The sequence below is a fragment of the Anomaloglossus baeobatrachus genome, chromosome 5 (genome assembly GCF_048569485.1).
Source record: "Anomaloglossus baeobatrachus isolate aAnoBae1 chromosome 5, aAnoBae1.hap1, whole genome shotgun sequence".
In the NCBI taxonomy this organism is placed as follows: Eukaryota; Metazoa; Chordata; class Amphibia; order Anura; family Aromobatidae; genus Anomaloglossus; species Anomaloglossus baeobatrachus.
In genome coordinates, this window is record NC_134357.1 from 416183195 (window position 1) to 416327373 (window position 144179).

At 47.3% G+C, this 144179-nt stretch overlaps 1 protein-coding gene across 2 annotated transcripts; it reads right to left on the minus strand.

Annotated features, from left to right (window-relative positions):
* Nucleotides 1–11536: 11536 nt before the first annotated feature.
* ACE (angiotensin I converting enzyme) lies at nt 11537–79174 on the minus strand. 2 transcript variants are annotated; one of them, XM_075350269.1, is made up of 25 exons: nt 78754–79174; nt 58713–58874; nt 52840–52933; nt 52145–52288; nt 48426–48617; nt 40990–41087; nt 40394–40566; nt 39395–39618; nt 38290–38434; nt 37153–37254; nt 36901–37023; nt 35040–35251; nt 30888–31024; nt 27023–27181; nt 25035–25119; nt 24550–24693; nt 20392–20583; nt 20069–20166; nt 18770–18939; nt 15587–15810; nt 14575–14719; nt 14339–14437; nt 12817–12939; nt 12519–12700; nt 11537–12038 (listed from the first exon to the last, which is right to left on the minus strand). In XM_075350269.1, exons 1-25 carry the CDS (start codon nt 79009–79011, stop codon nt 11845–11847), a joined length of 3879 nt encoding a protein of 1292 aa, XP_075206384.1. In that variant the 5' UTR covers nt 79012–79174; the 3' UTR covers nt 11537–11844. The 2 variants fall into 2 exon arrangements, with proteins under 2 accessions (XP_075206384.1, XP_075206385.1); XM_075350270.1 differs by lacking the exon at nt 78754–79174 and adding an exon at nt 78356–78414.
* Between the last annotated feature and the right edge of the window lie 65005 nt (nt 79175–144179).

The window sequence follows — 144179 nt, forward strand, 5'->3', positions numbered from 1 at the left end:
ACATGGTGCTTGTACCATCACCTAAGGGGTCATGGGCAAATGTTTCCCCATTCACCAGACCTTTAATTGTAATTCCTCATACGTTATTTATCTGCTAGAATGCAGTTGTGGTCTGCAGTATGTCGGTAGAACCATCCAGCCGATGCACTACAGACTCAACCACCACCACCACATCAAACATTGCATCCTCACAGCATTTCCAAACATTTTCTCAATGAACATCAAAAATATCCTGAACATTTATGGTTACTTTTATGAGCAAATCTGACTATGCTCTAGGTAGATCTGGTGAACTAAATCAATAGAGTAGCCAATTTGTATATCCAATAGCATTCTCTAACACCGGAAGGCCTCAACATCAGTATAGATCAGGGGTGGGGAACTTCTGGCACGCGGGCTGTATGCTGCCCCCCCGATGACTTTTTATCCAGCCCCTGGGCACATTCCTGGGAACCACAGTACTCGGGCGGCAGCTGCGGTCTTGTCTGCTGGCCCTTTAAATCACAAGGTGTGTTGCGCATACCATTAGGTCCTCAGCCTGCTGGCTTGTGCCAGTGTGCTGAGGACATACTACGTGGGCAGGGTATGCGCGAGATGCACTGTGCTCACATCCCACAAAAGAGGAGCATCAGATTTACCGGCCTCCCGTTTGTACACAGCACCGCGGGAAGCAGGAGGCTCACAGCACTGCGGGAGGTAGGAGCCTCCTACTTTCCACGGTGCTGTGAGCCCAACACTCAGTGCCGTGTAAACCCCCACCCCAAGTACTGTGAATGCCCACCAGTGCTGTCTGTGCCCCCCAGTCCTGTTTGTGCCACTCTAGTGCTGTCCTGCAGCTGCCAGTGCTGTCCGTGCCCGGCCGTACTGTCTGTTCCTCCCAGATATGTCCGAGCCCCAACCCCCTCCTGCAATGTCTATATGCCCACAGCCCCTCCTATGTGATTTACTAATCTGTTGACTGCGCTCCAGACCGAGAAAAACCTGGAAAAAAAAAAACCAGTTGAGAAGGAACACTATCAATATCAAACATCACAGACGCACCAAAGAAGCTACTCCGGCCACCATAGTAGGGGTGTAGGGGCGAGTTAATTGCTTGATGAAATATATTAGGGTAATTTTCAAGCTGATAATTTTGTGCAGCCTGAAAAGGTTGGTAGAAATTTCCAAATGGCCCCCGGCAGAAAAATAGGTTCCCCACCCTTGGTATAGATACCATCTAGTAGATTCAAATTCCCCTCCAATAGTCATTAATATGGGATTCCTTATAATAATCAATATTTTATTCTTAAAACACCACTTTATTTACTTCGATAAAAATATAGAAGCTCAATAGATAAAAATTAAAATCCATATTTTTTTGGTTATTTTATTGTCAGGGCAAATGCAGGACATAAATACATATATTTTAACCAATCACATTCCAAATTTTAATTGTGTATTAAACGTGTTTATATAGATATATGTAGGTATGTGTTTTTCATTTATCTGTGGTGTAGTTAAAATAACTAGTTTCACCAATCGATCAATTATTTCAATTATCTATGTACTGTGTCATAAATGGGTCCGTGTGGACATGACTTTAGCACCTGATGAAGTAGACCGTCCCTGAAACACATTGTGATTTACTAAATCTTTTATATTTTACAACTGTCTCCCTGATACCTACAGTGCCCGACTAACTCCACAAATACATTTTCCGCATTTGTGGTAATAAGTAGAGCCTACATGTGTTTTTAATTGATTTTATGAAAGGAATGAAGTTGCTACACCAGGTGCTGGAATTTTATAAACTTTTGGATTCATTACTCCTACTCCATGACCCTGGAGCTTCTGTGCATATGATAGTGGAATCATTAAGTCAGTCAGACCCTCTATACATAAGTTGCAAGCCTAGTGAGCCATGTGCTTTGTTTACAGATCTAATTTGTTTTGTGCTGTTGGAATTTTTGATACCGTTTAGAAGGGTCGGCAGCGCCATCTGCTGAATTCTTTGTTACTAGTAGGAAAACTTAAGGTTCTTGTAATAGTCTAGTGGCCTGTTAATCCATATAATAGGTTACTAGAACTCTAAAAAACAAAAGTTACATTCATGCAAATGGCAATGCATTATCCCTTTACAGATAGTGTTTGTGAGGTAAATCCGGAGAGATGACGATAAATCATGATATTCAAGTATGTCAGGAAGCCCTCTCCTGGTGTCAACCCCCCTTTCCTCCACACAACTGGTTTAGCAACAAACTCCATGGCCATGTCCTGTGATATGGAAATTAGGTGGCTTTGGGACAATGGACACAGGATGACTCCCTGCCGTCACCCTGTAGTAGGAGCTGCTATCTAATTAGCAAGGCTCTGGAAATAGCCAGACAGAACGACTCCAGAAAAAAATGGTTCATATCTCGCAAGCCATATTTCCGATAAATATGGCAACCATAAAAATGGTGTCTCCGCATGTGGACGATGCCGGCACCCCCTTTTTATGGGAACAGGACATTGGGAAATGCCCCAGGCGTGATATCAGCCAATGGGGAACTGGCAGACAGGTCATGAGTCCCCTCGTTCTGTAGCTAAATTCATAACTGTCACAATGAGAGCATTGGCGTCTGCCTACGACGCTCCCAGGCAAAGTTATGGCCAATATCCCCTTTGCTGGATAATTCTGATCCATGCAGGGGGAGTGGCAGTGCTTCCCTGTGAGGTCACTAAGGTAGGAGGGGACCTGGATCTGCCCAGGTTGATAACCCTACTTCGGCCATTTTCCAGTGTTCTTCTGCTCGGGGGCCTGGTTGGGACAGACCTGTGAGAGAGTTCCTGGAAACCTGGTCTACAGCGCCCCCCTGTGGCCAGACGCACAAGGTAACTGATTGAATTGCATACCTGTTGTAAACCATGCTTTATCTGTAACTGTACTCTGACATATGTATATTCTGTAGATTCCCTATTGTATATATTGTAGTTTCTAGTGTGCTTTAGGCGATTAAATTATATAATTAATCTTGGGCTGTTCTGTTATCTCGATCTTGAATCCCACGTCCGTGTGTTCGGCTAATAGTTACCGTGAAGCGGTTGGTGGCAGCGAGTTGTGCCAAGGATTATTGTGGGGAGGCCAGTGAGATTCGGGAAGATATTATATATTCCGCCCGCGGAGGTCGGGGGAATATATACCTTACTCTCACCGGGGACCCTTCAATAATCGGCATAAGTAGTATAGCGGCCTCCTTTCTTATTGTCGGGCAATTCCATAATTGGCCTGACTATAAGAGGGGCGCTAGAGAGCGCGTCACGTGCTCTGTCTGTCGGTCGGGAGGTATAAAGGAGGGTTGACCCCCGCTTGTTACCCCCCGATTGTGACGTACTGGTAGCCAGCGCGGGGGATTTCTGAGTGACCCCCCCGGTGGTTTGTGACATATTGGTGGCAAGCGGTGGGATCGAGATAATAGTGTGTGTGAGTGTGAGACCCATACTCCCAGACACTAAAGACTGCCTGCAGCAGCTGTGGCTGCTGGGGTCTTCAGACTAGCTCAACACTAGAGTGTCAGAGTACAGATACTGTAAGGTGTGTGGAGGCATCAGGTGTCAGTTCTGTGTCAGTGACCAAAAGTCTGCAAGAATGGCTGATGGCACCAGGAGCAAAGCCAAAGGAATGGCCGATGCTAAGGCCAGAGACGATGAGGAGGTTGTCCACGAGTCCTCCAGGAGCTCGACGCCAGAAAACAGCTCTGCAGAGGACATTGCACAACCGGGCACTGCTGGACAAGATGAGGAGCAGCTCGCCCAAGGGTCCTCAACGAGCCAGGTGCCAGCCCTCCGCTCTGCAATGGACAGTGAATCACCAGGCTCCGCAGCGGGCCGCAGATCACCACGTGCCATTCCACCGAGCCTGGGAGGCTCGGATAGCCTTCTTCAAATGGCTATGGCCCTACGCCAGGCTGGAGACCGGGAGGGCTACAAGGAACTCATGGCCGAGCGTGAGCGGCAAGCAGCGCGTGAAGAGCGCCAGGCAGAGCGTAACTACCAGCTGCAGCTAGCTCAGCTCCGGCCCTCATCAGCCACCCGTGACCTTCCAGACACCAAACTTCCAAAGGTCCGTGTTGAGGACTTCCCAGTGCTGGAGAAGGATGGAGACTTGGACTCTTTATTGACTGCTTTTGAACGGACTTGCTTGCAGCATCATCTGAACAAGGACCAGTGGGCCAAATACCTGACCCCCCGTTTAAGGGGTAAGGCCCTGGATATCCTTGGTGACTTGCCTGCTGAGGCAGATCAGGGCTACGACACCATCAAGCGGGCCCTGATCCAACAGTACAACCTCACTCCAGAGTCCTACCGCAAGAAGTTCCGGAGCCTACAGAAGGGACCAAAGGACTCCTGGGCTGACCACCGGCGGGCACTTGCCCGAGCTGCCGACCACTGGACCCAAGGCCTGCAGCTTTCCACCGGACCGGAGATCCTGGACTTGTTCATCACGGAGCAACTCTTGTGGAACTGCCCTGAGGATCTCCGCCAGTTCATCCGAGACCAGAAGCCAAAGGGGTCCACGGCTACAGCTGCCCTTGCCGATGACTACACCAACAACCGGGCCCCTGAGGCCAGGAGAGCGGCCACCAGCAGCACCTGGAGAGGGGGTAAGATGAATTCTGCGACTGCCCCACCTGCCCCTAGACTGCAGGGGGTGTCCCCCTCAACTCCCCTCTCCAGGCCCATGGCGGAACCAAGACGGTGCCACCAGTGCAACCTACCTGGACACTTCAAGGCCATGTGCCCTCAGCGTCCCAAGGCCCCGGCTCCGTCCCCGTCCCAAGGGCCGCCCAAGGTGTATTGTGTGGGTGGGGGTGGTGGTAGGTCCCTGGACAGCTTCCAACCTGTCACCGTCGGCCGGTCTGTGACCATAGGACTGCGAGACAGCGCCTCGGAGGTGACTCTGGTGCGGCCTGAGATGGTGTCCCCCCAAGACTTGATCCCTGGAAAAACCCTCGCTGTCTCCGGGATTGGAGGCACTGGCCCGGCGCTGCCTGTTGCTGACATTTTTGTGGACTGGGGCGCAGGGCGAGGGGTGAGGGAGGTGGGGGTAACTGATCGGATCCCTGCAAACGTGCTACTTGGGACAGATTTGGGGCAGATAACCTCCCAGTTTGGGCCCCAACCAAGGGCTGAACCTTCAGCCAGTACTGACATGCCTCCGGACAATGTTAATGTGTTATCTATGAATGATGTAAGGGAGGAGGGAGTGAACTCTGATATTTCTGCTTGCATAGACACCATAGACACACACTCAGCTGCAGCTGTGACAGGGGAGGGGGTCAGAGAAAGGTGTGACAATGCCTCTACGAGTAATCAGCCTGTGAGCTGGGATCTGTTGCCCTCTGCAGGGATAAGCAGAGAGCAGGGTGCTGCAGGGGGAGGACCAGTGTGTGGGGTGGGGGCTACCACAGCAAATGTGGGGTCCCCAGAGATTTCACAGCGGGGTTCTGTTGCTGCAGGAGGGGAACAGGCAGGTGAGATTGGGGCCGGTCCAGGAGCGGAAGTGCTCCCAGGTAAGATCTCGGTGCATGGTTCCCCCACAACCGGGGTGTCAGGAAGCCAGGTAGGTCTGCCTGAACCGGCGACTTGGTCAGGAACGGAGGAGGAGCAGGCCCGACCCACGGTCGCAGCGGCTGTGGCCGCTGTCACCCGCAGTGGGAGTGCTGGAAGCCAAGGGGCCTCCCGGAGGTCCGATAGCTCTTCCCCTTCTGACCAAGTGGCAGCCGAGTCAGGTGGAGGCCAGGACACAGGTCCCGGGGTACTGACCGAAGATGTGACAGTCTCGTCGATTCTGGCCACATCTAGTCAGGGGTTTCAGGCAGCGTTAGAAGCTGACGACAGCCTGAAAGCTCTAAAGGAGCAGGCGGCACAGCCTCCCTCGGACTCGGACCCGGAGCGAGTGGTCTGGGACCAAGGACGGCTGTACCGGGCCACGGTCCAGCAGGGTTCACCGGAGGCGTGGCCCAGGGACCGACAGTTGGTGGTACCCTATCCGTTCCGGACGGAGTTGTTGCGGATCGCACATGAGATTCCGATGGCCGGACACCTAGGGATCGCTAAGACCAAGGCCAGGTTAAACCAGCATTTCTACTGGCCAAAAATGGGGGCCGATGTGGCTGCCTACTGCCGTTCGTGTGAAACCTGTCAGAGAGTGGGGAAGGCGGGGCCACGCCCCAAAGCCCCACTGGTATCTCTGCCAATCATCGATGAGCCTTTCAGGAGGGTGGCTGTGGATCTGGTCGGCCCGCTGGCCATCCCCAGCAGCTCCGGGAAACGCTTCATACTGACGGTAGTGGACTATGCCACCCGGTACCCAGAAGCAGTGGCCTTGTCGTCCATTCGGGCTGACAAGGTGGCCACCGCATTGCTGGAGATTTTCTCCCGAGTGGGTTTTCCCCAGGAAATGCTCACCGACCGGGGGACCCAATTCATGTCCCAGCTGATGGAGACCCTCTGTAAGCAAGTCCAGGTGCGACATCTGGTGGCCAGCCCGTACCATCCACAGACTAATGGCCTGTGCGAGCGGTTCAATGGCACCTTAAAGCAGATGCTTAAGATGTTGGTCGACTCCCATGGGCGTGACTGGGAGCGGTATCTCCCACACCTGTTATTTGCTTACCGGGAGGTTCCACAGGCCTCAACAGGATTCTCACCGTTTGAGCTCCTGTACGGGCGACGTGTGCGGGGCCCCCTGGCTCTGGTGAAAGAGGCTTGGGAAGGGGATTTGGCCACCCCTGGAGTGTCGGTTATCGAGTATGTCATGCGCTTCCGGGACAAAATGCAGGCCTTGACGCAACTGGTACACGACAATATGGCTCAAGCCCAGGCTGATCAGAAGCGTTGGTACGACCAGAACGCTTGTGAGAGGACCTACCAAGTGGGTCAAGAGGTGTGGGTACTGGTCCCCGTACCACAGGACAAGCTTCAGGCAGCCTGGGAAGGCCCATACCTCGTGTACCAGCAGCTCAACCCTGTGACGTACCTGGTCACCCTGGACCCTGCCCGTGGAAGGCGGAAGCCCTTCCATGTGAACATGATGAAGGCACATCATGAGCGGGAGGCATGTGCGCTCCCCGTGTGCAACCTGCCCGAGGAGGGAAAAGCGGAAACCCTCTTGGATATGCTAGCCCAGGTTAGGGCAGGCGGATCCATTGAGGATGTGGAGGTTGGCCACCAGCTCTTGGAGGACCAACGGTCCCAGCTGTGGGCCACCCTACACCCCTTCCGGGGGTTGTTTACCAACCAGCCCGGAAGGACTGACTTGGCTGTCCATCACGTGGACACTGGGGATCATCCCCCGATCCGGCGTTCAGCATATCGGGTCTCCCTGGAGGTGCAGCAACACATGCGCCAGGAGATTGACGAGATGCTGGAGCTGGGGGTGATCCAGGCATCCAACAGCGCTTGGGCCTCGCCTGTAGTCCTCGTCCCTAAGAAGGACCGAACCACTCGGTTCTGCGTGGACTACAGGGGGCTCAATGCTGTCACGGTCGCCGATGCGTACCCAATGCCACGCATCGATGACCTGCTCGATCAGTTGGCCGGGGCTCAGTACCTGACCATCATGGACCTGAGCCGGGGATATTGGCAGATCCCCCTGACTCGCAAGGCCAGGGAACGCTCTGCCTTTATTACCCCATTTGGACTGTACGAGTCCACGGTGATGCCATTCGGGATGAGGAATGCCCCTGCCACTTTCCAGCGGATGGTCAACACCCTGCTCAAGGGACTTGAAGGGTACGCGGCCGCGTACCTGGATGACATTGCCGTCTTCAGTCCCACCTGGGAGGACCACCTAGAGCATCTAGCACAGGTGCTCAGGCGGATCCACCGGGCAGGTTTGACCATCAAGCCGGGAAAGTGTCAGCTGGCCATGAGCGAGGTCCAGTACCTCGGTCACCGGGTAGGTGGGGGAACGCTGAAGCCCGAGCCTGAGAAAGTGGAGGCCATCGCATCCTGGCCCACCCCCAGGACCAAGAAGCAGGTGATGTCCTTCTTGGGGACCGCTGGGTACTATAGGAGGTTTGTTCCATGCTATAGTAGCCTGGCAAAGCCCTTGACGGACCTCACCAAGAAGAAGCTGCCCTCTGCAGTCGATTGGACAGTGGACTGCGAGACAGCCTTCCGGGCCCTAAAGGACGCCCTGTCCAGCCCGCCCGTGCTACAGGCAGCCGACTTCACGCGGCCGTTTGTAGTACAGACCGACGCCAGTGACTTCGGCCTCGGTGCGGTGCTCAGCCAGGTGGACTCTGCGAGCCAAGAGCACCCAGTCTTGTACCTGAGCAGGAAGCTGTTACCAAGGGAAGTGGCCTATTCTACAATGGAGAGGGAGTGCCTGGCCATAGTGTGGGCCCTGCAGCGTCTGCAACCCTATCTATACGGGCGCCACTTCATCGTGGAGACGGACCACAATCCCCTCAGCTGGTTGCACACCGTCTCTGGGACGAATGGGCGATTGTTGCGATGGAGCCTTGCGCTCCAGCAATACGACTTCACCATTCGCCACAAAAGGGGCCGTGACCACGGTAACGCAGACGGGCTGTCCCGACAAGGAGAGGTCGCGGACGGGCGCACGGGGGAACACCGGTGTGCTGCCCCCTAGCGCCCTCAAAAGGGGGGAGGTGTGAGGTAAATCCGGAGAGATGACGATAAATCATGATATTCAAGTATGTCAGGAAGCCCTCTCCTGGTGTCAACCCCCCTTTCCTCCACACAACTGGTTTAGCAACAAACTCCATGGCCATGTCCTGTGATATGGAAATTAGGTGGCTTTGGGACAATGGACACAGGATGACTCCCTGCCGTCACCCTGTAGTAGGAGCTGCTATCTAATTAGCAAGGCTCTGGAAATAGCCAGACAGAACGACTCCAGAAAAAAATGGTTCATATCTCGCAAGCCATATTTCCGATAAATATGGCAACCATAAAAATGGTGTCTCCGCATGTGGACGATGCCGGCACCCCCTTTTTATGGGAACAGGACATTGGGAAATGCCCCAGGCGTGATATCAGCCAATGGGGAACTGGCAGACAGGTCATGAGTCCCCTCGTTCTGTAGCTAAATTCATAACTGTCACAATGAGAGCATTGGCGTCTGCCTACGACGCTCCCAGGCAAAGTTATGGCCAATATCCCCTTTGCTGGATAATTCTGATCCATGCAGGGGGAGTGGCAGTGCTTCCCTGTGAGGTCACTAAGGTAGGAGGGGACCTGGATCTGCCCAGGTTGATAACCCTACTTCGGCCATTTTCCAGTGTTCTTCTGCTCGGGGGCCTGGTTGGGACAGACCTGTGAGAGAGTTCCTGGAAACCTGGTCTACAGCGCCCCCCTGTGGCCAGACGCACAAGGTAACTGATTGAATTGCATACCTGTTGTAAACCATGCTTTATCTGTAACTGTACTCTGACATATGTATATTCTGTAGATTCCCTATTGTATATATTGTAGTTTCTAGTGTGCTTTAGGCGATTAAATTATATAATTAATCTTGGGCTGTTCTGTTATCTCGATCTTGAATCCCACGTCCGTGTGTTCGGCTAATAGTTACCGTGAAGCGGTTGGTGGCAGCGAGTTGTGCCAAGGATTATTGTGGGGAGGCCAGTGAGATTCGGGAAGATATTATATATTCCGCCCGCGGAGGTCGGGGGAATATATACCTTACTCTCACCGGGGACCCTTCAATAATCGGCATAAGTAGTATAGCGGCCTCCTTTCTTATTGTCGGGCAATTCCATAATTGGCCTGACTATAAGAGGGGCGCTAGAGAGCGCGTCACGTGCTCTGTCTGTCGGTCGGGAGGTATAAAGGAGGGTTGACTCCTGCTTGTTACCCCCCGATTGTGACGTACTGGTAGCCAGCGCGGGGGATTTCTGAGTGACCCCCCCGGTGGTTTGTGACAGTGTTCTATACAGCCATGTCCATAGACTGATTTGTGAGTAGGGCACAGTGAACTTGCATGTAATATTTTATAGAATGTCCATATAACCAGCCTAATAGTGATTTCAGCTCTGGACTGACAGCATTACAGATTCCAATTAAAGTTACCCTTTTTTTTCTACCGCATTAAAAATTATATTGGCAGGGGTTTTCTGAGGTGTCAAAATTTGGCAATTGATAAAATTACAGGTGGCTTTCATTCTTACAGCCAATTATTGTTTACAGCAATTATATCGGTGACTAGCCACAGTATTCACAAAATTATCCGAGGTCTCTTGGCTACAACACATTGTACTCAAGACACACACGGTAAAGAGATGAAGTAAGCCAGCTCAGCCAATTGTGCAGTCATTGTGGATTGAGCATGGAAATCACTGACAAGGAAGAATCCAAGAAATTAGAAGGAAAAAAAAAAAAAAAAATCCAGCTCCAAAAACTCAGCTAAAGCCAAAATAGATTTATTGACACACACACACACACACACACACACACACACACACACACACACACACACACACACACACACACAGGATTTCTATACAGCAATGGCCCATGGCTATGCATTTCAGATTGGGCTTTGACCAGGTTTGGGGCAGAAGATATTTGTAATACTCGCTCCTTTGCTGAAAGAAATCAGTGTCATTAAAGTATGCAAACATTTTGAATTCGGGCTAAACAAATTTATTTTGCTTTTTTAGTTTTGGATAGCTTTTTGGTGTACCAATTGTCATCTGTGGCGATAGCCCACCATGAACTCGAATGAAGAATTAATGTGGACAAGACTCCCTGAACTATATATTGCACATACATAAATGTTTCCTTACCTTAAACATTCACCCTCCCCCCGTAACATCTAAAGTTTGCCTCTGTTTCAAAACTTTCCAGTTTTAGCCATATTACAAATACCAAAAATTGTTTACTCTTTGTAAAAAGTGATTTGTGTGGATTCTGGCAAATACATGTACACAACATAAAGATTAAATAAAAGATACAAATTTTTGGCAAGTCCAGTGAATAATTGATTTGCTCATTTAGCAGAAGCATGTGTTTTAGATGGTAGCCTGGGATTTGGTGGCAACACTACCAGCTGTCTGCTCATCATTACAGATCACTGGGATTGTTGGCCACTTGCTCCTACTGTGTTCTTAATAAGAATTGGCACTGAACACTACCCCTGACCCAATTAAATGCCACCGACACATTTCTAGTATTACATTTAGAAACCCCCTCATGACAGAGTCCACTTCATCACTTGCGAGGTTCTCTCCATCACAGATGTCAGGACAGATGGGTTCAGATCTCCCTCAGGCTGGGCTCAGACTCAAAGTTTATAAAAAAAGAACATGAAAGATGAATACAAGAAGCAGAACACATTTCTAGAATCTCACAAATATAATTCAGAGAAAACTGTAAAGAAACAATAGAAGACACCATTCTTTTGTACCAAACCATTTTTATACTTTGAGCTACAGAATCAACACCACACATTCCAGTTCAATTGGTGGGTCAAATATCTTGACTACTGATGTAGTCAAATGAAAATGCAAGTCACATGTTAAAAGAATTTCAAGATGGCAAAGTGTCAAGTTTTTCACTTACAATATTTATTGCTCCCATTCATGGAGAAAAAAAATCCAACATGATCATAACCCCAATAATAGAATTAATTATACCCAGTTACAGGAAACCTCCCTTCCCATCAGCACCTGTGTAAAAGTTCATCCTCTAGATTTTGGTTTTGAAGGCGCTAGTGGATTGATCTTTCAAGGATGAAGTTCTTTGCATAGTCAACAAGATTTCCCCTGATGGGGACACTGAATTCCAAGTTTCAGAAGGCTGGCACTGGCCCTTCTACCAAAAGAGGGCAGTCTGCTAGTTGTAGGCGCTCCGTTATTTTAGCTCCAGTTCAGATGAGGATTTCTTTGCCCTACGTTTCACTTTTGAGAACTTGACACCCAGCACAATGGTAGTGAGAACCAGGACTATACCAAGTGCCAAAAGGACCCAGGCCCCTGCTGATGCTTGCCCATTGCTCAACGACATTCCCAAGAAGTCGACATTGGATGGTCCCTCAATTTTCGTAGCTGGAATGAGGAAATCATATTTGTCGATTTAGAATTAGTGAACCATCATCAGTATGGTTCTAAGTGGGATTATGGCCTTTACTATACACAGATTTTAAATTTTTATGGTAGAAATTAAAGCCATCCAAGCACCAGGGCAAACTTAGAAAACCAAACCAGAATATTAGCCAAATTTGTCAGTAAATTACTGAATAAAATCTACCAATTGTGTCCTGGTACCAGGTTTTTTTTGTTTTTTTGTTTTTTTATGAGTGGTTAATAGTATGTAGAATAGCACTGGTGTTTGGGCAGGTCTGTCTGTCCACACATTAATCCAGTCACAAAATCAGTCTCTTGTTAATTTGTTACATCCACTCAGACCATCTTTTCCTGTGCACCCCAATTATGCCATGGTATGGTGTAGTCCTTACAAAAAAAAAAAAAAAAGCTAGATTGAGAAAAGATCCCCAAAACAAGTTTGTCTTTTTGCATCGTACTCACATGGAGTCCAGCTGTATTCTGGCCATCCAAGGGTCTCAGAGTTCTTCTGATTTTCTTTTTGCAACCAACTGATCAATGGTTTGAAGTATTCAACAAGAGGCTCAGCAGACATGTTAGTAGTTCCAGTGATGGCATGCATGACTTCAGGCCAAGGTTTGCTATTACCCAACCTCATGGCATCTCTGCAAACCAGGAACATACAAGTATGATCAATAGGTTGCCAGAAATACAGACTAAACCCAGCCCAACACAACAGCTTCTTTTCTATTCTTCATATGTGTTGATTAGAATTTCTTACCCAAGTAATTTTCCAGCATCCACCGATTTGTAGATGTCACATTTATGAAGGGGTCCAGTCTGACCAGCAGCTGCGCATAAAGCCTTATGGAACTGGAACTGAATCACAAAACTGATGAAGTACCTTAAAAGCAATAGAAGTGGAAAAGATGTTCAGACTTACAATATAGCAATAGAAATCAGAACACGAATGACAATCCTGTGTGCAATTTGTCATAAGTGATAAGACTTGTCAAATACTGTAAACACTTATAATGTGGCCATTACATTATTCTGAGTATATAATGGAAATTACATTAAAATTAGATGCTTTATGTTCACAATAATTTAAAATTAACAAAACGTATTTTAAAATGTTAGTTTAATGGCTACTTTTGTAACTATGTTGCATGCTCGCTGCCCTTGGGATGAAGTGGTATCTGTTGCACAAAATCACAATGACTTTCTCCCACAAACGCACCAAATTGGCAGCTGTGGATACACACTAAAAAAGGAAACTGTCAACAGGTTTTTATTATATAGTCTGACTGTAGCACAATGTAAGGGCAGCAAGCAAGATTCTAGTGAGGTATTCTCAACTGAACCATTTCAGTGTAGTTTGTATAGAATAGTTTTCTCTTCTGTAGATTTATCTGTGCATGCTGAGCTGTGGATAAACCCGCCTACACCACTTATTGACAGCTTGCCGACAATGTACCGTTTATACAAGCTGCCAATCAGTGAAGGGGGAGGGGCCCTTCACACAGATTAGCCTGACTGGCCTGCTTGTGAGACCTACCGGTTTTATTGAAGTTACAGCACACACCCTAATAAGTGTCATCCTTGGAATCAGGCTCTCTGCCTCTAAGGCCTCTTTCACATCAGTCTCAATCTGTCTTGTGACTGATATATTGCAGATTGTGGTACGAAGTGATGCGACGGAACCAGTAAAACCGGATAAGTTTGGGTGAGAGGTTCACAAAGCGACGGATTGCGACTGATTGTAAAAAAACTGGTGTGAAAGAGGCCTAAATAGTGCTGCTCATATTAAAAAAAATGTCATAATCCTGCTGACAGATTCACTACAAAAAGCCTTCCACCCACAACAGGTTTCCACCCATTTGTGAGTTAGTGGCAGTCATGGATAGATATTGCTGGTTTTCATCAATACAACCAACCCACCCAAAACCAACCAGTGAAGCTTTTGATAGGCCCAAGTGTCAACTACATTACACATAAAATACTTTTTAAAGTGCAAGTAAAAAGGAAAGTCCAGCTCATAACTGCACCCATGATTAAGGGTGGAAGCACACCAGAAACACTTATGCATATGCCATTATAGCGGCTTCCTTGTGAAAAATTTTGATGTCCCGTGTACTTTAAACTCAAGAAATAAGCTTAATTTGAGCTGGACTTTCCTTTATTTATTCGATCAGGCTGTGGTGGGGCCTTTGTCTGGGCTCTGAGCAGAGAGTGGATGCAGAGATTGTGAGCTGGATTTGTTGCTACTTTTACATATGACTTTCTGAAGTGGGTTTAGTTACCGGATGTATGGAACATTGGCTGGAATGTGGAACTTTGCACCAGGATCAAAATCCTCTTCAGATCTAGGAACTGGAGGACACACTCCCTGATATTTCAGTCTAGAAGTTGAATTAAAAAATTAGATTTGTTAGCAATTTACATAATTCATATACAACTTTTGGGTTTAAGAGAAAAAAAGATTAAATAAAAATTATTCAATTATCCTTATTTACTGAAGCTCTATTAAAGAACTGACCTGAGGTTCCACCACTGCTGGTTATACTCAGAGTCTGGGAATCTTCCATCAAATACCTTCCAACGCCATTGATCCATCAGGTACCCGAAGGGTAGGAAGGCTATTTTATCTAGGGCGATGCTCATAAGGTAGTTGATGTCACTTTCTAAAAATCAAAAGCTTTGACAATTAGATTAGTCTTTCCAATTAAGTACTCACAGGGTTCAGACTGATCAAGAATGGAACTGAGGAGTAGTTCATAGATGCACAGTTCTCCCTCCCCCTTCTCCCTACAATATTTGTGCAGGACAGAAGGGGAAGCTAAACACTATATGCACATCACAATCAGCTTCCTGACAAGACATAACTGGAGCCTAGGAAGGCAACTAGGATAAAGTGTTAAAAAAAATAGAATTACTTATTTCTGAAACTAAAAAGGTCCCATACAAAAAGCCTTAATTTGATCAAAGTACTACATGAACACCATTAGGATTGATAAGATGTATAAAAAATAATATATGAGGGCACCCTTTGCCTCTAACATCTCCCTTTATAAAAGTTATCCAGTTTGGCTGAGTGTTAGACACTAAACTACCAAGGAATAGTTTAATTCCTCCCCTAAAATATATTTTAGATTGGAGGCATGACTACTATGGAACGTTTGGTGTAGAGGAGGGACAAGGGTTGGTGTGTTGTTCCAGAGTTAAAATTATTGAATGTTCTCAGTGAGAGGAACAACTGAGAACATTCAATAATTTTTCAACTGGCTAACACGGTACCAAAACCTTTTCACTTGTTCCAGAGTTAATGACCTCAACTCTTCCTGCTTTCTATCGTATTGGCGTACTTACCAGGGAAGAAAAAAAAATATTTATATATAACTTTGAAAACCTGCCCTGTATGAAAGCAATCTATAATCAAGAGACAGAATAATTAGACAAGATACAGGTAAAACAGCATTTCAAGGTATGCTGGTCCAGGTCACAGCTTTAGATAAACATGTAAAAGAGGACACATCACTGGTGTTTCGTACCGTCATTTTCTTCAAGTTTGTCTAAAAGGCCAATAGAGTGGAGATGTTTTGGTGTGGAAACAGACAGGGCCATTACATCTCCAATAGCCTCATGGAAGCCAGGATTTGCTCCTTCTCTAAAAGTAACTGGCTGATCTTTGTACTGTAGGAAATACTGAACATGTCCCATCTCGTGGTGTACGGTGATCAGGTCATCCATGTTTACCACTGTACATTGTTTAATTCTGAAGAGACAAAAAGTTACTTTGATTTGACAGGTGTCCAATGCTCAACTACATTTCGCTTTAAAAAGCAGAGTAATTTATAAAAAAAAAAAAAAAAAAAAAAAAAAAAACCTCCTTTTTACAAGTCTTTTGCATATACATATATTTCTAATAAATCCATAATCTATGTCGGCAATTCTGGCGTTGAATGCCAAGAGGGTGCTATTACGACAATTTTACCAATTAGGTACAGACCATTATTTCCAATTCCTTAATCACAAGAAGCATTTGTCCCCTTATTTCACTACGGGAAGTCTTTTGTGTATTATCTAGAGTATGTATAAAATACTGTCCTTAAGCCATCGGCGAGCAGTTTGCTCTACAATCCTTTTCGTGATGGGCAATGTGATGACAGATAATTACCTAGAAGTCAAAGCACTACTGATTAGACATTATCTGCACAAATATGCCAACACTTAATCCATAGTTCAACATACATTAAATTAGAGACCAGGTATTGCAGTAAAATAGTTAACTGAAATAGGGCTACAATATGGTTATTAAAGTTTCACAAAACTACAAATCTACTCTAACTTAAACTACTGATCAAAATCGATCTTCGACCTAATGAGGCTGGCGTACCATACATCCACACCTATACTAATGCCATTCTGACATGGATTTTTAAAGTGTTAACTCAGTCTCCACCCCCTCCCCCCACCCCCCCCACCCTTGTTGACCACACTTTGCTGTCCCTCCTTTGAGCTGCAGTTTGTACTGAGCAACCTGAGATCTCAGCAGTCAGGCTTGGTGGGCAATGATCGAACTCAAATTCCAGGAGTATTTCACCCACTATAGCTGGACATATAAAATGCTAATTTTCTATCAGGATTATGCAGCCATATACATCAAGTATACCAGCCCCATAAAGTTTTAAAAGCCATTTAATAACACATGCAGAATTTATGAAATCCGTTGACCAATCTCCTTTAAACCCTGCCCGCAAATGGTGTAATGTTCAGCTTGAAAGTAGTTTAATGCAAATGAGCATAGAAGTCCCAGGACTGGCACATGAGTTGTGTATGCTATCCAGCGCAGGAGCCAGCTGTAATATGCAGTCAACTCCTTTGCATGTGCTGGCATCAAAGCTAGCCTCGACTCCCAATATTTTAAAGCCCAACATACGACTGTATAATGATCGCAACATGTGAGGAACTTTAGACAAAAGATTGCTCCTTTTTCAGCCCATCTACACCTCTGCAGCAGAATCGCAGGGTGCCAGCGAGTTGCTATAGAAAATAACTGCCTAACAATGGTATTCATGTCCGTCATATACTCAAGCTTATCAGATGCCAGAGGAAGGCTCTAATAGGCTGTCAAACGCTGGCAGACTAATTACTTTACTACATGAGTACAGCAGTGCAATTATCAATGCGATCAATGGTCAAGTTCACATGTGGGACTAGTGGCAATATATAATTTCACTCAGTCCTAGATGTGATGGTATGTACACCTAATATTAGAATAGGCCTGGCTCACTATATGGTTGGGAGCTCAGGAGAAATATATCAACTGAAATCCAAAAAAATAGCTCCGGCACACCATAAAGGAAAAAAGGCAAACAGTTTAGGGTGGTGCTAAATGTGGTTTTATTAAAGGAAAAAAAAAAAAAAAAAGAAGAAAAGGGGGGGGGGGGGGGCTTGTGTTACTGCCAATCTGATCCTGGGTATTGTGCACTTACGAATGTCTTTGAATATAGATGTCCTTTTCATGTACAGATGTTTTTCTATATTTTACCTTGTATGAATACCACAGTGCTGGAACTGCACCATGTTCTTTGTTCATGTATTGTTTATCTGTATAGTGCTCTTTGTAATTTTCTGTAATTTCTTTTTGTTTTCTCATTAGTCTGATAGAACCCTTGATAAAGGTCCTACCGAGACCGAAACATTGGGAGAGACTCTCCCCCCCCCCCTTTTTTTCTTCAATAAAACCACATTTAGCACCACCCTAAACTGTTTGTTTTTTTTCTTATGGTGTGCTGGAGCTATTTTTTGGATTTCACATGGTATGTACACCGGCTGCAGTCACATGTCAGTTTATCACAGCCAAAGCCACCAACTTAAATGCATTTGGCTCTGCTGTGGTTTAGACTTCATCTCCTAGCCGATCCGCATGGACAATTCATTGTTAAAACAAGTACTATATGCAAGCAGTGATAGGTTGTCACACAGTCTCAGTGTAATGTTAACCTTTCATAAGCACCACACCATAACTTCGAGCAGGATTCTCAGTGTAAGATGAAAGGATATGCTGTGATCTCCTGGTCTAACCTCCTGCATAAGTCAGTGGGCAGAGAAGCAGCACAGCTCAAATTGTCACTAGCACTTTATTGCAAGTTGCTGTGATCACAACAGACATGACAGGCTAACCTCTGCACACATTTCATACAAGAGTAGCCAAGAATACAGTGCACCTGTGTAAGATTGGCTCAGGCAGTCTGTACTCTGCAGTCAGACTTGTGTGATTAAATGTTAGTGACACATTTGACTTTTAGGATCACTACTTCCAATAGGTGGCGCTGCACTAGAGTTTCTCCTTTCCTGGAGAGACAATTTGAATAAATGTTAGTGAGAAATTTGCTCTTAACCATGATGGGGGCAAATTCTCTGTTGTGTTGCTGCCTGCTTACGGTTGGTTAGCATCATATACTGTAGGTATAAAGTCTCCCCCCCCCCCCGTGTAAACCATTAACTTATTAGCTGCCAAATACTGGTTGTGTTTTTTATTATTAGCTTTTCTTTTTTCAGTTCTGCAGGAGGGGGGAGGAAGGAGAAAAAAAAAAAACCAAAAAAAAACAATCCCACAAAATTTGTTCCGCTTAGCAGCCACTATCACATCAGGTGTCCAGTTAAACATGGTAAAAATTTGTTAAGAAGTCCAAATCAATAAGTCCACAAGTTTATTTAGCAGGTCGTACCTGAAGTCTTTCCGGTTATAGAAATCCCAGGCAGATGCGTGACACACTACATCTCTGTCAGCTGGCTTCTCAATCATGGATTTTTGCCAAAATTCATCTGGCATAGGAATAAGACCTAGAGACTTAAAGAAATTATCTGATTCTTCGAACATCCTCTTTGGGGTCCATTTCTGCAAATACATAAACAAGCTAAATTTAATTTAAAAAGCAACCAAAAAAAAAAAAAAAAAAAACCAGTTTCTCATTGTAGGGATACCAAGTTGCTTGTTAGGCATCATTACAAGAAATCTTCCCTCAGGAGGTAAGCAAACAATTTTGAGGGGGAAAACAAAAAAAAAAAAAAAAAAAAAAAAAGGGGGTGGGGGAAGGGATGAGGGGGGGGGGGAGATGAGGGGCATGACTGAGGGGGGTGGGGGAAGGGGTGAGGAAAGAAAGGTTCGACAACTGAAGACTGTCCCAGGAAGTGGGCTAGGCAGGACGAAGTACCAGATGTTATTGGCCATGCCTGTGAAGGTTGAAGAACAAATAGTTTCATATGTTGTAAGAAGAATTTGTTCCTCCAACATGTCTGACTGAACTTTTGGGGGCAGGTAGATGCTCCACTGAAGGCTGAAGTACTTGTCGCACCCTCAGGCTGGGGCTGACCATAAGCAGGTTCTTCCCGCAAAAAGTGCAGAGCCCTCTCAGCCCAGCATTGGATCATCTCTTTACTAGGACATTGAAAAATAAGGCCCAGATAACGCCTTTAATTGGAACACCTGTGTTGATAACTTCTTTTGTTAATGGTTTTTTGGAGAAGTCCACTTCTTTCTGCTCTGAAGAAGTCTTGCATAGCTTCAAACATGCAAAAAAGATGTGCATCTTCTGACTTTGAATATCCTTGGCATTTGGCTTTTGACGTGGAGTTACTTTTCCCCACAGCTGCCTGTATTCAGGCTTAGTATGAATAAGATTTTAAATAGTTTTTACCTAGGCTATATCATTATCAATTGTACTCAAATTCAATAATTCTCTTAATGATCGCTGACCCTCATGCAGAGTAATGGGTTAGGAAGAAATGCATCAAGTATACAAAGCCATGTCATGAAATTACAAAAAGTTAGCACCTTTCCTATAGAGCCAGTTAAACTCCTTAACTGCTAGGGTAAAAAGAAAATTTAGCCGCTAAGCAGTTATTAGACCTGATCCTGCATCACAACACGCTTCCTTACTCCTACGCCAGAGGGATTCATAGAGGTCTGAAAGAATAATGATCTTCAGTAAAGTTATGTATTGCACTAGAATTGTTGAATAACTTACCTGAGCTATCATTGCAGGGGTAGCATCAACCTGTGCAGCATTAGGATATGGGACAAGAAGATCATAAATGTTGGACCAGGACTGTGCCCACATGTTCCCTATAAAAATATAACAAACTACATTTAGCAAGTCAAGTACCTGACCAATGCATGGAACTTAAGGTAAGAGCTATGGAGTTTTATAGGTTAATGTGGAGACACTAGAGATCCCATATTCATTGTGGTACACTAACTATATCACAGATCAATCAATCATCTTTTTGTGCAGAAGAACCACTAAATATGTTTCAATACAGAATTAAAAGATTTAGAAATAGTACTCACCAAGCAGGTGGGCAGGAATTGGACCCTTCAGATTTATTTTTGTGGCTCCATATTTTTTGTAGAGCGCACGACGGACAAAGGCATGGAGTTCATGGTAGAGCGGCTGTAGCTCATGATAAAGCCTTTCAACATCACTCTCCAAAGTTGGGGTTTCGTACCAGGATCTCCAGTATGCTCCATTGTCGGCATGGTCTAGGAGTAAAAAATAAAAAATAGAAAATAAAGTACATATGTAGAAGGAGATCAAGTATAGGTGATAGTTCGTACATAATTTGGTCTCCTTTTACTTCCAGGACTTTCCCATGAATAGAGGCTTCTTGGAACTCAAGCTTGTGAGGCCTCCTGCTTCTGTCATTTTCCACACACAAGCACTCACATATATGACATTACCTGCTTTGTGGGTCTAAAACTACGTGCTTGAGTGCAAAAAGGTACCATAAGGCCAAGACCGCACTTTGCGTTGCCCTACTTGCATTTCTAAACGCACGTTTTGAGCTTAATTGATTTGTCCAAAGTTGTTTTTTTCAGAAATTTAGCACTGAAAACGCATGCGTATTTACCACGTTTTAGATGCATTTTCAGCATTTTTACATGCTTTTCCCCTTCCGTTTTGACTGATGCGTTTTGAACAACAAGACAATGCTAAATAAAGATTAAATAGTCAAACAAAATGAAAAAAAAAAAAAAAATACATATCTAATGTTTTAAAGAAATTTGTTAAATTTAATGTAATTATAGCGGTTTATTATTTTTGTTAAAATAGCAATAAAATCATAATTTAACTAATTTGTCAGACTGTGTAAAGGGACATTTAATTCCATTATTTTAAGGTCTGAAAAGCATGTGTTTTTGAAGTAAATAACGCAGTGTTTCAGCACCTAAAAAGCATGTAAAACGCTGGAATTTTGATGTTTGCTGCTTTGACATCTCTCATTGACTTAATTGTTAGCAAAACGCACCTCAAATGGCAAAAACAATTGACATGCTGCTTTTTTGAACGCATGGTTTTTGCCACAAAATATGCAAATTAAATGCAGCGTTTAGAAACGCAAAGTGCGATCTGAAAAACTACAATTACCATTGACTTGTACAATCAAAACACATGCCTTTTGGCATGAAAAAGGTGCAGTTCAAAACGGACCTAAAGTACTGGAAACGCAAAGTGCGGTCTTAGCCTAAAGGTACCACTGTAGGGTAGAGCAGATTGGTAATCTAAACAATGCAAGATGGATTCCTGGTATTCTGGAGCAGCAGAAGGTAGAGGCAAGAAACAGAAATCCCATTACAGCTTTCCCTCTATGTGGCATGGTGCACAATATTCTGTATTAAAGTTCAGGCCCCTGCAGGTGAGGAAAATTTGTTCTATCATGCTCCATAAATGCCATGTTTTGCAGACTTCATGGCTGACTATCCTCATTCATAGTAAGATTTCCCATTTGGAAGACCCGCTAGTTTAAATGTTACTCTATGTGGTGGTGGGGGGGGGTGCTCCATCATGCTTCACAGAGCTGTGAAGTAAAAAGGCAGAGTATGGGTAATAGAGTGGCTTACAAATAATTTTCTAACATTTTAAGCTTCCTTCTGGCACATAAAAGGTTTGGGCGGCTAGAAATCGCAAAAACATTTAGCAACTTCTGGCATTTACACTAGATCTGACAACCATATGAAGAGAGTGCGGCGCTCTGCAATGACCGAGTGGCAGAGTGCGCGCAACAAATTTTTACTTAACGTCACATCCATTGGCAACAACTATGACAAGGACACCTGTTGGCAGCGGGTTACTGACGATACTCTCCAAGAGTGTAACCATAATTGTTGGTTTATTCAGGAACATAGTAAGCTTAAGGGTATGACCGCACTTTGCTTTTTACCTGCTTTTTTGCTTTTTCAATTGCAGCGTTTAATGCCAAAATGGATGTGTTCTGCTTTTCAAGCATAGTCTATGGGAATTTGGGTTTCTTGTCCGCACTATGCTGTTCAAAATGCTGCCTTTGTGGTAGAAATTTGGGCAAAAACTCTGCTTGTCAAAGAAGCAACACGTCAATTGTTTTTGCCATTTGGGTTTTGCACCGCAAAGCAGAGTTTTTCCCAAAGTTCTGCCACAAAGTTCTGCAGCAGTTTGAACAGCATAATGTGGACGAGAAACCCAAATTCCCATAGACTATGCTTGAAAAGCAGAACACATCCATTTTGACAAACGCTGCAGTTGAAAAAACAGCAAAAAAGCAGGTAAAAAGCAAACTGTGTACATACCCTAAGAGATTACAGGAAATAATTTGTGTTTGCAAGCAGCTTCTTTTCTCATGGACACAAGGATCAGAGTTCAGTCACATACTGTTCCTGTGAGACCTGATGGAGTGTTTTTTTTTTCTTTTCTTCTTACACAACAACTTAACAGCATACAAACATAGCAACTAAACAGTCAGCCCGGAATCGAGTTGTTGCACTAAACATTCCAACACCACCAGTCACGCAGGCCATTTGTCCATAGAATAGAACATGATCACTAACTGCACATGGAGGACCTATACAAAGTAATGGGACCAGAGCAGCAGCATTTATGGACAAGTAAGTTTTGAGATTAGATTTTGTGAACGGATGCTGTTCCATTATTGAAATTTGTCCTTAGTTTCTTTAAGATGACAAACCACCACCAGACCCAAGCAACCATTACAGATATATGGGGAAACTTTTACCACATCCTACACCAACATATTCTTTGGGACATTGAAACAGTTAAATCTTCAAGAGATCCACCTGAATGTTTACAGAAAGTCCTTCATTTGATGAGAACTATACAGTAGGACGGCACAGAGTCAGGACAGAACTATCTGGGGCAAACACTTTTCCGCTGAAAGTCTAAAACATTCGCAACAAAAAGGGAGGTATACCCTTAACAGCCATGTGTTGAGTTATTAATATTATTGCACCATTTATTCTATGGCGCTGTACATGTGAAAGGGGTGTACATAATAGGGACAAGTAGAACAAACAATACAAGGCACAGACTGGTACAGGTCCCTGCCCTGAGGGCTCACAGTCTACAGTTAAACTATAAAATAATATTTGTCGTGTTATACTGTAGCGCCCCTGAGCCATCAGGTGCTACAGAGTAATGCATCTAGTCAGATTTAGTGCTTACCCTCAGGGACCTGGAATACCAGTGCCACACACACACACACACACACACACACACACACACACACACACACACACTGCAGCTCCAGGTGCAGAACTGAGGAGCTCAGGAGTGACCTGAGGGCCCAGGCATGTGGTTGCCGGTGGAGTACTCCCAAAACCATAGCACCAATAGGGTGCAGAGCCCTAGGTCAGGCAAACGCTCCAGGCAGATCTGAAAATCTGCACACAGTGAGGGGACCATCCAGGACCTCACTGACCTTAACGTTCAGGACACCGTAGCAATGGGAGAACCGGGGAGCAGGACCAGAGAAACCGACCCCACAGGGTTCAAGCTACCTGTATACGGACTAAGATTGAGAGACTACCAGAAGAGGACCCCCAGACACTCCAATCCACGGGGACCCACCAACCAGAGACCGGTACAGGGGAAAGAAGCCCCAAGTTCACCACACCAGCACTGGAACTAAGGGGACCAGCCTTCATCGGGTTGCCAGTCATAACACTGAGTAAAAGGAACCCGTTACACTGCAATCTTGTGTGGCCTACATTCTTTCTGCGCCCAGCAACATCTATCCCCTGGCCCTACTTGCGGAGGGCCCAACATCCAGGCTGCCACTAACACCAGCCCCAGTAGTGAGAACTGTGCAGAGGCGGCTCCACTAAATAGCCGCAAGCCACAAGTGGCTGCACGACAAAAACTTATTACAATTCCCCTGTAAATAACCCCTTTTTAAAGAGACTCCCAGGGTCACGGAACCGGGCAACGGCCACCCAGTGAATTGTCCCAACGTAACCAGGCCTGGTACAGAGTATCCCATAGCCCTGGGGCGAGTCAATACAAGCTGTACACTCACTATATTGTATTAAAGTGTCAAATCTTCAGAGTTATCCTATGTAAAAATATTTACAAAAATGTGGGTGTACTCACTTATGCTCCACTGTACATATTCACAAAAAAACTCAAATCACAGAATGGATAAAAGTGCACAATTTTTAGTTTATAATGCTCAGTCTTACCATTCAGTACTGCCGCTTCATTCCCAAGTTCCACATATCTAGTGTACTTTCCACGCATCAGTTTGCCAGAAACATCTCGCCAGCCTTTCCAGGCAAACAACAGTTCATCGTAGTTTCTTGATTTGGCCATTATTTCCGTTAGATCTTACAAAACACAAAAACCGATGAGTGACAAGCTCTTTAAATGTTGTGCACAGTTTTACTATTTTATGTAGGGAGGGAAGTAAGCCCAAAACATGACATTGATCAATTACTTCAAATCATGAACAGCATAATGTCATGCTTGCAGGGTATAGGAACCTTACCAATTAAAAATATATATATGTAGTGAACGTCTCTGGATATGACATGCAGTGATATGCAGTACTGCTCGCCTCCCCAGATCTCTTCCCTTTGCCACTTAGTTGATCTAGATTAGGCCTCAGTCAATTACCATAGCTTAAAAAAAAAAAAAAAAAAAAAAAAAAACACACACACAATCTCACCTGGGTCAAGAGGCATACACTTGTCACCATTGCATACTTTAGCCTTGCTATAGATGGTTTCCATATCAGAGACAATTTGGTTGTACTGAAATTACAAAATGGTTTGAAAAACAAACTTAAAAGCGGTTGTCCAGAATTGCAAGATTTTTCCTCCTGTCCTTCAAAATAGGTCATTAGAAGCAAATTATGGAAAACTGATCTCACGGTCCGGGGGGAGCGCCAAGGAGGCCAGATTAGTTGGTTGCTTTTAAAATAAAAAAAAAAAACTTTTTTTCTCGTACCACAACGAGTTTCGATATGTGAAATATCTTCATCAGGTGGCTGTTTAATGAAGCACATGGAGTAACATTTAAAGGGGGTCAGTGCATTTCTATTGGTGATTAACAATGGTTAGTCATATTAACCCTTACTTGTTAAACACATTAACCCTTTTAAAAATAAGAAAAAAAACAGCTAAATAAAATAGCAAATTTTAAAATGTGACAAATACTAAAAAAGGGGGAAGGGGGAGGAAGGGAAATTACAAAGAACAGAGAAATACATACATACATACATACATACATACATACATACCCCCGCTAATTTAAATTGCATCTAAACCAAATTTACACATGTAATATTACATTGCTGTAGTAATGGTATTCAACATTACAGCATCCATCAACCTGTGTGCACACAAAAAAAAAAAAAAAGGGGGGGGACCCCAAATATGTGAGCGTTCCTACTATAATATCTGTGTTTAGCAACATTTGATAGTTAAATTTAAACCCTCAGGGTACAGGGTCCCCAGTTTAGAGTTATTGGATCTATAAACTGGGGACCCTGTACCCCGAGGGTTTAAATTTAACAATCGAAAATGTTGCTAAACACTCATATTAATGATTTTTATACACGTGCAAATATATGTGGAGGCGGTTTATAACCGCACCTAATGTGCATACATGTGCATAACATTATGTGGAGCCGCATATGTGTATATAGAAAAACTCTCGCATATTTGGGGTCCCCACCCTTTTTTATGTATGAGGCTTCCCAATTTTAATTACAATTTTATATTATGTGCACAGGTTATGAGGAATGCTGTAATATTACAATGCTGTAATGGTATCCATGTGTAAATTTGGTTTAGATGCAATTTAAATTAGCAGTAATAGGTTTTTTAATTCTCTGTTCTTTGGAGTTTCCCTTCCCCTTTAGCATTTGCTTCTATTTTATTTAGCTATATATGTTTTTTTATCTTTTTAAAAGGGTTAATATGACCAACCATTGTTAATAACCAATAGAAATGCACTGACCCCTTTAAATGTTACTCCCCGTGTTTCATTAAACAGCCACATGATGAAGATATTTCACATATCAAAACGCATTGTGATGAGAAAAAAAAAAAAAGTTTTATTTTTAAAGCAACCAAAAAATCTGGCCTCCTTAGCGCTCCCCCGGACCGTGATATTTTTTCATATATCTATATTCCCCTTGTGGGACTCACGGCAGGAGCCGCTTTGCGGTGGAGGCTGAAGTTCCTGATCAGGTCTGGCGGCACACAGGAATCCAGTGAACGGTCATATGATGTTCCACAAAGACACAGCCCCTTTTGGACGGACACATCCAGAGCAGCGTCTGGGCGATGCACCAAGCTCAAACATCCACACGTGAACTGAGGTTGTGCAGGGTTGCACAACCCCTCCAGGTGAGCGGCTATAATCTACCCACAATGGTCAGCTCCCTAAGATGCTTCACATGTGCTCCTCTCTCCATCTTTATTACAAGCAAATTGACACCCAATTGATTGTGAGAAATAGCAATATTAAGTAGAAATATCTAAAGTCGGCCACTTCATTCAACTTTAGCGTGTTCAAGTATGAGCCAAATACCAAAGGTTAAAGCAAACAAATCATTTTTGGAAATCATTTTTCAAAGTCTTCCCATATAAAAAATGTATGACCCTTAAACCATTAGCCATCATAAAATTAAACTAAAATTGTGCTCACCTCTTTCTGCTTAGCCTCTGTCAGGGCAGCCTTATCAATATCACTGAGTTTTCTCAGTAACCGCTGGAACTCCGGGTGCGTGAAGTCACTGTAATCAAAGTTGCGTGCCTGCTTTCCATAGTACAAAGTATGATTAGACATCGCTAGGTTCTTCTCCAGCTGAAAAGGAATAAGAGCAGTTACATTTTTGAAACCTAAAATTAAAGGTTTAGAGGATGTATCTATAGAAATAGAGGTTCTCCCTTTAAGGGTATGCTCACACGAGCGTATGAATTGGACGAATGCAATGAGAGAGTCTCACATTACACTCGGACCAATTATATTCAATGAGGGAGAGCAGATTGTCAGCTTTTTTCTCTCATCCAGAATCTAAATGAGATAAGTCACAACATATTGCAATTGTCAGAGCTGAGTCACTCGCACCCATACAAGTATATGGGTGCAAGTGAAACATTGGACTGCACGCGGATGACATCCGCGTGCAGTGTCATAATCGCACCAGCTGACAATGGAGGAGATTGAGAGATTAATCCCTCCCTCTCCTCCGCAGCTGTGATCAGAGCACAAGATCGGAACACAGTTGCATGACACTGCTCATGCTGGCAGGACAGCGGAAGCCATGGGTCATTAGCATATATCGGATGCAATCGCAACAGATTCCATACCATCGTGCGAGTCGAGCCTTAAGGAATAATAAACACTAGTGATGAGCGAGTACTAAAGCTTGGGTGCTCGAGGCTCGGGCCGAGCATCCCAAGATACTCGTGTACTCGGCCCGAGCACCGAGCCCAATGTTATCCTATGGGAGACCCGAGTATTTTTCTGAAATGACCCCCGGCAGCATGTAGAAACCCTAAAAATGTCACAAAAGTCTCAGAAGAGTGCTCAAATGACATGGCAACAGCATGGGGAAGACCCCTTGAAGCATTTATCACTCAAAAGTCACAGCTGTGAACAATTTTGTCCGAGTTTTACGACATTTTTACGGACTCACCAGAAAACCTTCCAAAATGACACCAAAATGAATTTTCATGGCGGAAATGTTAAGGGCACATACCCAATAGTGAGATAGAGCTGGTGTATGTAACTGAGATTAATACATGAAAGATTTTACGTAAAACATTGTGTGGCACTCCGATGTCCAAAACGCACGTTTTGTGCTTTTTACTAGCGATGTCAGTCATTTTTTTTTTTTTTCATTCTATCTCCCGTCGGTCAGTCTCGCTCTGTCTTTGTCTTGTCTGTCCCCCTCTCACAGTCCGTCGGTCATTCTCCCCCCTCTCTCTTACTTACCGTTCCCCGATCACTGCCGCGGCGCTGCACTGCTGTTCACTAAACTCCGGCGGCTTTTCCTCTTTTGAAAAAGCTGGCCGCTCAAACACTTATTCCCTGCGTTCCTGCTTTTCGGCGCCTATGATTTGTTGCAGTGAGACACGCCCCCACGCTGAGTGACAGGTGTCTCACTGCACCCAAACACAGCAGCCGGTGGGTGTGTGTATACTGTGCAGTGAAATAAATTTAAAAAAACGGCGTGCGGTCCCCCCAATTTTAATACCAGCCAGATAAAGCCATACGGCTGAAGGCTGGTATTCAGGATGGGGAGCTCCACGTTATGGGGAGCCCCCCAGCCTAACAATATCAGTCAGCAGCCGCCCAGAATTGCCGCATATATTATATGCGACAGTTCAGGGACTGTACCCGGCTCTTCCCGATTTACCCTAGTGCGTTGGCAAATCGGGGTAATAAGGAGTTAATGGCAGCCCATAGCTGCCACTAAATCCTAGATCAATCATGTCAGGAGTCTCCCCGAGATTCCTTCCATTATTAATCTGTAAATTACAGTTAAAAAACACACACCCGAAAAATCCTTTATTAGAAATAAAAAACACTAACAAAGTCCCTCATCACCAATTTATTAACCCCGACAAACCCTCCATGTCCGGCGTACTCCAGTCCTCCAGCGTCGCATCCAGCTGTGCTGCATGAAGGTGACAGGAGCTGCAGAAGAAACCGCCGCTCCTGTCAGCTTCACACAGCAACTGAAGACAGCTGCGCGATCAGCTGAGCTGTCACTGAGGTTACCTGGATCCAGCGGTGGATGCAGCAGTGGCCGCGGGTAACTTCAGTGACAGCTCAGCTGATCGCACTACTCACCGCCGCTCCGGTCAGCTCCACTCAGCAACTGAGGTGAGTATCGCGATCAGCTGAGCTGTCACTCAGGTTAATCGCGGCCACCGCTGGATCCAGCGGTGGCCGCGAGTTACCTGACAGCAGCTGATCGCACTACTCACCTCAGTTGCTGTGTGAAGCTGACCGGAGCGGCGGTGTATTCTGAAGCTTGTCACCTGCATGCAGCAGAGCTGGACGCGACGCTGGAGGTCCGTGGATTACGCCGGACATGGAGGGTTTGTCGGGGTTAATAAATTGGTGATGAGGGACTTTGTTAGTGTTTTTTATTTCTAATAAAGGATTTTTCGGGTGTGTGTGTTTAACTGTAATTTACAGATTAATCATGGAAGGAATCTCGGGGAGACGCCTGACATGATTAATCTAGGATTTAGTGGCAGCTATGGGCTGCCATTAACTACTTATTACCCCGATTTGCCAACGCACTAGGGTAAATCGGGAAGAGCCGGGTACAGTCCCAGAACTGTCGCATATAATGTATGCGGCAATTCTGGGCGGCTGCTGACTAATATTGTTAGGCTGGGGGGCTCCCCATAACGTGGGGCTCCCCATCCTGAGAATACCAGCCTTCAGCTGTATGGCTTTATCTGGCTGGTATTAAAATTGGGGGGGGACCGCATGCCTTCTTTTTAATTATTTATTTATTTTACTGCACAGTATAGACACGCCCACCGGCTGCTGTGATTGGGTGCAGTGAGACACCTGTCACTCAGCGTGGGGGCGTGTCTCACTGCAACCAATCATAGGCGCCTGTGGGCGGGGAAAGCAGGGAGTATGAGATGGCTGTGTGCAGAGCCCAGCGCGCCCGCCGGTATAAAGGCTCTGTCACGCTGTGCAGGCCGGCCAATCACTGCAATTCCACAACAGGGCTGTGGCATTGCAGTGGTCTGCCAGCCAATCCCTGCATGAGGGCTGGCTCTCAAAAGAGCGCCAACATGCAGGGATGAAGACCACGAGTACAGCACGAGTATCGCGAAATTACTCGGTAACCGCTGAGTAGCCCGAGTACAGTGATACTTGTGCGAGTACCGAGTAGTAACAAGCATACTTGCTCATCTCTATTTCACACACACACACACACACACACACTATAACATTCTGGATACTGGTATCCTAGACTTGAGAGCCTACTGAAAACTGGGTTACATGTCTTTCAATACACAAAAGGCCTGTGCAGTGACAAAAGTATTCAGTATTTGGACAACCAAAATTCCCCCAATGTAAAAAAACAGCCGAAGACAAGCTATGTGCACACAGTGCGTTTTGAGTTTTTCAGGTGCGTTTTTGGGCTCAAAACTGCATGACTTTACTTCCCCAGCAAAGTTATGACTTTATTTTTGCTGTCCGCGCACAACTTTTTTTTTTAGCTGAATTTCAGCGCAAAAAAAAAAATAATAATATGGGACATGTCAATTCTTTCCTGCGTTTCTCCCCATGCAATGCATTGGAAAAACGCAGAGATCAAAAACGCAGTAAAAACGCATGCGTTTATTGGTGAGTTTATGCATTTTTAGTGGTCAAAAACGCAGCGTAAAAAAATAAAAAACACAAACCAAAAACGCTGTGCGCGCACACAGCCTTGGTCATGTGTGCCCTGCAAGACTTATCAGAAGCCACTTCACAATTTTATGACTTATGCAGTAGCCTCAGCCTCCTTCTCCAGTAAGCACCCGCTTACCATAACTTGGTTGTTGTGATCTGTGATGTCCGTGTTATAGGTCCAGGATGCTTCGGTGTATGAATTCCACACCTCCTCTGCGGTGCTGTTGTACACACTTAGGAAATCTTCCGCTTCCCTCTCATTAGCATTTTTTTCTGAAAATAAATACAGATTTCAAGATTTGTATACAGGACTAGCAGCCGATTAATAAGCTTTCGATGCCAGTTACACAGCAGACGTTCTACAAAGCATCATAACCCTTCCACATGACACCTACAGCTTGTAGGACATCCTATTCTAACTGCATAGATCTCAATGTAGAGTTGGTTCTTATAATTGCATTTTTAACCATTCAGGAAAGACTTTCTAAAAGAATGAGGATTCTATGGGGATTGGTTTTCTGGAAAGGGAGATTTGCTTGAAATGTGCCACCATACTCCAAAGGCGTGGTGCAAATATTTGGCGTGCTACAAGCCAAAAACGCAACAACTATTTTTGTTGGAACCTGAATAAAACTAATAATGAAAACATCACTTGTGTTCATTGGTAGCATTTAGGGGATACAACTCATCTCAGAAAACATGTTCTCCAAGCTGCATTGGAAAACAAAAAAAATAAATAAATATAGAAAATATATGACTTTGGTCAACCTTCCGCATTGAAAAATAGACCAGTGAAACTTCATTGCTGTATCATGCTTTACTAATGTATTCCTGTATGTGATGCTTGATGAAACTATCACAATTCCCCCAAAGTGTAGGTGTGGCAGAATAGACAGCTGGGAATGGTACTGCATGGACGTGGGCTATGGCCAGTGAAGGACAGAGACAATGGAGTAATCAAGTCACCTTTGTTGTATTGCTGAAAGACTCAAGTGATGTTTCCACACGTGACCGTTATGCCTGCGCCTCAGTGTAAAACAGATGTGGGCAAGCTTTGTACCTGCTGCGTTACTGTACAAGTTTCTCCAATAAAGTTCATTTTATAAAGTGGATCAAACCCTTTGATAATTCTTTACAAGTACATGCAGCCTGAGCAAGAAAAGTTAACTGGAAACACCACCACACCCCCCCACAGGAACCCATATCACTTGAGCCTTAGGTCACAACTAGGAATGAGGGATCCATGGAAGTTCAGATTGAGCAGAACTTTAAACTTCTGTTCTGGACCCGAACCTCATTGGAACTCACTGATTGAATGTGGGTAGTTTGGCTGTCTGCCCAGCCAGCCATTAACAGAACACTTCCAGGGCAGGGATCACGCAGGACATACGCCAACACCGATTTTATCCCCCTCGTCAGAGACAAACACTGCAAGTTGCTCATGTGCCGCCCCCGTGCCAGCAGCAGAGCTGCTCAGATCCGGGTTCTCAGTGGCTCAAGTGTCTCCGGACCCAGGGGTCATGCAGCCACTCAAAAGAAGAGGTTATTTACAAGGGATTTTAGAGTTCGTGACACTACCCATGGTTTGTGGTAATTAGGAGTACCACCGCTGCAGTTGGGAGTACCCGGGGGGGACGGATTGGGGAGGCCAGGTGTTAGACCCCTCCATGGGTAGGGGGAAATACCCAAGAACTCTGATGGTAGGGGGAATGCTGTTAGGTACAGGGAGTCACTTCGGTAAACCAAGTCACTGGACACTGCTGCCGCTGAGGGGAGCTTAGTTCAGGTCCCGTCCCCAATGGTGTTGCCTGGTGATCCGTGACCTGCCTCCTGGCACTAAGTTTACTTCTTTGGTGGTCCCGGTAGTGTGAACCTTGCCGGGTCCCACTCCCCACTATGGCTAAGTGTGGGAGGTTGCTCTCAGGGCTCACGCTTGGGATTTTCTGGACCGTTTTGGATTTGGAAAGTCCCATCCCCCTCTTTGCGCTAATGCCCCGATTCTGGAGCGGGTGGGGGAAGGAATCTTGAAGGCTCCGTTCTGTGAGTAAATTATCGGGTTGCCTGAAGCTACTCCCCGACCTAGGGTCCACGTACCCAGTTGTGCCTTGGTCCCAGACTGGTGATTGTGCAAGGCCACCGGCTGTCCTCCTCGACAGATCCGTGCCCCTTGAAACGATCCCCTGTGACTGGGGATCCGACTCAGAGGCCCAGACAATAGTTTGCCACCTAGATAGCTTCCCAGGAGCCCTGCTCCAGACCTCCTCTCACTTTCACTACTCAGACTACTCTCTTCTTGACACTCACTCACCTCCCCCAACCCCCAGGTGGGCGACTATTCCACTCAAGCCGTCCACTGGTGTTTTGGTGGGTGTGGTGCAGGGTGTATCTAGGGTTTGATTAGCTGATGTAGGCAACACCATATGGTTTGGGACCCAAAACCAAGAAGGAGGTGGATACTGCACAGGAGGGCAGATTGTTCAATACCCTGTGACGACCCAATAATCCAGGGCAGTCACACTCACAATGGGCTGAGCACAACAATGCTCACTCAACTACTTTGCATAAATACAGCACCCAAACATGGATATTTTTTGTGAAGTCTGATCGCTACAAACATCAAACTTTAAAAGTTCAGGTTTGATATTCTCTAAACATGATGAGACACCTAGGCTCCTGGAAGCCTTAGGCTGGAAATACACTTATGCATGTAAAATCGGCCCGAGTTGCAGGAAAATATGTCGACCGATTTTTAGTTCACGTTCGATCAGTATGCTATGCAACGGCTATGCTATTTTGTGAATTTTAACATGATCGCAGTGCGTGTTTAATGCGCATGTGATGCATGTTTCCCTACAAACATTATAATAAATTAAAGCATTTAAACATGTGTAACGCTCATGTAAATGATCTGGCACCCACATGGCTCAATGTTATGTGGCGCCCTGGACAAGCCAGGGGCCACAGGTAACAACACACACCCCCCCACCCCCAGCAGTTCACAGCAGACATCCCCAGTGAAACTTGATTCCTTTCCTCGGGCTCAGACACACCAGGTGGGCGGAGTCAGGAGATGGAGACACCCACCCAGGAGTTTAGCTGGCCTGGAGGCAGGAAACAAGCCCAGTCAAGTCCAGGGAGAGGAGGAGAGAGAAGGTCTGCAGGGAGACAGAAGCAGACAGGGGCCTAGGTTGGAGCCTAAGGCCCCCGTGCAGAGAGTGAGGCAGACGGTAGTGGCCGTCTGCGAGAGCCGGGAAGACAGTTGGTGGAACCGTAGGTAGCTGGGGCTGGGCGGTGGCCCACCGGTACTGAATCGGGGAGCCAGCTGGAAACCAGATTGCAGGAGGAGCGTGCTCGGAGGTGAAAGAGGACTTACATTACCAACCTGGGGTCAGGGGAAAAACACCGCAGCCGCCTGTGGGACCCGTCCATCCAGCCGTGTGTTTTACCGAGAACTGTGTCATCATTACTGGCTGAGTGAGTACCACCGTGCCGTGCGGCACAGCGCTGCCCCCGCGACCCTGCACCTCTCCAGGCCCCGTAACCCGCCTGCCAGCTCCAAAACCCTCCACGGGCCCCGGGACCACCAACCCCCCTACCCAAGGAGGGGACATAACTATGCTGCTCCCTGTCATCGCTCCCGGGATCCCCGTCCAGAGCAGCGGTGGTGTCACAACCTCACCACAACCGTGGGTGGAGTCACGGACAATCTCCCTTACCTAACCCCTTTTTACTGTGGAGCCTGGGATCACAGACCGGGTCACGCCACCGTGATGCCCACAGAAGTGACCTCGTGGCCCGGATCTGAGTACCCCTGGTCCCCGGGCGACACTTACAGTACACATCTTTAATCTCACGGCTAAACTGCATGCTGCTGAACATTGTTACGTTAACCTTTATTTTTAAAAATAAATTTATCATGTCTTCACAATTGAAATTAAATACTACAGAGAACGCATGTGAACGTTGGAGCGTGTTTTTTTTTTTTTAACACGCTTCCACAGAGAATCATTAAAGAGACTCACGCAAGAAACTCTCCAAATCGCAGCATGCTGTTATTTATTTTTTTTCTCAGTCCGATTTGGAGTAAGGGGGAAAAAAAAAAAAAAAAAAAAAAAAAAAAAAAAAAATTTATAGATGACCAACTTAAAGCTATACAGACCAATAAACAGATGGAAAACTGATCCAACACTAATAAATGGCCAGAACATAGCCCAGCTTTTATTCCCCTGTACAGAACATCCAGCCCTACAGAGATTTGTGTGTGCATTCATTCCACATGAGATCTTACCAATGTCTGCAGGATATTTATCAGGAATAGGGGGTGTCCATGAAAAATCTGGCCAGCCAAGCGTCTCGCCGTTGTTTTTGTTTTGTTCTTCCAGCCATAAAGTGATTGGCTCAAAATATTTCAACAGCGGCCCAACATCCATTTTATCTGTGCCAGTCATTTGCTTGAGAATCTCCTGCCAAGGCTTCGACAAACCAGCACGAAGGACATCCCTAATAAAAAAAAAAAAAAAAAACGCATATGTCCCTAAATTTGTCATGATTCATGACACATGTGGGTTATCCATGTGCAATCCGTGATCAGCCATCTGCTGTTTCTGGTGTCTCCAGCCGCCGCTGCCCCCCACTGCAGCAACTTCTGGGTCAGCTCTGCACATACATGACCATAATTAGCCGGCCAGGATGCAGAATCGCTGGAGAAGGGGAGTATTAAAAAGCTTTTTATTCTCAATGTCAGTGTTTTTCTGGTACGTGTGTCACGGATCACACCATTGTGTGGTCCATGGGATATCAGTAATACCGGGGGGGGGGGGGGGGGGATCTGAAACTGTCAACGGTCAGTGAAAAATCACCGATGTGTGCTCACAGACCCTTTGATTTTAATGGAAGGATAGATCCAGCGAGCCACGCTTGTGATGAATAAAAAAAAAAAAAAAAAAAAAAAAAAAAAAAAAAACCACCACTTCAAATATAGATTAAAAATCTTTTCAATAGCAGCATAATACAAATGCAGGCAGAGATGAAAAATTACTGCTGTAGAGTGCACGGCAAGACGCGTTTCGGCTAAACCTTTATCATGGCAATGATAAAGGTTTAGCTGAAACGAGTCTTGCCGTACGCTCTACAGCAGTAATTTTTCATCTCTGCCTGTATTTGTATTTTGCTGCTATTTGCTGCTAATTTGCTGCTAATATTTAATATATTATATAATTATATATTACATATTATAATTATATATACACACACACATATATTTTCATCTATCTGCTTCTGATTTTGATAACCTAGTAACAGATTACAGGTATTTAATGTTGATAAATGTAAAGTAATGCACCTAGGATGGAGTAATCCTATAGCTGCGTATACATTAAATGGAAGTAAACTCGGGACTACAGAACAGGAGAAGGACTTGGGTATTCTCATTACAAATAAGCTGAGCAGCAGCACTCAATGTCAAGCAGCAGCTGCAAAAGCAAACAAGATTTTAGGGTGTATAAAAAGAGAGATTAGATCCCGTGATCCCAACGTATTGTTACCCCTCTATAAATCACTTGTAAGGCCACATCTGGAATACGGGATCCAGTTTTGGGCTCCACATTTTAAAAAGGACATTCAGAAGTTAGAGTCAGTTCAAAGGCGGGCAACTAGACTATTACAAGGAATGGAAGGCCTCCCATATGATGACAGGTTGAAAAAGTTAGATTTATTTAGCTTAGAAAAAAGACGTCTCAGAGGAGATCTCATTTATATGTATAAATACATGTGTGGTCAATATAAAGGACTGGCACATTACTTATTTCTTCCGAAAACAATACTAAGGACCAGGGGGCACTCACTGCGAGTGGAAGAAAAGCGATTCCGACACCTAAATAGGAAAGGGTTCTTTACAGTTAGAGCAGTCAGACTGTGGAATGCCCTACCACAAGAGGTAGTAATGGCAGATACTATAACAGCTTTTAAAAAAGGGCTGGATGATTTCCTCAGTACACAAAACATTGTTGGTTATAAATGACTTAGTGACTAAATGTAGAACTGGTGGAGGAAGGTTGAACTAGATGGACCAAGGTATTTTTTCAACCTAAAGTAACTATGTAACTATGTATTGTGCATGTGAGTGGATAGATAGGGATTTTCATACTCACCCAAGTAATTTACCCGCTTCTGCAGACCTGTAAATATCACATGTATGGAGAGCGCCGGTGTGTTTGGCTGCTTTACAGAGAGCCTCATGGAACTGGAACTGCAGCACAAAGCTTACAAAGTATCTGAAATACAGACGATCGAACACACATGCCTTAGAAGTTGACACTTAATTTAGAACTAGTGTAGTTCATTAGGGTTAGGCAAGAAAAAAAAAAAAAAAAAACCCACCACACACACACACACTAAGTCACCTAATGTAGGGGGTATTTCCTGGAATATGATATTTTGCACCAGCATCAAACTGTTCTGTATCATCACGGGGCACCGGTGGACAGATTCCTTGATACTTTGTTCTGAAATACAAATATTACACACTTTAACTTGTTAGATTTAAATAATGTTTTGTGTCCATTATGTAAAGGGTTTAAGAACAGCAATAGTTTGTGCTTGTTTTTCTTTGAACCACCACAGAGGAGAAGGTAAAAAAGTAAAATTCAAGAATTTCAAGGCTCAAGCCCCCAGCCAGCCTTACACTTCATATGCAAGGGAAAAGGGGAGTGGGAGGGGGCACATCAGGCAGGCAATATAACTAACAATCTTAAATGAAGATTTTCTCTTTGAATTGTGATTTAATAGGAGTGAGAATAACCACGAGAGCAAAAAAACAAACAAAAAAAAAAATAATAAATAAAATAGATCTTTGATTCATATTTTGTGGCGGAACACATTTCCTAGAACAATCAGGAATTGGGAAGAAATTCTCCTCAAGCAGAAAGTCATTCTTCTACTGGCCAGAAGATGGCGGTAGATTAACACTTTAGAAGCAAAAGCTGCAGACTATTCGGAGTCTGATGTGAACGCATCATTATGCATGTAGCTTGAGGTAGTGAAGTGTGTACATGCAGCATCCATTGCAGAAAGCCTTCATATAAAAGAACATGCAATCTCTTGTGAAAGAGGTTTTAGTAAATACGTGTATTCTCAATGGGATAAATTCTAGATCATCTTGTCAGATGTGCAGTTTATTATTCCTTCTAGAGATTTATAAAAGTGATCTTAGGAACACTACAACCAGTTTAAGGGGGTATCCATCACCAGCTGATCCTCTGCAATTATACACCCCCAACAACTGGCATCGCCAAGTTCTCCATTTGTAAGTTACTAGGAGGAATAACAGACCATCACTAAAGAATGTGCAACGATTGTCATTTCATGGAGACCATTACTAAGCTAAACTTGTCAGTGGTGGTGGTGGTACCTCTAACATCCTTTTAATACGGCTGTATTTTCTTTTATTTAAACTAGAAATGATAAATAAGTCATTAAACCACTACTTCTATGCACTGACCTAGTTTTAGGTACCTCACAAGTCATTTCTCGACACTTACCTTAGATTCCACCAATCATAGTTGTATCGACTTGGAGGAGTGCGGCCACTGAATACATTCCACCTCCACTGGTCAATCAAGTAGCCAAATGGCAGGAATGCAATCTTCTCTAGAGCCATCTTAAGGAGGTAATTCAGATCACTTTCTGCAAAAAGGCAACATTTAAAGCAAAAAAAAAAAAAAAAAAAAGCTAGGATCAGTCTGTTTTTTCCTTTAAGCTAAGGATCATCAGTAGCTCCTATAAGCCATTTAGATATGCAAATAATTGGGGGACTTGCCAGCCTTAGGATTGCTAGGTTTTGGGTTTTTTTTTAGGATCAAGGATTATGATTGTTAAGCAGATTTAGGCTATGTGCGCACGCTGTGTGTTTTAGGTGTAGAAATTTTCTGCATCAAAATCTGAACCTTGCGGCAGAATGTACAAAAATACTTCCCAAAAATGTGGGGGGGGGGGGGCGGGGGGTAGGAGTTTTGTGCCATGCATTGTGTGACCAAGGCCGGATTCACATATCCGGCTTTTCACCGGTCTGCCGGATTCGGCGCACACCAGTACAGTGTAATGGCAGCGCTGTAACTTCCGGGTCACACGGCAGCATGTGACCGGCGTTTGTCGCGCTGCTATTGTACTGTATACACTGTACTGACGTACGCCGAATGCAGCAAACCGGCGATGTGTGAAACTAGCCTTAGTGAAATTAGCTGGAAAACTACACAAAAAAACCAAAAAACCCACACCTCCACATGCAGCATGCGCACAAGGCCTTAGCAGCACAGTCCCTTATTACAAGAGACGCACCATCGATCACATGATATCGTGTGTCAACAGAATGAGGTCATCTAGGAGAAAATCTAAGATTGGGAAACCAACGATTGGTGATTTGCTATGGGTTTTGTTTAGGATCCCTGCATGGGAAAAGAAACCAAACCATAGCCAGCCATACATGAGTAAATGTAGAGCGATCTGCCAGTACTGCAGATACATGAAAGAATGCTCACACTAATGTTTGTTGTGGCCATAAAATTAAGGCTAACAAAAAACAAAGTTGGATCAGCAGAGATTTGTTAGGTCTATGGTCAGCTTAGTAGGATGCATTAAAAATAACACCTTTATCCTGCACGACATTGTCTAACAGTCCAATTTTCTGCAGGTGGCCTGGAGTGGACACAGAGAGGGACAGCACATCTCCTATGGCCTCATGGAATCCTGGATTTGCTCCTCGGCGCAAAGAGACGGGAAGGTCTTTATATTGCAAGTAATACTCCACGTGGCCCATTTCATGGTGGACAGTGAACAGCTGCTCCATAGTAACGGTGGTACACTGCTTTATCCTGCAAGGCACAGAAATGTAAGAAACTTTAAGGCTAAGGGACTCCTCCATTCACAGCCATGCTTGGCTCTGCAAAGTTCTCCTGTGATCTCCAAGAGCTGCTGACACACGTCTGTTGGTGGCTCACCACATTAAAAACAGAAGGATTGGCAGTTTGTTGTGAGATGAGGATGTGGCATTCCTGACTTTAATTTGTTGTGACACCCATATACACAGGTCTGTTGGCCTAGCCCATCAATAGCAATAGGTTGGGCTGACACTTGTTTAGTCTACTTTGCATGGGCGCTTTAAAGGGGTTGTTTGTCTTGTGATACAAGTTTGTAGTCATTCCACGCAAGTGTAGACTTGAGAATTTTCCAGTACCGGGAGCAGTGGTTATTCGAGCGCAAATATGCGATATACATACTGATTACCACATTACAACTAGATGGAAGAGTCTGGAAACAGTCTAATCAGCATGTGGCCAGGAGTATGCATATTGCATACGTGCCGCTCCGAACGAGAGAACACACACACACACACACACACACACACACACACACACACACACACGTGACGAATGATTCAAAGTCTATAATTGCAGAGTGACTGCAGACTAGTTAAGACTGTACAAGCCCTTTAATGGATATCTGAATAAATCTATTTTACTTAACAGGTCTGTGTGCTGTCAGATATGTAAATCTGATATCCCCAGTTAAGTGTCTGCGTGCTATGTGAATGCAGCCAGTGACACCATTTGAAAAACTGGGCTGTCACTAACTGGTTAAACAACCCACCTGAAATCTTTCCTGTTGTAAAAGTCCCAAGCAGATGCATGACATACTACTTCTCGACCATCACCTGGCTTCTCCAACATGGACTTGTCCCAGAATTCTGGAGGCATCGGAAGGAGACCCAGTGAGGTGAAGAATTCTTCGGAGACTTGAAACATATATGTTGCGTTCCAGCCCTAATTAGAGAAAGTAATACAATTAGCAAGTGAGAAGTCCATCTCTTAAAATTTCTAGTAATGGAGGGAAAGAGGGCAAAGAAAAAAAAAAAAAAACCACACACACATGACCAGCACATCTAGACAAATGTGAACATGTGTAAACTGAAAATGCAGTGTACTGCTAAAAGTATACAACTGCACTCTGAAATGTTGTGCAAACATTGATTGCGAGTTCTGGAACTGCATTACTGCTGTTCAAAAATTGAAAATCATTGGCCATTTTATGCACCAAGTATGTTCAGTTTTAAAGCTTCTCAATAGCAGTAATGTAGTTCCAAAATTGCTATAGTCAATGTTTGTATATCTTAGCATTTCACAGTGCAGCTGTATATTTTTTGTAGAATTGAGGAAATGTTTATACACAAAGTCACTTGTTCTTACCTGTGCAACCATGGTACTAGTGACATCTATATTGGTTTTGTTAGGGAAAGGAATCATCATGTCGTAGATATTATTCCACTGTTGTGACCACATGTTACCTGCACAATACAGAAATTTTACATAAAATATGCAAATTATATAGGAAAAAGTGCATTCAATAAAAGTTTTCAACATAGCACTTTTATCAAGTGTACAATTTGCTTGAGGATTCCTTCTTAGAATTTTATAATAAATTCAAATAATTAAAAACAACCAGACTATAAACCTGTTTATTAGAAGTAAAAGTATGGAACATCACCTATTTTCTTATATATTAAAGATGCTATTGACACAAATTGTCACCAGATGTCAGTAACAACCCATCCAATCCACACCTGTAAAGAAAAGCAAAATGATAGAGGTCCATAAATTTAAGAGTAATAATGAAAATTCATAGTGTGTTAAACACTTTCCTTAAGCCTTTGCTGGTGAAAATAGCTTCAAAGACGCCTCCTGTACAAAGAAACTAGTGGCATGCACTGCTCAGGTGGAGTTGTGTCCCATTCTTCCACCCACACTCTTAAAATTCTAAAGGTTCTGTGGGCTCCTATGAACGCAGTTTCAGGTCCCTCTATTTTCTATTGAATTCAGGTCAGGCGATTGGCTGGGCCAGTCTAGTAGCATTGTCTCTTTGAAACCAATTGAATGTACTTGGCTGTGTGGGGGATAATTATCTTGCTGAAATGTCCACCCTTGTTTCATCATCATCCTGGTTGATGGCAGCAGATTTTTTATAAATAATGTCTTGGTACATTGGTCCATTCATCCATCCTTTAATTATATGAAGTTTGCCAGTGCTGAAAAACAGCCTCACACCATGATGTTCACATGCCTAAACTTTTCTGTTTACTTTTAGCCTCCAAACAGGAGGTCTATTATGGCATTCCATGTTCAAATTTGGGCTCCTCTGACCAGACTATTCTCCAGCATTTCACAAGCTTGTGTAAATGTTAAAGCAAACTACTGTATTGCTGAATAAAAAGCATGTCAAGCGTGTTTAGAGTCTAGCATACGTAGAAGCCATGGAGGTTGAGTGAATTACTTTGCCTTGAAACAATTGTACTTGTTGATTCCAGGTCTTTCTGTAGCTTTCTACAGGTGGTTTTAAACTTTTGAAAATTCTTCTGCCTGAAATCTTGCGGGGAGCACCTGGTTGTGGCCAGTTTATGGTGAGCTGTTCTTTCCACTTTCAGATTATGGCCCAAACTGCTCATTGGAACCTTCAATAGTTCAGAAATTGTCCTGTAAACAATGCTCTCCGTTTTGCAACAATAAGGTTGCAAAGGTCTTGAGACAGCTCACTGGTTTTACCCATCATGAGATTTCTTGTGTGGCACCATGGCCTATAAAAAGGTGTCATTACCATCAGTTGAACCAGCTGCTTTTCACAAGTGGTAGGATTGCTTTCTAACTATTGATAAATTTCAGCCGTTATGGATTTTTGCTCCTTTCTTCCGGTCTTCAATACTTTTCCCTGGTGTCTGTTATTACACAATCACTAGATTTATGGACAGTTATGGTTTTGACTTGTGTGCGTTAATAGCACCTTTAGAAATAAAATTTACTTAGAAAATTAGTGACTTGTTAAAATACATATTTCATCCCCTGTACTTATACCTTAATAGGTAGAGTGGGTAATTGAGATGTAATTAGTCACAGGAGACTTACTCAATGTTTCATAAGACCAGATTGTAATAGAAGTAATTGGGCACATGTAGTTCGTCACGACATGCCTGGAAAGCCGTCAAGCTGTACTGTGCACAATGGCAAATCAATAAAGCCACAAAGGAAGAGATTACAGACTGGACAACTCTTCTAGAGAGGAGTAATTAGCATAAATTATGTACTCTTCTAACCATTTTCTACATTATGTGCAAATTGAGCTAATCCGAACAAGTTACCGTATTTTTCGGACCATAAGATGCACTTTTTTTCCCCCAAATTTGGGAGGAAAGTGTGGGGTGCGTCTTATGGTCTGAAGCTGCGGGGTAGGGAGCTGTGGGGAGTCAGCGCTATGCAGTGGGATCACAGGAGGGTCGCAGCTACAGGAAGCCGGCGCTGGAGAAACCACGTGTGCCCGCTGCTTAAAGTGAGTGAATATTCATTAGCTGCTCCCCGCCCACCTCTCTGCAGACTGCGGGGGTGAGCAGCAGCAAATCAATAGTTTAATGTAAACAGTGGACACACGTGGGTTCTCCAGCCCCCGGCTTCCTGCAGCGGCTGGGGAGACTGTGTCCGCTGTGAAGGAGGCAGGAGCAGGGGGCCGCTGCACTCATGCATGGCCCGGGGGGGGGGGGTTTGCGGGAGTGCAGATCACTGCAGTGTCCAGGCCAGAGCATGGCATACCTTCACATCACAGCCGCAGTCTCTGTGCTGAGGGCTCAAATTACTTTCTTTGCTCCTGCTGCCTCTGCACTAGAAACGAAGTCTCCCGTAGCTGACAAGGACCTACAGTGATGTAATGCAGAGGGGTGGGCCAGAGCAGCACAGTGCCCGCCTCTTCATTACATCACTGCAGGTCCTTGAGATATAGGAGACTTTGTAATGCCAGGACCAAACTGAAGCATGGTGAGCAGCACAACAGTAAGAGTAAGGCAGGGGTGGGGAACCTTTTTACTGCCGGGGGCCATTTGGAAAATTCTACCAACCTTCGGGGGCCGCACAAAATCATCAACTTGAAAATGACCCGGCTATAATTGGTCAAACAATTAATTAACTCACCCCTATACCCCTACTGTGGCGGCCAGAGCTGATTCTCTTTGGTGCGCTGTGATGTTTGCGTCTCACAACTGCTTTTCCAGGTTTGTCTTTGTTTGAAGCGCAGATTGGTAAATCATATATATCACACAGGAGATACTGTACATACACACACCACTCTGACACACTGCCCGTATACTGCACACAGCCTTGACACAGTTGTCATATTGTACACTACCCATGACACACACTGGCCATATATAGTACACATGCACAGGAGATACTGTATACTGCACACAGCACTCACATGCCGTATACAGCACACACAAGCCATACACAGCACTCAACAAGCCAAAGAGTTCTGCATGTAAACATGTGCACACCAGGAATTAGATATACCAATAAACCTTACAATATGAAACTTTATTAAGTGCCAAACACAGCACACACACACGCCGTATACACAGCTCACACACGCCGTATACACAGCACACACACACACACACACACACAGCACACACGCCGTATACACAGCACACACACACACAGCACACACGCCGTATACACACAGCGCACACACAGCACACACGCCGTATACACACAGCGCACACACAGCACACACGCCATACACAGCGCACACACAGCACACACGCCGCACACACAGCACACGCCGTATACACAGCACACACGCCGCACACACAGCACACACGCCGCACACACAGCACACACGCCGCACACACAGCACACACGCCGCACACACAGCACACACGCCGCACACACAGCACACACGCCGCACACACAGCACACACGCCGCATACACAGCACACACGCCGTATACACAGCGCATACACAGCACACACGCTGTATACACAGCACACACACAGCACACACGCTGTATACACAGCACATACACAGCACACACGCCGTATACACAGCACACGCACATGTCATACACAACAGACGCTGGACACTTAAGTGACAAATACATTTGATATATGGTGGTATATATTAGATATAAACACACTTAGCGCAGATATAAGTACCTGCTGCTTAGTTGCCCTGTAAGATCAGGTGCAGCACAAGTGATGGATGCAGCAGCTCAGCTCAAGGGCTGGCTTCATTCTCGTCTTTTCTCTCCAAAAAAAGACCTGCTAGCCATGAACAGCCGAGCACAGAACGGGAGTGTGAGAGGTAGCACGCACGGCACTATACAGCCTTCTATATCCCGTGCAGGCCCCTCCCCCATCACTCTGATTCTAGCTGCAATCTCACAGGGAGCATGCAGGAGCCAGAGGGAGGAAGTCCCACCCCCAGTGCTGTCTGCCGGCAATAGACAAGATGAGCGGCTGCCCGAGCACCACAGCCACCGGGAATCTGCCCCAGGGGCCACAGAAAAGGTCATTGCGGGCCGCATACGGCCCGCGGGCCGGAGGTTCCCCACCCCTGGAGTAAGGCAATAAATAATATAGTATAGGCATTACTGTATACCTGGATGGGGTGAGATAGATAGATAGATAGATAGATATAGATATATCTATATATAAACTATACACACACACACACACACAAGATTGGAGGATCACATAATGATGGGGAACATACATATTCCACGATGGGGGCCATATATACCTGGAAGGTACCCAGAACGGGGGATATTACCTCAGTAACACGGTCGGCAGTAAAATAACTGTCATGACCACATTCTTTTACTTTAATTTTATTTTTTTTTTCTATTTTTTCCTCCTCTAAAACAAGGGTGCGTCTTCTAGTCCGAAAAATACGGTAATAACCATATTCCACATCAGCACAACAAAATTGTAGTGACTTGGGAATAAAATAAAGATACAAGTTCCCCTAAAGTGTTATAAAGTACAAAATGTAAATGTATGTCTGATGTGTCACTAAATCTTGGTCTCAAAAATTGTAAAAACTCCAAATCACAAGATATATTTGGCAGAACAAGGAGCCCATGATATCTAGAAAGACGAGAAAAAAAAAATGGTTTTGGGGTTCCTAACATTTGTGCTTACCATTCGACATGTATCATGAAACGGTCATAAATGGCTGTCTGATCCAAATGATTCAACTGGGTTGCTATAGAGAAGTCTCTAAATTCAAATAGATCTTTGAGATCTCTAATCATTGCTAACCTAGCACACCTAAAGTGGCTTTTACCCAAACCACTTCTCCTTAAAAATCAATTGTTAAAATAGAGAGCTCTTCTAAAAATTACAAAAGATAAATCTCCATCTGAATATATATTTATATTAGAGACATCCAGTTACTGCCATCTCAAATAACCAAATGGTCATTAAAACTAGAACCAGAAATAATCAATTGGCCTAGAGAAAATCTCTAAGAAATTTCAGCATATTGTCTGTCATTGTCCTAACCACTAAACTTATTAGCTTCAAGATGGCAAAAAGAAACTTCCCACATTAGCTGAAGTCATAGATAGGGTGTCAACCCAGTGTATTCGAATTCAACCTAGCCGTTGGAGAATATGGGAAGATATTCTAGACAATGGAACCCCTGGACAACTTTTTCAGCCCAGAACTCCATACACCTGAATCTCCTTAATATACACATCTCCTTGTGAAGGAAAAAGCTTAAAACATTTATAACACAAGATCTCACCATGTTAAAAAATGTATTGGTTACCTGCACACCTCACCTCAGGTTCTGTAGTTAGATGTTTTTAGCCAATTAGTAGCCTTCCCCCCTTCTATTACCCCTTAAATAAGAATGGTTATGTAATCTTAGATGTATGTTTTGACTCCATCAATGTATGCTAATTTACTGAAAATTGTAATATACTTGAGATTGTAGAGATTAATCTGTTACCCCCCCCCTCCCCCCCCCCACCCACCTTCCATTCCCACATCTAATGTTCACTCCTTCCTTGTCCCTCCCGCCATTTCCATCTTGAATAAAGGCGATCTTCAAGCTTTCTTCCCTTCTCCACTCCCTTCCCCATTCTATCCTATGTAAGCTGTTTGTCTTTCATGTAAAAATTTCAATAAAGCTCTTTGGAAACAGATGTCACTTGGTGTTTCTAGTAGCAGTGCTTGAAGCAATGTATGAAGGAAAAAACAAAAGAAAACAACTTAACTGCACCTTGTAAAGTAAGTGTGTGTGTGTGTGTGTGTGTATTTATCTGAAGCAGCTCACTTCTGTGTTGGAAGTGGGTTGTGCTGATTAGGTTTAGGACACACACACACACACACACACACACACACACACACACACACACACTTTAACTTCCAATAGCCAGCATTTGGAGTTAGGCTCCGCACATCTACAGTGATGCATGTGTAGCAGGTGGACTTGTCCCTGTACTGGTTATGCCGTGTATTCTGTATGTTATACCAATTGTATATATTGTTACAATGTAAATGCTGCTAGGTGCATCTTCCAAATGTAGCGGTGCTGGGATTGTTAACAGTAGGCACCACCTAGTGGTTGGTATGAGATAGCAGCAGATTAGGGGTTAAGAGGGTTAAGGAGGGTGGGGGTGAAGGGAGATTAAGAAAGACAGCAAGGAAGGCTTGAGAGTGAAGTAGAGAGTAGGGTTCAAGTGAAAGAAGATGTCTGTAAACATTTATACCAGAGCTGGTCAGGGAACCCTGCGGTAACCGCTAATACTGTTTTCGCACTTTGCGTTTTTACCTGCGTTTCCGCAGCGTTTTAATGCCAAAAAGGCATGAGTTTTGATTTTCAAACAAATCTATGGGAAATGGGGATTTCTTGTGCGCACTTTGCTGTTAAAAATGCAGCGTTTAATTTGCATATTTTTGGGCAAAAAAACTCAGCATTTAAAGAAGCAGCATGTCAATTGTTTTTGCCATTTGAGCAGAGTTTTGCTATCATTGGAGGCAATGGGAGATGTCAAACCGCAGTGTCAAAATTCCAGCGTTTTACATGCTTTTTGGACAAAATAAACACGTGTTTTTGACTTTATAATATTAGAATAATATGTCCCTTTACAGAGTCTGACAATTAAATTAATGAAATACCATAACTTAATGTTATTTTATGCATATATATTAAAAAGTTATTTAAATTAAAATCATACATAAAATTAATATTTTTATCAATATTATAATTTTTCCCTTTTTTTCCCCATAGTGTTTGAAGGTTTAAACTTTATTTAGTAGTGTCTTTTTCATTGCTTAAAATCAGATGCGTTTTCAATACAAAGCATGTAAATCGCGCTAAAAACGCACACGTATTTATAGAGTTTGTGGTCAAAACAAACTTTGGCAAAAACCATTTCTGCCAGAGGATGCGTTTAGAACTGCAACTACCTCGATGCAAAGTGCGCACATAGCCTAAAGGGTCTGGAGTCTACAGCTCATCCTGCTGGACTTGAGACTTTTCCTGCTAAGGAGCAGTTGGGCCCAGCATAAGACGCAAGGGTGAGGAATAGGGGGAAAGGAGACACAGACCCCGGTGCTTGAGGACGAGTTCCAAGATAACAGGGGACAAGTAGAGGAGCAGTACCCCACACTAAAAAAAAACCAAAAAGGTCATGTCTGTCATAATAGTGTGAAGAATAAAAAAGTGAACGATTCTCGTTGGCCAAGTGAACTCCAGTGCTGTGTGTTTTACCATCTAATGGCTGCTAGTGGGGTGATTGATACTGGCCTGAATAAACCAGTGTCACGCACCCCACCCCAAGTTTCCTTGCAAAGACTTACCCAGCAGGTGTGCAGGAATTGGCCCTTGCAGGTTAATGTACTTTTCTCCATATCGTTCATACAGTTTTCTACGTACAAAGGCATGAAGGTTGAGGTACAGTGGTTCCAGCTGCTGGTACAACTTCTCAAGGTCATCCTCAAAAGTGGGTGAAGCATACCAAGATCTCCAATATTCACCAGTGTCTTTAAATCCTGTATTAAAAAAAATAAATGATCGGAGACACTATAAAAATCTGCAAACCAGGAATATTTATAGAATTTCAGCTTCAGCTTTTTTTCCAGTATTCATGTGAGGGGGTGGGGTACAGATTTGCAGTGTTAAAATGTCTAAAACCTTTTTTCTATACACATTTTATGTTCAGGTTTCTGGTGTTCAGTATTCACAATGCATTGAATATCTGGCACTACTAAAACAGCTACACCTCTTATGGTAAGGAGGCCAATCAGGGATGTAACTAGTGGAGTAAGGGGCTGAAGATGCTTAGGCCCTGCAGCCTAGATGGGCCCAAAAAGGGTCATTTGGCTCATATTAGTAAACCAATACTATCAGAATTAAGTAATAAAATTGAAGGCATTTTGAATTTGAGTCCACAAGCTTCTGATTAGGTCACCAAGACCAATTGTATCTGCCAAATGGGCTTCTACAGAGGATTACCAAGTGCAAATTTGAATGTGCCAGACATGGCGGCGCTTGTTCATAAAATTAAAGTGTAGCATTATTGGGTTATTACTCTATAAAACAGGTTATATTTGGCTGACAATTTTCTGGGCAATTCAGCATGGTAGGTATAAAGTTGCCAGCAATTCCCTGTGCACATTCTGGGCCAAAAATACTGGTTTACCAACTTAATACCTGATGCAGTAGGTGTCCAGGTAGGAGGCTGGAGCAAGTCCATATACATGAACCTCTACTACAGCAGGCAATTCCTTCTACCCTTTAGACGGGGCTTCTGTTACAAGAGCAAAAACAGTTTGAATCATTGGACAACATTTTCCAACTGCTGCCCTCTAGTAGAGCAGAGCATAACTGGAAAAAAAAAAAAAAAAAAAAAAAAACCCCTCCCCAATATTTTATGACCATGTTGCCCCTTGAATGCAGAGGATCATTGAGCCACTGTATGAGATGGTCATGACAAACCCAGAGATGTTCCAGCATTCAGCACCATGTTATTTCTCCATATTGAGGGACTAAGGAGAGAAATGGGGCAGCAGTGACCATGTAGTAGTGATAGCCGGACCACCCAGCTTTTGTCTAGCAACAGTAGTTTGTAACATCCCGGCTCCTTAGGAGCAACTGCAGAATATAGGCGATTTGAGCAGGGGAGAGAACAGAAAAAAAAAAAAACAAACCAAAAAAAAACAAAAAAAACACCCCATACTTTCCAAAGGATGGGCCCAGGACATCAGCGAAATCAGTGGCTAGTGCTCCTGTGACTTCAGGGACTATCCCTTTAACTATACAAAGTGTTGACTGGAGGAGCTAAGGGAACTATTCTATGAGTATCACGGGCATTCAGTATACAAGCGTTCTAGTTTTCTCCCACAAGGTGGCACACCGCTATATTGAAATGTCACAGGATTATTTTGAAAAGGGCCCGATTACTACCATTGCCTGATATCTACCTCATACCAATATACAGTAATTTCTTCAAAAGGGATTCTACAGAGATATATATTATCCTATGATAAAAGACAACCCCTCCCCCCCATATGAGTAATTTTTTTTTCCCAGAGATATAATCACTCCATAACAATGTCAGCCATCTTTGTGCACTCACAGAAACCTGTCTGCGAATGTTACTACTGGTGCCAATGAGATGTGAGGTGCAAGATGGGCTCCCAGTGGATATGGTAACTTAAGTACCCCTTGTTTCTACAGGATTTTGGCAGTGTAAATGCGGCAGGCATTTTAATTCTTTAGCAGTTACCTCCCTAAACAAAAATTATTGACTTTCTTACGCAAGAACGTTGAGGAATTTGTTTTTTTTTTTAATTTAAAAAGAAGTCTAATTTTCTTCTATTCCCAGAGAACTATTTTAAAAAAAAATGACACTGGAGGACAGCTGGGCTCCAATGTTAAGACCATGGGGACAAACGTCTGGAAATAAAGCAAGTTGTAGTCCACATTACAATTTATGCGGAATGCAACAAAGTACAGACAGATAGAGGATTGGGACAAAGTCCCACATGTTAGTGAATGATTTCTCAAAATAACTGCAATTAGTGAGATGAGGCACGTTGCGGACGTGTCCCTAGATAACAATATGGAATTCAGCCCATCTAAAAAATAATAGCAATCTCTTGTGCCATTCAAACACTGCAAGTGGCTCGCACAGGGCTGAGCACCAAGCGTACCTGAGCACAACATTGTTCTTGCATGTAAAAGCATCTGATCCCCAAACCTTCAAATTTTTAAATTTGGTGTCAAGTTAGAAAAATGAAACCTCAGATTCGCTCATCTCTACTTTTAGATCAGGGTTTCCCAAACTCCAGTCCTCATGGACCCCAACAAGTGATGTTTTCAGGGTTTGTTTTTTTTTTTTTTACTATTGAACAGGGGATTGAATCATCATCAAGGCATCAACTGTGCTATATTAAAGGAAATCCTGAAAACATGACCTGTTGGGGGTCCTGAGGACTGGAGTTTGGAAACCACCGATTTAGATGCTGCAACCAATGACAACAACATCTAGATGGTTAAAAGTATAGGGGCATCCTCTAACCATATTTGCATCTTTAGATCATGATTGTGGGGTCCTGATGGTTGCCTTGGCAAATTACGGCCTTAGAGGCTGCCGGCTATAGTGACCTGTTCAGACAGCAGCAACATTCAGGGGTAAAAAAAACCCTCTTGTCATGCCACTTTACATTAATCCTTGAAAATTAGCTGAAGGGTTAAACTACCCGATAGCAGTTTTGAATACGTTGATGGGTGCGGTTTTTAAAATGGCATCACTTTAGGGGATATATCTATACTGGAAGACAGAAAAAGGCCCCTAGGAAAGACAATATATGGGCCCTTTTCAGCTCAAGAGCTCATGAAAATGGACAGGAGGAATCCTGCTCTGCAGGTAGAAGTGGGTGCCCCCTACCTCTTGAGCCACTTATGGCTGCACACAAGATATAGATTATATATGCCAAAACTCACTTCAAAACTGAATAGGTCTAAAAGAGGTTTCCTAAAAAGAAATTAAAAGTATCACTGATCCAATTTTAAAACTTCTAATATCCTGGCAAAATAAAGCCATTTTACAGATGGTGCTGAAATAAAGCAGGACAAGAGGCAAGTGTTCTTTATTAACCATTTGAGGTATGAATCTGGATTTAAAGGAATAATCAAAGTTTGAATATTGCTAATTTTCAGATGTGGCATGATACATAAAAGTTTAAGCGACTTAAAAAAATTTACCATTCTGAAAGGTGTCATGATAAAAAAAAAAAAACAAAAAAAACACTGGGATAAGTTGAAAACATTGGAATTTGTCAGGTTTGAAAACTCTGATTTGGTCACTTAGGGATAAAATATCCGAAAATTTACCAAATCTTCCAGCAGGAATGCTAAATGTGACCCATTTTCAGACTGTAGTTTAACCCTATTATGCTGCCTACAAATACATTGCAACAGGAGTAGTAAATCTACCCCGATGTGTAGACTTATCACACCACAAGATCTCCTTTACCAAGTGGAAGATTTGGCTCTGTACCTTTTTCTTACTTACCATCCTCAATATAAGCCTTATTACTGAGTTTTACAAATTCTTGATATTTCTCTCGTAGGGGTTTTCCAGCAGAATTGTGCCATCCCTCCCAAGCATAGAGCAGCTTTTTGTAACTCCTGGAAGTAGCCAGAATTTCAGTCAGATCTAAGACCAAAAATAAAGATATAAAAAGTGAGAAAAAAATAGAGATATACACACACACACACACACACACACACACACCCTTTTTAAAAATTCATACAAGCTATGTAAAAGGTTGATCATTTCGGGGGCCACCTTATCACTTTATCAATCTCAGAGAAGGGCTGTCATTAGTGATGAGCCAGAACTACAGTGCTCAGGTGCGCTGTACTCTTAATGGGCACCTCATAATTGGCATCGATGTACCTAGTATAATGGAAGTCAATGAGGAACTGTAGCATTTTCCAGAAAATGCTGGCGTTCCCCATAGACTTCCATTATACTTTGTACTCCTACCAAGCAATTTGATGCTTTTAACAGGCTTGACTCCTGTTAAGAGCACAGTGGGGTGGGGAGAGAAGAGACCAGCTTAGGTCAAAAGGACAGATTCTGGGCTGGTTTAATTCCCGCCTGGCCACTTTTGACCATTCCTTAAAGCTCATAACCATGCAAGTACTGCAGTACGGAGCTGTACACTAGATGTGGCGTCTAGATCCTTTTACTGTGACTCCTACCTGGATCTAGAGACCAGCAGTTCGTGGTTTGCCCTGGTGGACAGACCTTTGCTTTGGAGTAGATTTCTTCCATCTGGCTGAGAATGTTGTTGGTCTGTAATAAAAAGATTAATATAAACTAATAAGATAAAGAACATTAAAGAATGCGAAATGAATCCATAGGTTGCTGAATGCATGGACAGGACAAAATTTTACTACATCGGCCATATAAAAAAAAACAGGATGAAGTAGGTGCATGTGTTATAGCTGTGGAAAAGTGTTACTTTATGGGATTATAAAAAGAAAAAAAAAAAATCCATTACATGAGATGCGAACGGCCAATACACTGTACAGAGTGGTGGTGTCTTGGCTCCATACAGTTTGCTGGTAGTGGGAAGTAGTCAACTGGTGCCAAAAGAGGTCCTGTCACTCAAGGATAGATCTTAAAATATTTAAGTGACAAATCTTATATTAGCAATTTGTGAAGTATGAGCGACAGCCTACAATTTTGTTATCAAATTAGTTCTTTAACCAATGCTTGGCCACCCATAACACTGTGTGCAGCCTGCACATTGGACTGACGTTATAAACTACAGAGACACTTGCAGGTGATTTGGGCATGGGGGTAGAATCTGGCTGTGTGACAGCTAGTTCCTCGCCCCTTACAGAAACCAGAAATTTGTTTCCACCTGATCTACTAAATTTATATACACACACACACACACACACACACACACACACACACAACTCTGAACCCCACCAATTGTAATATGTTCCTGACCCAGTGATCGCTGCGTGAAGGGAGCAGGAGCCGTTAAATCCTACATTTCCCCTGTCACTGAGGCTGACTTAAATACACAATAGAAAATGTATTCTTTCAATGCCCCCCCAAAAAGGGCTTTAAGTGGAACTGAAGGCAAAGATTCTAATTTTGGGTTTTGTCTATGGTAGGTGCTAACAAAAACAAAACATGCCTAGTCAGAAGCAGGGAAAGTGGTCTGGTCTTGGATTTTGGGTAAGTGAAATGTGTTTCTGCTGGAAAATCTGATTAATAATGCAGCATGAGATGGAGACCACCATTCCACTTGCCCCTTTTTCTCTGCTTCAAGTACAAGGCTGAGGAGCCATATGATGCTGTTCATATAGAGGGCTCACACTGTCTCAGTCCAGCAACCAAATTGCTTAGAGAGTTAAACATGCATATTCCTGGATGAAACAAGGAATATTGTGATGGGGAGAATTGCTCAGCCGATCATGCTTCATGAACATTCTGCCTTGGGCACCAGGTAACCTTCTCCTGCCCCAATTTACGGTATGCATAACTACTGAGTGCAACCTCCATGTGCCCAGAGAAAACCATCGTACAACAAGGGAAGGCAAATTCTGACCTGGTACAATGGCCTTGGTTTACCCCTAGGATGAGACTTAGTTTTTTTTTTTGCTTTGTTTTTCTTAAAATATAGCAACATCATGATACTACTAAGGCAGGCCGTACCATTTTAGAAGCAATATATGGATGAACTAGAAAACACTAGTTATCTGCAGTAACAGTGTTCATGTTCTATGGCAGTTTTGATAAGCCAACAATCTGCACTGTCACGCAAACCTAATGACACAGGACTTCGTAACTGATGATGTGCAACGTACAATCCACTGAATGAACCTCCTGTCCTAAAAAGGGGGTCATGATAAACTTTTAAGCAGTTATCACTAGGGGGTGGGGGGGGGGGTGGGGGGACAAAAAAAAAAAAACAAAAAAAAACCAAAAAACCACCCACATCACAATCAACCCGCACACTACTTTGTGGATGAAAACATTGATTTTTTTTTTATACACTTGTGAACTCATCCTAAATGATAATCTATCACCTTGAATTCTGTGTCTACCAGCTAACTTCCACCCCCCCACCCCCCCCAGACATTTGTGCTGCTTTTCGGCCGTCTTTTCATAGGCCATATCTAGCAGATGTCCTGTAATCATATCTGTAGACCTAGAGTCTGAAGTTATAGTTACATGTATGTGGGTGTCCTATTTCAATGTCAGTTTACCCTGCCTCACTCTTGTTTCATATGCAATAATGTTTCCATTTATATATACTTATGGTCTCTTTAAATCATGCTGTGGTCCTCTATCTCCTATTGGTCTTGATTCTATTTTCAGGTTTTTGTGTCCCCCCCCCTCCCTATGGAGGCTGACACTTGTTTTTATTTTTTTTTTTAATTCAAACTAAACGGTCATTTGGGCTACTGAAGGTAATTATTTTGGCTTCATAGACTTAACGCGCACCAATCACCTATATAACCTAGTGCCAGTATAGCACTGGCTTTATCATGCTGATTCTATACATACTGTACCTTTAGGTGTCAGCTAGGATGTATAGGTTTTGAAACAAGCAAGGCCTATATAGAATCAGCATGATCGTGCCATTATAGCACTGGCTTTATGTTATATGTGAAAATCCTGGTGATTGGTGCACTTTAATGGTTTATTTTATTGCACAAGTTTTACATTTTAGTCGTCAAATAATAGTGGATAGTTCAGTCATTTAAGCCATCTATACAAGTTCAATAATACAAAGCGAAGAACTAAATGAATTGACAGGAAAAAAGACAAAGAACACTGGTTCATGGCAAGCATCAGCCATCCTAAGACATCTATATTGACATGCAGGTCATAGGTAGCTGAATAAAGTGATACCTTAATGTCTGCAATTAGATTTTTTTTATGCCAGAGAAAGTTTTTTTTTTTTTTTTGCTTTATGTAAATGAGCTGTTCCAGGCTATGGACTAGACACTGGGTGGTCTAGTGGAAAAGAGCTACCCGCCCAGGGGGTCAGGCAGACTGGTGGGAGGGACATAGTCTAGTAGCTGCCAAAGAGTGAGGAGCTGGGGAGTAGCAGCTCCCAGGAGTTCAGTAGTAGCAGTCAGAAGAGCTGAGGGAGTTGTAGCTCTCTGCGTGACTTTGGTTGGGTCACAGACAGTGGTCTGGGACCGGAGGAGTCGGAGACCCGGTTGCAGGGTGTTGGAGAAGGGTGCACCAACTTAGTTTTGGAGAATGCTCGGCACCAGAGAGTCCAGGAACTGGACCGGTACTAAGCACGGCGGAGTACAGGACCATAGATCAGGGAGTAGCTTCACGCAACCTGAATTCACCTGTGGAGGATAGTCTCTTTATAAAACTTTCCCCAAAAGCTCAGAAATCGAAGACACCAACACAAGAGGGAGTGTGTGGGGGTGGGGAGGGGGGGGGGAGAATAGGGCTTTCCAGCTTATGCAGCCTACAGAAATCCCAAGTGTTAGCCATCAAGAGCATACCTCCACTATTTTAATATAGGGGGCAGGACCCTGACCGCTTCAGGGTCACTTAGGAACTTCTACAATTGTGCATGGAGGCAGGCTCCGGACCACTAAGCGGTACCAGTGGTGACAGATACCCGAACAAGCTCCCGAGTGGCAGTGGCACCTAGAAATTTGGTTTACTTCTGTGTCAGAGTCTGCTTAATGACTGTGCCAACATCCACACAGCCCGAGTGAGTACACTGCACACCCTGAGTCCTGGGGTCTCCCCTACCCGTGGAGAGATCACCATCTGGCTCCCCTTACCGTGAACCATGGATGGCGTCATGAACTACCCCTTGTAAATAACCGCCCCTTTACATTTGAAGTGGCTGCAAGCAGAAGGAAAGAAGAAGACAAAAAATAAAGAAGTGGTGACAGGTTTCTATTATACTTTTCCTCTCATTGTCCCACTCCTAGTTTTAGCTTATAAATACAGAGGTAAAATACTGTCCAAATGCTCAACATGTACACATGGTCTTGGGGATGAAATCATATTACCCTCCCCAGTCATCCCTGGGTCTTAAAGTTCTAAGCCCAAGAGAGTTTGAGGTATGCAGGAGTTGTCCTGAAGAATCAACAATTTATTATTGTCTCAACATTTATGCATGCTAGATAATGTTAAAATTAGTACCTTGAATCACCAGAAAGTGTTAAAGTGTTCTTAAAGTGCTGTAGCTGACAAGCCTACTGCATTATCAGAATATCTCTGTAAAATCAGCCAGCCAAACATGTGGATTTTTTTCAAGAGTGCCTGACCAATGTGCACGAGGACCTCCTAACAGATGTAGGATGGAGAAGACACACACAGACATGTTCCCCTGTCGCTCCAGTCAGAGCGTCCTCCCATTCTGTGCTCAGCACAGCAGTGACTTCACCGTGCTCTGCCGCACTGAGATGTTGAGTACAGGCATGGGTGAGGGGTTAGGGCCCCAAACCTGCCGAGCCCGGTCACAATTGCGACCTGTTACGCCCCTGTCTACAGCCTCCTAATAAACATGCATGGTCCTTCATGGAGGATTGGAAATATTCCAGCAGAAGGATTGTCATGATTTAAACCAAAATGCCCAAACCCCGCTTCCTATTTTGTCTGCTGCCAAGGAGCAGTAGAGAAGTCCTCCCAAATGTGACCATTGGCTGAATCTACCAATTTTTCGTCAATGGGTGTGGGCAAGGCCGTTGTATCTTCCAATTGCACTTTTACTAAATATACACCCATATATTCTTTGGTGCTGGGTAAATAGAACAAACATTAATATGTAAGATCATACAGTCAGTTGCAGCTACTGGAGTTTAGAGAAAAATGATTCAAGCATTTAATGAGTCTAAAGACTGACAATTCCTGACATTTCTTGCCATGCTTCTTATGTCTGTTCAAGGTCAGAACATGCTCCAACCTCACAATAACAGCCATGAATGGGATGAATGGGGGCTGTTAAATGCCTGAATAGAAGGAGCAGTCACTAATCCCTCCCACATTTATGTAGACGGCAAAGTAAGGTATATATGGAATATTCTACATTATGTTCAAGTCAAGAGTAAGATCTGGTGTTTGCTTCAGATATAGCATTGGCACTTTTTTAAAAAAAATTGTTAAATTCGGATTTTAATTTTAAAAGAGCAAACACTATCTGGATTTGGGAATTTTGATTTTCAGATATTAGATTCGATATGGAGAGGGGAACAGTCATTAAAAATAAAAACCTGTACTTTGTGCTAAAACAAAAAAAAAAAAAACAAAAAACAAAAAACACAAAGACAACCCCAAAACCCCCTCAGCTTATTTTAGAAGGTTACCCACCTCTACCCAATTAACATCTCAATTGTAGGATGTCTGATTGAAGAGAATACCGTACTAAGTTTGAGGCTGGACGACTTATCAAAAGGATCAAGGAATCCCCATTTCAGACACTTGGGCCCCATGCATTTTTTTTATGCATTTTGTGGTGACCTTTTAGTAACCAAACTGCATGTGTGTCCTTCCCCAGCAAAGTTGCTCTGGAAGACCTGGCGGTGGTTTCCTATGGAGTCTGCCCAGGAAAGCTCTTGAGGCATGCAGTCATCCAAAAAGACACTTAATGTCTTAATTTACAAGGAATCCTGGTAGTAAATGTGGTTGCTATAAGTAATAAGGGGGGGGAATATTTTAAGATCAGCCCATTAAGGAAACTGACATTCATATTATCCAGCCGTTTCTGTTGTGTGGGAATGTACCCCAAGAGTATGTACTCATGGAATCTATTATACATGGGCATACCCACTGGGTTTTCCAATGGGATGACCGTTAAAGGTTTTTCCTATTAAAGTTCATTTTTAAAATTTTAAGATCTATTGATTTAAAAACAAGTTCCACAAATGTATCTCAAATACTCCTGTGCTGACACAATGTGTCCCTGCCATGTACTATATAATGGCAGGGTTTTAAAAAAAAAAAAAAATATATAAATAGATGTTAGTGGGGGGGAAAAAAAAAAAAAAAAAAAAGTTCAGAACAGGGAAATTAGAAGTTCCGTGTGTATTAACAAGATAGGTGTGTAGTAGAGTGTAAGGGCACTTACCAGATTACGTTCACTTTCATTAAGGTTTGCAATGCCCAGTGTCCAGATAGACTCGATTATTTTTTTCAGCTGAACATCTGTAAAATTGGTGTTACCGAAAAGTTCCTTGGCTTTTTTCCCCCAGACATAATTAAATTCCTGTTCTATACCAGCAGCTTCCACCTGAAAACAAATAAATCAGTGATTACATAGTCATAAGCCATTTATCACCTTTCACACTAAACATTTTGCAAAACAGTAGTGAATCTTACATGTACGCCTGAAAAATTTAAGTGACAGGTGTATAAGAGGGGGACCCAAGCTATCGTAGTACGTTCCTACGCGTGAAGACTCCAACCGCATTATATTGCAGTTCGTAAGGGGCGGACTTGCAGATAACCGGGACAGTGTTGTCTGTTTTGAAGTCAGGTTCCGAGACGGATGCCGGTGCCCATACAAGTCTATGGGGACCAGAACCCAGCAGTTAAAAATGGTGTTAGAAGGGGGTAGGAGCAAGTGCACTGTACATACAATGGCTCCATTGCAGCTATACACTGCTTCCAGGCCACCCATTCCCTTTTGGGGCTGCTCATTACATATGTGCCACTTTCCCCACCCATCGGCATCTGATTGGAAGCATCAGGCAGTCTGTCACACAGGCTGGGAGTGCGTCTGACCGCAACCAATCACCGGCACCATCTGCGGGTCTATATTATACAGCAAGAAAAAAAAATTTGAAGTAGTGTCCCCCATATGATACTCATCACAGAAAGCATATGGCTACAGGATTCAGCCCCCAGCTGTGCATCAGAATAAGAGGAACTGCATGTGACTTTTAAAATAAAAGACATGCACATGTGGCGCCCTGGACAAGCCAGGTAGTCACAGGTACTACAACACACCCCGGTTAGGTACACCAAAGCCAAACATAAAATCCTTGTTGCCTTCCTCCAGGGGCTGATGTCCACACCAGGGGGTGGGCCAGGCGGTTGGTCCCGCCCACCGAGGAGTTCACAGTCCTGGAGGCGGGAAAAGGAGGTAGTTGAGTTTTGAGGTTTGAAGTGAAAGGAAGTGAAGTGGTAGAGGAGCAGACCGAAAGCGGTCCGGGTGTGTGGCCCGGACGGTACAGCAAGGTTGGCAGACAGTGGTGACAGTCTGCAGGAGAGGCTGATTGGAGCGAACCGAAAGGACCGTGGACGGGCGGTGGCCTGGCGGTACCGGACCGGCGAGCAAAGAGAAGCCAGCACCATCCGGCAGGGCTTACGGACCCCGACAAGGCTAGGAGTTGCCGTCCAATTTGTCAAATCCGTTAGCGAAGGGAACCTCATGGGTTTCCCAGCAGTCAAGTCCCGATAGAAGGTGATAGCTCAACCCGTGAAGGGAAACAGTCACCGCCAAGGCTAAAGTTCCCAGGGCCAGAGCCTGCGCGCAAAAGGGGCTCCTTCAGCACCCATCCAAGCTGGGGAGCGGGTTACTGGTGGGAACCCATTAGAACTGTACACTACACAGGGGCAGGGAAAGGCAGTCACCATCAACCTGCCGGGAGGAGAAACACCGCAGCCGTCTGTGGGACCCGTCCATCCAGCCGTTTGTTTTACCGGAGACTGTATTCGTTACTGGCTGAGTGAGTACCACCGTGCCGTGCGGCACAGCGCTGCCCCCGCACCTCACCAGGCCCCGTAACCCACCTGCCAAACATCCATCCCTCTCTCACCGGGCCCTGGGACAACCAACCCCCCTACCCACGGAGGGGAGAAACAACATCCAAGCTGCTCCCTGTCACTGCTTCCGGGATCCCCGTCCAGAGCAGCGGTGGTGTCACAACCGTGGGTGGCGTCACGGACAATATCCCTAAACCAAACCACACCCTTTCACTCACGGGCGAGGACCGCCGCTCAAGTCCCCGGGATCCGGCCCACCGCTCGAGCCACCACCGAGCAGCCAGAGCCCATGCAGTGGGTGAGTGCAGCGTCCCCTCCTCCGCCCGCGACACACACACAATTTTGATACCCAGCCATCGGAGTACACAGGCCCTGAGGCAGGAAAAACAAGTAGTGTAGATTAGTCTTGACAGTGAAGTGGAGTGGAGTTCAAGTGCAGACCTGTGTCCAGGTCTGCCCTAGACTAAACACCAGGTGTCTGGGTCGGAGCCCAGTCACCTCTGGCAAGGAGGCAGACGGTGGTGGCCGCCTGCAGGAGCTGGGATTACAGCCGGTGGAACCATAAGAACCGGGCACGGGTGGTGGCCCGCCAGTACCGAACCGGGGCACCAGGAGGGGTACTCAGACCCAGAAACAACTGGACCGAATCAACTGATTGAGGACTGGACTTTAGGCCCTTTCCCACCTAAGACCTGACTGAAGGCAACAGCCCAACCATAGGAATAGAAAGCCACCGCCCAGGCATAGAGATCCCACGGGCCAGCGTCTGCGGGCAAAAAGGGCTCTTCTGGCACACAAAGCTGGGGAGCGGACCACCATTGCTCAGGCATAGGAGTCATCATTACATTAAAAGTGAGGTGCAGGAGAAAGGCGGAAACCACCAACCTGAAAAGGGGAGAAGCGCAGCCGGCTGCGTGCACCGTCCACCATCTTGTTTGGTTTACCAGAGACTCTAGTGAGTGGGTCTGTCATGTGAGTGCAACAGTGCCCTTGGGCCGCGCACAGCACTGCACCGCTACGCCCTCCCCCAGCCTCTCACCCCACGGGCCCATCACCCCCTGTCCATGGAGGGGGTTAACACCAAATTGCGCAACACAGTCCCCGGGAGTCTAGTCAACGGCAGCAGTGGTGTCCATCTATTCACCACAACCCGTGGGTGGCATCACGAACTTAAACACCCAAACAACCGCGGCCCTGGCCGTGGACCACCCCACCGTAGATCACCACCCCCTTGAGAGCGACGTGACCCCGGGTCCATGAGGAGCTCGAGCCACCCACCGACGAGCACGGATCCGAGCGGCTCGGCAGCCAGCCGAGCCACGGGGCGGTACACATCCCGCTCAGCCTGGGTTCTCTACAGCTACATGGGATTCCATGGTCTGCCGTGAGTGCTGGAAACACCCAAGACCCGTTCCACGTTCACCAGGATTGGAGGGACCCCGAGCAAAAGGACACAGTGGGAACACCAGTGGTGACCTCGAATTGCTCGTGATCAGCTGAGGCCCATCACAGCAGTGGCCAGGCTCACTGAAGTCTGACGTTGGCTCGGTAGTTGCACCACCATGCAAACTTTAAATGGTGGCATGTTAGCATTTGGGGCCTCAATTAAAGTGTGGGCCTGGGAGAGAACACAAAACACATTTCTTAAACTGCCTTGAGTGTCTGGTGGACACCACAATACCAATATCTGTACACACCCCAAGAGGTTTCATGCTGTGTGTCCCAATCATGCATATGTACTGTTCAGATAAAAGCTGGCCATGACCAACGGTCCCGGTTAAGGCAGCACAGTGCTAGATGACTGAGCTGCTCAAACTGTCAATATGAGAAAAGCTGACAGACATTCTCTTTTCATTCAATGCGTTTGAAAAGGCCATTTGAATATTTAACTGATGACTCTTGCGCCACCTATTGGATGAAGCAATCCTTAATATCAAGTCTTTATTGAGTCTTGTCACATGACCTGGGGTAAGAAGCCACACCAGAAACTCCATTTCCAGACAGGTTTTTTGGGATGCTGCAAGAGTTTGTGTGCTTATAATCTCTAGAGAGGCAGTTCCCATATTTATATACCTAGGGGAGCATTGCATGGCCCATTAATCTTATCCTGGCTTGGTCAGCGCTCCATAAAGGAGAAAAGGTTAAGAGTCATAAACCAGATTATATGATTTAAAAAAAAAAAAAAAAAAACAAAAAAAAACGAACCAGTCATGTAAAATTAGAAGAAAAAAAAGCCATTAACCTGCAGATATGGGGTTAATGGCATTGTAAACCTGCCTGTCTGACGCACTGAAAGCTCTGGAAGCCAAAGGCTGCCAGGAGGTGCAGAGGTGTGACCAGAGCAGTTGACCGACAGCAAGTTCATCAGCGCATCAGTACAGAGTTGGCTGTCAGTTCTGAGGTATCCTTTCAGCTGATGCGCAGTGTATACTGGGCGGTGACCAAAACTGCTCCAGCCATTGCCTGACTGAATTCCAGAGGAATAGTAGATTCTCTCCCAATAGCCAGGTTGCCAGTGCAGCGGATGGGTAGTTTTAGAATACTATTAGTCGCTTTTGCTGGTTCATTTACCTACATACATTCCCATTAAAAACCGGAGTCAAAAAAAAAAAAAAAGAAATTAATTCTGTGTGGCCCTAGTCTATGCATTAGATGAAAAATTTACTGAAGCCACCTTTTATGTCAGGGCCACCTGCCCATGTACTGCAGATTTAGGAGGGGGTAGGGATTCCAGACAAACATTCAGTCATAACACTAAGGGTATGACCGCACTTTACGTTTCCACCTGCATTTTAGGTCTGTTTTGAGATGCACCTTTTTCATGCCAAAATGCATGCGTTTTGGTTTTCCAGCAAAGTCTATGGAAAATGGGGATTTCTAGATCGCACTTTACATTTAAAAACGCAGCGTTTGGGGGGGGGGGGGGGCGCGTGTCCGGAACTCCATGGTGCATGACGTCTGAGGACTGAGCTCCGTCACCCAGGATCATCTTAGCACATTTAGGCTAGTTTCACACTTGCGTTCAGCGCATTCCGTCAGTATGGAGACTAGCGCAGTCCGTTAACGCACTGTGCTATTCTCCATAGACTTGTATGGATGACGCACTGTAACGCAAGTGTCTGCGTTGCATCCGCAGGGTCGTTATTTTGACGCTGCGTTGGGCGGATGGAATGCAGCATGTAACGTTTTTCTGCGCTTGGCAGAGTGTCAAAAAAATGCAACCTGCAGGAATCAGTTAGGCGTCTGTTTTTATAATGGACGCCTATGGTGGCGGATTCCGTTAGAATGCGTCATTTGACGGATTCCGTTAACGCAGCTGTCTTTACACAACTGCGCATGCTCAGATGTGTAAAGTCAAGGAAAAAAAAAAAAAAAACTACAACGGATTGCGTTATTTTGTACGATCTGTAGCATGCGTTGTGCCACTATATGCAACGCATCCGTTGCATGCGTCACACAACGCAATGCTATGGATCCCGTCCAACGCAAGTGTGAAACTAGCCTTACATAAGCTTGGAGGAGTCACAATGGGGAAAAAGAAACCCCCAAAGAATGCTAAAGATCCAGGGACCCCAACGCCACTCACCCTGGACTCATTTGACAAGGGAGCCGCTGGGGGACAGGAACAGGAGGCCGCATGGACAGCAGGAGTGATTCATCATCTTCCTCCCCAGACGAGTGGCGGTGAATGAAGAGGGGACAGCGCGGGGATCGCCTGCATGTGACGAGAAAGGCGGAAGCAGCGAGGAGCAAGGACCTGTGGATGTCGGCGGGCGGGCGGTCTCCCTCGTGGACAAGATGGCGATGGTGGAGAAGACGCGCAGTCACTCACCTGCAGCCCAGCGGAAGCGGTGAGCCAGATGATACGCCATGTCCCCGACCCACCACGCCAGGTGAGCAACTGACTGTCTCCCTTGAGACGAGCCCTGGCAGCCAGGCAGAGACGGGGATAACGATGCCGCCCCTCCCTCCCCTGGAGGTATTAGAGCGCGGCGGCGGCTGGAGCCCTGCAGCACACGTAGACGCTGGGCTGGGAGACACAGGTGACAGAGTGGGCTGCTGGAGGTCTGGTGCTGGGAGGCAGTGGCTCTGGGGGATCAGAGGCCCAAGCGGAGGGTGACAGGGAGGCATTGGAGGCCAGAAAAACTTACAGATTGCTGGAGTCCCCCAGCCCCCATGGGACAATACAATATACTATACAATACTATAATGAACGGGAATGATTCCCTGTCTTTCCCACTGGAGCCACCAATGTTACAAAACGAGACCCTCACCCCCAGGCCCCAAAGAGCCCATAAGCCAACCAGGGGTCAGGGGCTGCAGGGCTTGGGTCCTATGGACCAATACAGAGGGGCCCCTGGGTCGCCCTTTGACCCTCTGTGTATAGCTGACACCAGGAAAAAGGCCCAGGAGAGTGCAGCGCCCAGCCCTTCTACCACTCAGCCTATGTACGTCCCTGCAGAATGGTGGAGCATGTTCGGCAGCTCCCTACCAAGACAGATTTTCAAACACTCATTTCGGAAGTAAAAAATGCTTGCCGATATGAAATGGCGGCGGTTCGGCAGGACGCCGTTTCTATCTCTAAGAATAAATCAGCTGGAAAACGATCATAATAATGAAGCTAGAACCACCATCTGCCACCTCCAGTCCCAAACTTCCTCTCAAGCAGAGGTCATAAGGGAGCTACAGCGCCATATTGGAGGATTTGGACAACAGAGGCAGGCGCCATAATATACGGGTCAGGGGCGTGCCCGAGTCCCAAGCGAAGGAGGACGTTACGGCAATTTTGCAGACCATATTCAACTCGCTCCTGCAGCGGCCTCCTGACAACCCAATCTCCATGGATAGAGCGCACAGGGCCCTACGCCCTAAAAATCTGAAAGGGAATCCGAGAGATATTATCTGCCATATCATTGATATTCAACTCAAAGAAGAAATAATATACAAAGCACGACCGCCAAAACAAGTGATGTACCGAGGCACCAAAATTCAGTTATTTTAAGATCTCTCAGATAACATTACAGCAGCAGAAGGCCCTTCGCCCACTGTTGTTCCTGAAGGACAACATATTTACAGATGGGGGTTCCCGTTTAGCCTCACCGCACGGCGAGGGGAGACATTGGCTAGCCTTCAGATCCCCGCCGATCTTGAGCCTTTCTGCAGGGCCTTCGACCTTCCAGTACTGGACCTGCCAGACTGGACTATGCCCTAGCAGATGCCGCCGCTTCCTCAGACCTGGCAGTCTGCTACCACATCACGCAAGCGGCGATCCAAGAGCGCGAAGGAAGCAGAACCTACTTTATGTGATCTCCCGTGGAGATACGGTTACCTATAGCACGCATTTCTTCCTATTGGGTCTACTGTTTTCCATATCTTTGTGATTTTTCCTCTTTAGAAAATCCCAGGATGGGGAGGGGGGGGGGGAAATGGTTGGTTCGGGCCGATGTGTCTGGTTTGTGGAGTTTTGCCACTCACCCACTGGCAGAGTCGTACTAATTTAGTCGCACTTTAGTTTATGGTGCAGGTTATATTTGATATATTTCTCTATTTTGAGTAAATATAAGTAGACTGGTACTGGGATAGTGGACGGTTAATTTTGACTGTCATACACTTATCTCGGACTCAAAAATTCCTATCTCACAGTTAAACATGGTTATGTTTTTGGTTGTTATTGTATGTCTTGGTTATATCCACAGGTATGCAAATTACCACAGTATATTGGTTTTACCACAGAAGAGCCCATGGGGTACGCTTATCACACACTAAGCGAAACTATCAGACACTAGCCTTCACATTAGCATATGGCGAGGTCACGAGATGGCCAAGTTAATGAGCATTAATGTTAAGGGGTTGAACTCTGATGTTAAGAGGAGGTTGGCTCTCCAGGAGATGCGGAAATCAAGGGCTGCAGGAAACACTTCACAGTAAAAAAGTTTTTTAATTTCGCCCGCCATTGGTTTCCTCAATCCTTCTCAGCCACAAACGCAAAGAATAAAGCGGGGGTTGCCATATTGATTTCTCGCACATGCCAGTTTCAAAGTGCGAGGCAGATCCCTCTGGTCGCTTCCTGATTGTCCAGGGTACCTTAAATGGGAGACTTTTAATCCTATGTAACCTCTATGCTCCCAACACTAACCAAATTAGATTTGTTTCCTCTGTCCTGTCACGCCTTCCATCGGATCGTGGAGTCATGCTCATTATAGGGAGGGGGGGGGGGGGATTTTAATATGGTATTTTCGGAGACAGCAGACAGACTGCTTGCATCCTCACGCCCTGCAGGTGCACATAGACCACCACAATTATCTACTGGGTTCCGCAGACTGATCCGTAGACACCAGTTGTATGACCTCTGGAGAATAGACAAGCCAACAGCAAGACAATACACCTATTCACACACTCATAATTCACATAGTCGAATAGACTATTTTTTCGGCAATATCCCCACACTCAGAACACTTCAACAGGCACAAACTGGCAGTATCACCTGGTCAGACCATGCCCCCATACTCGTGTCTCTGGATCTAACAGCTGCCCCCCTAAAACGAACCCACTGGAGACTCAATGAGTCCTTATTGACTAATACTTCCTCTCGAGAATCCCTTCGCCAGGCCATACGGAAATTTTATGGAAAATTCTCAGTCCCTTCCATCCTTTCCGATGATATGGGAAGCCCACAAGGCAGTTATCAGGGGGGAGTGCATAGCGCTCTCCTCTAAGCATAAAAAGGACAACAACTTTACCGCCAATATGAAAGGGATCTACGAAGGGCAGAGGAGCATCTATGTGCCCATCCTACCAAAACTCGCCTGAAAGAAGTGATATATTTGAGATATAAATTAAAAGAGATTGCGCATGGGCACATAGAAAAACTCCGGTACTCCCACCAAAAATATTATGAATATGGGAATAAATCGCACACGATGCTAGCCAGAAAGCTTAGAGACCAAGCGATAGCTTCTGCTCCTTGTGCCATAAAAGACACTTCAGGCACTCCTCATTCCGACCCCATAAAAATAGCCCAATTGTTTCATGCATACTATACCTCTTTATACTCCATTCCACCGCCGTTTCCGATGACCCAGCCAGATAGAAAAAAAAAAAGAAAAAAAAAAAAATAGTGGATGATTATTTGACTGCCTGCCACCTCCCAAAATTATCTCAGGAGGCATTGGAAGAACTCAATCGGAAAATACCAGAGGAGAGCATCAAATTATCAAAGACCTACCAGGCTATAAAACCCTGGGCCCCGATGGGTTCACTTACCTATACTATAAGACCTTTGTAGAAGAGCTGTCTCCTCATCTGACACGTATCTTCAACCTTTTTATGGAGGGTGTAGACATTCCAAACACTTCTACACTCCTATTATTCCCAAAGCAGGTAGGGACCAAATGGATTGTGCGAGCTACTGCCCGATTAGCCTCTTAAATTCCGATCTTAAAATATTTACTAAATTGTTAGCTGAACGTCTAAATTGGCTCCCGCATCTGGTCCACAAAGACCAGGCGGGGTTTGTGCGCTACCGTCAGGTGGGAGACAACACTCGTAGGATTCTGGACCTGGTGGAGGTGGTGAATAGAGAGGGACTAGAAGCACTTCTCCTGGCTCTTGATGCGGAGAAGGCCTGCGACAGGCGGGACTAGTCCTACATGTTTTCTGTGTTGGGCCACTTTGGACTGTCGGGGCCATTTGTCTCTGCATTAAGAGGCTTATACTCATCACCAGCGGCGATAATTCGCCTCCCCCTTGCACATTCAGAATCCCCCTCTATGCGGAATGGGACTCGGCAGGGATACCCATTGTCCCCTCTGTTATATGTATTTAGCATTGAACCACTGGCGGCTCAAATCCGACTTAATCCAGACATCATGGGGGTTAAGGTTCGGGAAAAATCCTTTAAGGTGGCCCTATTTGCGGACGATGTCTTGCTGTCCCTGACTAATCTGGTCATCTCCCTACCAAACTTACATGCAGTCCTAGCCCAATATGCTAGGTTCTCTGTGTATAAACTCAACTCGGATAAAAACAGAGGCCTTACCCCCTCAATATTCCAGAGGCTAAATTACAGTCTCTAAAACAAAACTTTAAATATTCCTGGAGTTTGGATTCCCTGCGATACTTGGGAGTTAAAATAACCCCCAGTTATAAAACAATATACCAGGCAAATTTCTCACCCCTGATTCGAGATGTTGAAAATAGCATAAGGAAGTGGTCTTCCCTGCAGATCTCTCTCTCGGGTAAAATAGCCACAATAAAAATGTCAATAATCCCTAAATTTCTGTATTTGTTTGAAACACTCCCGATGCGGATTCCCATGGGAGTGCTGAAAAAGGTCCAGTCAATGCTTATGCAATTCATTTGGCATTCGGGAAGACACCGCATCCTGGACTCGGTCCTTTGTACACCTCGTACAAGGTGGGGGGGGCCTGTCGTGCCCGAATCTTATACTCTATTACTATTCTTCTCACTTGCGGACCTTGGCCTCCTGGACAACCTTGCCTGCCTATAACAAATGGACAGAGCTAGAGAAGCTATGGATGGCACCTTTTCACCCAGGCTCTCTAATCTGGGGTCGCCCTAGTGAAACTCCTTCCAAAAACCTTTTGGGCCCAATGGAGTTTAAAAGAAAATTGTGGCGGCAGTGTAGGATAAATTTCCAGCTGGCGACGCAGTCATCTGTTGACTCCTTTCGTGTTTACTCCGCACCTGACTTCAGGGGTGGTGGGGCAGTGGGCAAAAGCGGGCCTTTACTGCTTTCGTGATATAGTCAACCCAGTCACACTAAAATTAAAGCCATTTTCAGATCTACGACACCAATACAAATTACCTTTCCACCTATACACTTCTCATACCAACAGATAACACATTTCTTCTCAGACATGGGACAGATGACGGTACGTCGCCCTTCGGCATTTGAGACCCTCTGCTCGGGGAGTACTTCGACCAGGGGTCTAATCGCAGCCATTTATATCATATTGGTGGGTGGGCATTCATCAGATATAGTGAAGCACACATACATGAAGAGATGGGAGGGTTGGGTCAGACGACCTCTGTCGGATGTACTCTGGTCGGTGGTATGGGCTAGGACATTCCGGTCCTCAATCAGCACTCTCTATAAGGAGAATCAAGTTAAGGTCCTTATGACATGGTACCACACTCCAGAGCTCCTGCATAAGTTCGACCCCGCCTACCCAGATGTATGTTGGAGATGTGGACTTAGCGGAGCATCCTTATACCATATATTCTGGACATGCCCGGCTATCAATGGTTTTTGGGAGGAGGTGGAGTCCCTGATGAGTAGGCTGGTAGGTAGAAGTGTGGGTAGGGACCCAGTCGTGTACTTGCTAAATTCCCTACCGCCGTCTTTAAAGTAAACCTGAATTAAAATTACTACACAATATCCTCACAGCCGCCAAATGTGTAATATCACTATTCTGGAGAAGGTTGGCCCCACCGTCTCTCTCAGATCTCTATGCTCGGATAAAGGACGTTAGAAATATGGAGAGGTTGACAGCCCAGCTCCACAATACAATGGACGGTTTTACAGCAATATGGTCTTTATGGGATGACTTTGGAAATACTTTCCAAATTTGATGGCTGAATAAGTATTTAATGTACTTTAGTTGGTACTTCGGTTTTATACAAAACTGAGGAGATTTATGTACATATTTAGGGATCCCTTAATTATAATATTGAGCTCCTTCTCCTTTCCGAGTCAGATTTGTGATGTGAAGCTACTCACCCTTCACCTGATTTTTAATAGGTTCACTATGTAATTTATCTATTTGCATACTTGGGAAATGTTCCCTTTACATGCATTATGGTTTTTCCTTGTATTGTGACACGTAAAAAAAAAAAAAACCTTTCAAAAATAAAATTGATAAAAAACCGCAGCATTTAATTTGCATATTTTGTGGCAAAAACCATGCGTTCAAAGAAGCAGCATGTCAATTGTTTTTGCCATTTTTGGTGCGTTTTGCTAACATTGAAGTCAATGAGAAATGGCAAAAACCAAGAAACTTCAAATTTCCTGCGTTTTACCTGTTTTTTTTTGTGCTGAACACATGCGTTTTTGACTTTAAAACGCATGTTTTTCTGACAATAATGGAATAATATGTCCCTTTACACAGTCAGACAAGAAAATTTTGATTTTATTGCCATTTTAAAATTATAAAACCGCTATAATTTCATGAAATAAATATTTTCTTTAATAATTCCAAAATTATATGTTTCTTTTTTTCATGATTTTTGACTATTTAATCTTTATTTAGCAGTGTCTTGATGTTCAAAACACATCTGTCAAAACGTAGGTGACAAAGCATGTAAAAAGCGCTAACAACGCATCTAACACATGCGTTTTTAGCGCAAAATTTCTGGAAAAGGCAACTTTGGCTAAATCAATTAAGGCAAAAAAGGTGCATTCTAAACTGCAAGTAGGAGAACGCAAAGTGCGGTCATAGCCTAAAAAGGAGTATTCCCATCTCCAAGATCCTATCCCAATAGGAGGTGTAATAAAAAGATTAGCAAATACCTTTAATGAGAAATTTAGTATAGCTCTCCTGATTAGCCATTATTACTACAATGCATTGGATAGGATCTTTGAATACCCGTTTAATCCTTTTGGTCCCCTGGAAGGTAAGCAGCTACGGCATTTTGCAGCCCGTTCAAACCACCAAGCCTAGTAAGGTGTATGGTATTTTAACAAGTAATGAAAAGAAAGTTAACCATAGGAAAGAAAAGACATCCCCTGTAGCTGAATTTATTAGGCGAGTGAGGCCAGAGGGCAAGTAAAGTAAATGTTAAGCTTCTGATTAGCCACAGCTTAGGAAGTCAAATTCAGACCAGGCATCCTTATTACCCCACAGATTTTATATTCATTGGGGGAGATTAACCACAAGCATTGGCAAAGTCAGTCTTAAAAAGGAACCTGTCAGGTGCAAATTGCAATATGCACCCAGACACGAGCAGTTCTGGGTATGTGGCGCCCTGGACAAGCCAGGACGTCACAGGTACTGCAACAACACACCCCCACACCCCGGCTAGGCACATCTAAGTCAGACAAAAATCCTTGTAGCCTCCCTCCAGGTGCTTATGTCCACACCAGGGGGTGGAGCCAGGAGGTTGGCCCCACCTGCCGAGGAGTTCACAGTCCTGGAGGTGGGAAAAGGAAGAGAGTAGAGTTCAGAGAAGGAGGAGGAGAGGAGTTGAGTTTGGAGAGTTGAGGAGTGAAGTGGTAGAGCAGACTGACCATGTCCGGGTGCGTGGCCCGGGCACATACAGCATGGTTGGCAGACGGTGGTGACCGTCTGCAGGAGGGGCTGATTGACGTGAATCGTAAGTACCGGGGAGGGGCGGTGGCCCGCCGGTACCGGATCGGGGAGCGAAGAGAAGCCAGCACCATTCGGCAGGGCCTACGGACCCCGACCAGGCTTGGAGTCGCTGTAAAACCGGTCAAATCCGTTAGCGAAGGGAACCTCCGGGGTTTCCCAGCAGTCAAGACTCGATTGAAGGCAACCGCTCAAACCGTGAAGGGAAATACAGTCACCGCCAAGGCTACAGTTCCCAGGGCCAGAGCCTGCGGGCAAAAGGGGCTCCCTCAGCATCCATCCAAGCTGGGGAGCGGGTTACCGGTGGGAAGCCATCTGAACCGAGAACATAACACAGGTGCAGGGAAAGGCAGTCACCGCCAACCTACCGGGAGAAGAACCACCGCAGCAGTCTGTGGGACCCGTCCATCCAGCCGTTTGTTTTACCGGAGACTTTGCATTCATCATTGGCTGAGTGAGTACCACCGTGTCGTGCGGCACCGCGCTGCCCCCGCGACCCTGCACCTCACCAGGTCCCGTAACCCACCTGCCATTCCTCCCTCACCGGGCCCCGGGACAACCAACCCCCCTACCCACGGAGGGGGAAAACACGAACATCCAAGCTGCTCCCCGTCATCGCTCCCGGGATCCCCGTCCAGAGCAGCGGTGGTGTCACAACCATGGGTGGCGTCACAGACAAATCCCCCAAACCATTCCCCTTTTCACTCACGGGCGAGGAGCGCCGCTCGAGTCCCCGGATCTGGCCCACCGCTCGAGCCACCGAGCAGCAAGCGAAGCAGCGCCGGACCCGAGCGTGGTGAGCGCAGCGTCCCCTCCCGCGACAGGTACATATTTCTAATCCCTGCCTAACCGTCCCTGTATACACTAGCATAGAGATCTTTAGAAATACTTTCTAAAGATCTTTTACCGTATGCTAATGAGCTAGGGAATAAACCCCTGGGCGTTGGTGTCCTGGCCAGTCGCCCCCTATGGGCGTGCCAACATGCTAATGAATATGCAGAGTCACAGGATGATCACTCACCTCTCCATCGCATCCGACGGGGATTTCAGCTCAGTGCGCATTTCCCCGGAGTTTGGGTCATGCGCAATATGAAGCCGGCTGTATGTGTCCTGGCTTCAAAATGAAGAAGTGCACATGTCCCAAACTCCAGGGTCATGAGCACCAAGCTGAAATCCCCCATCGTATGCGATGGCAACGGAGAGGTGAGTGAGATTATCCTGTGACGCTGTATATTCATTAGCATGTTAACACGCCCACAGGGACGTACTAACATGCTAAAGGGGGTGACTATCCAGGGTACTAGTGCCCTCACTCATTAGCATACGGTAAAAGATCTTTAGAAACTTTCTAAAGATCTCTTTATCTATGCTAGTGTATACAGGGATTAGCAATATGCACCCAGAACTGCTCGTTGATCTGGGTTCATATTGGGCCTGACAGGTTCCCTTTAAGAGCTTGCTGTAGTATGATGTGCAGAAGTCATCTTCTCAGTGCACTACTCCAGTCTCAGCATTTCTGGGAGTACAGTACCCAGGCACTTTGATGGGGAGAGCCATGCACCATCCCAGATCCTCCCATCATGGAGGAGCTGCTTCAAACTGGCATGAAAAAGGTCAACATTTCTGGGCTATCCTGCGTTGCAAAGATTTTGCAAGGCAAATTGTTATGCCAGATTTCTGGCCAAAATACTGAAATTTGTGGTTATTAGGTTTCATTTAATTAGTCCACAACAAAACTAGTGATTAGGGAGTGTGAGTGACGCCCTGGACATCCCCGGGGGAAGGGGGGGGGGGGGGTTGGGGGGGGTCACAGGTCACTACACACCCCCACCCCAGTAAGGTACCATCAGTCAACCAAAGACCTGATTGCCTCCCTCAGAGTTAGACAGGCACACCAGGTGGGTGGAGTCAGGCAGATAGACACACCCCCCAAGGAATCTGCTGGCCTGAGGCAGGAGACACAAGCAGATTAAGTTTGGAGAGAGGAAAGAGGACAGTTCTGTGGGGGGCCTGGGTTGGAGCCTAGGACCCCCGATCAGTCAGGCAGGCAGGCGGTAGTAGCCTCCTGCAGGCGACCGGGAATACGACCAGCGGAACCGTAAGGGACCGGGACAAGGTAGTGGCCCGCCGGAACCGAACCGGGGAGCTAACTGGATACCGGAGCACCAGGCAGGGTACTCAGACCCCGAACTAGGCTATAAGCCACCACCATAGTCAAATCAACTGTTTGCGGTTTGGACCTCAGGGGTTCGTTCCCACCCAAGTCTCGATTGAAGGCAACAGCCCAACCTGTCCAGATAGGTGCCACCGCCAAAGGTCAGAGATCCAAAGGGCCAGCGTCTACGGGCAAACGGGCTCCTACGACACTTATACGCTGGGGAGCGGACTACCGGTGCCCAGGCACAGTAGTCAGATACACACAGGTGCAGGAGAAAGGCGGACATTGCCAACCCTACTGGAGAAGCTGCAGCCGGCTGCGAGCCCCGTTCATCACCCAGTTTGGTTTACCAGCGACTCCTGTGCCTGGTATCGGTATGATTACACCAGTGTCCTCAGGCTGCGCCCTGCACCCCGGCCCTCGCCAACTGGGCCCAACATCCCCCTACCCACGGAGGGGTCAATACCTAGCTGCGCCACTACACCACTCCCAGGAGTCCCGTACCTTCACTGCAGCGGTGGTGTCCATAATCACCACAACTTGTGGGTGGCGTCACGCACTACCATCCCAAAACCAAATACCCGCATCCCCCCGCACATAGCGCCAACCCCCCCCTTGCAGAGCGCCGTGACCCGTGAGAGGCTCGAGCCACCACCCGTAGTACACGAGCACGGACCTGAGTGGCTCGGCGGTCGCAGCCTAGGCTGCGGGGTGGTACATGAGCACAATATGACTGTTCAAGCCCAACAAGAGCTCGGTGCACCCTTGGAAGAAAAGATGGAAAACAAGTAGGGAAGGTGCACCAAGAGCCTGAACAGGCAGTCATTTTGTGCTGACTGTCTCTTTAAAAGCGTGGTTTTGGGGGTTTTTTTTAAAAAAACAAAAACAAACATAGTCAGGAAATACAGCATGCATGGCAAGAGGTCAAGGTGATCAGTGAATGAATATCTATGTGAATACGTAAAGAAATATGACGTTTCCTAGGCAGGATACACAGTGTGCCTGGCCATCACTTCCCAATGGAGATTTAGATTGTCACGATCATCATGTCAAGGATGTAAATATACATTCTGTCAATGAGAAGGGGTTAAAGCATTCTTGGCCACATTAATCCTGTACATTGTGCCTGTTTCCTGCGCACATCTGTAATCCTGCCCCAGAGTCGCACTGTGCTGCGCTATCTCCTCCAGCAGCAGCGCTCATTCTCCATCCAATTAGTGTGTAATCGCCGTTGCGTTCCGCTGATTACAGCTCTATGCTCATTACTCAGGAAAATCAGCTCGTTTTAAGGTTTTCCTTCTTCCTGGAGGTTTATTTTTTCATAGTTTGTCCTATTTCTTGTACAGCTGGACATACTATAGCATTTAACGCTTAATTGCTTTCTTTATCTATGTTAGCTTTTGTCTTCCTGGCATTTGCGGAATGCCTATCAGCAATGTGCAGCTTATGGTTCCTAATGCACAGGCCTTTCTCCCCTTCATGGACAGATTCTTCAGAAATGGGCACTGTTTGCATAAAACCACTCATGACCCGGCTCATAGATGTGTATAGCGGCCATGCATTGGGAGCTTTCCCCATAACCATTCTAGAATTGTATAGATTGTTGTTTAGTTCTTTATTTTAAGGTCTTGCCCCTTTGGCACAAACCATTGCTAATAGAATGGCATGCCCAGAGAACACAATGCGCAGTGCCTGGGCTCCAGTGTTATTGGCTTTGGTCAGCAGGGTAAGAGGGCAGAGAACATGAAGGAGCCCCTCAGGCAGGGCTCTCCTATGGTGTCCGCTCCTACCGTGAATTCCAATATTGGAGGTCCACCAGAAAAATGCATCTGAGTATACACAGCTGCATCCTTTACAAGACTTACAGAAAGTCATCAGCACTATGCTCAAAGTGTCTTCCAAGATACAAAATTAGCTATTACACAAGTTCCACGTTTGCCTCATTGTTTCTACCTTTATCCTCAAATTAGTTTGTTTTTTTTTTTTAATCCATTTTTTTTTTTTTTTAAAATGGGAATCTGTCACCAGATTTTTGCTGCCTAATCTGAGAGCTGCATAATCTAGAAACAGACCCTGATTCCAGCAAGGTGTCACTTACTGAGCTGCAATTTGATAAAATCAGTTTTAGCAGGAGACCACCACTGCCATAAGTACCATTTACCTACTGCAGGGTATATGCTCGTTTTATTTTAGACAAAACTTAAAACTATTAAATGGCCAGTGTGAACATGCTCTTATACATGAATACCAATTGATACTGTGCTCATTTCTTTTGCCTCATTAGATGACTAGTAAATCTGCTGTCATGCAGTCCTCCATATTCAGGAGCTACATGTAACCCCACCACTGATTGTAAACTGCATAGACAGAAAGCTGCTAATCAGTGGTGGGGAGGGTTAAGCAGAGCTCATGAATATTAAAGGATATCTTTAGAATGTAAGCCTGCAAGGACAGGGCCTTCTTCCCTCTGTACTAGTCTGTCCATTGAAACTTGTATATGTAACCCCCTTCTCGTGTACAGCACCATGGAGTCAATGGTGCGCTAAAAAATAATAAATAAGATTATATTATATGGCAGCAGGATTACTCCAAAAAAAAAATGACCGTTTAATCAGGCGATTACAAATATTGGAGCTAGCAGCCCAGTAAACGATACATCGCTGGAATAATGGTCTCTGCACCTCCAAACTCCACTCAGGTGTGGTAAGAAAAACCTAGTGACAGATACTCTAGATAAAACAGTGATTTTGGTGAATGACTAAAATTTTAACCATAGGGAATCAGTGTTGCCAAAATTGTTCTAAGGGCATGGTCCCATGTGACAAAGGCTGCAGATTTGCAGGTGGAAAAATCCAAGGTGTGTATTACAATATTGTCAAAAAACAACCACACAGCATTTATAGAATGAGAGAGAAATGCACTGCTATATAGCATTGAAATCAGCATGTTAATTTATGCTGTAGGTCTTTAAACCGTGGATTTCAAACTTTATAACTATATCAAACTGCAGGCGATTGTTGTGCAGCCGACGTTTGCCCATGTGAACGCACCCTTAGGATACCTCTACCATCTCCTGTAGCAACAAAAACCGTAACAGATCTCCTTGCAAAAAAAAAAAAAAAATAAATAAATAAATAAATAAATAAAAAAAAAAAAAAGCGGCTGCTTTTCTGGCCATATCTGCAACATGCCATTATGTTAATGTTAGACCATGTGGCTGATTTCTCCAGGTGTCATCCCCAATGCTGGTTCTCCATTATCCTGCAGATTTGCTGCTGAAGATCTTCTATTTCCCCAATTCCCAACACATGCATCTGTCCTAAAATGATCCCGACTTTAGCCAATCCTGGCAACCCTACACTACAAAATATAATATAAATATATAATATAGTCAGAGTAACCCATCCAAAGAATACTGTTCTGACAAACAATGTTCCGCTTTGTTATTATTCAGTGTACTTTACCAGAGGCCATTTTTCTATTCCCCTTCTGTTTACATGCTATTTTTGGAATCCTCCGACCCACAGCAAAATTAGATCATACAGTCTGGATTCAGCCCTGCGGTTTGAGGAGGATGTGATCATAATACCCTGAAATACAGGCACAGCATGGCTAGGATGTGCCTGATTGGTAGTTATTCTGACATGGTAGGGGTCAGGCATTTATAGACTACAGTGCTAAACAAACATTACATAGTGACAAAACAATGTATATCATTTATATTATATATTGAGACTATTCAAGCAAAATGTTAATAGCCGGTTAACATTCATATTCTGCTATAGGGTAAGAGGAGAGGAGCTGGAATTTTAAGTCAGACTTTCTTTTACCAAAATCCATCCTGAAATGCTCACATTTTAACAAGGATACCATGTGGCTCCAGGAAAGACTAGCTAAAACCATGAGCTCTATAAAAAAAAAAAAAAAAAAACAAAAACCCAGTACCTTCTTTATTGTAGCCGATAGAATCCAGGAGAAGTGAATATTTTACAGTATTTTTGCATAGTAAATAGGGGCCATCAGACAGACAATAAATTCTTGCACTTTGGGATTCAGCTTAATGTAAATTATTTTCAGGGAGAAGGAAAGAATCACAATTGCCAAGCATTGGTCAGAGCAGGATGAAGGCTTGTAGTCATCTTTACCAGTAAAATACACAGTAAACTACACCAAAATAAATTGAGGCACAGCCCCCTCACCTACTGTTCGATAGTTGCCCATTTAATTAGACTCCAGCTAACCTCCTACATTCACACCTGGCACTATGCGACTACCCAGGTCTAATGGAGCCAGAACTTCACTGGTGTAGTTAATAAGTCCTTACTTTCCTAGCGCTCACCACAGCCCTGCTGGGCACAGTGGTGACCCCCTCAGCCGATATACTGTGCCTCCTTACCTGCTTGGCAGAGCTGTAGTCCATCAGGTTGGTGTTGTAGCCCCAACTGGCATACAGTGGTGCCCCTCAGTAGTGCTGGGCAAAGTGGTGACCCCCTCAGCCGGCATACACTGCCCTCTTACCTGCTTGGCAGAGTTGTAGTCCCAGTTGGCATACAGTGGTGCCCCCCAGCAGTGCTGGACAGTGGTGACCCCCGCAGCTGGCATACACTGCCCCCTTACCTGCTTGGCAGAGTTGTAGTCCCAGTTGGCATACAGTGGTGCCCCCCAGCAGTGCTGGACAGTGGTGACCCCCGCAGCTGGCATACACTGCCCCCTTACCTGCTTGGCAGAGTTGTAGTCCCAGTTGGCATACAGTGGTGCCCCCCAGCAGTGCTGGACACAGTGGTGACCCCCGCAGCTGGCATACACTGCCCTCTTAGCTGCTTGGCAGAGTTGTAGTCCCAGTTGGCATACAGTGGTGCCCCCCAGCAGTGCTGGACAGTGGTGACCCCCGCAGCTGGCATACACTGCCCTCTTACCTGCTTGGCAGAGTTGTAGTCCGTCAGGTTGGTGTTGTAGTCCCAGCTGGCTTGCACACTCATGAACAGCACCTCCTCCGCTGTACGGTTGAAGTCTCCGGCAAACTGTTGGGCAGCAGCTTCATCGGTCCCATAACTGTCACCTGGCAGCCAGGCACTGTCCAGAGCTGTGGTGCTGCCCACCAGGAGCAGCCCCCAAAGAAGAGTCCTGATCATCTCCAGCCTCTGCCAGCCAGGTGGTCCCACGTTCACCTTCATCCCCCTCCCCCTGTGGGTGAAGCAAGAGACTCACTGGTTACAAGGTCTTTTATAAAGAAAAAGGAGAAGCCAGCCCTCTGGTGCTACCTCCTGCCAGAGATAAGACACAGGCTGCCCCTCGCCATCCTGTAGCAATGTCACAATTCACAGGGACAGGGAGGAATCCAAAGTCCTTCACACACCTCATCCACCTCCGACAGACGCCGCTCCGTCCCCCCTCCTCCTCACAAGGAGCAACATCTTAACTCCTTGTGATCGCATGAGGAACACACTGCGCTCTGCTGCATCCTGACCGTGCACAGACCCATCACTGCACAGGGCATTACATACACTGTGCAGGGGGATTCTAGGGTACATACATACACCTCATAGTATCTCTGGTACCAATATACACAACTATATACTGTGAGATGGCAAAATAGACAACCTATAGAACACACACACACACACACACACTATATCTTATATCAGTCCCAGGCAGTCTATACATCACATTTGAAGTACAGGGTAACAACCACTGCTGGACACACATATACATACATACATACATACATACATACATACATACATATATAGTGCACTATATGCACTGGCGGACATAGACCAAGAAGGGCCACTGTGCAATATATGGGCACTCTGCAGCCCAAAACCTCAAAATGCACAATTCCACCTGCTTTGGAGGTAGAGATGGACCCCATTACATCCTGGGCCCCTGTGCGGTTGCACCAATGATATGTCTGCCACTGTCCACTCTATAGTGCACTATACATACAGGGCGGCCTGTAACCACTGCCAGACACTATATAGGCCACTGATCATATATGCACTGACATCAGTAGCAGAGGTCCTCTGGGTCACCATGATGAATCAGCCCCCTACCACGTTTACCATTTCTCATTTGCAGACAATTCTAAATTTGTACCATTTTAAATGTCTATAGTATATTCATTTTTTTTTTAATTTCTGCCATTGTGATTGGTTTAGAGTCTCCAGATGTTTTTGCACAATCATTTGTGATTTTTCAGAAAATTCACAACTTTATTTGAAAATTACTCTGATCCCTCCCTGTGGAGGGGTTGTTAAATATTTCAGCATATGCAAAGAAACAGCAACAAAGGGAAAAACATAAACAAAAATCTGTCCCAAAGCTCCAGGTACTAACAAAATCAGAAACCCCTTTGTAACCTTTAGACCTCAGAAATACCCACGAGTTTTGCTGTGGGTAAATGCTTAGTTATTAGGACCATGATCAGTGTATATGGTCTTTCCAAGCCACATTCAGTTGGCTCCATGCACATCCCTCAGTCAGACATCCATTTTTATGGCATGCATTATGCCTTTTTCACAGCTAGAAACACATACTGTATAATCTATATAGCAACATCCCAGTTTCTTTTACACAACACTAAAAAACAACTAAAAACAAACAAACCCCATACACTGACCAAGATCAGTCATAAATCTAGGCCAGTAGACTGATAAAATTCTGTTTTTACTCAGGAAAACCCCCATTTGAAAGGCCTTTGCCTTCTCTTACCTGCACAGGTTATCTTCTACCTTTGTAGACAGTGAGACAACTATAGACAATGCCGCTAAAGTGAAGCGCCAGCCTTACAGCTCTACACTATTCCAGGCAGCTCATTTCCAGCAGGCCACCCTCAGCTGTGCAAGGATCACATTGAAAACAATATATAAACACCTGAAGGAGGTAATTAAATTAATTAACCTCTGCACTACCAAGATAAACTTCAAGATCAAGTTCAGATGGACTCGAAAAAGCATGTGTCTGTGTTTGATCAGTATTTGTTTAGGCGGGTACTTTCACACTTGCGTTGTTTGGCAGCCGTCGCAATCCGCCGCTTTGGCAAACAGCACAATCTGTTAACGGATGTGCGCTGTTTCCCATTGACTTGTATTGATGATGCATTGCGACTGATGGTCCTGCGTTGTATCCACCGGCCGACGCTGCGTTGCATCTGCCGGGCGGAAAGAACGCAGCATGTAGCGTTTTTCTGCGCTTCCCAGAGCGTCAGTTTTATAATGGAAGCCTATGGTGGCGGAATCCGTCATTTGATGGATTCCTGTGACGGATCCGTCTTTACACAACTGCGCATGCTCAGTTGAGTAAATTGCTGAAAAAAAGGCTACAACGGATTCCGTTGTTTTGCAGGATCCATCACATCTGTTGTGCCACTATTTGCAACGCATCCGTTACATCCGTCACACAACGCAATGCGACGGATGCCGCATAACGCAAGTGTGAAACTAGCCTTAGCTATTCCCTCTGTATTTTCATTAATTCTTCATGGACTAGTCTCGTCTATATTGTGTATGAGACTTGCCTATTCCACTCAACTGGTGTACACAAAAATACTCAGATCTCATATGGATCAATCGCATAACGTCCAATTCTTACCGATACAAGGGAGACTTGTGACCGATTCATGTATTGGGGTCCATGTTTGGATTGATTTGCATAGATGTGTGAATCACCCCTAACAGATTTAGGTTTCATTCAGGCATCTTTTTTCCTTGTAAACATTCTGTTTTTTTCACGGATAGAACACGTACCCATTATCATTTAATGCAGACCGACTCACGGATCAAACTCGCCTACACAAGTCTATAGGGCCGTGAAAAACTCAGCACACTGATGGCAAGCCTAGTTGCATCCTACTGTTGTCCGGCTTTCACTGACTGCTAGGAGAAGAAGAAACCTCCATCAGTTTCCACATGAGAATAAGTGATAAATCACTGATGATGAAAACGGACATATTGCCAAACACAGACAAAAATCTGATCCATCACATTGGAGGAAATCGGTCTTTTTTTCATTTAGAAGAAAAACCAGTGACATCTGAATGAGATTTTTTAACCTCCATACGTAGGGATAATCTGCAGGCAAATAGCATTTAAATTCTGTTTAGCCGCCATACTGAAAGTGCAGCTACAGGGAGAAAATTAAGTTTTGGGGTCCGATTCATAAAGATTGGCGTTGTTCTTTCCGGTCTTGTTGAGGGGGTGCGCTGAAGTCAGACACTCCTGAATCATGAAGAGCTGCCCACCTATTCATGAATCTGGAGCGTCTGATGAGTGGTGTGTGTCTAGATGTGCTACCCCAGAAATTTCACTCCAGTCAGATACTGGAGTGAGATTTCTGAAGTTCAGAACACCACAGCTAGTCATGAGACCATGTTCACACAGTGTTTGTAAGGCTAGTTTCACACATCCGGCTTTGCGACGGTTTGCCGGATTCGGCGCACGCCAGTATAGTGTACACAGTACAATGGCAGTGCGACAAGCGCCGGTCACATTCTGTCATGTTCAAAACAAGAAAGCCTACAGAGACACCATCACATGTTTCTCAACGCTGGCAGGAAACTAGCCAGGTCGTTCACCGGGAAGGAACAACCACGGGAAGGGCAGTCTCCAGTCAAGGAGACCACCTATGCCAAACATGGTATCCATCCACAGACAGCTGTTTTTGGGTATTTGCCCCTCATCAGTGTGGAGTAGGAAACTGGCTAGTGGGAGCATTGCCTAGTAGAAGACTACATAAGCAAGGATGGTTGACCTTAGGGAGATCAACATCCAACACCGCGGAGACACCATCACGTGTTTCTCAATGCAGTGATTCTAGAGCAATGCCCCCTGGGAAATATTCAAAACAAGAATGCCTACGGAGACACCATCACATGTTTCTCAATGCTGGCAGGAAACTAGCCAGGTCTTTCACCAGGAAGGAACAACCACGGGAAGGGCAGTCTCCAGTCAAGGAGACCACCTATGCCAAACATGGTATCCATCCACAGACAGCTGTTTCGGGGTATTTGACCCTCATCAGTGTGGAGTAGGAAACTGGCTAGTGGGAACATTGCCTAGTAGAAGACTACATAAGCAAGGATGGTTGACCTTAGGTAGATCAACATCCAACACCATCCTTGCTTATGTAGTCTTCTACTAGGCAATGCTCACACTAGCCAGTTTCCTACTCCACACTGATGAGGGGCAAATACCCCGAAACAGCTGTCTGTGGATGGATACCATGTTTGGCATAGGTGGTCTCCTTGTCTGGAGACTGCCCTTCCCGTGGTTGTTCCTTCCCGGTGAAAGACCTGGCTAGTTTCCTGCCAGTGTTGAGAAACATGTGATGGTGTCTCCGCAGGCTTTCTTGTTTTGAATATTTCCCAGGGGGCATTGCTCTAGAATCACTGCGTTGAGAAACACGTGATGGTGTCTCCGCGGTGTTGGATGTTGATCTCCCTAAGGTCAACCATCCTTGCTTATGTAGTCTTCTACTAGGCAATGCTCCCACTAGCCAGTTTCCTACTCCACACTGATGAGGGGCAAATACCCAGAAACAGCTGTCTGTGGATGGATATGTCGCGGGCGGAGGAGGGGACGCCGCGCTCTCCCACTGCTCGGGTCCGGCCGCTGCTGCTGCTGCGGCTGCCGCTGCTCGGTGGTGGCTCGAGCGGTGTGCCGGATCCCGGGGACTCGAGCGGCGCTCCTCGCCCGTGAGTGAAAGGGGTTTGTTGGTGGTGGGGGAAGGAATTTGGTTATTGTCCGTGACGCCACCCACGGTTGTGGTGATTTTTGGTAACACCACCGCTGCTCTGTATGGGGATCCCGGGAGCGGTGACAGGGAGCAGCTGAGTTGTTAGTTCTCCCCTCCGTGGGTAGGGGTTGGTTGTCCCGGGGCCCAGTGATGGGGTGGAGGATGGGTGATGGCAGGCCGGGTGCGGGGCCTGGTGAGGTGCAGGGTCGCGGGGCAGCGCTGTGCCGCACGGGCACGGTGGTACTCACTCAGCCTGAGACGATGACACAGTTCTTGGTAAAACACACAGCTGGAAAGACGGTTCCCACGGACGGCTGCTGTTGCTTTTCCCCGGTAGTTAACGGTGACTGTCTCTTTCCCTGCACCTAGTACTTCTGTTGGTTCCAATGGGTTCCCACCGGTAACCCGCTCCCTGGCTTGGATATGGGCCGGAGGAGCCCCTCTTTGCCCGCAGGTGCTGGCCCTGAGAAACTGGTGCCTTGGCGGTGGCGGTGTCTCTCTCATACGGTTGGACTGTTGCCTTCAATCGGGACTTAGTTGTTTGGAAACCCGGAGGTCCCCTTCACTGACGGATTTGGCAAATTCACGGCGACTCCAAGCCTTGCCGGGATCTGAAAGGCCCCTGCCAATGGTGCTGGCTTCTCCTTGTGTACCGGTCCAGTACCGCCGGGCCACCGCCCGTCCACGGTCCTTACGGCAACTCCGATAGGCCACTCCTGCAGACGGTCACCGCCGTCTGCTAACCTTGCTGTCTCTGTCCGGGGCACACACCCGGACGCTCTCAGATAGTTGCTCCACTACCACTTTACTCCTCACACTCTCCCGTCCAAAACTAAACTGGTCTCTTTTCCCGCCTCCAGGACTGTGATCTCCTCGGTGGGCGGGGCCAACTGCCTGGCCCACCCCCTGGTGTGAACATCAGCCCCTGGAGGAAGGAGGAAGGCAACAAGGATTTTTGGGTCTAGCTTTGATGTGCCTAACCGGGGTGTAGGGTGTGGTGATGTCATTACCTGTGACCCCTGGCTTGTCCAGGGCGTCACAGATACCATGTTTGGCATAGGTGGTCTCCTTGACTGGAGACTGCCCTTCCCGTGGTTGTTCCTTCCCGGTGAAAGACCTGGCTAGTTTCCTGCCAGCGTTGAGAAACATGAGCTAGTGTCTCCGCAGGCTTTCTTGTTTTGAATATTTCCCAGGGGGCATTGCTCTAGAATCACTGCGTTGAGAAACACGTGATGGTGTCTCCGCGGTGTTGGATGTTGATCTCCCTAAGGTCAACCATTCTTGCTTATGTAGTCTTCTACTAGGCAATGCTCCCACTAGCTAGTTTCCTACTCCACACTGATGAGGGGCAAATACCCAGAAACAGCTGTCTGTGGATGGATATCATGTTTGGCATAGGTGGTCTCCTTGACTAGAGACTGCCCTTCCTGTGGTTGTTCCTTCTCGGTGAAAGACCTGGCTACTTTCCTGCCAGCGTTGAGAAACATGTGATGGTGTCTCCGCAGGCTTTCTTGTTTTGAATATTTCCCAGGGGGCATTGCTCTAGAATCACTGCGTTGAGAAACACGTAATGGTGTCTCCGTGGTGTTGGATGTTGATCTCCCTAAGGTCAACCATCCTTGCTCACATGCTGTCATGTGACCGGGGTATTTGACCCGGAAGTTGCGGCGCTGCCATTGTACTGTATACACTGTCTTGGCGTGCGCCGAATCCGGCAAAATGGCAAAAAGCCGGAAGTGTTAAACCGGCCTAAGCCAAAACCAGGAGTGGAAAAATTAGAGGAAAAGTATAATAGAAATGTGTTGCCCAGGGTTATGGGGTACTCAGTCTCGGGCAGTGTATAACTGGGGAATGTCACTTTGGTGGCCGTTGCCCGGTTCTGTACCCTGGGTGCTTTTTGAAAAGGGATATTTACAGGGGATTGTTGAATAAAGTTTATACGTGACGCCACTTGTGGTTTTGTGGCTAGAGGGATGGAGCCACCACTGCACAATGTTCACTACTGGAGCTGGTGTTAGTGGCAGCCTGGAAGTTAGGCCCTCCGCAAGCAGTGCCAGGGCCCAGAGGATAGGTGTTGCAGGTGGGTGTTGAAAGAAGGTAGGCCACAATGGAAGTTTGGTGTAACTGGTTCTTTTTACTCACTGCAAGCTGGTAACTGGTCACCCGAGGCTGGCTGGTCTTAACCGCGGGTCCCCTTAGTCCCAGTGCCGGTTTAGGGACCTGGTGGCTTCTTTCCCCTGCACCTGTCTTTGGTTGGTGAGTCCCCGTGGCGTAGAGCGGCTGAGGGTCCCCTCTTGCTTGTCTTCTTCAGCAGTCCGTATGACGGTAGCGTGAACCCTGTGACGTTGGAGTCTCTGGTCCAGTCCCCTGTTGTCCCTTTGCTACTGAGTCCCGAACTTCAAGGTCAGTGAGGTCCTTGATGGTCCCCTCACTGTTCAGATTTTATCAGATCTGCATTGAAGCTTTTGCCTGACCTAGGATTCTGTACTCTGTTGGTGCGTAGTTTCGGGAGTACTCCACCGTACTCCACCGGCAACTAACCGCCTGGGCCCTCAGGTCACTGTTTACTCCGGTCAGTCCGTCTGCTCACTTTCACAGTCTCTCCTTCACTTCCACCATTACTGTCTCTCCTTCACTGTCTCACTCTCCACTGTCTGACTCTTCACTGTCTGCCCCTACCACCTAGTCGTCTAGTGGATTGGACTGGCTCCACCTCTAGGTGGCCATCCATTGGTCCAACCCAAGCCTGGTACCATTCTATGGGGGATGATTGGGGAAAACAGGGATTACCTGGAGTGTTTGTGTGTTACCGGCACTGGTCTTCTGGGTCCCTAAGGGGTAGGCCCTGCATCCCGGTGGAGATGCAGTACCTTGTAGCTCCCTGATGGCTTCAGGGGAGCTACAGAAACACGTCACCACTTCTGCATTTTTCACCTACTCCTGATTTTGGCTACAAATACTCATATGAAATACTGACCAAATACTGAATGTGTGACCATGGCCTTAGAAGAACTGTGACATCACACCACCATCTTATCCCAGCTCTGCACATTTTGGGAGATCTGGGAGAGACTGATGTGAAAGAGCTGCAAAATTTAGGTTGAGCCTACATTTTGCGAGTTTTCAAATCTTTAACTCCAGAATTCTTGCGCTCTAATCACTCCCCAGCACATTGACAGCCTGATCTATACATCTACACTGCACACATAGGCTGCAGAGCAAGCTGTCAAACAATGTGCTGGAGAGTGATTAGAGCCGCGCTCACTGTATAGCAAATGTTTACTCTAACTACTCCTTTCATATCCCAATGAAGGAATATAACTTCTATTTCTGCTTGTAGCAGGTTCTCCAGTAAGTTGGCTAGAAACATGTGCATCTCAATAAATTAGAATATCATCAAAAAGTTAATTTATTTCAGTAATTCAATACAAAAAGTTAAACATATTATATAGTCATTGCACACAGAAGGATCTATTTCAAGTTTTTATTTCTGTTAATGTTGATGATTATGGCTTACAGCCAATGGAAACCCAAAAGTCATTATCTCAGAAAATTAGAATATTGATAACAGAGAACAATAGAGGAAAATAGGGTTTTTTTGAGCCGCGCCAATGATCACTTCTCAGGTATTCAGATTAATGGATCTTTATTTTGCACAGGTCAACGCGTTTCTGGAGTCTCAGCTCCCTTCCTCAGGACCATCAGGCATAAGAACACATCAAATCAGTGAGATACCTGAGAAGTGATCATTGGCGCGGCTCAAAAAAACCCTATTTTCCTCTATTGTTCTCTGTTATCTGCAGTCTGGGTTGCTGCTGCCTTGATCAAAACTTTCCATGCCTGCATAGTAGTTGTGACTTTCACAACTTCACTTGGTGAGTATTACTGCTCCCTGTCTCTACCCCGTGTGTTATTGGGGTAAAACCCTATTGCGCTTCTTCTCCACAGCTTTTTACTCATCGGCAAAATTAGAATATTATAAGACCAACTGAAAAAATTATTTTAAATGTTGGCCTATGTGACGCCCTGGCCTAGCCAGGTAGTCACAGACACAACACCATGCACCCCCCCTTCCATGGACAGGTCACACCAGTCACACATTAAACCCTTGTTGCCACCCTCCAGGGTTGATGTTCACACCAGGTGGGTCGGAGCCAGGCGGTTGGCCCCACCCACCGAGGAGTTCACAGGCTGGAGGCGGGAAAAACACGAACAGAACAGTTGGTTTGAAGGAGAGTCCAGTTGTGGACGGCAGTAGAGTGAGTGAGGAGTGGAAACTGTTGGTGTCTGGGTTGGAGCCCAGGCACTTCAAGCAAGGTCGGGAGACTGTGATGGCTGTCTGCAGGAGTTGGTGAAGGTCAGCGGAACTGTAGGACCGGGGTCGGGCGGTGGCCCGCCGGTACCGAACCGGGGAGCCGATTGGAGCCAAGCACCAGGCAGGGTACTCCAACCCCGACTAGGCTTAAAGCCAACCTTTAGTCAAATTCTCTGATTGCAGTCTGGACCTCAGGGGTTCATTCCCAACCAAGTCCCGAGTGAAGGCAAAAGCCCAACCGTTCCGGATAAGTGCCACCGCGAAGGGCCAGAGATCCAAAGGGCCAGCGTCTGCGGGCAAACTGGCTCCTCTGGCACGTATACGTCGGGGAACGGAGACTCCCAGTGCCCAGGCATTGAAGTCAAGACACAAAACACAGGTGCAGGGAAATGACAGCCACCATCAACCTGTCCAGGGAGAACACCGCATCCTGCTGCGGGCCCCATCCATCCAGCCATTTGGTTTACCAGAGACTCTGTTCATCTGTGTCTGCGTGAGTACACCTGTGCCATCCGGCACCGTGCTGCGCTGCACCGCCACCCTGCACCCTGCCAAAACTCATTGTAGCGCCTGGTCCCACCAGACCCCGTGGGGGGCGTGCTCCCTCACATGTGCCCAGTCCCAGCATGGCTCCCACTAGCACTCCCAGTCATAGCCCCAGGCAGCGACGGCCTTCCTCTTACCGGTCCCATGGCTCTGCAGGCGCTGCTCCTGCTCCCAGGCATGCTGCAGCCTCTTCCTGTCTCCCTTCCTTACACAGAGCTGCAGTAAGTGACTCTAGGCTGCGCGTGAGGCCACGCCCCCTTTCTTAAAGCGGTATGCCCCGTTTTCTGGAAGTGACCTCAGAGCTCACCTGTTACCTAATGGGTATTTAGGTTCACCTCCCCCAGCAGCAGGCGCCCGAGCAACGCTTCCATTAGAGCCTTGCCAGTGTCCAGACCCCTTGTGCTGTTATCTGTTTTCTGTGCATTGATACCTGGTTCTAATCCCTTGTCTCACCGTAGTGCCATCCGTACCATTCCGGCTGGGGACGTCACCGCTCATACCGACAGTGGACGTCACCGTGCCCTACCTACCGTGGACATTATCTGTGCCGTACCTGCTGTGGACGTCACTGCTCATACCGACAGTGGACGTCACCGTGCCCTACCTGCCGTGGACATTATCCGTGCCGTACCTGCGGCGGACGTCACCTGCTGTGAACATCTCCGGTGCAGTTTCCGTGTCCTGCCGGCTGTGGATGTCACAACCTTGCTACACCTGGCCCTACAGAGACTCCTACTACCGGTTCCTGGCTGCCGTGCATTTAGGCCTTCTGGGGAGGCGCCGCACAGTCCCTGTATAGGGGTTCGCTGCTGGTCGCCTTCTCAGGGGAGTCCGGTGCACGGTCCAGTGGGTCCACCTCCGGACGCTCGCCGCTCCTCGGTGAGCGTAACAGTTTACTCGGGCCATGGACTCCGCCGGGATCAAGGTTAACCCGCTGACTGACCTGCAACAGGAGCTCTCCCACCAACGCGAGACCCAAGCAAGATTAGTGGCTCACATGAAGTCTGTGGAATCCCGTCTGGCATCCATGCAAACCTCCGGATCCTCCGACGGCTCCCAGTTAAGTGAACTACAGAAGGAACTGTCCCGCCAGCATGAGGCCCAGAGACGCATGGCCGAATATATGGCGTCTGTGGATTCCCGTCTATACGCCCTGCAGAATCCGGCCTCCTCAACAACCCCCGACTATGCGGGATTATCGACATGCATGTCTCCTTCCCACCTGGCCTCCCCACCCATGAATGGAGGGGATCCCCGTTTGTGTCGCGGTTTCTTAAACCAGTGCTCCCTGCACTTTGAGCTGTCTCCGCTGCAGCGAGCAACTGATCGCTCGAAAATCGCATTTATCATGTCTCATCTGACTGGTCAGGCTCTGGCTTGGATGAATCCGCTCTGGGAGAGGAATGACCCGACCGTTCAAGTCCTGTCCGTCTTTCTGACCACCTTCCATAAGGTGTTCGATAAGCCAGGCCGTCTCTCGTCTACTGCCTCTTCGCTCATGAGAATCCACCAGGGGAATCTTACCGTAGGACAGTATGCAATCGAATTCCGCACTCTGTCCTCCGAACTCAAGTGGAACAATGACGCCTTGGTAGCTGCCTTCTGGGAAGGGTTATCCGGTAAAATCAAGGATGAACTGGCCGGCCGGGATGTACCTACCACCCTGGAAGAGCTGATCTCTCTGGCTACCCGTATTGATCTCCGTTTCCAAGAGCGTGCCAGAGAAGTCACCCGGGCGAGAAGAACCCCGCGCCTTGCACCCACCTTCCAAAGGCCGATGTCACCTCCCTCCACCCGGCCTACTGCTCCGCACGAGCCCATGGAGGTCGATCGCGTCAGTGAGTCCAGACTGCAACAGAGGAATCGGAGAATGGCAGGAGAGTGCTTCTACTGCGGAAGTGCCAAACATCTGATTCAGGACTGTCCAGTAAAGCCGGGAAACTATAGAGCCTAGGGTCCATCGGAGAGGCCATCCTAGGTCATGCCAAGTCCTCTCCTTTTCTCAATGTACCTGTATCCCTGTCCTGTGGTTCCATCCGGTTGTCAGAGCATGCGTTCCTGGATTCAGGCTCTGCCGGGAACTTTATCCAACAAGCTGTGGTGGACCTACACCAGATTCCCGTCCGATGTCTTGCTACCCCCATCAGTCTTTCTTCCGTGGATGGAAAACCGCTATCCGAACCCATCCGGTACATCACGGAGAACTGTACTATGCAAGTGGGGTTGCTAAACTCTGAGACCATCGCCTTCCACGTACTCCCTGGCATGACGCATGCCCTACTATTGGGAATACCCTGGCTTCGGTCGCACAAGCCAGTACTGGACTGGGATTCTGGAGACATCCTGCAATGGGGTGCGTCTTGCCACAGCAACTGCCTGAAACCAGTGCATCCTCCGCACCGACCCGTTGAACCGGTCACCCTTCCCGGGTTACCCCCTGCCTATTGGGCCTATGCCGATGTCTTTGACAAGAAGGAGGCTGAGACGTTGCTGCCACACAGACCCTACGATTGTCCCATCGACCTGCTCTCCGGGGCAACCCCTCCGCGTGGGCGCATCTACCCTCTGTCCCGAGAAGAGACCCAAGCCATGTCTGATTACATAAAGGAAAATCTAGCACGAGGCTTCATCCAAAAATCCTCCTCTCCTGCCGGAGTGGGTTTCTTCTTTGTGGGGAAAAAGGACGGGGGTCTACGGCCTTGCATTGACTACCGCGGATTGAATAAGATCACGGTGAAGAACAGATACCCGCTACCCCTGATACCGGAACTGTTTGACCGCTTTCAAGGTGCCAAGATCTTCTCCAAATTAGATCTCCGGGGTGCATACAATCTGGTCCGCATTCGGTCGTGAGACGAATGGAAGACTGCGTTCAACACTTGGGATGGGCACTATGAATATCGAGTGATGTCCTTCGGGCTCAGTAACGCTCCAGCGGTCTTCCAGGAGTTTGTGAACGACGTCTTCCGTGACCTTCTATACACCTGTGTGGTTGTGTATTTAGACGACATCCTTATCTTCTCTCCGGACTTGCATACCCACCGAAGACATATCCGTCTTGTCCTGCGGAGATTGAGAGAGAATCGCCTTTACGCCAAACTCGAGAAATGCCTGTTTGAGCAGACCTCGCTACCCTTCCTTGGCCAGATAGTCTCTGATACTGGCCTGAAGATGGACCCCGATAAGGTATCAGCCGTACTGAATTGGTCCCGTCCGGAAGGGTTGAAGGCTATCCAGCGATTCCTGGGATTCGCCAACTATTACCGGCAATTCATTCCACACTTCTCGTCTCTGGTGCGTTCCATATCCTCTCTCACTCGCAAAGGGGAGAACCCTAAGAAATGGACCCTGGAAGCTGAAGAATCGTTCATGTCCCTTAAACGAGCCTTCGCTTCTGCTCCAGCCTTACACAGACCCGACACTAACAAGTCGTTTATCCTTGAGGTAGATGCCTCCTCATCCGGAGCCGGTGCGGTTCTTACACAGAAAACGTCAGAGGGTAAGACAGTAACCTGTGGCTTCTTTTCTAAGGCTTTCTCCCCAGCAGAACGAAACTACTCAATCGGAGACCGTGAGTTGCTGGCAATCAAGCTGGCCCTGGAAGAGTGGCGATACCTGCTGGAAGGGTCATTACATCCAGTTACCATCTATACTGACCACAAGAATCTGGCATATCTCCAGACAGCCCACAGGCTAAACCCCCGACAGGCCTAATGGTCATTATTCTTCGCCCGCTTTGATTTTGTTCTGCATTTCCGTCCAGCCGAGAAGAACCTGAAGGCCGATGCGCTGTCTCGATCATTCCTGTTAGAGGATCAGGAAGATGAACCTCGGCACATCATTGAACCTTCCAAGCTAATGGCGGCACCAGTTGACATGCACCACCTTCCTCCCGGTAAGACGTTTGTTGCTGAGATCGATAGGGAACGTGTACTCCAGTGGGGACACTCTTCCCGAATAGCAGGTCATGTGGGTCAAAAGAAATCTCTGCAATTGATATCCCGATATTATTGGTGGCCAGGGCTACGTCAAGACGTCCAGGACTTTGTTTCATCCTGTTCCTCCTGTGCCCGGAACAAGATCCCGAAGACTCTTCCGGCGGGCCCTTTGCTTCCTTTACCCGTACAATCCGCTCCATGGCAACATATCGGCATGGATTTCATCACGGACCTGCCAAAATCGTCTGGCTGCACAGTCATCTGGGTGGTGGTGGACCGGTTCTCCAAGATGGCCCACTTCACACCACTCTCCGGGCTACCGTCCGCTCCGGTTCTTGCTGACTTATTCATTCAACATATCTTCCGGCTTCACGGCTTGCCTTTCCATTTCGTGTCCGACAGAGGGGTCCAGTTCACCGCTCGGTTTTGGAGAGCAGTCTGCAAAATGATGGAGGTACAATTGGACTTTTCTTCTGCCTACCACCCTCAGTCCAATGGGCAAGTGGAGAGCATTAACCAAGTCTTGACTAATTATCTCCGCCACATCGTGGACGAACACCATAGCAACTGGGTCAACCTGCTTCCATGGGCCGAGTTCTCCTACAACAATCATGACAGTGAGTCCTCTGCTAAATCCCCGTTCCAGGTGGTGTATGGACAGCGACCCAAAGTGCCGTGCCCTGTGACATGTTCTTCCGGCAACCCTGCAGCTGATGACCTTGTGAGGTCCTTCTCCGCCGTCTGGGTTGAGACCAAGTCGGCTCTGGAACATTCCTCTGTCCGCATGAAGAAACACGCTGACAAGAAACGTCTGGATGTTCCTTTCTTTCAACCCGGAGATAAAGTCTGGCTCTCATCCAAGTATGTCCGCCTGAAGATGCCGTCCTACAAACTGGGTCCCCGCTTTATTGGTCCCTTTGAAGTGCTCCGACGGATCAATGAGGTGTCCTACAAGTTGAAGCTGCCGTCTACACTTCGCATCCCGAACTCCTTCCATGTGTCCCTCCTCAAGCCGGTGGTCCTGAGCCGTTTCCACAGTGATCCTGGTACTACGCCTCCTCCTGTTGGTGATGACGACGTCTGAGGTAAAAGCCATCCTTGCGGCTAAGGAGGTCCGAGGTAGAACCTACTATCTGGTAGACTGGAAGGGGTTCGGTCCTGAGGAGAGGACGTGGGTACCTGCGGAGGACGTGGATGCTCCTCGTTTCCTCCGGAGCTTCCTGAGGAGGGGGGGGTCTTCAGGGGGGGTACTGTAGCGCCTGGTCCCACCAGACCCCGTGGGGGGCGTGCTCCCTCACATGTGCCCAGTCCCAGCATGGCTCCCACTAGCACTCCCAGTCATCGCCCCAGGCAGCGACGGCCTTCCTCTTACCGGTCCCATGGCTCTGCAGTCGCTGCTCCTGCTCCCAGGCATGCTGCAGCCTCTTCCTGTCGTCCTTCCTTACACAGAGCTGCAGTAAGTGACTCTAGGCTGCGCGCGAGGCCACGCCCCCTTTCTTAAAGCGGTATGCCCCGTTTTCTGGAAGTGACCTCAGAGGTCACCTGTTACCTAATGGGTATTTATGTTCACCTCCCCCAGAGCAACGCTTCCATTAGAGCCTTGCCAGTGTCCAGACCCCTTGCGCTGTTACCTGTTTTCTGTGCATTGATACCTGGTTCTAATCCCTTGTCTCACCATAGTGCCATCCGTACCATTCCGGCTGGGGACGTCACCGCTCATACCGACAGTGGACGTCACCGTGCCCTACCTACCGTGGACATTATCTGTGCCGTACCTGCTGTGGACGTCACCATTCATACCGACAGTGGACGTCACCGTGCCCTACCTGCCGTGGACATTATCCGTGCCGTACCTGCAGCGGACGTCACCTGCTGTGAACATCTCCGGTGCAGTTTCCGTGTCCTGCCGGCTGTGGATGTCACAACCTTGCTACACCTGGCCCTACAGAGACTCCTACTACCGGTTCCTGGCTGCCGTGCATTTAGGCCTTCTGGGGAGGCGCCGCACAGTCCCTGTCCCAGTCGCCTTCTCAGGGGAGTCCGGTGCACGGTCCAGTGGGTCCACCTCCGGACGCTCGCCGCTCCTCGGTGAGCGTAACATCCATCCTGAGGAACCCAACCTCCCACCGGGACCCGAGACCAACAGCCCCTACCCACGGAGGGGTCAACACCTAGCTGCTCCCCGCCATCACTCCCGGGAACCCCGTCACCAGCAGCGGTGATGCCCACCATCACCACAACCCATGGGTGACGTCACGAACACTCTATCCATCCCAAAAATCCAACTCCCCTCTCCCCTTTTCACTCGTGGGCGAGGAGCGCTGCTCGAGCCCCGGGTCCGGCCCGCTCGAGCCACCGAGGAGAAGGTACCGGATCCGAGTGCGATCTCCCCGAGCAGCCCTCGCAACGGGGAAGCTGGCCCCCGCCCTCGACAACTTGGCGTCACAAACAGGATTGAACCAGTGTACTTACCAGTAGACGTGTGCCTTGTAATCCCCGTCAGCGGCGTCCCACTGAAAAATCTGAAGATCCGCCATTTTGGGCGCGAAGATTTCCCGCTCGAGTCGTCTCCCCGAGCAGTGAAGGCGCGAAAAGTGAAGCCCCGCCCCCAAAAAGGTGAAGTGCTGTAAAAAGACCAAGGGGGGACGGGAGGAAGATGTCTGCTCCTACCGGAGACGGTGAAGGGGTGTCAGCTGCAGGAGTGGCGGCGCCCGAAGAGGGGAACGTGGTGGCCGTGGGTCCATGTGATACCAATGTGATATGACTGAGGTATGTGTGATTAGATAGGGATCATAATCAAAAGATAGGAGTGATCCCAGATATTATTTGACCTATCAATAATTCAGTATCAAAGAGATGTCCTTTGGATAATATTTCACTAATGATGACCAAGGAATACATGTCATACAGGTTTTGAAGCAGTTTCAAGATAATGAGGAAGTCACATTTACAGTTCCACTTACCGGAAACTTGTGGTTGGCTTAAAGACAGGTTTAAGGAAGCTTGCATATGAAATTTACGGCTCATTGCAATATTTCACTAACACTATGGTCAAACTGTGGTCGGTCAGTTGTCAACTGGCAGGATGTGCAGGAAATGTGCAGGAAGCTGCCGGTGCCCACAGCAGCTTGTGGTCAAGTTACATGAACATGACTCAGCTGTCACATGCTGGTGACCATTTAAACACAACCTACAAAGTTTTCCTATAAAAATACACCGGACTCGCTTAATGTAAGGGGAAACCTTCCAGGACATTGAAGTGTACGTACGCACTGTTCCTGTGATGCAAGATGCCATGTTGATTCCTTATTATTAACTCGAGTTCCCTCCGATGTGAAAGGATTGCTACAACATAACGGTAATGTTGATGCATATTTCTGTTATTGTATAAGTTTCTATGACTATAGTTCTTATGCCTATGTACCATTGACTATATATATTCATGTGCTATTAAAATAAATAGTATCTTGCTATAAAGAATATTAGTATTCGTGCCTGATTAGGATATCAGTGAGCGCTTCGTAAGTACGGGCTTTCAGCCCCCTTTTTAGTAGAATTTAGCAAGACATAAATTGGCGTAGTCGGCAGGATTACTTCTATAAGAAGTAATTAACGAATTTTTGTAATTTAGAAATTAAAAACATATTTGGCAAATTTCCAGATATATTTTTTCAATCTTTTTGCATAGTGTCAAAATGTTCAGAAAACGTAAGGATAATGTTAAGGAGGTTGTTGTGGAGATCCCCACCTGGATTGAGGCTCCCTACAATCTTATAGCACATGAATTGGTCAATTGTGGATTGGCAGAACAATGGCAGAATAAGCATAAGGGTTGTGTACCTACTGATGTTGTGAATGTACTCAGTAGTGCCCCTGTGAAAACAGGTGATGTAGTGTCTTGTGGATTGGTAGAACAATGGCAGGACAAGCTTATGGGTAGTGAAGCTACTGATGTTGTGAATGTACTCAGTGGTGCCCCTGTGAAAGCAGGTGATGTAGTGTCTTTAGCACGGCACAAACAATGGCAGGATAAGCTCAAGGGTAGTGAAGCTACTGATGTTGTGAATGTACTCAGTGGTGTCCCTGTGAAAGCAGGTGATGTAGTGTCTTTAGCACGGCACAAACAATGGCAGGACAAGCTTATGGGTAGTGAAGCTACTGATGTTGTGAATGTACTCAGTGGTGCCCCTGTGAAAGCATGTGATGTAGTGTCTTTAGCACGGCACAAACAATGGCAGGATAAGCTCAAGGGTAGTGAAGCTACTGATGTTGTGAATGTATTCGGTAGTGTCCCTGTGAAAGCAGGTGATGTAGTGTCTTTAGCACGGCACAAACAATGGCAGGATAAGCTTAAGGGTAGTGAAGCTACTGATGTTGTGAATGTATTCGGTAGTGTCCCTGTGAAAGCAGGTGATGTAGTGTCTTTAGCACGGCACAAACAATGGCAGGATAAGCTTAAGGGTAGTGAAGCTACTGATGTTGTGAATGTATTCGGTAGTGTCCCTGTGAAAACAGGTGATGTAGTGTCTTTAGCACGGCACATGTGGATTTTGGCAAGTGCATATAGTGTAATGCATGAGCGTAATCTAAAGATTCAAGGACAAGATGAGCAAAGTGTGAAAGATCAATTGACAAAACTGGTTGCTCATATGTGGAGTAAAGGATGGGAAATCAATGATGCCAAGGTTCAAGGACCGTCTCAGGTGGTAACATGTCTAGGGATTCAGTGGAACAAGGGGCACAGAGAGATCTTGCCCAATGCCAGACAGAAAATTATTAATTTTCCGGTCCCTAAATCCAAACAGGAGACTCAGTCTTATATTGGATTGTTTGATTTTTGGAGACAACATATCCCTCATTTGGGACAAATGTTGGCTCCTTTGTACAAAGTAACGAGGAAAAAATATGAGTTCCACTGGGGAGAGGAACAGCAAAATGTGTTTGAGATGGTCAGGGAAGTGTGGCAAGACATTGAAGAGATTATTCAATCTACCAAGACCACTGTATTTCATGTCGATGCTCATGTCCCTACTAACTCACTTGAACGTTTGTTTAATTCAGAAGCAGATAAAGCAGCAGCCATCAGACAAGTCAGTCCAACAGTTGACAAGGCAAGGTACAGCTGTTTGGGCACACCAGAAAGAGCGACACCTTATTCAGCAGGTTTAGACCTCAGTACATTGGAAACTGTCGTGGTATCCCCAGGTAAGGTAAAACCAATTTCAACAGGATTGGGTTGCCATATACCAAAGGATCATTATGGTCAAATAGCCACTCCTAGTTTAGTGTTAAAAGGAGCCATAGTGGTGGGAGGGGTAATAGAGGGAGATTATCAGGGAGAAATCAAGGTACTGATGCTAAATTTGGGAAATGAACCTTTGATCTTGATGAAACACCAGAAGGTGGCTCAGGTGTTGATAATTCTAATAAACTTGTCTGAAATAAGAGAAGGAACTGCCCCGTCAGAATTAACAATACGGGGTACTAAAGGTTTTGGATCCTCTAATATTAAAAATGTAGGAGCAAAAATATGGATTCAAAACCTCCAAGGACCGCCCTCAGAGACAGAGGTAATAGCGGTCGGAAAAGATCGTACTCTCCTGATGAGACCAGGAATGGAGAAGTGGGAATATGTCCCACAAGAAAAATGTTATTTACGAGAATAATAGTGTATCTTTATTTGCAGAAGGTGTTGTAAATAAGCGGAATCCATGGTATCGGTTACTGGGAAGAGCTCGACAGTGATGAGATGGAGAAATTCCTGTGTTTGATGTTTGCCTCTTTGGTCGTTGGATGGACAAGTCTACATCAGGAGGAACCTATGGTGAATAAATTTCTGATGCACCATCACATTTTCAACACACAGATTGCTGGATCTGTACACATTCTTCGCTTACAGCCACCAGTATCCCTTATCTGGATGTCCCGGTATCGATGGAGGAAATCTTAAAGTAGAAAAGTTGTTCTGATCATCTTGCTGATAAAGACACTTGAAATGTTCGTCTATAGAATACTACAGTACCCATTTCCGTAGTGGGATGGATCAATCTTCCATGGTGGCAAGGCAATTTGAATGCAACAGTCACCAATTTGCAATATCTGGCTTTTAAGGGAGGAGTTTGGGTACCAAGAAAAAAAACTGGACTGACTAACTTGGGATTCATCCCTATGGGGAATATAAAATAAGTTTTGGGACAGCTATAAATACTGTAGATGCTTTTAAACCCAGCTTAGTGGAAAGGACAATTCATGATATGTTATGGCCTTATGCCAATATGTTCATAAATGGGACTAGTGAAACTTGTAGTAACATATCGGGAAATGTAATGTGTAATGATTCCTTTGAATATCGAGCAAATGCCAAAACACATAATATTCAAGGGAGCTTTTCAGATAATATTGTTTTTAGTTTTAATATACTGTACAAAGTAGTGAAAGTGATTATATTTGTGATTCAACGTTTATCTAAACAAACCAAGAAAACAAAATTTGTGGCAAACAATATTTCTTGGTCATGGTATGGTGTATTCCGAGTGATCTTCTTCTAGTGGAATACTGATGATGGAAAATAATCTCTGGGATCAAGGACCGATTGTGATACCAATGTGATATGACTGAAGTATGTGTGATTAGATAGGGATCATAATCAAAAGATAGGAGTGATCCCAGATATTATTTGACCTATCAATAATTCAGTATCAAAGAGATGTCCTTTGGATAATATTTCACTAATGATGACCAAGGAATACATGTCATACAGGTTTTGAAGCAGTTTCAAGATAATGAGGAAGTCACATTTACAGTTCCACTTACCGGAAACTTGTGGTTGGCTTAAAGACAGGTTTAAGGAAGCTTGCATATGAAATTTACGGCTCATTGCAATATTTCACTAACACTATGGTCAAACTGTGGTCGGTCAGTTGTCAACTGGCAGGATGTGCAGGAAATGTGCAGGAAGCTGCCGGTGCCCACAGCAGCTTGTGGTCAAGTTACATGAACATGACTCAGCTGTCACATGCTGGTGACCATTTAAACACAACCTACAAAGTTTTCCTATAAAAATACACCGGACTCGCTTAATGTAAGGGGAAACCTTCCAGGACATTGAAGTGTACGTACGCACTGTTCCTGTGATGCAAGATGCCATGTTGATTCCTTATCATTAACTCGAGTTCCCTCCGTCGTGAAAGGATTGCTACAACATAACGGTAATGTTGATGCATATTTCTGTTATTGTATAAGTTTCTATGACTATAGTTCTTATGCCTATGTACCATTGACTATATATATTCATGTGCTATTAAAATAAATAGTATCTTGCTATAAAGAATATTAGTATTCGTGCCTGATTAGGATATCAGTGAGCGCTTCGTAAGTACGGGCTTTCAGCCCCCTTTTTAGTAGAATTTAGCAAGACAGTCCAGCGGTCGCCCAGGTAATGCCGATCTCCCTGCCATACGTGCCCGGTGCCACCTGGCTACCCCAGTACGATGGGAAGCCCGACGCCTTACAGGTGTTTCGAAAAAAGATCAACCCGATTCTTGACTTGTATGCCATGACTGGCAGACAACGTGCGACGGTAGTGGTCAGGCAGCTGACCGGCGCGGCTGAGCAGGAGATGGAGACCTGGACGGACGTGGACTAGGCCTCGGTAACCACTATCTTTGAAAAACTCCAGACCGCCTTTGAAACCCGTACCGAGGCTGAGTTGCAGATGCAGTTCTATCAGTGCCGGCAACGGCCCGCGGACAACATCAGGGACTATGCCTTGTGCTTGCAGATGGCCCTTCGGACCCTGAGGCGGGTGGACACCATCAGCAAGGCCAACAGCAATAAAATGCTAGTGGAACAGTTTCTGCAGGGACTGGGGTCTGCTGAAGACTGCAGTTGCGGCTATGGACTCTGGAGCACGCTGACCTAGACTTTACAGTACTAAAGGAGCGGGCCATCAAAGCCCTGCAAGCACCAACTGCTAGCGCTCCCGACGTGGTCCCTTGGCCGGCTGAAACCGCCCCCGTGTCGGTGGCACCCTCTCTCTTAGCCCTACCGGCCCCTGCTCCACCCGTCGGGACAATAGAGGAGCTGGCCCTGCAAGTCCGACACATGAACAAAGACCTCACCCGGATCCTCGCCGCCCTCCAGCTCCCGACGAGAGTCAAGCCCCGGAAGACAGCCGACAGCCCGGAAGATGTCCCCTGGATGCAGCAGAGGAAGAACACCGATCCGCGGTACAGACCACCTGTGAGCTACAGGTGCAACAAGCCTGGCCATTACTCTAGGCGATGCCCGTTAAATGAGCAACCCCTGGGGCCAAGGGCCAATCCTCAGGAGTAGACTCCCGTGGCCCGGATGATTGTAGAGAACAGTTTGTAGGAGGCTGCCCCATCATTTCCCTGGCAGTGGACGGCGTCCCAACTATGGCCCTGTTGGACACTGGATCGCAGGTAACCACTATGCCTTATTTATTGTACCAGCGATATTGGGCAGATAGTGAACTTGTCCCTCCCGATGATAGCATGACCGTTATTGCGGTCAATGGGCTATCTATGACCCAAGTGGGGCTTAGGGAGGTGACCCTGACTGTGGGACGGTCCCAGCTGAAACGCCAAGGGATGATTGTGATGCTGAATGAGTCCAGTGACCGTAACCCAAAAGTGGTCCTCGGGACCAATGTGATTGAGCACTGTATGGGAGAGGCGTTGAGCTTGCTGCAGCAACTGTCTGCCACTGCAGGAGGGGGTCGGCAGAAGGCCCTACAGCGTGAGATCCGGGCCCTCCTGCACCAGCAGCAAGTGAGCCTGACGGGTGGAGAGATTGGTGGGGTGCGAGTGATGGATACAGCTCCTTTGGTGGTACCGCAAAGAAGCGAAATGATGATTTGGTGTAGGGCAGCAGTAGGCCCCCAGGGACGGGATTACCCGGCATTGGTGGAACCTTCGCCCTCGGAGCACTGGCCCACGGTAATGGTAGCCAGGGGGCTGATTGACGTCAAAAAGGGGAGAGCGCCTGTGAAAGTGCTGAATTGCGGGGAGGAAGAGGTTAGGCTCCCCCGCTACGCCACCATAGCTAAGCTGTTTGCCATCGACCCCCACGCCATCCATGAGACCACCCCCACTACCCCTGCACCCGACATGAGCAGTGACACCCCAGCTAGGCCACTAGAGGAGTGGTGCCGGGAATTGCATGTTGGCACTGAGTCCACCCCGGTACGCCACAAGGACAGGGTATACAGGGTAGTACGGAAGTATGGGCAGGTTTTCAGCAAGCACCTGCTAGATTTCGGGAGGATTAAAGGGGTTCAACATCATATCCCCACAGGCACGCATCCACCCATCAAGGAGAGGTATAGGCCGATACCACCAGCACACTATTAATGCGCCAAAGACATGTTGAGGAACATGAAAGAAGCAGGGGTCATCCGGGATAGTTGTAGTCCCTGGGCAGCTCCATTGGTGCTGGTAAAAAAGAAAGACGGTACCATGAGGATGTGTGTGGATTACCAAAAGATCAACCAGATAATGCACAAAGATGCCTATCCTCTCCCCCGCATCGAAGAGTCGCTGGCTGCACTAAAAACTGCTAACTATTTCTCTACCATTGACCTTACCAGTGGGTACTGGCAGGTGGCGGTTGCACCAGAAGACCGCGAGAAGACCGCATTTGCTACTCCCATGGGACTCTGCGAGTTCAACAGTATGCCGTTCGGGCTGTGCAATGCTCCGGGGACCTTCCAACGGCTCATGGAGTGCTGCTTGGGGCATCTCAACTTCAAGACTGTCCTATTGTATCTGGACTATGTAATCGTGTATTCCAAGACGTATGAGGCACACCTGGAGCACCTGGCAGAAGTGTTCGCAGCCCTCTCCAAGTACGGAATGAAGTTGAAACCGTCGAAGTGCCATCTGCTGAAACCCAAAGTGCAATACCTCGGGCATGTGGTGAGCACCAAAGGCGTAGCCCCGGATCCGAATAAGGTTGCTGACATCCAGAGCTGGCCGCGACCGACCACGGTGAGAGAAGTCAGGCAGTTCCTAGGCATGGTGGGCTACTACCACCGTTTCATCAAGGGGTACATGAAGATGGCCGCGCCCATGCAAGACCTCCTCGTGGGACAGACCAAGAATGGGAGAGCCTCCGGCCCCCCGTTCTTCTGAAGTGAGAAACATGAGGAGTCTTTCCACCAGTTGAAGTCGGCCCTGGCGGGCGAAGAAATCCTGGCCTACCCAGACTACGATCTCCCGTTCGTCCTCTATACCGACGCCAGTAATGTGGGCCTGGGCGCGGTCCTGTCCCAGGTGCAGGATGGGAAGGAAAAGGTGATCGCCTATGCTAGCAGAAAACTCCGGCCGACGGAAAGGAACCCCGAAAATTACAGTCCCTTCAAGCTCGAGTTCTTAGCCCTTGTGTGGGCAATAACTGAAAGATTCAAGCATTACCTCGCAGCGGCGAAGTTTACTGCATACACGGACAACAATCCGTTGACACATCTAGACACGGCCAAGCTGGGTGCCCTGGAGCAGTGGTGGATGGCTCGACTGTCCAACTACGATTTCACTATCAAGTACAGGGCCGGCCGCAAGAACACCAATGCAGATGCGCTGTCCCGAATGCCGCACCTACCAGATGACGGGGGGGAAAACGATGAACTTGAAGAAATTGAGCTACCTGCATTCCACCGGCCCCGAGATGAAAGCTCTGTGCTAACCAACAGCAGGTGAACCTTGACCCGCTACCCGGCCAGGGGTGGCAGGAGGCCCAGGATCAGGAACCCGCGGTCCAGCTGGTTAAAGCCATGATCGTGCAGGGCTCCTATAGGATGGATCCCGCGGCCCCCCCAGAAGCCCAACGGTTGTGGAAGGAGAGAAAGCGGCTGCACCTGCATCAGGGGAAACTGTGCCGGGAAATGATCAACCCAAAGACCCATGAGAAAGTCCGCTAGGTAGTGGTTCCCCAAGCCAGTGTGCCCACGGTCCTGAAGGCCTACCACGATGGTGCAGGGCACTTTGGTTGGAAGAAACTAGAAATGTTGTTGAGAGAGCGGTTCTACTGGAATGGGATGTGGGAGTCTGTGGAGGCCTGGTGTCGAGAATGTGGTCCCTGCACACTAAGAAGGCGGGATGAAGCCAGCCAGAAGGCCCCCCTACAGCCGATCGTCACCCACCAGCCATTGGAGTTGGTTGCCCTGGACCATGTCAAGCTCACACCCAGCCGAAGCGGGTACACATATGCCCTGACCATCGTAAACCATTACTCCAGGTTCATGGTGGTTGTCCCAGTTAAAGATTTGGCGGGCCGTACCGCAGCTAGAGCCTTCCAGGCCTACTTCTGCCGACCGCACGGCTACCCGGAAAGGGTGCTCACAGACCAGGGCTCAGCCTTTGAAGCGGAGGTGTTCCAAGAGTTCTGTCACTTGTATGGGTGTAAGAAGATTCAGACTATGCCATACCATGCCCAGACCAACGGGATGTGTGAGAAAAAGAACCACCTAGTCCTGAACCTCCTCAAGACACTGCCGCTGGAGGAGAGGAACGTGTGGCCTGAGAAGTTGCCTGACCTGGTGGACATGTACAATAACATCCCCTGTGGCTCCACCAAGTGCACGCCTGCATATCTAATGAGAGCCCGACCGGGACGGCTGCCCGTAGACCTGGAGATGGACATAGAAGCACCAGAAGCCCTCTCCTCTACTAACCAAGTGATAGATGCAGTATCGACAGGTCCAGGAATATGTGGAAAGGAATCTGCGCCAGAGCCGAGAAAAACAAGAGCAGCACTTTAACAAGAGGGCTTCGGCTACCCCCTTTGTACCCGGGGATGTGGTGCTAAAGCGAAAAAGAAGGACACCTAAACTCGACGACCAGTGGGAGAGGACCCCATACGTCGTACAACCCACTGGATGGGAAAATGAAAAGACTTATTTGATCAGTCGCGACCAGGGGAAGACCACAGCTACCATTTCCAGGGACCACCTGAAGAGATGCCCAGATCCCCTAAGGCTGGTAGATGAGACTCCGGCTTCCGTGCCGAGCGGGGAAAAGAGGAAAGAAGTGATTCAAACCGTAATGGGCGACTTCCCAGTGGACTGGCCTATGCAGAATGGCGTGGTGATAGTTCCCGTGATAACGTTGTGACAACATGGACTCTCATGGGTTAAAGTTTCTTAAAATCCTGCCAGACAGCATGATTGTCTATAGATGGGGAAGAAGTCCCTCATTGTTTTTACAAGACTCTTGTTGACTCAATGTAATTGTGTTGGCCACTGAAAGCCAGACGTATTGTTCTCCAGACATTTCCAGTAACCATTGTATTGTAGTTGTGTATTGATAATGTAATTACCTTAGTAGCCATTGTCTAGTCGGTGACTTGCCGACTCCATGTAGATATACTGAGTCTTTCTATGCACATCATTTAAATGAACATTATCCATGCAGCTTGAAATTCATCCAATGGGAGAAGCAATCTTGTCCAACCAATCGATGAGGACGCAGTGTATCCTAAGGGAAGGTTATGGCTATAAAAGGGACTTCTTTAAGCCACCAGTGTTGATGAAGGTTGATGGATGCTGATGGATCCAGTCTAAGCTCTTTGGAGCTGACTAGAGGATCAGGATATCTTATGGCTTCAATCTAGGGGCTCCGGTTCCGGTTGGAGACCATATCCACAGCCTAGGGATTTCGACTCCGGCTGCCAGGATTGTAACATCATACCAGGACTACCTAAGCAGGACACTCAGGTTGGGATAGTTCAGTCACCTGTTACAGACTTTGCAGACCTCACACAGCTTTCTAAATCTGGCGTTATTCCTTTCTCAGTGGGTGCCCACCAAAAGCGGGGTGCTGCTGGACTGGAGTAAGTGGCCCTGGAACCTCTGAGGCAAGGACATTCTAAATCCCTGGTGAGCCAGCGGAAGGGTGAGACTCTGTTGCCTGTTACATTTGTGTGTTTTGCTGGTTATGTGTTATGTGCCGTTAATTGTTTGGGGATCCAATAAAGTCTAATTATTGTGGTTCCCTCACCCTGTGTTGTCTGAGTAGTATTACGCCCACGGTTAAGGAGGCCGGCGTTCAGTTGGGATGAGCCCTGAGCCACGCTGTCTTTCTAAAGGCGGCGGGTTTTAGTGGACGAGAGCACCCACTGAGCCCCGTGTCTCCACAAACGTTCCCACAACCTGTGGAAGGAAGAGAGACGGAGACGCCCGCCAGTGAGCCACCCGAACAGGCGCCCAGGGATGCAGCTATCCTACGCCCCCGTAGGTCTCTACCTGCCACCCCTGACACACAGGAAGAGGGACCAGTTGTCCCCTCAGTCCCACCGTCTCCCACTGACAACACTGGGCCCAGGAGGTCCACACGCCCTAACCTAGGTAGGCCCCCGCTTAGGTATAGGGAAACTGCCATTTAGGGGTGCAAGATGTTGATTGTGTAAATAGCTGGATGAATGAGCACTAATCACTCGAGGCTTTCACCTGATTTGCAAAGTTAAGGTCAATGAACAGTCACCGTTGGGACCCTACAGCAAGCCCCAGTTGGGACCCTACAGCAAGTCCCCGTTGGGACCTACAGTTATTTTATGGCAGCGCTGAGCTGTTGAAGCGCCCGTCCCCATTGGGACTGATGTTGCCCCTGTTGTCCCCACTCCCAAAGAACACAACCGAGAACTTGCAGGCCACCCAAGAACTATTGGGTTTGTAAATATTCTGCCCCGCTTGCCCTTCCCACAACTGCCAGTCTCTGGAGAGGCTGGTTGGAGGAAGGACCTGCAGCAGAGCAGGCTGGGGTCCGGTCGCCACCAGGACCGGTGACCATTCTCCGGGTCAGGGGTCCCCTTGAACGTGGGGCCCCTGAGTGACTGCCGGGTGCGAGACACCGTACCCGTTCCCGCTTGGGTAGCCTGGGCCAGGTTCCTGTTTCCGGACTGGGGAAAAGGGGTGCTGCCCATTTCCTAGGGGTAGCATCAAGGTCTAGGTTGCTTGGGTGGGAAAGCGGAAGGACATGGACCCGTTCCCTGTTATTAATAAAAATGTTCCGTTTGTAACGGTTTAAGAATGTGCCTCCCGTAAGGGAAGAAATTAAAAGAAATGCTTAATGTTTTACATGTTTTGTTCCCGTTGATTTTATATCTTTCGGAAAAATAAAACCGGTGGTGGACGGGCAGCCCGCGGTCGGTCTGCATTAAACCAAGGGGGAATGTGACGCCCTGGCCTAGCCACATCACCATACACCCTCCCTTCCCTGGACAGGTCACACCAGTCACACATTAAACCCTTGTTGCCACCCTCCAGGGTTGATGTTCACACCAGGTGGGGCGGAGCCAGGCGGTTGGACCCGCCCACCGAGGAGTTCACAGGCTGGAGGCGGGAAAAACACGAACAGAACAGTTGAGTTGAAGGAGAGTCCAGTTGTGGACGGCAGTAGAGTGAGTGAGGAGTGGAAACTGTTGGTGTCTGGGTTGGAGCCCAGGCACTTCAAGCAAGGTCTGCAGACGGTGGTGGCTGTCTGCAGGAGTTAGTGAAGGTCAGCGGAACCGTAGGACCGGGGGTCGGGCGGTGGCTCGCTGGTACCGAACTGGGGAGCCGATTGGCGCCAAGCACCAGGCAGGGTACTCCAACCCCGACTAGGCTTAAAGCCAACCTTTAGTCAAATTCTCTGATTGCCGTCTGGACCTCAGGGGTTCATTCCCAACCAAGTCCTGAGTGAAGGCAAAAGTCCAACCGTTCCGGATAATTGCCACCGCCAAGGGCCAGAGAACCAAAGGGCCAGCGTCTGCGGGAAAACGGGCTCCTCCGGCACGTATACGTCGGCAGGGGTGGGATTCAAATTTTTAACAACAGGTTCTCTGTAAGCCCCGCCCATTTGAAAACCACACCCATTCTGTAACCACACCCATTTTGTTAGCCACACCCATTTTCACGCTTTCCTCAACCAAAAAATACATGTAATTTAAAGTAAAATCTCTTTTCCCTTCTTCCCCTCCTATACCTTCACTCTCCTGTCCAGTACAAGTTGTTCCCGTCACTGTCACTCTTATTGTATTAAACGGTTTTTCTACAGTTTTTAAAAATTATTACTAAAGGAGCCCTGCTAAAATTGGAATGGGCGACCTTCCCCCATACAGATCTCATCCCATGTGGCTCCTTTCCCTTGCAGATCCCATCCCATGTGGCCTCTTTCCCCTGCAGATCCCATCCCATTATGGTCTTTCCCCCTGCAGATCCCATCCGATGTGGCCTCTTTCCCCAGCAGATCCCATCCCATTATGGCCCCTTTCCCTTGCAGATCCCATTCCATGTGGCCTCTTTCCCCAGCAAATCCCATCCCATTATGGCCCCTTGCCCCCTCCAGATCCCATCCCATTATGGTCTTTCCCCCTGCAGATACCATCCAAATATGGCCCCTTTCCCCTGCAGATCCCATCCCATTATGGCCTCTTTCTCCATGCAAATACCATCCTATAATTGGCCTCATCTCCCCATACAGCCACATATAGCTCCCCTCTTATGTGGCCTCTCTCCCCATCAAGTGATCCCCTCTTATGTGGCCTCTCTCCCCATCGAGCGCTCCCCTCTTATGTGGCCTCTCTCCCCATAGAGCGCTCCCTTCTTATGTGGCCTCTCTCCCCATAGAGCGCTCCCCTCTTATGTGGCCTCTCTCCCCATAGAGCGCTCCCCTCATATGTGGCCTCTCTCCCCATAGAGCGCTCCCCTCATATGTGGCCTCTCTCCCCATAGAGCGCTCCCCTCATATGTGGCCTCTCTCCCCATATAGCTGCCATGTTATGTGGCCCCTCTCCCTGCATCTTCGGCTCACTGAGCACTTACCAGCATCGTCGGCCTCTCCTGTGTCTCCCGTCCTCCTCCGCGGCTCGTCTATCCACAGACAGCAGGAGGAGGAGCTCCCTCCTCACACTGCCGTGAATTGTCTGCAGCGTCAGCGCGTCACTGCACGCCGGGGGTCAGAGAGCCGACAGGCTTCAATGAACCAGGAAGTGCGGCGCGGAGGTAAGGGGATTCATTTGTGCTAGTGTCTTAAAGAGACACTAACACAAATGAATACAGGGAACCGCATCGCTGGAGCTGTTTCTTGCCGGTTCTGGAAACCGGCTGCTATTTTAACAACCGGTTCTCCAGAACCGGACAGAACCGGCTGAATCCCACCCCTGTACGTCGGGGAGTGGACTCCCGGTGCCCAGGCATTGGAGTCAAGACACAAAACACAGGTGCAGGGAAACGACAGCCACCATCAACCCGTCCAGGGAGAACACCGCAGCCGGCCTTCGGGCCCCGTCCATCCAGCCGTTTGGTTTACCAGAGACTCTGTTCATCTGTGTCTGAGTGAGTACACCTGTGCCATCCGGCACCGCGCTGCACCGCCACCCTGCACCCTGCCAAAACCCATCTTGAGGAACCCAACCTCCCACCGGGCCCTGGGACCAACAGCCCCTACCCACGGAGGGGTCAACACCTAGCTGCTCCCCGCCATCGCTCCCAGGAACCCCATCACCAGCAGCGGTGGTGCCCACCATCACCACAACCCGTGGGTGGCGTCACGAACACTCTATCCATCCCAAAAATCCAACTCCATTTTCACTCGTGGGCGAGGAGCGCTGCTCGAGCCCCGGGTCTGGCCCGCTCGAGCCACCGAGGAAAAGGTACCGGATCCGAGCGCGATCTCCCCGAGCAGCCCCCGCGACGGGGAAGCTGACCCCCACCCTCGACAACTACTGAAAAGTCTGTACAGTAAATGCACTCAATACTTGGTCGGGGCTCCTTTTGTATGAATTATTGCATCAATGTGGTATGGCATGGAGGCGATCAGCCTGTGGCACTGCTGAGGTGTTATGGAAGCCCCGGTTGCTGTGATAGCAGCCTTCAACTTGTCTGCATTTTTGGGTCTGGTGTCTCTTATCTTCCTCTTGAAAATACCCAATAGATGCTCAATGGGGTTTAGGTCAGGCGAGTTTGCTGGCCAATCAAGAACAGTGATACTGTGGTTATTAAACCAGGTATTGGTACTTTTGGTAGTGTGACAGGTGCCAAGTCCTGCTGGAAAATGACATTTCCATCTCCAAAAAGCTTGTCAGCAGAGGGAAGCATGAAGTGCTCTAAAATTTCCTGGCAGACGGCTGCGCTGCCTTTGGTTTTGATAAAACACAGTGGACCAGCAGATGACATGGCTCCCCAAACCATCACTGATTGTCGAAACTTCACACTAGACCTCAAGCAGCTTGGATTGTGGCCTCGCCACTCATCCTCCAGACCCTGCGACCTTGATTTGCAAATGAAATACAAAATTTACTTTCATTTGAAAACAACACCTTGGACCACTGAGCAACAGTCCAGTTCTTTTTCTCCTTGGCCCAGGTAAGACACTTCTGGCATTGTCTATTGGTCATGAGTGGTTTGGCACAAGGAATGGACTTTTCTTAATAATCCTATCAAGGCTGCGGTTATTTCGGTTGCTTGTGCACCTTTTTCTACCACACTTTTTCTTTCCACTTAACTTTCCATTAATATGCTTTGATACCACACTCTGTTAACAGCCAGCTTCTTTAGCAATTACCTTTTGTGGTTTACCCTCCTTGTGCAGTGTGTCAATAACTGCCATGTGGACATCTGTCAAGTCAGCAGTCTTCCCCATGATTGTGTAGCCTACTGAACTAGACTAAGGGACCATATTATCATATTAAACTCTTAGGAAGCCTTTGCAGGTGTTTTGTGGTAATTATTCTAATTCTCTGAGAAATTGACTTTTGAGTTTTCATTGACTGTAAGCCATAATCATCAACATTAACAGAAATAAACACTTGAAATAGATCACTCTGTTTATAATGGGTCTATATAATATATGCATTTCCCTTTTTGTACTGAATTACTGAAATAAATCAACTTTTTGATGATACACCTGTAGGATTTAAAAAAAGAATTAAATGTTGAACACGTCACCAATTTTCTAAGAAAATATATTTTTAAAGGTACTATTCATATGAATTTCTCACCAGATGTCAGTAACAAGCCATCCAATCCAGACAAGCAACAAAAATCAAACCATAGACATTCATAAATTAAGTTATGTGTAATTATGAGAAATGACAATGGGAAAAAGTATTATACACATGAGGAAAGAGAGGTGCAAAAAGCCTTGGAAAGTCATGACTCCAGATGAAATTTATTGGTAATTAGAAAGCAATGCGGTCATTTAGTGAAAAATAATAAAAGCTGGTTTAACTGATGGCCTATAAAAAGGTGTTCCATTACCATGCTGCCATACAAGAAACCTCTGAGGATGGGTAAAACCAGTGAGCTATCTGAAGACCTTCGCAACCGTATTGTTACAAAACATACTAATGGCATTGATAACTGAAGAATTTTTAAACTACTGAAGGTTCCAGTGAGCACTATTGGGTCCATAATCTGGAAATGGAAAGAACATCATTTCACAATAAACTGGCCATGACCAGGTGCTTCCTGGAAGATGTTGGACAGCGGAGCAAAAATAATTATCAGAAGTGTTGTCCAGGAGCCAAGGACCACAGCAGGTACAATTTCTTAAAAGAAAACAAAAGTAATGCACTCAACCTCCATGGCCTTGCTCACCATGACTGAAGTGCTGAACAAAAAGCATGTTCAAGTGCATTTAAAGTTTTCTAAACAACATTTAGACAAGGCTATGATATACTGGGAGAATATAGTCTGGTCATATGAGACCAAAATTGAACTCTTTGGAAGCCACAATACACATAATGTTTGGAGTCCAAAAGCCAATGTATATCACCCCCAAAACACCATGCCAGCAGGGAAGTTTGTGTAGCGCCCCACGGGGCAGGTGCGTTTAACCTACTCGTCGCCGGGACGTCGACTGTCGTCATCACGGGCGGCTCAGTTGCCCCGAGGCGTACATAAGATGGCTGGGGAAGGATGATAGGGGTAGTAGTGAGGTGTTTGTTGTGACGCCACCTGTGGTATGCGGCCAGGGAATGGACCGCTGTTGCTGTCGCTGTCCTCCGGGGCAGATGGTAGTATCAGCTATGGGTGGTATCGCTCCCCACACGTGGAGCAGGCCCCGGGGAGGATGATGAGGGGAGTAGTAGTGGCGGCTCGGAGCGGCAGTACCGGTAATAAAGAGTCAGAGTCTATGGCTGTGGTTCCAGGTTGTTTACTCACTTTTGTACGGTGACGCTCACCCAGGTAATACCGGTCACTTGCTATAATGGGCTCCGTCGAACCTGAATCCATTCAGAGATCAGTCCGGTTTGGTGTTCGATGGGTTTTCTCCTTGTAACGCCTGCCTGTGGATCCCCTGGCTTGAAGCTACGAGGGGACCCTGGGTTTCACGAGATGTACTCTTGTCCCTATATGCATGCCGCAGTTCCAATATGGGGTCCGGCTTGATGCGAGACCGGATCCTCTCTGGCACTGTGCTGTCGGGCTCTGTGTGGTCAAGGAGGCTTGAAACTTTCCCCGTCCAGGCAGATTCTGGAAAACCAACGTGAAGTATGATCTTCCTTAGGGTCCTGCCACCCTGTGTGGCATCAATTCCGTGGGGAGCAGATTCACTCTTCCCCCGGCAATCGTGTGAACTTTCTCCTCCTTCCCACCGGAGAACCCTTGGATGTGACTGCTCCCTTCCTCTCCTGCTGGAGAACTCCTTCTAGATTGTTGTGTTGGCTCCTGACTCCCCCTGCTGGCTGAACCTCCCCCCTCCCAGGTCCTAAGCTAGTGGGACTGGGGCCCCTGTTGAGGACATCCAGTAAATGCCACTCTGTCAGCGGCCCCTTTATTACCCAACCCTAGCCCACTCCCCAGTGGGAACAGGGCAACCTGATGTGTATTTGAGTGTGTAATGTGGTGAAACCGCGACTGACCTCTTCAAGATCTGAATTTAGCATTACACCCAAATTTGAGTACAATACTCTGTGGCGACTGAAGCCTCAGGGGCGCCACACTCCCCCACAGAAAATGACGGCACTCCCGGGCCACAGCAATTTAAAGTTGGTGCACCGCATTTTGCATATGCATTAAACAAACAACATTCTTCCCTTTATGGGAGGCACCATCCTTGAACGTCACTAACAGGTTAACTCTATACCGGTAGCAGCATCAAAACATTATCAAAAACATTTGCAAAGTAAAAGCATTATCAAAAACATTTCAAGTTGCAAAAAATATCAAAAACAGTATCAAACATTTTTAAGTACTGGTTATAGCAGCATGCATTGTCACAAACCATTGTCATTATAAAACTAGTGCAAACTTCAGGCATTTAAAACATTCCTGTCAGCGTATAAAATATTTTCATGTAAACACAATAAAGAGTGGCGACCGCTGGAGTCCTTTTGTGTCACTGGTCAGTGCACCGCTCCCGGTCAGCAAACTTTCCTTGTTAAGTGCGAAACGTTCAAGTATAAAAGATTTAAGTGCAAATTATTCAAGTCACCCTAATTCTGGTAGGGTGCACAAAAGGTGCAACTATTTACAATAAGTTCCGACCACTGTCAGTCCTGAGGCCATATGTTGTCCATAATTAATGCAAAAATAAACCACAGAAAAATTGGCCGATGTTTACAAATGAAAAATCAACCGTCATTAGCAAACACAGTTACTTGCCGTCACTGCCGGGTGGCTCCTGGTTTTCAGCCTTAGGAAATCCACCTTCAAAGTCTGCGTGTACATTTCCCTTGTCCTTGGTGCTTGGGGGAATGTGGGGACTAGCACTGCATGCTCTGCTGGCTGGGAAACCAGCTCTGCAGCTGCCTTCTCCCTTGTTTCCAGTTCCACATCCAGGGCGTACAAGCCCCGCTCACCTCTGTGCCGTTTATATGTCACCTGGTCACCGGTATACAGGTCGCGTCCAGGGTGACCCTTGTGGAGGCGGGAGGCCACATCCTGGCGGGACACAAAGACTTCCCTGGAAAGTCCCGGCTCCGAGATGAAGCCCCACCCCCACTTCAAGTCAAAATGGGTTACTGTACCGGTCTGCAGCAGGCCTCGGGTCTCAGTTGCCGCCAACCGGTCCTGGCGCTCCCGCTCCTCCTCCACCAGTTTGAAAATGGTGGCTTGGCAAATGGCCCACTCCCTGTCTACTTTGTTAATGGACTCTGGGGTTAGAGTCTCCGGTTCAGCAATGCACTCTCCCCACTCCATACCCAGGAACATGCTGTCCAGATCCTCCTCCTCCGGCTTGCAGTCAAATGCCATCAGGTCTCCTCCGGTCCAGGTTGCAGTAGCCGGGTCCTCAACTACAAGGAAGTCAGTAGCCAGGTCCTCCACTGCTTGGGGGTTGGCAGCCGGGTCTTCGGCTACCAAGGGGTCGAAGGCTTGGTCGGGTGCTTCTGCCATCGGGGATGCTGGGCTGTTCGATGGGGCTTGAAGAATGTCGCCGGTGGTCGGGGCAACAGGGGTCTCTGCAGCTTTCTCCACAGAATCCCCTTCCTCCATAGTTAGCAGCTCCCGCTCTTCATGGGCCCGCATGGCTCTCACCGATCCCAGCATGGACGCCTCCCAGTCACGGATGGCGTCCAGCTGCACCCTTCTCAGCATCTTGCTCACCCGAGTCACCTCTGCCTCCCTGTCCCGAGCGCTCCAGAACAGGGGTCGCACCAGTGTTGTCCCATGACGGCCAGGGTTTGCCATTGCTGACACCCTGCACCCCAGGTGGTCCCAGTACGTCTGACTCCTTTGTACTCCAGGCTCTCACTCCATAAGTTTAGTTTTTCAGTCCATTTGGACACCAGGAGGCGGGGCTTAGTTTTTCTGCCCCTCTCCTCATGTTAGTTTCATTTTCCTCTTTTCCCATGTCTGTGAGGGATATGGGCTTTGATTTTCGCTCCACAGTCTTTGCCAGCCCACGAAGGGCGGGAATTCTTTAACCCCTTCTTGTTCAATAATGGCTACTGGTTGCAATTAAACAGTCTTTCAAGCACTCAGTCCATAAGGTGCACAGTACCCAGGTTTTTAGGCTGGGCACATTATCCTTTTTGTGACGCCAAATGTAGTGCCCCATGTGGCAGGTGTGGTTAACCTACTCATCGCCGGGCCGTCGACTGTCGTCGTCACGGGCGGCCTAGCCCTGCTCCGTTGCCCCGGAGCATACAGAAGATAGTTGGGGAAGGATGATGGGGGTAGTAGTGAGGTGTTTGTCGTGACGCCACCTATGGTATGTGGCCAGGGAATGGGCCGCCGCTGCTGTCGCTGTCCTCCGGGGAAGATGGTAGTATCAGCTATGGGTGGTATGCTCGCCACAGGTGGAGCAGGCCCCGGGGAGGATGATGAGGGGAGTAGTAATGGCGGCAGGGAGCGGCAGTGCGGGTAATAAAGAGTCAGAGTCTATGTTTGCGGTTCCAGGTTGTTTACTCACTTTTGTACGTTGCCGCTCACCCAGGTAATACTGGTCACTTGCTATGATGGGCTCCGTCGAACCCAAATCCCTTTAGTGATGAGTCCGGTTTGGTCTTCGGTGAGTTTTCTCCTTCATACCTACAAAAAAACTACTATAATTCAATTTTTTGAAAAAACGTTATTGAAGCATAAAAATTCTTTTTAAAAAATATTTGTGTGCACAGCAAGACAATGACATATGGAGGAACAACAATACAAGAAATACAATTCTTAGTAATCACATAATAATGGCCGACAACATTAGGCAGTGGAGTCAATTAGAATATGAACAATGATAGATACTGTAACAATGAATGTCAAAATTTACAAAAATTAACAAGTAAAATATCCCTCGTAATGACTACCACTAAACTGAGGTAAGTAACCACGTTCAAAATCCACAAAAGAATATGTTATTTAATAAAAAGTTATTCTTACCAAAAGAACACCCTGCATAGCAAGTAAATGATTAATAGAAAAAGAGCATGATAATGAAAATGGTAACAGGTGTAAAATAGCGATGGCCTATAACACTAGATGTGTAAATAACACAATGAAGAGTGTCAGGAAGTAACACACCTATCAAATAAGTAATGCCATGCTAAGGATCCAAATGGAAATATATGGGCAAAAGACTAGGATACAAGTCCTGACACACCACACCATATTCTAATAACCAGCCAAATGCAGATTGACAGAATACCCCAATAATCACATGCTGTATCTTACCAAGGGACACCCTGATGCGTTTCGCCGTGGCTTTATCCAAGGGCGACAAACGCCCACTCCCCCATCTCCCGCATCTCCCAGTCGGTCCTGTGATCCCTGGAGCTCACTTGGATCTCCGTTGGCACCGCTGCACTCCGTGCATAAGGGGCGCTGACGCTCTCTCACTGCTGCTTCTTCCTTCCTCACAGTGCCTGTCCCGTCCTCTGGCTCCCAAGGCCCACGCAAGTATGGCGCCCTTGAGGCTTCAGTCGCCACACGGTACTGCACCTCATTTAAGGTGCAGTATTCATCTTGGGTAAGGGGGGAGTTAATCACCGGTGTTTCCACATTTCACCTTACATACAGCTTAGGTGCCTTTGTTGAGGAGAGCCATTGGATCAAATACTTGATTAACCTCTTGACAAGGGATTGTGGGAAATGTGTCAATTTGCCTTACATGAGCCAGGTTTTCAAATATAACTAAGATGGCCACCGATGATATCATAGACCCTTCCATTAGCATGGATTCACCAGATGACGTCCCTCCCATCACCATCACCATGGATCCGTCTAATGACATCATAGACCTGCCTACGATGATGCCCACCAATCAGCTCATGGACTAACAAATTGTTCAACCCACTGACCAATGGACACATCCAAGTATGCTCACTGTAGGGCTGACCATGCCCCTTTTCCTAGTTTTTATAAAAGCGTGTTCTTCAATAAATCTCTCAGTTTCTGGGATGACCTTGGTCGAGGAAAGATGAATATCCGACTGTGTGTCTGATCTCATTTTTCAAGCATGCACTCGATCCACACCAATTAGAATCAGACAGTAGGAAACTTGTGGAACTTTGTTAGAGTTCACCCTAACACCTTCTCACTGGGGATTGGCCTAGGGTAGACAGGGTGGTGGCCATCACGAGACATGGGACTTTCCTGGTCACTAGGACAACCACCTGGGGGGCGGCCACCACTTGGGGTAGAAGTAGGAGCAACTCTCACACAAAAGTCAGTTAAGTCGGGACTACAGTTCTAGCAACACGACACCAACTTCTTTCCTTCTTTCTTCTTCACGGGGCCTGTGGCTTGGAGCTCAGCTCAGCTCGAGTTCCTCACTTCCACAGGGACAACTCTTAGGAAAAGACATTTCCAAATACCAGTGGCTATCTTCAACTTATCCGGGATCGGCTGGGGCCCATGATGGCAGAGACCGGTACCCTGAGGCTGCACTTGAACTGTGAGTAACAAGACCTGGAACAAAAGCAGCTGACTCAGCCTCTTATTGCCGTCGCCATCGCCCCGCATTTCGGCGCCAACGGCTGTTACAGTCCCTCATCATCCTACCTTGGGCCCGCTCCACCTGTGGGGAGCAAAGTGATCTTTACTGTGACACCACCAGCCCCGGAGGACATCACCCGCAGTGGCGGCTAATCCCTGGCCGCGTACCACATGCAGCACCATGAGACAAACTCACAAACTACCATTCCATCATCCAATCACCCCCCCTTTTTATTGTACACCTCGGGGCCACGAATCCGGGCAAGGGCCACCCGTGACATCCCCAGACCCGACATCACCAACCTGGCGGCGACTACGTCTAACCCCTTGCCCCGTGAATGCTACACAAGCACTGCAGGGATCTCAGGAGCGTGCTTGGGGTGCAGCTGCACTGCTCTTCCCTCTCTTAAATGGCCAGTGGGTCCTAATCCAGAAGTGCCTTTCAGCCTGGTTGAGAGGCACAGTGTATATAACTACATGAGGAAAAAATAGGCACACCCAGGGGCGGACTGGCCCACCAGGAGGTCGGGAGAACCCCCAGTGGGCCCCTGCTATTGATAGCCACGCCCCTTAGGCCACGCCCCCTTTCCCCCTGGGCCCCGAGGTCCCCCCCCCCCCCCGGCCGGTAATTTCACTAATCATATCGGCACATTGCCTTTACCTTACCAGTCACCTACCTGGGGCTAGGCTAGGGGTTCCCAGACAGTGCTCCAGGCGCCTCCACCATTCCATCTGTCCTGCTGCTGGGGGCCTGTATTCATGGCCACCATCAGGGCATTACTACTGTGACTCCTGTAGGGGGCCCAGTGAGCAGAAGCCAGGAGGGGGGGCCCGCTGACATCCCGGGCCCCTTTCCTTTCATTCACCTGCTCACCGGGCCCCAAGGGCAGGGGCCACCATTAGGGCAATGAGGGGGGCCTGGGCCGCTCATAGAGAGCTGCCATCTCTCTTCCTGGTTTGCAGAGCAGGACAGGAAAGGAAATGTATGTACCGGACCACAACAGAGGCTGCAGGAGCTGAGAAGGTGAAGGACCTGTAAATTCAGGACCTTACATGTCAGCTGACTAATCATGTGCCTCATCTCATCACAGGAAAAGTGACTGGAACGTCTGCAGCCTCTGTGCAGATCCCAGTGTCTCATCACCTACTCTGCACCATCTGGAAATGCAAGATGAGGTAATGTGTGTGTGTAGAGAAATGTGCCTGTTGTAGGGTTGTGTGTGTGTGTGTACAGGCTGTGTGTAATATGGGGTGCTGCAGCCTGTGTGTATATGTGTACAGGCTGTGTGTAATATGGGGTGCTGCAGCCTGTGTGTATATGTGTACAGGCTGTGTGTAATATGGGGTGCTGCAGCCTGTGTGTATATGTGTACAGGCTGTGTGTAATATGGGGTGCTGCAGCCTGTGTGTATATATGTACAGGCTGTGTGTAATATGGGGTGCTGCAGCCTGCGTGTATATGTGTACAGGCTGTGTGTAATATGGGGTGCTGCAGCCTGTGTGTATATGTGTACAGGCTGTGTGTAATATGGGGTGCTGCAGCCTGTGTGTATATATGTACAGGCTGTGTGTAATATGGGGTGCTGCAGCCTGCGTGTATATGTGTACAGGCTGTGTGTAATATGGGGTGCTGCAGCCTGTGTGTATATGTGTACAGGCTGTGTGTAATATGGGGTGCTGCAGCCTGTGTGTATATGTGTACAGGCTGTGTGTAATATGGGGTGCTGCAGCCTGTGTGTATATGTGTACAGGCTGTGTGTAATATGGGGTGCTGCAGCCTGTGTGTATATGTGTACAGGCTGTGTGTAATATGGGGTGCTGCAGCCTGTGTGTATATGTGTACAGGCTGTGTGTAATATGGGGTGCTGCAGCCTGTGTGTATATGTGTACAGGCTGTGTGTAATATGGGGTGCTGCAGCCTGTGTGTATATGTGTACAGGCTGTGTGTAATATGGGGGTGCTGCAGCCTGTGTGTATATGTGTACAGGCTGTGTGTAATATGGGGTGCTGCAGCCTGTGTGTATATGTGTACAGGCTGTGTGTAATATGGGGTGCTGCAGCCTGTGTGTATATGTGTACAGGCTGTGTGTAATATGGGGTGCTGCAGCCTGTGTATGTATATGTGTACAGGCTGTGTGTAATATGGGGTTCTGCAGCCTGTGTGTATATGTGTACAGGCTGTGTGTAATATGGGGTTCTGCAGCCTGTGTGTATATGTGTACAGGCTGTGTGTAATATGGGGTTCTGCAGCCTGTGTGTATATGTGTACAGGCTGTGTGTAATATGGGGTTCTGCAGCCTGTGTGTATATGTGTACAGGCTGTGTGTAATATGGGGTGCTGCAGCCTGTGTGTATATGTGTACAGGCTGTGTGTAATATGGGGTGCTGCAGCCTGTGTGTATATGTGTACAGGCTGTGTGTAATATGGGGTGCTGCAGCCTGTGTGTATATGTGTACAGGCTGTGTGTAATATGGGGTGCTGCAGCCTGTGTGTATATGTGTACAGGCTGTGTGTAATATGGGGTGCTGCAGCCTGTGTGTATATGTGTACAGGCTGTGTGTAATATGGGGTGCTGCAGCCTGTGTGTATATGTGTACAGGCTGTGTGTAATATGGGGTGCTGCAGCCTGTGTGTATATGTGTACAGGCTGTGTGTAATATGGGGTGCTGCAGCCTGTGTGTATATGTGTACAGGCTGTGTGTAATATGGGGTGCTGCAGCCTGTGTGTATATGTGTACAGGCTGTGTGTAATATGGGGTGCTGCAGCCTGTGTGTATATGTGTACAGGCTGTGTGTAATATGGGGTGCTGCAGCCTGTGTGTATATGTGTACAGGCTGTGTGTAATATGGGGGTGCTGCAGCCTGTGTGTATATGTGTACAGGCTGTGTGTAATATGGGGTGCTGCAGCCTGTGTGTATATGTGTACAGGCTGTGTGTAATATGGGGTGCTGCAGCCTGTGTGTATATGTGTACAGGCTGTGTGTAATATGGGGTGCTGCAGCCTGTGTATGTATATGTGTACAGGCTGTGTGTAATATGGGGTGCTGCAGCCTGTGTGTATATGTGTACAGGCTGTGTGTAATATGGGGTGCTGCAGCCTGTGTGTATATGTGTACAGGCGGTGTGTAATATGGGGTGCTGCAGCCTGTGTGTATGTGTACAGGCTGTGTGTAATATGGGGTGCTGCAGCCTGTGTGTATATGTGTACAGGCTGTGTGTAATATGGGGTGCTGCAGCCTGTGTGTATATATGTACAGGCTGTGTGTAATATGGGGTGCTGCAGCCTGTGTGTATATATGTACAGGCTGTGTGTAACATGGGGTGCTGCAGCCTGTGTGTATATGTGTACAGGCTGTGTGTAATATGGGGTTCTGCAGCCTGTGTGTATATGTGTACAGGCTGTGTGTAATATGGGGTGCTGCAGCCTGTGTGTGTATATGTACAGGCTGTGTGTAATATGGGGTGCTGCAGCCTGTGTGTATATATGTACAGGCTGTGTGTAATATGGGGTGCTGCAGCCTGTGTGTATATATGTACAGGCTGTGTGTAATATGGGGTGCTGCAGCCTGTGTGTATATGTGTACAGGCTGTGTGTAATATGGGGTTCTGCAGCCTGTGTGTATGTGTACAGGCTGTATGTAATATGGGGTGCTGCAGCCTGTGTGTATGTGTACAGGCTGTGTGTAATATGGGGTGCTGCAGCCTGTGTGTGTATATGTACAGGCTGTGTGTAATATGGGGTGCTGCAGCCTGTGTGTATATGTGTACAGGCTGTGTGTAATATGGGGTGCTGCAGCCTGTGTGTATATCTGTACAGGCTGTGTGTAATATGGGGTGCTGCAGCCTGTGTGTATATCTGTACAGGCTGTGTGTAATATGGGGTGCTGCAGCCTGTGTGTATATATGTACAGGCTGTGTGTAATATGGGGTGCTGCAGCCTGTGTGTATATTTGTACAGGCTGTGTGTAATATGGGGTGCTGCAGCCTGTGTATGTATATATGTACAGGCTGTGTAATATGGGGGTGCTGCAGCCTGTGTATGTATATGTGTACATGCTGTGTGTAATATGGGGGTGCTGCAGCCTGTGTATGTATATGTGTACAGGCTGTGTGTAATATGGGGGTGCTGCAGCCTGTGTATGTATATGTGTACAGGCTGTGTGTAATATGGGGGTGCTGCAGCCTGTGTATGTATATGTGTACAGGCTGTGTGTAATATGGGGGTGCTGCAGCCTGTGTATGTATATGTGTACAGGCTGTGTGTAATATGGGGGTGCTTAAGCCTGTGTGTGTGTGTGCGTGTGTGTGTATATATGTGTACAGGCTGTGTAATACGGGGCTGCTGCGGGGTGTGTGTGTATATGTGTACAGGCTGTGTGTGATATGGGGGTGACGCAGGCTGTGTGTGATATGGGGATGGCGCAGGCTGTGTGTGATATGGGGGTGCCGCAGGCTGTGTGTGATATGGGGGTGCGTGTTTGTGTGTACAGGCTGTGTGAGATAGAAGGTGCAGGGCGTGTGTGATATGTATGTGTGTGTATATTAGTTTTTCAAAGAGTGGCGGCAGGATTGTGGAAGGTTTGAGGGGTGGAGGCGGAGCTGGGGTGGAGCCTGGGCGGAGTCTCAAGGGGGCCCGAAAAGTTTGCCAGTATGGGGCCCTGAAATTCCTAGTAGCGGCTCTGCCTGTAGTGCAGCTGCCACAGGGCATCACAGGCCAGAGTGGGCCCTGGCCCCCAGCCTTTCAATCGTAAACTTCAGTGATCGTACAAGTTCTGTACGATCACTGAAGTTTTCGCAGTTGCAGGACCTTTAGTGACATCACATGTGCGGTGCACTGCGGGAGTCCCCAGGCCTGCACCGATGAGGTGTGCAGACTTGGAGACCACACCGGTATTCAGATGTATGCGCGTCTTACAATTGTGTGTGGGGGGAGGAGTAATGGAGGGTGCATTGTATTGTGTGTGCAGGGGGTGAGGGGGGTGCATTGTATTGTGTGTGCAGGGGTTGAGGGGGGTGCATTTTATTGTGTGTGTGTGGGGAGGGGGTAATGGGGGGTGTATTGTGTGTGTGTGGGGGGTGCATTGTATTTTGTGTGTGTGTAGGGGGTGATGGGGGGAGTGCATTGTATTGTGTCTGTGTAGGGGGTGAGGGGGGTGCATTGTATTGTGTGTGTGTGTGTGTGTGGGGAGGGGGTAATGGGGGGTGTATTGTGTGTGTGGGGGGTGCATTGTATTTTGTGTGTGTGTAGGGGGTGATGGGGGGAGTGCATTGTATTGTGTGTGTGTGTGGAGTGGGTAATGGGGGGTGCATTGTATTCGTGTGTGTGTGTGTGTGTGTGTGTGCGTGTAGTGGGTGATGGGGGGTATGTATTGTATTGTGTGTGTGTGTGTGTGGGGGGAGGGGGGGAAATGGAGCATGCATTGCATTTTGTGTGTGTGTGGGGGGGTGGGGGGGGCGCGGAGTCATTAATCGAGCTATAATTACATTTAATTCTCAAAATTTTCATTTCATTCACCTTTTCCAGTCTAATATTTTGCGGGTGGGGGAGGAGCAGTGTTATTTTACAAGGGCATTAAGAAGCGGTGGGGGACTCTATGGAGCATATTATGGGTTAGTGGGGGACACAATAGGGCAGTGGGGGACACTATAGGGCAGTGGGGAACATAGGGCAGTGGGGAACATTATAGGGCAGTGGGGAACATTATAGGGCAGTGGGGGACATTATCGGGCAGTGGGAAACATTATAGGGCAATGGGGGACATTATAGGGCAGTGGGAAACATTATAGGGCAGTGGGGGACATTATAGGGCAGTGGGGGACATTATAGGGCAGTGGGGGACATTATAGGGCAGTGGGGGACATTATCGGGCAGTGGGGGACATTATCGGGCAGTGGGGACATTATCGGGCACTGGGGACATTATAGGGCAGTGGGGGACATTATGAGGCAGTGGGGGACATTCTAGGGTAATGGGGGCCATTATGAAGCAAATTGGGGCATTATAGGGCAATGGGGGACATTATGAGGCATCAAAGATTGTGGAAGGCCGCAAAAGTATAATGAGGAGGGGGGAATTTATACAGGGATGTAGTTGGGGGAGATATTATAGAAAGGGCAATTTTTGGGGGGATATTTTGGAAAGGGGCACTTTGTGGGGCTATTTTGGAGAGGAGCAGTGTGGGGGATATTTTGTGCAGGAAGCAATTAAGAACCCCTTCTCATTCCACTTGTTTCCCCGGACATTATTAAATAAAAGGGGTCAGGATGAGGGACATAATTACTATATCGGGCCAGAATAAGGGACATGCATTATTAGTTTATGGTGGCACTTGGGGCATAATTACTGTAGGGGCAAATTAGGAGACATTATTACTGATGAAATATAAGTTAATTTTGAGGATATTGTCTCCAATGGGAAAACAAGAGTCTGACGTGGTGTAGAAATACGGGAAATATTTTAGTGTAGGACTGCCCCAAATGAGATTTGCCGTGACGTGGCGAGGCAGCTCAAGAAATTGCAATTTTTTGCCAATAATCTCAAAATTTTTATAATAAGTACAGTTTGCAATTTTTAGTGCACATTTAGTGCTGGCTTTTTGTTTTTTCTTCAAACGACTATAATTGTACATCCCAGTTATGGTGCACAATATAGATGTGCAGGAGCCGTCTGTCTATACAGTCAAAGCAATAATAATGCAGCCACTGGTATAGTATATATTTTGAAGAATCTGAAATGCGGTGTGCGGGGGCGGACTGGGGTGTCTGGGGCCCACCAGGGGAATTGACTCCAGGGGCCCACCCTACAGATAACTATAAACACCCATTAGCGTTATCCCCGTTGTTGTGTTGCTTTGACTGTAAAACAGCAATAATACCTAAAATATAACTTTTATTAATTCCTCTAAAAATAGGGAAGGATCACCTTGCCTATGCATAAAATTGTTCAACTTAAGGGTTAAATAGATTGCAAGATCCTCCATAAACATCGGGGGACTAGCATACCCTGTAAACACGCAATAACACCTATTATCAGTTCGTCCTCATAATCGGCGTTTCCAAAAGAGACCCTCACCAAACAGGTCCTGGACCCCTTATGAACGGACTAACTGTCCTCTCCCAGAATCTCCTTCTCCCTTCTCCCAAGAGAAGGGGTCATAAGGGGTCCAGGACCTGTTTGGTGAGGGTCTCTTTTGGAAACGCCGATTATGAGGACGAACTGACCGCTTTGGGAGACAAGACACCAGCAATTGGGTGAGATTGTTCCCTATCAGACACAACCAGGTTAACAACTTGACTATCTGAATCCCTGGTTAATGCTGATTTGTTTAACCGAATGTGAGGTATATTGGTCAAACACCTGTGGGTGTCATGGTCACTATAGTGATTAACGCCACTGCCAATTTGTGAATGGGATCTAAGTGAGCATTTGTGTGAATAATCTTGGCCATTTCGGTTAAATTTGTTTATTTGCCAGCACCAATTATAGGTGTTATTGCGTGTTTACAGGGTATGCTAGTCCCCCGATGTTTATGGAGGATCTTGCAATCTATTTAACCCTTAAGTTGAACAATTTTATGCATAGGCAAGGTGATCCTTCCCTATTTTTAGAGGAATTAATAAAAGTTATATTTTAGGTATTATTGCTGTTTTACAGTCAAAGCAACACAACAACGGGGATAACGCTAATGGGTGTTTATAGTTATCTGTAGGGTGGGCCCCTGGAGTCAATTCCCCTGGTGGGCCCCAGACACCCCAGTCCGCCCCCGCACACCGCATGACATAAAAGGAAAATAAGGGTGCTCAACCAATGCAGATGGGGGGACAATCATGTACAAGAGAAAAGAGTCTGCATATAATGGTGCAAGCACAACCATATAGTAAGAATAATATAACAATCTTTATTAACACTCAATTTACAGAGTTAAAAGCATTTAAAACCAACAAACACAATGTTATGAAGATACATAACCTCCAGAGACATGTACTGTACATTATTCTATACAGGTGACAAGATAAATGAATAACAGCCATACAGACAGAATATGTTCAAAAAGTAATGGCTCATTAATCCTATGCTATTATAACAATCATAAATATGTCGTACATATCTTACGGTGGTAAATGAGGTCACAATACGTCTAGTCATCAGGCACTTATAATGATCACAAGGAGTGCTCTATTGTAAATACATATGAGCACCTGATTTATCAATGATCAAACTAACATGAGTGAGACAGTATAATATACAGTATATAGTGGTTGATGAAACCTTAATCTGCCAGAACACAGAGAAAAACCAAGTGGTCATCTAGTAACCTTCTGCAATCAGTGCTGCTTAGAGCAGTAACATTACTGAGGTCATACCCATGTGACCAGAAGGGGCGGGGCCTCAGCCAACAGAAAAATGTTGCTTCCTGGTATCAGCTTTGTTGGCTAAGGCCCCACCCCTTCTGGTCACATGGGTATGACCTCAGCACAGGTCAATTAAATCGATTGTATAATACTTATGCTAATTCTAAAAGGGAGAGGGGATAACTATGAATACCCCCAGATATTTTCTGATTCTCAGCTGCTGTCACTCAAGAGGCTGATGATTTTATGAACTTTACTAGCTTGTGTTTCAAAACCTATACATCCGAGCTGACCACTAAAGGTATGTAAAAAATCAGCCTGATAGTGCCAGTATAGCACTGGCTTTAAGGGCGGCTTTGCACACTACGACATCGCAGGTGCGATGTCGGTGGGGTCAAATTGAAAGTGACGCACATCCGGCATCGCATGCGATATCGTATTGTGTAAAGCCTTGATGATACGATTAACGAGCGCAAAATCGTCGTAATCGTATCATCGTTGCAGCGTCGGCGTAATTCATAATTACGCTGACGCGACGGTCCGATGTTGTTCCTCGTTCCTGCGGCAGAACACATCTCTGTGTGTGAAGCCGCAGGAGCGAGGAACATCTCCTACCGGCGTCACTGCGGCTTCCGTAGGATATGCGGAAGGAAGGAGCTGGGCAGGATGTTTACATCCTGCTCATCTCCACCCCTCCGCTCCTATTGGCCGCCTGCCATGTGACGTAGCTGTGACGCCGCACGACCCGCCCCCTTAGGAAGGAGGCGGGTCGCCGGCCAGAGCGACGGTCGCAGGGCAGGTGAGTGCGTGTGAAGCTGGCGTAGCGATAGTTTTCACTACTCCAGCTATCACACGATATCGTACCTGCGACGGGGGCGGGCACTATCGCGTGCGACATCGCAGCATCGGCCTGCGATGTCGCAACGTGCAAAGCCCGCCTAAGTTATAAGAAAATCCTAGTGTTTGGTTCCCTTTAAATGTTATTTACTCCATAAATCGAGTGTTAATGAAGAGTGTTATATTATTCCTATTATATGGTTGTGCTTGCACCATTATATGAGGACTCTTTTCTCTTGTATAGCACAGTGTAAATAAGGCATTCTCCCCCATTGGGAGGTGCCTGTTCAACATGTCCTTGTAATTAGTCTGCTTGTGCTAGTTGTCAGGTCCCAGTACTTCTACCTATATGAAGAGGGGAGCCAGGTGATGACTGGCAGTGCTTCCCCTTGCTTCATTAAATGTATATATTTGTATGATGCTCCCGCTGGGGCATGAGGCTTTTTTTATTACGTCTGGTGTTACCTCCATTTTCACTTGCTGGGTCCTCATCGTAGACGGGGAGGGCGACACAAAGTATACACCAGTCAGTTGTAAACAAACAGGAACCATTTTATTGTAGATCACACTTTTCTCGTATTTAAGGCTTTCAGGATTGCTTTTGCTGTTGCTATTCTTCAGGAGAAGGGATTCTGCTGGCACTCACCCTGGGAACTATTCTCCAGCTGCTGAGTCCTATGCACACTTCCTCCTTCTGAATCCTTTCCTTGCGGCTGCCATATCTCACTTCGGCCCTCAGACGTCTCAGCAGCCAATGAACAGTTCAGGTGCACGCCAGCGGTTTCTCTATACCCCAATGTCCCACAGATCTTAGGATACTGTACAGCCCGTCCGCAGGGTGAGGTCTTGACACATGGGAGGATTCCTCCCTTCTTGGACAGGCCCTAGCTCTGGGCACTGTCTGTATACTTGAACTTCTGCCGCTTCACTGACTTCTTTTCCCTGCTTTTCTAATCCTTCACTGTTCACTCCTCCCTCCTTGTCTCCATCTCCCTGGTAACCAGTCTACTGCTCACCTCTGTTCCTGCTTTATCCTACCACTGACAACCCACTCCTGCACACTTGGTCCTTAGTTACACTACACTAACACATCTTCTCTTATTAATACTATATCTATGTTATCCTTAACTCCCTTTATCTACCATACTCCTGGCTCAGCACACTCTGTCTCCTGCCTGACACAGCAGAAGGGACAGCATTCTACGTTACTCAGTATTTTCAGTACTATAAACATGCATATAATCAATTACATTTCCTTACTATAAGGCCCCTTTCACACGTCAGTGATTCTGGTACGTTTGTGCTTTTTTTTTTAAACGTACCAGAATCACTGACATACGCAGACACATTATAATGAATGGGTCTGCTCACACATCAGTGATTTGCCACTGCACGTGTCTCTGTGCGGCGTACCCGCGTGTCCGGGATTGCCGCACGGAGACATGTCCATTTTTTTCTGGCATCACTGATGTCCCACGGACCACGCAGTGGTGTGGTCCGTGAAACACGTGCCAGAAAAAAACGTGCTTTTAAAATAATCATTTTTACTCACCCGGCTCCAGCGATGTCCTCTGCAGCCCGTGCAGCTTGCTGCTTCTGAGCCGGCTCATTACTGTCGCGCATATTCATGATGCACGACACAGCCGACCCGGAAGCAGCTGCTACGGGGGTCAGCGCCGGCCGGATGCTGCACCGCGGGAGCGATCAGCACCATGGAGAGCGGGAGCGCGCACAGGTGAGTTAATCTCTAAGTGCAATCACGGGCCATGGAGAACGGAGCCCGGATTGCACTTATGTATATATATATATATATATATATATATATATATATATGTATGTATATATATATATATATATATATATATATATATATATATATATATATATATATATATATATATAATATATATATATAGTACATTCTTATATACATTTATAAAACAATAGTGGCTTGTCCAACTCCTACTTGCACTCCATATATTGTATAGTGATCCTGTTTTTGCTTCCACTTGTACTGTCGGTGAACCTGCCTGTTCAAGTGCTGAGCCAGCCTGTCTCTGGAAGCACCCATCCTCCTGTCTGTGCCCTATGGCATGCACCAGTCTGCTCCATCCTCTACTCATCTACACCGGTTCCTGGTCTATGTCCTGTGGCACCAGCTGCCGAGGTAACGGGATTCTCCGGGGCTGCCTCCTGTCAGTTACCTACCAGCGTGTGTATTTATTTTTATAGTGAAGACTCGGTAGCCGCTCAGGTCTGCTCCTCCGGATCAGTGAATGGTATCTTGGACCAGTGGATCCATTCGCCCCTCGTCCGCTTCACTGGGTGTGACAACAATCTATGGCCCTATTCACATGTCTATGTAGCACCCAGGGATATGGGGTACTCGGTTCCGGGCAGTGTCTCTATTGGGAATGTCACAATGGTGGCCATTACCCGGTTCCGTGCCCTGGGCCCTTTTTGTAATGGGGATATTTACAGGGAATTTATGAATAAGGTTATTCGTGACGCCACTTGCGGTGTTGCGGCCAAATGTAGGGATCCGCCACTGCAGTGTCTCTACTGGGACTGATAGTATTCAGCTAGTATGGTAGTCCCTCCGCAAGTAGGGTATTGCCCCAGCGAGTGTATGATGCGGTGGGCATCGGAAGGAGGAGTCCAGATGGTTATTCAGTGCAACTGGTTTACTCACTTTTTGGGTGTTAACTGGTTGCCCGAGGCCGGCTGGTTTCGCCTCCAGGTCCCCTTCATCCCAGTGCCAGTCTGGTTCTCTGGTACCTTCTTCCCCTGCACTTGTCTCTGGTAAGTGGGTCCCCGTGGTATGGATCACTGGGGGTCCCTGGTCTGTAGTTTGTCCACCTCTGTCCGCCTGACGGTAGCGTGAACCCTGTGGGGTTGGAGTCTCTGGTTCTATCCCCGGTTCTCCCTTTGCTACTGAGTCTTCGGATTCGTTAGGGTCAACAAGGTCCTTGATGGTTCCCGTTGCTGTGCAGGTGTTAACAGGTCGGCTTGAAGCTCTTTCCTGTCTTAGGGTCCTGTACCCCATCGGTGCATACGTCTGGGAGTACTCCACCGGCAACCACCTCTCCTGGGTACCAGGTCACCGTCAACCCGAGTCAGGATGTTGCTCAGTCACACCTTCACACTTCCACTGTCTGACACTTTCTGGCTACTCTCCACAGTCTGCCCCTCCCATCTGGTCAACTAGTGGACTGGAGTGGCTCCACCTCTAGGCAGTCATCCATTGGTCCCACCCTTGCTAAGTACCATTGTATGGGGGATTGTTGGGGAACACTGGGATTACTTGGGTTTTTGATGTTACCGGCACTGGGGTTCTGGGTCCCTAAGGGGGTAGGCCCTGCATCCTGGTGGGGATGCGGAACCTTGTAGCACCCTGAGGTGTTCAGGGGTGCTACATCTATGCTTTTACCTGTACCATGTGTCCATGCGAAACTCACGCAGACATGTCTGTTTTTTTGCAACATCAAGGATGAAAAGTACAAATACAAGTCTATGGCATCCATGCAAATTACAGACTATACATGTATAGCTACAGTGTGCAATTTGTGTGCTGTCCGTCATTATCAAGGAGAAGAGAAACTTTGCAATTTAAAAAAAACAAACAAACAGAAAAACAATAAAGTCTGAATAAGGCCTTTTGGTTTGGGATGGTGAGTGAAAACACTACAAAAATTATGGTACAGTTTGATTTTCATCCTTTTACTCATTATAATTTGTGTGTTGCCCAGGGCTATGGGGTACTCGGTCCCGGGCTGTATATTTACGGGAGATGCTGTTTCACGGGTGTTCACTGGCCGTTGCCCGGTTCCATGCCCTTGGTGCTTTTCAATGTTGAGTATTTACAGGGGAGATTAAAGTCATGGGTGTGACGCGACCTGCGGGTTGCGGTTAAGATGGTGGAACTGCTGCTGCTGAGTTGGTTATCTCTAGGGCTGGTGGTAATGGCAGCTGTGGTGGTAGGCCGGGCGAGCCCGGGAGATGTATGGTGGAGACCTTCGCCGAATAAGGGAGGCCACACCAGGGGTTGCAGTTTAACAGTTCTTTACTCATAGTTGGGCCCTTGGACGGCTGGTTCAGGTCCCTGTAGTTCCAGTGCCAATTTGATGACTCGGTTGCTCTGTCCCCGGCACCCTCAGTGTGGTCGGGTCCTTGTAGTTTGAAGCAGGTTTGGGGGCCCCAACTGTCTTTTGGCAGTCTCCTCGTCCGTACGTTGGGCAGTGTGGACCCTGTAGGGCCAGTCCATGGTTCCGATCCCTGATCCTTGCTCTACTGCTGATGCCCCCGGATTTTTTGGTCAGGGAGGTCTGTGAAGGTCCCCTCACTGTGCAGGTATTTGCCAGACCATATGAAACTGACGCCTGACCTAGGGCCCTGTGCCCCGTCGGTGCTCTGGTCTGAGTGGTACTCGGGTGTACCTACCCTGGTGACCACTCTCCTGTGCCATCGGGTCACCGTTACACGACCCAGCTCTAGGCACATCTCTCTCCTTCACTTTCTACTCTTGACTGCTCACAGTCCCCTCCCACCAGGCTGTCTAGTCCCCTGGACTGGCACCGCCCTCTAGGTGGTCATCCTTTTTGTGTCTAACTAGCCAATTACCCCTGGTGTGAAGTGGAATCTAGGATTTTGGTGTGTGCAGATATAACTGGTACTGGTGTTCCAGGTCCCTGGTGGTAGGCCTTGCATCCTGGGGAGGATACAATACTTGGTAGTGCCCTGAGTGGCCCAGGGGCGTTATAATTTGCACCTTTGTTCTTAAATTATTTTTTTGCCAGAGGATTGGAATAATTGTTCTTCCTTTATAAACACAGGATAGTTAGATTAATTAAAAATGTCACCTATATAGTAGAAGCAGAGTAGATAAATGTTATTCTGCAAGCACAACCACACTAGTGGTTCTCTACTATTTTACATGTTCATTTGTTGGGGAGAAGGAGACAGCAAAAATAGTACAGATGTTTCTTCGCATTTGATAGTATAACATGACATTGCCTACATGCTCAACATTTTTGTATGTTGGTGATAGTTTTGAAGTCTTTATAGGTTATATGCACATGATGGGCTGATTTTAGTCCAAGACCCACCTGAAAAGTGCAAATTATATGCTCAAATTTTAAACATATATATACACATTTCCATGTTAACACAGGTTTCTGGTCATATCTTCAGTCTTTTGAGCATCTTTTATCTGCCTCAGGTTTCAGTCAGCAAGCAGTTAAAAGAAGTGACCAGTCCATTCTTTAGGCATGTTCTGTAAGGAGACATTCTTTATAGATAGAAGTCAATAGGAAGGCCTAAAAGACGGATAGGCGCCTTAGTATCTTTTTGAAGTGAACATATCAGGTGCAATGTGCATTCAGAACTACGAGCAGTTCTGGGTGCATATCTCTAATCCCTCGCTAACCGTCACTGCATCTGGTTGCATAAATTAAGAGGTCTTTAGAAAACGTATTTCCAAAGATTCTTTAGGTTATGCTAATGAGGCCAGGGACTAGTCGTAAGGGTGTTAGTGTGACGCCCGGGACTATCCAGGTCGTCCCAGGTTGTCACACGCAACATCACACCCCCTTCCAGTTGGGTGACACCAGCCAAACCAAAAACCCTTGTCACCACCCTCCAGGATTGATGTCCACACCAGGGGGCGGAGCCAGGCGGTGGGCTCCGCCCACCGAGGAGTTCACAGACCTGGAGGCGGGAAACACAGTAGATTAGCTTTGACAGTGGAGTGGAGTAGTCAAGTTCAAGGGCAGACCTGTGACCAGGCCTGCCAACAGTCTACTAGGTGTCTGGGTTAGAGCCCAGGCACCTCTGGCAAGGAGGCAAGACGGTGGTGGCCGCCTGCAGGAGACCGGGAATACGACCGGTGGAGCTGTAAGGGACCGGGACAGGGTAGTGGCCCGCCGGAACCGAACCGGGGAGCCAACTGGATACCGGAGCACCAGGCAGGGTACTCACACCCAGCACAAAGCCCTGAACCGACAGGGCCGAGTCGAATCAACTGATTGCGGGCTGGACTTAAGGACCTACCTCACACAAGTCCCTTTAAAAGACAACAGCCCAACCATACAGGGTATAGCCACCGCCAAGGCATAGAGACCCAAAGGGTCGTCTGCGGGCAAACCGGCTCCCCCGGCATATACCAGTCGGGGAGCGGACTACCAGTGTCTAGGCACAGGAGTCAAAACATCCACACACAGAGGTGCAGGAGAAAGGAGGAAACCACCAACCTAGTCTGGAAGAAGCTGCAGCCGGCTGCGGGCCCCGTTCATCACTCCGTTTGGTTTACCAAAGTCTCCAGTGTCTTGTGTCAGAGTGAGTACACCAGTGCCATCAGGCACCGCACCGCGCTACACCGCAACACTTCACCCTGCACCCTGGCCCTCGCCTACCGGGCCCCGGGACCAACACCCCCTACCCACGGAGGGGTCAACACCTAGCTGTGCCATTACACCGCTTCCGGGAGCCCCATACCTTCACCGCAGCAGTGGTGTCCACAATCACCACAACCCATGGGTGGCGTCACGAACTATCATCCCAAACCAAATACCCAAACCCCCCGTGTAGCGCCAACTCCCTTGCAGAGCGACATGACCCCCGGGTCCGTGAGAGGCTCGAGCCACCACCCGCAGTACGAGCACGGATCCGAGCGGCTTGGCGGTCGCAGCCGAGCCCGAGGGGCGGTACACATGGACTCTTATGGCATCTGCGAACAGGATTGAACCAATCCACTTACCAGTGGAAGTGCGCCTTGACGTCCCAGTCAGCGGCGTCCCGCTGAAAAATCTGAAGATCCGCCATCTTGGGCACGAAAAATTCCCGCCTTCACCATCTTCCCCGAGAGAAAGAGCGGGAGAGTGAAGCCCTGCCCCCCGAGAGCGGAGCGAAGCAAAAAGCAAGTGAAGTGCTTGGAAAACACCAAGGGGGGCGGGTGAAGATCCAGCCTCATGTGACTGAGGAGATAAAAGGCAGGGACGCCAGGACTTTGCCTAATCCCGTTCCTGGACAAGCAAGCCATAACCTCGATGACATCTCATCCGACTCCGGCAGTCCGCCCGGCCGCAACGGTGATGACATCGGCTCCGGCAGTCCGCCCGGCCGCAACGGTGATGACATCGGCTCCGGCAGTCCGCCCGGCCGCAACGGTGATGACGTCGGCTCCAGCAGTCCTCCCGGCCGCAACAGCGACGGTAGCGATACATGGACGGCTACCCGCAAGTTAAAAACTTGACTGTTTTATGGACTGTCACCCCTGTTGAATGTCCTCAAGTTCCGGAGGAGGCCATCTGCACCGCAGGTGGGGGGTGGCAGAACAGATTAAAGTTTTAGTAAACGTACCTCCCGATGTGGGAAGATGTATGTTTGTAATGTTTAACTTTTCTTTTTCCCGTTAAAAAAAAAAAATAATAAATAAACGCTGGTCGCTGGGCAGCCCGCGGACGGTCTGCATTAAACCAAGGGGGTGTGTGCCGCCCTGGCAAAACCAGGGTGTCACAGAGGTCTGCATCCATGTTTTTTTTGGTGCAGATCTCACACTCCCTTGGGGAGTTTCCCTCACAGAAACAGACCAGCCAATCAGGTCCCACTCACCCCCTCCCTAGGAAAAGGGAGGGGCGAGAGGAGTTTAGAAAGAGCAGTGTTTGAGCTGAAGTCGGTCTGCAGGAGGTGAGAAGTCTGGAAGCAGCCCCTATGTGGGGCTGGGGAAAGTGGTAGTCAGGGCCTCAGAAATAGGCCAGCCGCTTGTGGGACTCGAAGTGGACCGGGAGAGGGTAGTGGCCCCCCTGGTACCAGCTGTCGGGACCCAGTCCGGACCAGTGTGCAAAGCAGACACAGACCTCGGGCAGGAAAAGAGCACCTGGATTACACACACGGGTGTGGGACCCGTCCTCACAGCAGCCGGCCGTGGCACCAGTTACCAGAAATTTGGTTTACAAAAGACTCTGAGTATTTCTTCCATCTGCGTTCCTGACCCTCCACATCAATCCAGCTTCATCCAGCACCACGATAACCGAACTGTGAGTGTACTATTCCCTGCAATCCCTGCCACCACCACAACTCCCAATTGGGCCCCGGGACTACACCTCCCCTACCCATGGAGGGGATTCCACCTTGCTGCCCCACACCACCAGTCCCGTGCACGGTCCCCAGAGGCAGCGGCGGTGCCACCACCTTATCACCGCAACCCACGGGTGGCGTCACGGACAATTCCCCCTACCTGATCCCCCTTTTATTGTGGAGCCTGGGATCACAGACCGGGTCACGCCACCGTACACCTACAAAAGTGACCCCTTGTCCTGGATCTGAGTACCCCCATATCCCTGGGCGACACATTAGCTCCTGCGCTCATTCCACCTTCTTAGGGTATATCCGCACTTTGATTTTTACCTGCTTTTTCAACTGCAGCGTTTAATGCCAAAATGGATGTGTTCTGCTTTTCAAGCATTGTCTATGGGAATTTGGGCTTCTTGACCGCACTATGCTTTCAAAATGCTGCTTTTTTGTGGCAGAAATTTGGTGAAAAAAACTCTGTTTTGCAGTTCAAAACTCAAATGGCAAAAACAGTTGACATGTCAATACAATGTGCTAACATTGTATTCAATGGAGCATCATCAGTCGTGATCCGCGTACCTGTGTCCACTCTACCACTGATCAGAATGCCTGGCACCTCCGGTCATGCGCAGTATGAAGCTGGGTGTATATATTTATATATAGCTAATGGATATAACACAATTTAGTATATATACACTCATATCATTTCTTTGACTTATTTGTCAGCTCTGCTTTGAACTTCTTAGGGCTCTAACCCCTTTCTTCACTGTGTTGTACCTATTTTTGGTCCTGTTTCACCCAGTAAAATATTTTTCCTCCTACATTCAATATTCATCACACATTATATTTTTGCAGAATACCTTGCCTGATTTTTAATATACCCTTACATGTGATGCCCTGCCAGTTGGTGGTCATTATTTTAATCTTTAATAAAATTTGTTAAATTTGACCCAATCGGTTTTCTTAGAATTTTTTGTTCTAAAATTTTGGTGCCTTCCATTATCTCCGTAGGTCAATCATATCCATACGACCCACACTCGAATATGATTTGTACACTTGGCATTTACACTGTAACTCTCATCGTGTTGTGTATAGTTGGTCTTTTTTTATCTATTTCTGTATGCCCGGCTTCAGTGAGGTCTAGTGCGCATGACCGTAAGTACCAGGACTTCTGATCAGCGGTGACAGTGGACACAGGTATTCGCATCTGTGCATCACCGCCGATGATGCTGCATGTAATAGCATGCTAGCACTCCCCTGTGGGTCTGCTAACATGCTAAGAGGGCGGAATGAGCGCAGGAACTACCGCCCTTCTGACTAGTCCCTGTGCTCATTAGCATATCATAAAGGATCTTTAGAAATGCTTTTTCTAAAGATCTCTTTATCTATGCTACTAGATACAGCAATGATTAGGCAGGGATTAGAAATATGCACCCAGAACTGCTCATGGTTCTGGGTACATATTGCACCTGACAGGTTCCCTTTAAGCATTTAGCCAGTGTTTTTGCTTCAAAATGGAATTATTGTTGAATGGAGTTAATTGAAAGGACCAGAAAATGGCAGTAAAGAATACGCCCCCAAAACTATGAATAGACACTCGAAAACAAGTTGGCTGTCAAAAAGGTTGAAAAAGAACTAACAGACTGCTAAAAAAGACATCTCAGGAGAAAAAAAAGTTGGCGTTTTTTGAATCATCTTACTATTGGAAAACTCCACAGGTTGGCTTTTCTGAAAAAGACGTTGTGTGCACATACCGTTAAGGTGTATGGGAAAGATACAAACAGTTTACCATTTCTGTGTGTGGCTCTACCATTACGCCCCAGCAGCACGCCCGCTGTGTTGGGGTTATATTCGACTCTGATCTTTCCTTCACTCCCCACATTCGTTCACTTGCTCGTTCTTGTCACTTCAACCTCAAAAACATCTCAAGAATTCGTTCTTTTCTTACCGTTGACTCTGCAAAAACTCTTACTGTCGCTCTCATTCATTTCCGCCTGGATTATTGTAACTCTTTACTAATTGGTCTCCCTGTTACTAGACTCTCCCCTCTCCAATCCATTCTGAATTCTGCCTCTGCTCTTTGCCAGTCATTGCACTGGTTGCCTATCCGTTACAGAATTCAATATAAACTTATCAGTCTCACTTACAAAGCTCTCCACGGTTCCGCACCACCCTACATCTCCTCCCTCATCTCCGTCTATCACCCCACCCGTGCCCTCCGCTCTGCTAATGACTTAAGACTGACATCCTCAACAATTCGAACCTCCCACTCCCGTCTTCAAGATTTCTCACGAGCTGCGCCTATGCTCTGGAACACACTACCAAGAGAAATCCGATTAATTCCCAACATCCACACCTTTAAGCGGGCCCTAAAAACGCATTTCTTTAGACTAGCCTATCACCTCACTGCCCTGATCTAATCTAGTCCCTTTCTGCCCTTCAAAAAATTTACTTCCAGTTCTCGTCCCCTGTACCTGTATAAATTCTCACCGACAGTTTCATGCAGCTGCTTTTGAATCCCCTATTAAATCGATGGCTGGACCATATATGACAAGCTTTTTTCCCCCCCATTCACCTTTTGTGTCTCCCCTATTTCCTCATAGACTGTAAGCTTACGAGCAGGACCCTCACTCCTCCTGGTATCTTAATTTTGTTATTTTGTATTGTCTCATTTTGTCTGTATATGTCCCCTCTTAATTGTAAAGCGCTGCGGAATATGTTGGCGCTATAGAAATAAAACTTATTATTATTGTCTGTTTTCCAGGGGAGCCAGAAACATTTAGCATATGTATGTATGACTGAAGAGAAAACCATAAAAATAGATTAGGAAGTCCTGTAATCTCCCTTGACAAAACGTTGACATTTCAACATTAGGTTAGGTTCTCACGATGAGCATTTGATGAGTTTTTGATGTTGCAGAACTTCTGCACCATTCCTGCGCCTATTATTTAAGTTAGGTTACTTGCATTTTTTTCATTGTGTTTCTGTGTGCATTTTTTAACCCGTTAAAGGAGTTGTCCGACATTAGCTTAACAAAAATGTTTGAGTTCATCTGTGCTGTATTGTCATATAAATCACACCTACATTGTTATTTTTTGTTTTCTAACTTTTGTTCCTCTTGAATTCACCCTTTATTCTCTGCAGCTCTTGTTTACATTCAGATCCAGCAAGCTGACCACTTCCTGTGCAAAACCTCAGTCAGAGCTGTCACCACCCACCCCAGTGTCCAGCCTCGCCCCCTGCCAGCCCCCTGCACACACATTCCCTGTCAGTATTCTTCCCCAGCACCTGACCTGTTATCACTACAGCATTGCAAATAACAGCCCCACATCGGGCTCTGCACCGCACACGCACACATATGGCTCTGCACCGCACACATATGGCTCTGCACTGCACACATATGACTCTGTACCGCACACACACACATATGGCTCTGCACCGCACACACATGGCTCTGCACCGCACACGCACACATATGGCTCTGCACCACACACGCACACATATGGCTCTGCACCGCACACGCACACATATGGCTCTGCACCGCACACGCACACATATGGCTCTGCACCGCACACATATGGCTCTGTACCGCACACGCACACATATGGCTCTGCACCGCACACGCACACATATGGCTCTGCACCGCACACATATGGCTCTGCACCGCACACGCACACATAGGGCTCTGCACCGCACACATATGGCTCTGCACCGCACACGCACACATATGGCTCTGCACCGCACACGCACACATATGGCTCTGCACCGCACACGCACACATATGGCTCTGCACCGCACACACACATATGGCTCTGCACCGCACACATATGGCTCTGTACCGCACACGCACACATATGGCTCTGCACCGCACACGCACACATATGGCTCTGCACCGCACACATATGGCTCTGTACCGCACACATATGGCTCTGTACCGCACACATATGGCTCTGCACCGCACACATATGGCTCTGCACCGCACACGCACACATATGGCTCTGCACCGCACACATATGGCTCTGCACACGCACACATATGGCTCTGCACCCCCCCCCCCATAGGGAACACATGTAGGGAGTACATACTCACCCGTCCTCGGTCCCCGCCGCTCCTGCACGTTCGCCAGCTGTCTGTGCTCTGGACATATCAGCACAGTAGTGACGTCACCGCTGTGCTGAAGAGAGCACAGACAGCGGGAGGGACAGTGATGAGAAGCAGTGCTGCGCTGCTTCTCATCAGCACTTTCAAATGTACCGGCATCTGTGATCTGTGATGTCGGTATATTTGAATGTGTGATCCTGAGCAGAGGGCCCGGTGCTGGCGCTGACACCACGGCAGCCGCCGCCAGGCCCCGCCCCCAGGTCACGGACCCCACAGCAGTGCAGGGGGAGGTTACTGGAGAGCAAAAGAGGTGTGGGAGAATGTGTGGGAGGGTGCAGGGAAGGGGGCGGGGCTCCTCGCACTGTACCCGCCCAGCAGGGAGGCGACATGCTGTTCCACATTTGCATGTCAACATGGTCCTGCCCATGTTGACATGAAATGACCGGAAGCAGTAAAATCGCGGTACAAAGCTTTGAATCCAGCAGCTCAGGTGTCACAGATGCAGTGTCTGGGTCATCCTGGTCTTCAGTCTTAATCAACAAGATCTTTTCTCCTGATCCTGCTTAGTTTCCCAGGTGGGTGGTACTTTCCTCCAGCAGCGGGGCCTCTATTCGCACGCTTTTCAGGGTGCTGCCCACGACGGCACACCCCCTTTTCTTCCCACGTGGAATGACTAATGGCGACTGTCTTTTTTAATCAATACGTTAAACACAGTCTTGTTAAGCGCACAGCACTCTGGTTTTGCCCGGGCACGTTATCCTGATGCCAAGTTGTGGAACCCAGGGGCAGGGGGTTCAGTCAGGTCCGGTCTGGCACTTGTTACTTGTCACCGGGCCGGTGTGGAGGTTTGGAATGTCATGGAGGCCTGCCCGGTTTCGTGCCCCGAGGTGCCCACAATAAAAGGGGGAGATAGGGGGTGATGATGGGGGTTGTTGTCGTGATGCCACCTGTGGTACACGGCCAGGTATTAGCCGACGCTGCTGTCGCTGTCCTCCGGGGGGCGAATGGTAGTAGCAGCAAAGATGGTTTCACTCTCCACAGGTGGAGCGGGCCCTGGGGAGGATGAACAGGGCTGTAGTAGTTGCGGGGGCCGTTGGCACCGGTAATAAGAGTCAGAGTCGGCTGCTGAAGTTCCAGGTTATTTTACTCACTGTTATGCCGCGCGCCTGGCTAGTACCGGTCACCCGCTGTGATGGGCCCCGTCAACCTCGGATAAGGTGGAAGAAGCCACCGGTGTTTGGAAAATGTCCTTTCTAAGAGTTGCCCCTCCAGTAGTTAGGAACCCAGGCTGAGTGTTCCGATCCAAGCCACAGGCCCCATGAAAGAAGAAAAAGGAAGAAGGTGATGGTGGTGTCATGTCGCAAGAACTGAAGTCCAGGATAGACTGACTGAAGATTGAGTGAGTTGCTCCTACTTCTATCTCAAGTGGAACCCGTCCCCCAGGTGGCTGGCTTCAGTGACCGGGAAAGTCCCATGCTTCGTGATGGCCACCCCCCTATCTACCCTGGGCCATATACCCAGTGGGAACGCACCTGTGTAACGGGGGCAGGGGGCGCCTCAGGGGGTGTAGTCGAGTCCCCTCGCCTTGTGGGCCGCAGGCTGAACCCCGGCCCGGCCGTCATTTGCAAAGCAGGTGTGTTGTTGGGGCAGAGTGTGGATGCATGGGGCCCATTCATGACAGCGTTCTTTCTGTGCTCTCCAGCTCCTTCTTCACTTTCAGGAAAGAGACAATTGCAGGCAGCGGGTAAACCAAACACCGTTTTTATTAAACAAAGCTTCCATCTTTTTATTTGCAGCAGGCTTACTTTAGTACGTTACAAGTTACAAGTCCTTTTCTACAAAAACGGTTTCCTTTTTCTCTACGGGCAATTTCCTTTGCCTGCAGGGGCCAATTGTTATCCCCCTAGCAGTGGTACTCCTATCCCGATTTTAGTCCAGCCCTTTCCCAGGGATTTGTATTGAACTAGGGGACGGCTCCAGTACTCACTACCGGCTCCGGATTAGCTCCAACTTCTCCGCTCCACTGCCACAGCACCCACTCCTGCACTCTGCCCCGACACTTCTCCTCCGCTCTCTCCCATGTTACATCTCACAGCACACTACACTGCAATCAGAGCCCAACCCCCCTTCTCTTCCCTCCTAGGCTGCCCTGCCCCTTCCTTCCCTGTCAATGTTACCAGGGGAACCATGTGACGGGGTGTACATCAGAGCAAAGAGAGACAACAGGCCGAGGATGATCCAACAGGTTTACTAACAGGAATACAGGAACAGCACACGACAAGTCCAAATAAAACAGATTCGGGGGCACCTCCCGATAATCCAAAGTGCCAGATCACAACGTAATAGTCCTTTTCAGAGTCCCAGAAATCCCACACAATCCACTGGACGGCGAGGTCTGTCCGCAGATTCAGATCTCGCTCCCTTCCTCTTCAAAAACTCAACTCCCAACTGCATTTAGAAACAGGAGTGAATTGTTTGAGCTCGTGGGCCCGCCCCTCAAGGGTAGGGGTCTATGCAATGGTTGGGCCCACTAGAAGATTCTAGAAGGTTGGCTCCGAGATGTCTACAGGTTTGTGTAGTTGGCGTTATCCACTGCTTACGAAACAATGAGAAGTTCCCCTGGCTGTGTGGACAGGAGATAATTGCATTATGGGCCCAGAGACACAGGAGATGGGGGGAAGGTATGGTTACTTACATCCCAAGACATTTCAAAGTGTTCAGTAAGTACAACCAAAGGAAAGTGACATCACATCCTGACATAGTATTACAGCAAATACAGTGAGAAGGTAAAATACATCATGACAATTCCTTCCCCTCCCAACTTGTGTACGTACTAGGGACCTCTACAGGTCGCTGGTTAAGTACACGCAGGCATGGCTGACAGGACTCAAGGCTCCTCTTGCCTGGACAGTCCATCTGCATTTTGGTGTTGGCTGCCCCTTCTATATTGTATGGTAAAGTTATAGGGCTGCAGAGCCAGGCTCCATCGCAGTAAGCGTCCATTGTCCCCAGAGACTCTGTTCAGCCAGGTGAGGGGATTGTGATCAGTAACCACAGTGAATTCCCGTCCATACAGATACGGCCGTAGTTTCTTAAGGGCCCACACTACAGCCAGACATTCCTTCTCAACAGTTGCATAGGCCACTTCTCGGTCCAGCAGTTTCCGGCTGAGATAGGCGATGGGGTGCTCGTCCCCAGCTGCATTCACCTGGCTGAGGACAGCTCCCAGTCCATAAGCAGAGGCATCCGTTTGCACAATGAATCTCCTCTTGTAGTCTGGAGCAGCCAGGACAGGATCGCAGATCAAAGCATCCTTCAGCCGGTTAAAAGCCTCATCACAGGCTGGAGTCCAGATCACCAGCCGGGGCATTGTTTTCTTGGTCAGGTCGGTAAGAGGCTTGGCCACAGTACTGAAATGAGAAACAAATTTTCGGTAATAACTGGCAGTGCCCAGAAAAGCCATAACTTGTTTCTTAGTTTGGGGTACAGGCCAGTCTCTAATAGCCTGGATTTTGGCAGGCTCAGGTCGGAGCTTCCCTCCTCCCACTCTATGTCCTAGGTACTGGACTTCCCCCATCCCCAATTGGCATTTATCGGGTCGAATAGTTAGGCCGGCTGCAAGAATCAGGTCCAAAATAATGGCTACTTGATTCAGATGTTCCTCCCATGTGTGGCTGAAGACGGCGATATCATCCAAGTAGGCACAAGCAAAGTCATCACATCCCCGGAGGATCTGATCCACCATTCTCTGGAAGGTGGCCGGGGCATTTTTCATTCCAAAAGGCATGCTTAGAAATTCATACAGACCAAAGGGGGTTATAAAAGCGGACCGTTCTCTCCCTTCATCCGTTAGAGGGATCTGCCAGTATCCCTTACTGAGATCCAAGGTAGTGACATATCGGGACCCAGCCAGTCGGTCTAGAAGTTCGTCAATACGAGGCATTGGGTAAGGATCGCTGACGGTATGGTCGTTTAGTCGCCGATAGTCCACACAAAATCGAGTACTCCCATCCTTCTTGGGTACTAACACCACAGGGGAGGCCCAAGGGCTATGGGAGGCCTGGATTACCCCAAGCTGTAACATCTCCTCCAGTTCGTGCTGCATGGTGTTTCGAACTGATTCAGGTACCCGGTAAGGAGCCAGTTGTATGGGACGGATGCCCTGAGTGTCCACATGATGTTGGGTGACGGTGGTTCGACCTGGTTGGGATGAGAAAGCAGCCCGTCTCTGTTGAAGCACTTCCAGCATCTGGATTTTCTGTAAGGAGTCCAGGTAATCTCCCAGGGGAACCTGTTCCACAGTGGATGGGGCTCTCGCTGCTTCCACGAGATCAGGTAGAGAGTCCTCATCCTCTTGACCATCTTCTGAAGCCAACCGACAGCTTGCTATCATTGGAATGTTCCGGTCATGGTACTCCTTAATCATATTCACATGGACAGTCTTTTGCCTTAGCCCCTGATCATCTAAAGCAAGAAGGTAATTGGTATCATTCAGTTTTCTGAGAACCCGGAAGGGACCCTCCCATGTGGTCTGCAGTTTATTCTGCCGATGGGGAACAATCATTAAGACTTGTTGTCCTTCTACAAACTCCCGATAGCGTGCGTTACGGTCATACCATGTCTTCTGTCTGGTTTGAGCCATACGCAAATGACTCTGTGCAAAACTAGCAAGTTGGGCCAAGGTTTCTCGCAGCTTTAGGACATAAGGGACAACAGGGGTTCCTGTATCTTCAACTTGCCCCTCCCAGTATTCCTTGAGCAGGGTTAAGGGTCCTCGGACCTTTCTTCCATAGAGTAGTTCAAAGGGGGAGAACCCAGTGGACTCCTGGGGAACTTCCCGATAGGCAAACAAGAGATGGGGTAGGTACTTCTCCCAGTCTGAATCTCGGTCCGTGAAGGCCCTCAGCATATTCTTCAGAGTGCCGTTGAATCGTTCACAAAGTCCATTTGTTTGGGGATGATACGGGGTCGTTCGGATCGCTCGTACTCCACAGGTGCGCCACAGACACTGGACCAACTCTGACATAAACTGGGAGCCTTGGTCCGACAAGATCTCACTGGGGAATCCTACTCTGGTAAAAATAATAACCAAGGCCTCGGCCACCTTGGCTGCAGAGATACTTGACAAGGCCACGGCTTCTGGATATCGGGTGGCGTAGTCCACAACAGTGAGAATGTACTGCTTTCCAGATTTACTTGGTTTAGCCAGAGGTCCAATGATATCAACAGCTACTCTTTGAAAGGGTTCTTCTATTATAGGGAGCGGTTGCAGGGGTGCCTTTGGGTGATCTCCGGGTCGCCCTCTACGCTGACATATGTCACAAGTTCGGCAGAAATGCGCCACTGCTTGGGAAATCCCCGGCCAATAAAAAGTTTGAGTCAATCGTCTCTCGGTGCGGGTTTTGCCTTGATGGCCAGCCGTAGGAATGTCATGAGCCAGGTGTAATAGGGGAATTCTGTACTTCTGAGGAACAATCAGCTGTTTGCTATAAGTCCAGGGCTTATCTAGGGAGTCGGCATTGGCAACCCGATACAGAAGTCCATTTTCTCTGATAATTCTTTCTCCGTTTTCCCCTAGCTGCCCTATTTCAGCCCGAGTTCTAAAACTAGCAAGGGTGGGGTCAGTCTCTACTTCTTGTCTAAACTGAACTTTATCCCAAGTAACATTCATATTATCCCCACAAGAAGAATCACTCACCGGCTGTAATGGCAGTTCTGGTGGCCTCAGTTCCATGGATGGGTTGTACACGTCCACATGGGCTGCTCTCTTGGCTTGACTTCTGGTTACCGCACCGACAAAGTGGCAATGAAGATTCCCCACATCATTTCCTAGAAGAACGTCTGCAGGGAGGCCGCTCATCACACCGACCACACATTGTTTTGCCCCAAAGCCATAATCCAGGGTCACACTCGCTCTTGGAATATATCTCTGGGTACCTCCTGCCAGTTCAATGGCAATTCCTGGTCCCTTTTGAATTGCTTGTGGTTGAATTACTCGGGGATCGGCTATGGTGAGGAAAGCCCCAGTGTCACGGAAGCCAACAACTTTTTGGCCATCCAGCACGACCTCCTGTAGATGTTTGTCCTG

Coding starts and splice junctions, on each gene's coding strand:
- ACE (XM_075350269.1), bottom strand. CDS start 79,011: ATGAAGGTGAACGTGGGACCACCTGGCTGGCAGAGGCTGGAGATGATC. Junction 41,088..48,425: donor AATTCCTGCACACCTGCTGG/GTAAGTCTTTGC, acceptor TGTATTGTGCAG/GTAACATGTGGTCACAACAG. Junction 18,940..20,068: donor CCCCTGCAATGATAGCTCAG/GTAAGTTATTCA, acceptor ATGTATTTGCAG/AAATGGACCCCAAAGAGGAT.